We start from the raw sequence: 116512 nt of genomic DNA, 5'->3' as shown, positions 1-116512 counted from the left end.
GCCCCCGCCCCGCCCCGCGCGGCGGGCATTGTCCTTCGCAAAATGGCCGCCGGGTCGCCCTCAGAGCCCCGCACCGCGCCTCACTCCACACCCTTCCCGAACACACCTTCCCCTGGCCATCCCCGGCATCCTTGGCCCCCTCAAATCTTTAAATCTCCTCAAATCTCCTCAAAGCTGCCGGGCCGCCTGCCACAGCCCCATCAGTGCCTCGTCAGTGCCTCACATGGGGTTCTCCACACACACCTCCCCACGACCACCCCCAGCCCGACTGAACGGGCTGCCCAGGGAGGTGGTGCAGTCCCTGTCCCTGGAGGTATGTGGGGGAAGCGTGGACGTGGCACTCAGTGCTATGCTCTGGCTGACAAGGTGGTGTTGGGGCACAGGTTGGACTCCCTGAGTTCAGAGGCCTTTTGCAACCTCATTGATCCTGTGATGGTTCTGTGATGACCCTTGTCTGTGGGTCATCAAATCTCTCCCTCCTGCTTGTGTCCCTCGCTGTGTTATGGAGGACGCTGATGGTGTGGCAGCCCCCTGAGACTGTGGGCTGTCCCGGTGAAGGGGGTTGTTCTGGGAGAGATGCCATGTCTGTGAGGGAACCGAGCTCCTGCAGCACCCCAACAAATACACTACACAAATTATGCTACATAAATCAGAGGATATACCACCAATGATGTGATTTCTTAAAGTTCATTCCGATGGAAGGGAGGAGGCAATTCTCAGTAACTTCAGAGATCTCACAGGTTCACACAAAACAGTTCCTGTGTCTTTTTTCATCAGCATTACGCCTGCCACCATAATATGCCAAATGCTTCTCTATATAATGCAGATGGAAAAGAAACACCACAAAAATGATCCCTGTCAATCCCTCAGGGATAGATTTTCCAGGTGGACATCATTCCACATCAGTGCTGCTCTGTGTGGGAACATGCTGGGTTGTGACACCGAGGTGGCCGTGTGGTCACACACCCCCTGCTCCTGACAGGACAAAACTTTCTGTACCATTTCAGAGATGTTCCTTGTCCAGAGTAAACTGCTCACGTAGTGAAATGTCGACTGAAGAGAAACTTCACTTACTGGTAGAGCTGCAGATTTGCTTTTCCCTGTCAGTTCTGGTCCCTCTCCTCTGCCTTTGTCATGTTACTTCACATTCCAGCTCCTCCCTTCTGAGCACAGATTGCATTTTTACTGCAATTTTCTGGAAATTGCAGAAGAGTAACACCCACTGGGCAGAGGAAGTTGAAACCAAGCCTTTATCTGAGTCCATGGTTGAGAAAATGGCACAGCCACGGCCCTACCTGAGGCCCAGGCAGCCATGACCCTACCTGAGGCCCAGGCAGCCACCTGAGCTTCCACAAAACGTGGGCAATGAAGTCTTTTACCATCCGTTTCAGTCCAAAATTTAGCCTGAAATTTCATAGAACCTTTTAGTTTTAGTATTTTGCTCCTCCTGAAGGGTCTTTATGAGTCAGTTCTGAAAAAGTCCCAGGCACTGAAATGTTCAGTTTGACCCAAGAAGGCAACAGATGTTGTTTCAAATTGTGACTGCGACTCAAACAGATCCTCCCTTGAGCTCTGCTTTCCACACCTACCTGTGTCAATTTACTTGATTTATCATCAAAAGATCAATCAGTTGATCCTGCCTGTTTTCTCTGTGTTGAATTACTCATGGTATTATTTTTCTATTTGTTTAAGGTAATGGGAAGTGAGAAACACCCGTGGCTGGAGAAGACCATGTGCTTTTACCCAAATCCCCCTTCATGTGTGACGGTGCCTCAGGCTCCTGTGATCTCCCTTCTCCTTTCATTTGAGCTCTGAAAAACAATGGGCAACGTGGTTTGGGCCTTCTCAAGTCCATCACCACCATTAAGAAGCAGAACTACTAGTAAGAACAAGGAAACAAAGCACCTTAATCCCCGCCCTTCTACCTCATTCATGGCTTTTTAAAGCAAAACTCCAAACCCATGGGGTACTTCACAGAACAAAAGATGAGTGGCATTCCCAATGGACCTTAAGTTCTGTTTTTAGAGATGATGCCCTTCCTCACACTCACATATTACACACTCACAGAGAAGTGTGAGGAAGGGCATCATAGGGCATGATGATCCTGTTGTATTTTGTTCTTGTCACTTCTCCCCCCTCCCTCCGTGAAGATCCCTGTGCTGCAGGCCCAGAAGGAGGATTTTTGGGGAGGTGGGATGAAACTGGCCAAGGCCTGAGCGTGGCATGAAAGAACTGAAGGCAGGACTGGCATCAAGTGAGACACACGTTAAGGCAGCATCACAAATAGAACAAATGTGCTAAAAGAGACAGGAAAATACTCTAGAATTTATGAGAACATATGGGAGTTAGACGTGCTCAGAAAGGCTGAAAACGGCTTCAGCTGCACCAGCACTGGTCTCACCACCAATCACAAATCCCAAATCACAGAGCAGGTTTCTACAAACCTCATCTCTGTGTGGCTTTTCTTTTTACATAGCAACAGAGGAAACTGAGAAACTGGAGCTCACAATAATCACTGCTAAAACCTGCAAAGGAACTGGCCAGACGGCAGCACTGGGAGCGAGCGGCAGGGGGAGAAGCCACACTGGGAACTACAAAGGCCCTGCTCCTGCAGGGTCCGGGCTGCAGCAGAGGGGAGCAAAGCAAAGCTTTTTGTGCCTCTGAGCTCCTCCTCTTCAGTGCACCGAGCTGAAGGGAAGTGAATGGGGAAGCATCACAGTGAAAATTCCTGAGAAATTCCATCTCTGGGAGAAAAAAATTCCACGTGTTGTTTCTTAAAATATTTCCCTGTTTTATTTAATTATTGTACTGCAGTTTTATAAGGAAGAAATCTAGATCTGAGCTCTTTGGCTTAATTCTCCACCCTCCGATGAAGAGGGCTGGGAGCACAGGCATTCCATATACATGCCCTTCACTCTGGGATTTTAAAACATTACGGTTTTTGACACCAAGACAGCTACAGGCAGAAGGTGTGTGCTCCTGCACATCAGCAAGCACTAGCCTACAAAACCAACTCCAGCCCCTTTAGAACTGGGTGTTATTTTGCACTGAGTCCAAGGCAAGAACAGAAAGCAAACAGTAATTTGGAGGTGTAAATGAGTGTGTCGGGTTACTGGCTCAGACCCTGCAGGTCCGAGTGCTTTACTCAGGCTTTGCTCTTCATTAATTGTGGCTTAGCCCTGGGAATAGAAAATACCTTTAGCCTACAGCCCTGCCTGTGCTGTGCCTTCCCTGTTCATGATGCTAATCATTCCCTCTGTTCCTCAAATAGCTTCCAAACCTCCTATTTCACAAGTTAGTAACTCCTATCCTCGTCAGACCTTTTTTTTTTTTTTCTTTTTCTCCTGACTGTAAAACACACAATTTCTCTTTGCTTTCCTTGCTGGACCCACAGCCTATACGCCAAAGCCTTTTTGAGCAATGTGAAGTTCCACACTGACACAGACACTCCCAGTTTTGTTTAATTACATGGACTGGAGAGGCACAGAAGCCTCCTTGAGAGGCTTCCCTTCTAAATACATGCAGAGCTCCAGCCAGTGTTCAAGAGGACTGAAAAATGTCAAGATTTCATACTAAAACCCACCTTTCCCAAGATGATTTCCCCAGGAATCATCCATTTAAGAACAACAGATGCTGCGGATATGAAAAGCCACTGACACTTTTAGGGAGTGAGCAAAGTGGACTCTGTGTGCCAAGAGACAGCAGGAGAAGATCAAAGAGTTCCAGCTTTCAGTGTCTCTTTACACAGATGGATCTGGGAGCAGCAGAGGACACTGTCCCACTCCTAGACCCACCTCCTACATGGTGGCTCCCTACACAGTGTTACATGGATGTTCTGAAGATGTTCTGCCACTCACAAGAAACTGCTGCAGTTATAAAAGCAGCACCTTAGCCTTGAGGAACAGTGGCAGGAGGCCTCGTACTCCTGGGTTTTCAGACATGCGGTTTTGATTTGCTTCTAGAGCCTTTTAGTGATGCATGGAATGGTATTTTGGATCTAGGAATGCCCACTTACATCCTCAGAAAGTCTGCAGCACAGAGCAGCACCGTTGTGTAAGACAATAGGTGATTTTGACTTTGTACAGCAGAGATTCAAATACAGGCACATCCTCAAATAACAAAACACAGACCCTTACCCACAATAAACAATGAGGGATTTTAAACTGATGAGTCTTCAGTTTCCCAAGCAGCTTTCTGAGCATTTAAATTGTTCTACCTGCAAAAATTCATTCCTTCTGACCTGAACAGACACCACTTCCTTTTCTCAGCATGACTGGTGACATGACATGCTCCTCCCAGAGATAACTGCTGGCTTTATTTTTATTGGAAATGATGGATGCAGCAGCTGATAAGTAAAAAAGGGCAATTTAGCCATGGAGTGTTGCAGCATTTGTCATATGAGGACAGCAAATGATTTACATTATCTTGAAAAGTTAATTTTTAGCGAGGGTCTTGGGAAGGCATCAGCCTAAGAGGGACCTAAGACAGCCTAAGGTGGGTTCCAGCTGTGAGAGCAACAAGGCAGCACTGCTAATACTTGTCTTGAAAAGTGTATTGCTGAAGAACTTGGTTATTGGGCAGCACTGGCAAAAAGGGAGGAGTACACAGAAGTGGGAAGGAGAGCAGAAGGGGAGGAGAGGAGTGGGGTGCCATTAGTGTTTTATCGCACCAGGTTATTGAGTTGAATGCCATGGTAGGTGAGCTCCTGGCATTAACAGAAAGGTGATGAGCCTCCAGCAGCCTCAGAAGGCTCCTCTGCCCAGTATCCAGGGGATATCGATCTCCTCCTGGACCCTGAGGGAGTGAGTGAGTGAGGCACAGTGGGAGTTCTTCCTGCTGCGATCCTGCTTCATGACGAGTTCTTCCCAACCTGCAGGCAACTCACTGAAGTCAGAGCACATAATTTGATTCGTCAGCTTTATCAGTGCCCAAGAGCTCCAGAGAGCATCACCTTCAACATCCCAGAGGCTCCTCTACCCGCACGTGTTTGACATGCATAAGGAAGTAGGAGACACTGGTTGTTACACAGCAGTCAGTCAATGAATTGAGCATGAAAACAACACTGTGCACTTGAACAGAGACCAGACAGGGTGTGGAGTCTCCCTCACTGGAGATATTCCAGAATTGTCGGGACACAATCCTATGCCGTGTGCTCTGGGATGACCCTGCTGGAGCAGGGCTTTTGGACCTGATGACCCTTTGTGGTCCTTCCAGCTTGACCCATTCTGTGAATCTGTGAACGCTGACTGGCCAGCTACATCACTGCACTACACACCCAGGGCCAGCAATGCTCCCACCCAGCACTGAAACTGTCCTGACAAGAAAATGAGGCAGATTGTGATGGGGCAGCCTCCATTCATTTCATCCATCGCATCGCATCGCATCGCATCGCATCGCATCGCATCGCATCGCATCCCATCCCATCCCATCCCATCCCATCCCATCCCATCCCATCCCATCCCATCCCATGCCACCCATCCATATCAGCCCCCACTGCCTGCTCGCAGCAGCCCCTGCCCGGCTCGGCCCTTGGGGACGGCGGCTCGGGCAGGGGCGGAGCGGGGCCCGTCCCGCCCCGGCGGGGCCTCGGGAGCGGGCGGCGCTTCCGGGGCGAGCGGTGGCGCCTGCCCCGAACCGGCGGAGAGCCGCGGTCCCTCCCTGTGCGCTCCCGTCCGCGGGCGGCGGCTCCGCCGGGGCAGCAGCGGCCGGGCCGGGCGCGGGGCGCGGGGCTCTGGGCGCGCAGGCGGCGGCTCGGGCAGCCCGGAGGGGCCTCCGGAGCCCCGGCAGGCGGGAGCGGGAGCAGCGCGGCCGCCGCCATGGACGAGTTGGACACGGAGCCGCCGCTCGTGGTGCGGGACGGGCGGGCGGGACCGCGGGCGGTGCGGGGACATGAGCGGTGCGGGGCCGGGGCGCCGCTAATGGACACTGTCCTCTCACAGGTGGTGCCGGGCGCGGACCCATCGGCCCGGCAGCTTTGCTTCGCCTGGGGCCCCGCGGAGGTGCTGGTGTGCGAGACCCTCTTCGGCCGCGCAGGTGGGTCCCGCTTCCGGGGCCTGTCCCGGTCTCCGTGCCCGTCCCGGTTCCGGGGTGAGGGCAGGGGCGGGCACTGCTGCCCGGGTGCTGACGGGCTCTATTGCAGGTACCGGGGAAGGAGCGCCGAGCTCCTCCCGCGTCTTCGTGGTCCGCAGGGATCAGGACATTTACATCCAGACGCTGCGGAAACTCTTCAACGAGTCGCACGGGATCTTCATGGGGCTGCAGCGGAGCGAGGAGGAGCTGGCGGGGAAGTCGCGGAAGGCGCAGTGAGTGGATGGGGTGGGTGGGAGGCACCCGCTGCCCCTTCTCCAGCCGAGTCAACGCCAAGGGCTGATGAGGCAAGTGCCGCTGGCCAGACTGCTTTGACCAGCTCTGGAATCAGCAGTGGGGCAGATAGAGTGACCGTTTTGCGGGGATCTTACAAAGCAAGGCTCGGATCCTTCCAATAATCACGCTGGTATAGTGTGGCACAGTCTCACTGATTCCAGCTGGATCCACCCAGGTACTGGGAGTTGCTGCTGCAGAGAAACTTGTAAGGATTTAGGGAGCATAAGACTAACACTCTTAACAGCTCACTCCAACTAAAGTTTTTCTGTGTTTGGCAGATTGGTTCAAGTGAGTAAAAACTACCGGTCAGTGATAAGGGCCTGCATGGAGGACATGCACCAGGCAGCTGGTAAGTTTGTTTGTTTGTTCTGTTACTGCAGGAAAAGGAAACACCAGTTGCAATTATGAAAGTAGTATTTTAATGGTAACTTACTGCAACTACCATACAATAGCATGTGTAGGTTTCAGTAATTAACAAGACTCCATTTCCATGCTGGAGATTTCCAAGTTGGTTTGTAAATCTGGTCAGAGACTGTTTCTTCCTACTGTATTGTAACTGATTTTCTGGGGACTTGCAGCCTTTTCATATCTCATGTGGCAGATATATGGAAAGCTCTCAAAGCTCAGAAGGGACTGTCAAAGGTAAATATGTTGCTCTTTGACTTTCCTTGTTTTTCCCTCAGTTTCGACCCGGGACCCTGCCCTGCAAGGCCAGTACAGCACTCAGGTAATCTGCAGTCATGTCAGGGTGAGCGTGGATAACTGTCTGGTGAATTCACCAGGCCACCATTGTGGCATGAGGTGCTTCACATTTAACTCTGCCTTATATATGAGATGCAGTTCATGACCAAGAATAAATGGAAATAAATAGTTAATTCCTGTATTTCTAAAACAATAAAGATGCCTAACACTTCAATTCACTGCCGTGTCTTAAACATATTTGCTGTTGTAGATGTGATGTTTTCTTGTCATCTCAAAGCTGACAAGAAAAGTTTCAGACTTGCCTGTGTGGTGTTTCACCTTTCACTCAGATTCCAATCATCTGCCTCTGAGCCTCGTAGCAACCTCTGGGTGTTCATAGTGAGCTGTCAGATCCATGGGAGTGTTCTGGGAAGAGCAGAGTGCTCACACCAGTTTTGTCCTATCAGCTGCAGTGATGTTGCTTCACTGGCCTTTCTTCCTTTAAAGTTTGTATTGAGTCTTAAAAGTGCAGAAAGGCTGAAAATAAGACCAGTTAGATAGCTCACTGGTGAGAGATTATTGCTGCATTTCAGTACATAGTGTCAGTGTTTTCTGATAAAAGTGTGAAATTGTGGCCTGTGTCTTTTAATTTTTATCTCTGAAATGTCAGTATGATATTTCTCTGTAAAAACTGATTGCTGTGGACAGCAGATGCCTTTGTGTGGTTAAAAAACCCAACTGGAATAATGACTAGCTCTGAAACTTGGCCCTGCTTTCCTTCAGGTTTCCATTCTCTCTGCGATGGAGCTGATCTGGAACCTGTGTGAGATTCTGTTTGTTGAAGCAGCTGCAGGTGAGCTGTGAACAATCCTGGTGTAAAGACTGAAGGGTTTCTTCTTTGCATATTTATTTGTTTAAAATGTATATCATACTCACTGTGCCATAGTTTAATGTCTTAGAGATATGCAGAGTGTCAATAAGTCTTTTAATACCCTTTCTGCCTCAGTTAATTGCCTTCTTTATATTGAATTATGTCAAACTACTCAATTTGCCTTCTATTTTTCTCCCTTACTGATTTAAATTGTTTCTTTGTCAGAAAGGTTATGAAGAAGAGGGATATCAAAAGTTGTTGCCAATCTCTTTTACTTACAAGCTTAAACATGTCTTTGAGCATCAAATGTGTTGATGCCAGCTGACATTTACACAGCTGTGATACAACTCCTTTTACTTTAGGTTGCCATTTTTGAAGTCACTCTGTTTACGTTGGCATTTTAAAGTAGTAAATAATTTTTGAAGGAAATCAGATTATGCAAACCAGTGTGCTACTTACACAGTCCCAGGATTCAGGAGAGATTCACAAGTTATAGGTTACTTAATCTAAAGTAATCACCTAGTGCCAGATTTCTTCCTCATATTCAGTTAGTAATAATGAAATGATGCTAAAATAAACAGAAATATTCTGTTTGTCTCTTGGCATTGCAAGATTTATGATCTGAATCACTCACTTCTTATTTCTTCAAGTTTGGGTTTTCTACTGGACCGTGTTGCTACAGGAAAATCTGTCAGAGGCTGGGTGCTCCCAGGGCCTCTCTGCTTAAGGAACTCTGTAATTTGGGGGTGGCAGGTAGAAAATCCAGTCAGTAAATCTCATTGTGTGATGTCAGACTGTTGCAAAGTGTGTGAGAGCAGTTTGGGAACAAACACGTGGGAGCTGACAGAGGGAAATCTTGTCTGCACAGCTGGGCCCCTCCTGCTGCGCCTGCTGGACTGGGTGCGGCTCCACGTGTGTGACGTGGACAGCACGGTCCGGGAAGTTCTGAGCAGCGAGAGTCCATCCAAACACAAGCTCTTCTGGAACGTGGTGAGTATCACCACCTGGAAGGTTCTTAAACAAAGGGAATTCATGTCTGGGCTTTCTTTCCTCTTCCCTGCTGGATTCTACACCTCATTGCTGTCTGCCTGTGTAGGCTTTAGGGTGAAGCCATTCTCATTCCCATCATCATCCTTCGTGACCCATAGAGATCACACCTTACACTGTTATTTGAATTAGCAGTGCCTACAGTGTAAACATTTTAATTCAACTTCCCTTGCCTGAATCAGAGGTTGAAATTCCCCTCTGATTCCTTTCCTGGGTGTTCCATAGCCTTGCCCAGCGTGGAGCTCATGGACAGGGGGTTTTTGCAGGTGGATGTCTTTGTGCTCCAAGGCCGGATGGACGAAGCACGGCACCTGCTCTCCAAGGAAGCCAGTGCCAATCCCACATCCATGAACATGTACAAAATCTTGGATGACTTGATGAAGAAGATGCCTGTGCCCAGTGTATGTACAAAGTGTGTTTTTTCATGCAGTTTGTTGGGAAAATCCACTGTCTTGTGTCCCCCTGTGTAACAATTTGTTCCCCTTTAGAACATCTCAGTCTTACTCCTTTACAGTAACAATATTTGTGTTCTTGAATTGCCCAAAGACTCAACAATTCAGATACAAGCATGTTAGGTGACAAATCAACCTAGAAAGATGACAGGCAGCCTCATGTTTAGCTTTTTATCAGTGAGTTACTGTGAGTTTGGCCCCAGAACCTGGTGTGATTTGACTCGGTGTTTCCTTTATTCCCTGTCTTCCTTTATTCCCTCTGTTCAGCTTGGCAACACCCAGACACTGACAGAGCTGGAGCTGAAGTGGCAGCACTGGCACGAGGAGTGTCAGCGGTATCTACAGGATGGAACTTTTGCTTCCAATCCCCACATGGAATCCATCTGCAAGGTGTGTTTTTGCTGGGAACAAAAGAAACTTTGGACTAAAGTATTGAATCCATCATTGTGGATTTCAGGAACCCAGAGCAGCCATAAGTAACTTTAGTATGTCTCCTATCCTCTGTTTGCCCGCCTGGGCACATGGGTTTCTCTCCCTGTCCAAGGCCCTAAGGCTGATTTGGAAACTGGGCTGTGAGAAGGATCTTTATTATGTAATTTTGATTAAATCCTCACCTTTGCAGAACAGGAGTAATGCCTCTGGAGAGCTGGAGTGCAGATGTGTCCATTGCTTACTCTGCATCATTCCTGCTGTGTTTTTGTCCCATTAGATCCTGCTGGGAGATGAGGATGCCATTCTGGAGAAGAAGGAGCTCATGACCACATGGTATCACTTCCTGGTCACCCGGCTCCTGTATTCCCACCCAACGGTGAAGCCGCTGGAGCTGCGGTTCTATGCACAGGTAGGAAATACAATTATTCTTATATTCTCTACTGTTGCAAGCACACAAGGGTTACTGCACTGAAAGGAGAAATCTTACAGCAACTACATCCCTGTAAGATGTTATCTGGAGTTTGTAAAAGGACTGGGAGACTGATAAAGTTGACAAATAATTATTGAAGACCCACTTTTCAGTGTCTTAATGTTGCCAGTCTTGTTCCTGCAAATTGTTTTCTCGGTTCCCTTATGCTAAAATAAGGAAAATTCCATTTTGTTAATGTGTTCAGCCTCCATGACCTGTTATTTCACATAAAATAACTGCTACATCCAAACAAATGTCTTGCTTCTGCATTTTTCATGTCTTGTCATCTCATTCCACAGTCTAGTATGGACCTGTTCCTGGGTGGAGAGAGCAGCCCTGAGCCTCTAGACATGATTTTAATGGCAGCCTTTGAATTTGAGATGCATCAAGTGATCAAGGAATGCAGGTTGAGTTTTAAGGTTTTTGGTTCTCTAGTTCTACAGGATTGCTTCTGTGTATTTGGGGCAGGGGGGTATGGATACAGAGCCTTGGTCATCCTTGCAAGGAATTTAGCAAAAAAATGTGAAGCTGGCAGCAACTAAAAGTATTCCATTAGGTCTGGGACATTGCAGCCAGACCTTGCACTGTAACAGAGCTGTGTATTGGTAAGAAATGCCTGTGGAAAACCTGACATAGTCCTTGGCAGTGGTAGGCTTAGTTTTTTCTTTTGCTTCAAACACAGCATTGTCCTGAGCAACTGGTGGTTTGTGGCTCATCTGACTGACCTGTTGGATCACTGCAAACTCCTGCAGTCTCACAATCTCTAGTAAGTATTTATTTACTTTATTTGAATAAAGCTGATTGAGATAGCCCAGAGGAAAAAGAAACAAAAGAAAACATGCTGCAGAAATTGAAAGCACTTGTGAAGTAAAGTCAGCAGGTTTTTCCAGTGAGATGCAAATAATAATATCTGGATATTTGCTCTCTTTCCCCCCCAGTTTTGGTTCAAATATGCGGGAATTCCTCCTGCTGGAGTACGCCTCAGGACTCTTCTCCCATCACAGGTACCAATTTTTGCTTTATTGCTCATAGGACAGACTAACACTGAGGCACCCAAAACAAATAACTGCATGTTCATGAAGTAAAAGGGCAAAAATTAGAGCAGACACTGTTAGAATTTCAGCAGAGGTGTCCCTAAGGGATTGTACAAGATGGGCACATTTCCCTTCCTGAATGGAGACAAAAGCTGTTAGAGCCCTTCACACGTCATGACCTGGGCACAGCCACTCCTGCCACTGTGCAGAGTGCCTTGCACTGAAGCTCTTACGAGCTGCACGTATTCCAAAGTTGTGGCATTCCAAAGTTATGTTACAGGGAGCTGGCATGGGGTAGAAAGGAAAAGCCATTTCAGGACTGAATACAGAGTTAATCAGAGCTAACAGTTATTAATGCAGACTCAGATTCTCCTTGGGGCTTTACTGTTGTGCTCATTGAAGATTTCTAGGGTTGGAATGGTGGTGATTTCTCCCCTCTCTCAGCCTGTGGCAGCTGGGGGTGGATTACTTCGACCACTGCCCGGAGTACGGCCGAGTGTACCTGGAGCTGCACATCGAGCGCATCCCGCTCAGCACGGAGCAGAAGGCCCTCAAGGTGCTGAGGATCTGTGAGCAAAGGCAGATGCACGAACAAGGTGGTGCATTTTCAGTCTCACTGTTTTGCAGTGATCCAGCTGAACCTTCTGACACTAATTCTTCCCCTCCTTTCCCCCCAAGTGCGCAGCATCTGTAAGATCATGGCTATGAAGGCGCTGCGGAACAACCGCCTGGGCTCTGCCCTGTCCTGGAGCATCCGGGCCAAGGACGCGGCCTTTGCCACCCTCATCTCAGACCGGTGAGGCTGAGCCAGCAGCTCCCAGGCTGGGCGGGGACAGGGGAAAGGTGGCTGCTGTGCCAAGGGCTAGGAAAGCTCCCACTGCTGCAGGTGGGGCCAGGCACCTTCTTCTGGACCAGAAAACAACACCCTCGGGTGCTCTCCCCTGCAGTACCCCCAGCTGTGCCTTCTCTGTGGTGTTTTCCTTCCTGACATCTAGAGACAGAACAGCTTTATCTGAGAGTCCAACCCCCTTAGACCTTGCTTGGATAAACATTTCTTTTAACAACTTCTGTTTTCTGCCCCTCACTTGCTGTGACAGAGCTGTTTGATGGGCTGGACAGTGACCCAGGGGGCTGATTTGGGTGGAGGATAATCCCCACCTGTGCTTTATTCAGCAGATTATTTATAATCAAGTTCACTTCACAACCTCCAAACAAGTCAGTGGCAGTCACTTAAGCCACTGTTTCTACTAAAAATTTGCATCAAGGAGTGGTTTTATCGTGTCCCTGGCTTTGCATGAGACTCTCAAAATTCCTGACCTTTTCTGGGGTGGGAGGGTTGTTATCAAAGTGAGGAGAATGCTGGCACTTGGCTCAGGCCTCAACAAAAGCTCTGGCAACTCTTTATGCTTTTTAATCTGTAACAATCCATGTTGTGTGGGTTTTGCTAATTGGAAATAGGCAGAGACCAATCTCTGCATAGTTAGAGTATAATTTTGAAGTTACACTCTGGGTAGGTGGCCAGGCAACACTCTGTCTTCAGCAGTGGAAAAAGGAGAGGTAAGAGATTGCTGGTCTGAGGTTTTGGGGGGTTTTTGCGTTTATTTGAGGGAGTGGGAATCGTTACATTTCCTTCAACAGAAGGATGAAAAAAAACCATCACAGGAAGCAGCTCTGCAGAAAGCAGCATAATGGAGGCTGTAACAAAACAGATGAAAAGCTTTTAGCATTGTTTTTGTTCCTGTTGCTTATCAACTTTTTTACACAGCAGAAAAACAGAGCTTTTGTTATGATCTGGGAGTGTTACTTATGCATCCACCAGCCTCAGCTTCCTGCCTGCCTTCCTTCACTTACTCGTTTTAAAGAATAGATCTCAACTACCACAGAATGTGAAGAATCAATGAAGTGTCTGTTAAATGTACATTACACCACTTCCTTGGCCACTTCCAGGGAATGTTTGACAACTTCTGAAACCCTCGGGGAGGTCGATCAAGATGGAACTGAGCTGTACAGTCAAGTTTTCTGGGAAGGGATGAGGAGGTACAGACTGGATGTGGATGATGTCCTTCTCTCTAAGCTTTTCCTTAACTTTCTCCCCAGATTCCTTAAGGACTATTCTGAAAGGGGATGTTTCTCTGACCTGGACCTCATTGACAATCTGGGTCCGTCCATGCTGCTCAGTGACCGGCTCACATTCCTCGGTGAGAGCTGCCTACAGTGTCCATACTGGTCTGTTACGGAGAACTCCATGGAATTACTTGGATTTATGCTTTCTTCCATCTGGCTATCTCCTGGTTTAGTGATGAGGGGAAAGCAAATGGTGAATGTGGTTTGGGATGCAGCTGGTACCAGGGGTGGTATTTACCACTGCCCTCACACCAGGTACCTGCTCTACTCTGAGCAGGACAGGCTCAAATCCTGACACTTCCTGAACTTCCCCTTCCTTGCTCTTTTTCCAGACTGTATCACTGCGTCAACAGGCTCTGGAATACTAACCAATGCTGCCTTAGGGGGTTCATTGGAAGAGTAATCCACTGCTTTAAGTTATGTTGACCGTGTTATAATTTTACCAAGTTCTCCAAAGTCTCCAGTGTGTGGGTTCAGTGTGCCAGTCAGGCTCACTGGAACAAGAGCCCTCCCTGCCCTCTCACTGAGCACTTGTGCCAAGAGACACTGAGGGCCTCCAGCTCATTTCCTTCAGGTACCACAGCTTCCTTCTGCCTGGCACAAGGCAGGCTGTGGTAACCTGCCCCTCTGCCTGCAGCTGCTCTGAGGCCTTTGATTCATGGACCAAAACAGGAAATTGAGATAAAATATCCCTTTGTCTGATGCTGTGAGTTAGGAAGCTCCATTTCAGGGGCCAGAATCTGATAGGAATTTGGAATAGCTGTCAGCATTGGACTGACTCCTCTCTACCTGATGCCACCATTACAAGGGAGGGATGAGCATGAGTTTTATCTGTTTCCCCTTGGTCCAGCTTGCAAAACTGGAGCTGAATTTCCTTCATTAAAGCTTATCCTGAGTTAGGTCTAGAAGCTGAACATGACTTACCAAATTGGTAATCCCTCAACTCTGCATGCCCAGCATCATCTAGTGATGCTGTCAGCCTCAGAGAAGGCATTTCCCTTGCTGCTCTTTATAAACAATCCTAAAAGGCCTGAAAATATTTCTGCCTGTTTTTCTTTTGGGCATTTTAGAACATCAGGTGTACTTTTGCTGGACAACTTTCCCATGTCTCTGCCTTGAGCTCAAGCATTAGTCAAGGTGAATCTGAATGGGAATCATTAACTTCCCGTATTGTGGCAGTTTAGTGGATACAGAATGAACCCCACTTCCATCCTCAGCCACTTCTCTCATGCTGGATATTGATCTCACTAATGCTTAGCAAAAGCAGAACTTTCCCTATTAACAAAGATCCCAGTTTCCATTTAAACAACCAGGAAGACAGTGCAGCCTTTCAGACCTCCTGATACTCTGTGACCTCAAAGAAGACATTCTCTCTGCTCTCTAAGCCACTGGGGCATTGCTCCCCTGCAGCCACTCAGCATGAGGCAGCAGCAGCCACTGACCAGGTTGATGGGAACCCTGAAGCTCACCCAGAACAGCAGCAGGGTTTGGCTGCCCTTTCAGGAGGCTCTGCTGTCACTTTCCTTCATGCACCACATTCCCAATTCCCCAGACTGGGCTGCTTTGGGCTCATTTTGGTTGAGGGTGGTTCTGCTACGTGCTTTGTGGGAGCAGAGGGATCTCCCAGGCCCAGCAGCCCCTGATGCCTCGCTCCCTCCCCCCGTGGCAGGGAAGTACCGGGAGTTCCACCGGCTGTACGGGGAGAAGCGGTTCCCGGAGGCGGCGCGGCTGCTGCTGACGCTGATGACGGCTCACATCGCCCCCTGCTCCTTCTGGATGACACTGCTCACGGACGCGCTGCCGCTGCTGGAACAGAAGGAGGTGAGGTCCTGCTCACACCCCCCAGGGGGCCTCTTCTTTTTTCCTGAAAAGGGAGCTCAAAGTAGGAGTGATCCCCTTCCTGCTCCTGCCAGGACCTGTCCATGGCAGCTCCAAGTGTCCCAGCAGTGGGAACACTCAGGGACCCAGGAAGGGATAAATTGACTCTTACCTCGGTTCCCTGCTTTTACAACAGCAGTGGAACTCATCTGCACTGGTAATTTAAGCACACGCTGCATCCAGCTCCTTTGGGTACTTGGCTTGAAGACTGTTCAGTGCTTCCTTCTTCTAAGCAGAGTTTTTCTGTTAAGATCCATCAAGACAAGGACAATTCAGCAATTACAGACCCAGAGCAGCCACTCTGACCTCATAGCTGACCCTGCTGGGTGCAGGAGGTGGTAGCTCCTGCAGACCTCCCAAAGTCACATCCAGCCTGAATTATCCTTGGATCCTGTGATTTGAAGGGTCAGAATGGATCTGTGGGAGTGTAAAAGCATTCTCTTCAACTGCATTATCTTCTCAGCCTGTGTGATGTCCTTCAACTTGATGTTTTTCAGTAAATACTTTGATTTCCACAGGTCATATTTTCAGCAGAGCAGACTTATGAGTTGATGCGATGCCTGGAAGACCTGACAGCAGGGAATCCAGATCAGCAGAAATTCCAGGTAGCCCCAGTTCTGAGGACAACTGGATAATGAATCGAGGGGGGCCATGGGAAGGGTTAGGGAGGGAAGCTCTGCCTTTACATTCCTAGTGAGGGCTTAAGAGAGGAACAGCCCAAATCACAGAGACTGGCACAGGGGGTTCAGGGCAGCCAAATGAAGCATCAACAAGAGACTGAAGTATTCACAAACCCAGTGCAGGAGTGCTCCTACTCCTCATGTTCTGATGGTTTGCACTGGACCATGATGCTTTTCCAAGATAAATAATTGCACATTACATGGGCAATGAAGAGCTTAGCTGTTGCCATCCAGCAGCTCTGGCTCTTGAGCATTCCAGGCACAGAACAGGGAACTGTTTGCTGCACACGCAAAGCCCTGCAGCATCCAGGGAATGAAAAGGCTTGGCAATGCTGCCTTGGGTTGAGCTATTAAGTAGGAAATGTAGCTTTTGCTCTTCTCAGGAGGTCCTTTAACAGGTAATTAATTACCTCTTACTGACCTACATCTTTACTTTCGACACCCAGAGACAGACCCTGTCACCAGCTCATTGCTGTGTGCAGTCCCCTAACCCAGGCTGTGCTCCCTTCCAGGATGATGATGTTGAGACAACCAAAGTGGAAATGCTGAGACTTGCTCTCGCACGGAACCTTGCACGAGTCATTGTCAAAGAAGGCACTGTGGAAGGGTCTTGAAGACTGCAGGGTGTTCCTCTTCCTCTGGGGCTTACTGTACATAAACTTTTTTCTAAGATTAAATGTTTTGTTTTGCAGATTGCTTGGTCATTTGTTCTTGTCTTCCATAAACAACTTTATATAGATGTTTTTTTAACTTCTGTGAAGGAGCTGCATCAAAATGTTACAGCTGCTTGTTCCAGCTTGGCCTGGCAGCCCTCCCCTTGTGAAGTGACCCTCACTACAACTTTTCCTTGGATTTTATGTTTTCTTTGCCTCTAACACCCAGAACTGAAACAAAGGCCACCTCTTAAACCAGCGGGGTTTCAGAAACAGCAGCTTCTCCATTTTTGCTTAGGAAGGTCTTGAGTCGATAGTTTCAGTTTGAGGCTTTCCAGAAGCAGCCCCACATTGCAGAAGCTGTCACGAGAAAGGGACAGCACAGAGCCAGGTAGGGAAAATGATTTATTCAACATGCAGCAGCACAAATGCATTGGAGATGTATGTACAGGTAGGACTGCTGGGGATGAAGCAGGAACCTCACCCTACAGACAAGGAACATTCATAATTTAATTTCCAAAGCAGCAGGACCGGGGTGCGTGGCCGTGTCCGCTCTTTCTGTTCACAGAAAGCACCTGTGCTCTCCTGCCTTCCTCCAAGTCACAGTGAGATCCACGTGCAGGCAGGGCAAGCAGTGACCCTGCTCCTCAGGACATACCACCCAGGCACTGCCCCCATGCCTACCGTGTCTAAAGTGCTGGCAAGAACATGTCTGATGCAGAAAGAATTCTCTCCTCGTCCCTTATCTCCCAGTCCATCGATTTGAAATAGCTTTCTTTAGAATCTGAACAAACCATCCCTCTCACCTGCCTTCTACATCAGGAAGCTCACATGGCTGAGGTCTCCACAGGCTGCAGACCAGGACAAGCTTGGATTCCACCTTCAGGGGCTCCTGCAGCTGCCTGGTGCCTCTGATGAGGGCCTCAGGCTTGTGAATCCCCTGTGTTTTTCATCTCTAGGGATTTTTACTCTGCAGCACAGTAGAGAAAATTCAACTACAAGTTACTCCAAGCTGTGTTTGCAGCAATGGTTTTACAGCCACCATTCATGTCCCGTGGAGTTTTCCTAAAAGGCAGGAGCCTCTTCCTGTGTACTGCTTTTCTCTGTCCTGCTCCCACATTTGAGAAGAGCTGTTGCTTGACAGCCCTGCTGGAAATGCAGAGCTGAGTGTCCAAGGACTGTCCAAGCACCTCTCTGTGCTTGTGTCAATGGGTTAGAAACCCCCATTAATTTACAATGGTCTGTCTCAGAGCTCACTGAGGCACTGCTTGAGACTGGAAACTGAGAAGAAGGACAGGGCTGCTGGAACCAAGTTTTGCTGATTTGAACCTTACTTCTAGGAGAGTGTAGCTAAGGGATCAGCTCTTCTGTTAGCACAGAACACTGATGTCCAGCAAAACTGCTTTCCCCTTTGTGGGCACAATTGCACTTTGCCACTTAATACAGGGAACAAAGAAGATGGGGCATTAACCCAGGGGCTCCCCCAGGGGAACCTCTTCCTTCCTCTGCCTGCTTGTTCTAATATCCTACAGCTCTATTATTTACATCTTGTAGGTCACTGTACTCAGCCCAATAAAACACAGTATTTGACTATACTAATAATACTGCCTGCATGAGGGGACATGAGAGGCATCTCTCCTTACCCCTGGATTCAGTCACTGCCCCAGATTAGTGATTGTAAAGACAGTTCTGTGCTCCAGGTGCTGTCCTCCTCCAATACTGACCAATACCTTCCATCCCTCTTTTCCCCTCACTATGCATTTCCTCTTTTCCCCACACTATGGAATGCAATGAAGGCAAAAAAATAACCAGTGTAACCATTTGCAGACAAAACTCAGCCCTAGCTGCCCCAAATGGATACCCCCGGGCGGCAGCCAGCAGTGTAAAATAAATACAAGTAAAGGTACAGCAGTGTGGCACACACGGAGCGAGGGGCTGCTTACACGGGCCCTTGGGAATGAAGCAGGAGAGGGGGAAGGGAGCTAAGTGCTATTTCAGTGTAAAAAAGGAAGCATTCCCTCACGGAGCAGCATTATTGCTCAGCATGCTCACAGGCCCGTGTGGCACAAGGAGGTCACAGTCCCAGGGAGGGCTCTGCGCTGAGCTCGCGGCATCATCACCCCACAGCCTGTCGGGATCTCTGGACAGCAGTGCAGGAAAATCCAACTACATCCCCTTCTGCTGACAGGTCTCCCCTCAAAATACAATAACTTCAAGTTTAATAGAGTGGAAGATAGAACCAGATTCACCCAGAGGTCAAGGTAAAAGCAGCCAGCACTGCCTGTCACTGGCTGCCACTCAGTTCATGCTTGGCATAAGTGTTCCAGGGCCCCTTCAATATGGGGCACAACATTCTGGACTAAAGCTACAAGCAGAGTGGTCAGGACATGTAAACAAAGCTGAACATCACCAGTGGATAGCATGTGTGTCCCTCCCCACGGCACATCCGTTCCAGTCCTGTGGGATCCTGCCCTGGTCCTGTCAGAGTCTCTGGCAGTGTCCTAAGGTCATAGATTCCCCCACTGCTCTACCGGGGGAAACTGATCCACTTCGCCCACTTCTGTGCTGGGCTGATCTCCCAGGGTGAAGGTCAGTCTGTACCTCAGCCTCACCTTCTCCTGCAGGAAAAGACAAAACCCAAAAGCAACATGAGAACAGCCCCAGCTCAACAGCCCCAACAAAACACTTCACTGTTACAGCTCTACAGAGAGCACAAGACTTCTGTGGTACAGAGCAGGGGCAGGAGGGCTCAGGTTAAGTTCATTAAGTTCAGCTATTTACAAACCTGAGTTATTCACCTTACATTTTTTATACCAAAAAACCTTTACTGCTTAGCATGGAGCAGAAGGAGAAAAGCATAAATGACCTGTGAGCAGACACTGCACAGATGTGGCCAGCTGCTTAGCTGCTCTCCAGAGAGCCTAAAGACTGCTGCTGGAAAAGTTCAAAATTTTCAAAATTAAATTCCTCATTATGTGGAGGAAGGTAAAACAGTTCCTGCTCTGAAAAGTGCCTTGTAATACAGTAAGCAAGAGATGGAAGCAGCCCTTCAATGAGGGCACCTCCATGTACCTCACAAAGTTTTTAAACATCCACTAAACCCCTCTGACATCCATCCTTCTATCTCAGAGCCGTCAGCTGATACTTGAAGGACACTGTTGTAATTCTCAAGTAGAAACATCTAATTTGTCAAACAATTAGAAAGTCCTTCAGCTTTGGACTTTCAGAGCTGGCTGACTGAATGAGTGACTACAGCAAGGAAAAACAGCTTCTCAGCTGCTCCCAGCATCCTCAGCAGAAAGTAAAGTGTTAACCCTGTTGTGTCCCTGGTCACAGGTACTTCCTCAGAGAATGATGGAACAGACATGATCTGACATTTGTCTGTTGGTTCATCAAAAGTACTCCTACAGCACCAGTTAATTTAGCATTGATCTAATTATCAGCAAAGCCAGGCACGTTCAGTGGAGTCAGGGGAGTCAAACTCCTGATGCAGCTTTGCTATCCTTTAAAGCTGTGCCTGACATGATCCTTGCTCCTTTTGCTGTGAGAGGTGTAGTGCCCCTTCTCACACCTCTCCTTGCCAAACACTTCTGGGAAGAGCCTCCTCTAGCCCTGAACTGAAACACCAACATTCCATAGTAACCACTTCCAGAGGGCACATTAGAATCACAGATAATTAAGGTTGGAAAAGACCTCCAAGATCATCAAGTCCAAACTTTTAGGAACGAACAGCTGTAGCTGCTCAAATGTTTGGTCCTACCCCTCCAGAGAGTTCAGCTGGTATCAAATGTGTCTGAGGAAGGCAGGATAAATCCCACTGTCCCTCTCACCTTCGCAGGATTTGCCAGAAGCATGACCTGAGTGATGGCAGCTGGCGGCTGGATGGGATTGAACGGAGACAGCTCAGTGCCAGAGGGTGGCTGTAGCTTCACTTTCATGGACTGCAAGTGAAATAGAAAGCAGAACCTCAGGGATGATCTCCTGCCTTGGGGACAATGAAGGATGCATGCACAGGCTGGTGGGACAACAGCACACATCCAAATGGAAGAGAATCAACCCACAAGTGAGGATGAGGGAACAAGAGCCAGCCCAGCTTGCAAAACACAATAGGAACAGGCAGTTCTTGGCTTATCCTGTTCAGTGTTTTCTGCCTGTGACAAGAACCTTTGTGCTTTGGAAAGGGGCACAGCACAGCCTGTGGCAAGGTCCCCAGTCCCTGAGTCCAGGGCCAGGCCTCCCTGGATGCAGTCTCTGTCCCGTGTGTCCCTACCTTGGGCACGGCCGCCTGCAGCACGATGTTCCTCACGGGCAGCGGCGCCGTGTTCAGCATGGAGACCACCACGACCAGCACGTCCGAGCGCCCTGGCGGGCACTCCCTGGCAAAGTGCAGCAGGATCCGGAACCCGTTCTTGTCGTAGGCTGTCACTGGCAGGGCACTGCCTGCCACAGAGAGAGAAGGGAGAGGATCCAGGTTCGTGCTGCAGCAGGTGGGCTGAGGCAGCATCAGGTGTTCAGGATGTTCAGCTGGAGCTGCTCATCCCTTCTCTCTACTTCATGAGCTTTGCCAAGAAGCTTTGCCTTTAAAAAATGTTCAGAGCAAGGTGAAAAGCCTGAAATACTTACTGGGTTTAATGGATTCCAAGGGAACATGGACGTTGGCCAAAGAAATTTCAGGTGCTTTCATGGGACTGCCTTGCTGCTGGAATGACGCCGGCTGGAAGAGAGGACTTCCTGATCCAGCAGTGCAGCTGCTTGGGAAGGGAGCTGGAGGGGCTCCAGAGGCAGTGGCTGGCAGCCCTGCAGGTGCTGCTAATGGGGCAGGGGTGACAGTGGTTGGCAAAGTAACCCCAGGGAACACTGCAGGTGTCGCCATGCCTTGGGCGGCACTCCTGCAAGACAGACAGAAAAGCCATGGGGAATGGAGCTGGAAGTGAAGCAGGAATTTCTCCAATACCCAGAGATAACAGCACATCACGAGGACAAAGCAGCAGCCTGGAGCTAGGCTGGAGCCTGTGACTCTGCACAAGTCTCACATGAGGAGAACTACAAGGACAGGGGTGGTGGTAGGGGTGGGGTCACTTCTCTGAGTCAAGAAGGAAATGAGGCCTCTGTACCTCAACAGCTCATTCCCCTTCACACCACACCTTTGGATCAGGCAACAGTACAGCTGTGTGCTCTGCCTGACTTTTCCTCCCAGAGGTGGGAAACTTGTATTAGTTTTTAAACTGAAACCTCTGAGAAGAAAAATCCCAATCCCACATTTCTACCAAACCAGAGAGTTGAAAGTCACCCTCAGAACCTGGCACTGCAGCAAGCCTGGCTTTCTAACTGCAGAGCCAAAGCAAAGTCAGGACTTTTGGTTACCCTTTGGCTTCTTCAAGGAGTTGTCCCAATGCATCCATCTTATGTGGCATGTTGCTCCCCACAGATGAGCTTAAGTACCCAGGAGCAGCTGGAATAGTCTTAGGAGGCCCTGCAGGGGCAGCTGGGACAGCAGGAAATACAAATGGTGCTGAGTTTGGTGCTGGGATGCTGGGAACAGTCTGGGAGGCTGGGAAAGCAGAAGGCAGCGTGGCTGATGTCCCACACGTGGTCTGTGATGTGTGATGGAGAAGAGGGTTCCCTGCAGGGTTGCAAGCAACAGTCACCATCTTCGGATTAAAGAAATCCAGGTCCAACTGCTCATTCTGAAAGAGAGGACAGATAGATGCTCTAACTCACTGCTGCCCCTGATGCAGAAATGGCACTGCTCTATTACAGAAGGGCAGAGGTTTACCACAAAAACAGGTGCTGGGTGACAAGCAGCAAAGTCTGTGGCCTAAGTCAGGGCTACTTCTGATCTGTAATTTAAGCAAAGGAAGGACTAACATCATGGGGACAGATGGGACACTGAGAAAGCCAGGTTCAGGGATACCTACTCTGTTTAAACACATCTATTCCTATTTTAGGGCTAAGCCAGACTGCCCCTCTGCCTGTGTGTGTGATCACATGCTTCTCCAAGGTGACAGAGACCTCCCACAATGTCAATCCCTCCCTCCCCTTCTCTGAGACTTCTCCTTTGTACCTCAAACATGCTCCATTGGTTGTTTTCCGAGGTCTCCTTCCCTGCTGCAGGGGCTGGGTCATTCAGGCCTGGAGGGAGAAACAACAGGAGGAGAAAATGAACTCAGAGTCATTCCTTGGCTGCTGTTTCAGTACCATCAAAACTTGATTCAGCTCTGCCAGAGCCCAAGAACCTGATGAAACACTGAGATGGGCTGCAAGTCTATGATAAGGAAAAGAGACTGACAGCACCAGCAGCCAACAGTCATGCCCTGCACCCAGCTCTTCTAACCCATTCTGATTAGCACTGCCTTCTGCTGCTCACATCTGGGCTCCACAAACAGGCATCCTGCAGGCTCCCATGCACAGCCTCTCTGAGGCACCTTCTCTTTAGCACAACCACAAAATCAAGGCTTAATCTGTCCCAAACTGTAGCCTGTACACCCAGCAGGATCACCCAACAGGAGATCAGGCAGCAATTGTACTGAACAGTTGCTTTCTTGCAGCCAGCTCTGGGAAGAGATTTTAATACTGACTCACTGACGTCTAATATTCAGAATGATGCAAGGGAGTGTTCCCTGGAATCCAGGAACATGGAGAACACAGAAGCAGCCTCTGTTAGGATGGATTGAGCAGCCCTTTTGCAGGCCCCTCAGTGTCTTACCCAAGCACAGGAGCTCCTCATCCAGCAAGGACAGGGAGTTGGTTGTGCTGCCCTGCTGAGCAGGTGCTGTTTCCACCTGGCCGGAGGAGCTGCTGCGCAGCGGTGCCAATGTCTGGGGAGGAGGAGGGAGGATGGGGATTTCAGCTGGGCCAGGGGCTGTGCTGGGGGCTGGTGCCAGGCTGCTGGGTGGCATTGGAGGTGGCGGGGTGCTGGTGACGTCCAGTCCAGCAAGGTCAATGAGGGTGTTGAGATTACTGGTGGAGTTACTCCCTGCAGTGGACAGGAGAAGAGCACTACTAGGAAAGAAGGCAAAAGGCTCAGAGCAAACCCAGTGTGCAGAAGAAATTAGCAGAGAGATGCTTTAGATCCTCATCTCAGCATAGCTTGTGGCTCTTTGTAACAGAGCAAGGGTATTTGCTGTCCAGACTATGTAAATCAACAGAGATACTAAAGAATTTCCATGTGAAAACCTGCTGCAACCACTGCTCCTTCCCCAGCGCTTCACAATTCATGATCCCTTCAAAATTTTTTGAACTCAGATAAGGCTTTGGGAGATCCTACAGCATTATAATAAACAAAGGCTACCAGAGAGCTGGAGAGCTGAGGGAAATTCATACTATCACAATCTTCATATTTAGAACAGTCTTGTCCCAGTAAGATGCTGCCAGGCAGCAGCACAAATGTTTGAGTCCCAAATGGTAATTCTGTCACACTCATGTCCAGAGCTTTAAATGGTGAAGCTGAAGTGTGAAGTGGGCAACTGGCCTGAATTCACAAATGGAATTACTGGCAAAACCAGGAAAAGGACCTCTGGTCCAGCTCCTACTCTCCAGCTCCTGTGTTTTTAATAAAATTATCTTTTTCTTACACATCACCATTAAGAAACAGGACAAATGTGGGGAGGAAAATGTATGAGAACTTCCAGCCACAAAAACTGCTCAGATGCAGGTTTGCTACTGATGTCACAAAGGTTTCAGTAATATGGACTGAGCAATGAAGAACGCAAAGCTGCAGCACTGCTGCTCCTGTCCAGAATTGTTTATCCACTGCTCAGGAGCCTTCTTGTCCCCCTCTGATTCACAAACTGTTCACCACAAGAACCACCAAAAGCTACTTTAACAAAACAGAAAACATTGTTCAAAAGACTTAGAACTGCAGGATTCAAAAATTAAACAATTGGCTTCCCAGGAACTCACCTTCCACTACAGACATCCCAGGGAGATCCACTTCACCATTGATCACTTGCCCCTCTATTATTTTTTTATAGGAATTTATCACACGGGATAAATTGTCACTGGCCTGCAGAATATCCCCTACAAGAGAGACAAATATTACCTCCAAGGCTTCCGTCACTTTGTTCCCACTAATGCAGAGAGTGCTCAGTTGTCAGCTAAAAAATCAGCAAGAAACACCATGAATATCTGGCTATGAGCTCCATCACTCTGCCTGTGCCACACTTCTCTAAGCAATACCCTAACCTCTTCCAGCTCCACACACATTGCAGTAACAAGGAAAAAATGAGCCCAAGGTTGTTCCTCACAGCAACCCTCTTCCCCTCCCAAAGCAGCAGCTGTCCCCCATTATTGTTCCCATCCTCCTGAACCACCAACTTTACTATCCAGTCCTTGCCTAAACTGAAATGATAAGCACAAAGAGAGAAGGACTGTCCTTTACCAAAGCCACAGTGAGGAGGTGACTTTACAGCTGAACCTTTGCATGGTCAAGGAGCACAAAGCAATTAAAAAAGGACAGGTGTAGCTTAGTTTACCCAAACTGCTGTCATTATCCTCTGTCTCGCTGGCCAGCTTGAACAGCGTCCGTCGTTTGGTTTCACACCTTTCGTAGAGCTCCTGGAAGACAGGTTAGGACAAAGGATTTCACTTTGTGGCAGGAGCCACTGCCAGCAGCACCAGTCAGCACAGAACAACCCCCAGAACAGACCAGTCTTACTGTGCTGACCATGCCAGTGGGGCTGCACAGCCAGGATGGCCCTCCCTGCCCAGCTCACAGTGCTGAGCAGCGTTACATGAGCCTGGGGTCTAAACACAACCTGCATTTCCAACACATCTCTCAGTCCTCCCTCACATCAGCACTTAGGCCAAGTTCTAGTCTAAAAGAGATGTTCCTTCCTTGTGTAGTAGTCCCTAAAAGCCTGAGGAAGAGCAGAATATTGTTTCAGCAATTAGGCTTCAGTTGTGCTGCAACCACTACTGAGTCTGTAACCACACGGCAGAAAGGTGGCAATAACAAAATGGTTCACAGAAACAAACCAGTTTCTTAAGCTTCTTACCACTGTTTAAGGATCTCGCTGTTAAAAATAAGTGGGTTTAATTTTTTTAATTAGATAATGTGCAACTCTTAAAGGCTCTGGGCCTACCAAGTCATCCCTGGTGGCTGTTTTGATTTTTACTTTCCTGATGTTCTCCTAACCCTGTAACACAAGTTAAAACTCTTCCTCTGAAGGGGAGGGACTATTTCCTGCCCCAGTCAGCCTTTAGTTTATTCATCCACAGTGCTGCAAGGGACAGTTATAACCTGCAATCCGTGTGTCCCTATAGGATCCAGAATTACAAACTGCAGCTTCTTGGTTCTGCCATGTTGCACCTTTGGAGAACAATTGCACCTCACTTCAAGCATATGTGAAACTGAGCTACTCCCCACCCAGTCTTTTGGTGAAAGGCACTAAAACCATGGATATTTTCTTGCCTGCTGTTTGCAGCAACTGCTCCTGTTTCTCACCACTGCTCTCCATTTTACTGCAGTGTTTGTAATTCTCTGCAAAACTCAAGTCTGTAAGAAAGGACTGATCCAGGACTACCGGGAAGAAGGAGCAGCTCAGACCCACCTTCATGAGCTCCCTGTCGGCCTCTGACGAGTCCTCTTTGCTGTAATGAACCAGCATCTCATTCAGCAGCTTCACATTGTTGTTCACCTCCTCCAGCGTGTGCATGCGCTTTGTCACCTTCTGGATCCGAGCCTCATCCTTCAGGGTGGAAAGCACAGACAGAAAGGGTGAGTTTGTCTCTAGAAGTTCACAGTAACACAACCACAGATATTATCTGTAAACGTGTCAAGTGATGGCTATTTAAGGCTAAGCTAGGAAAAAAGCAAACAAAACCCTTCTTTGTTCATGTGAAGCTTTGCATATTTTATTTTCACCACCATTCTGAAATTACAGGCAACCCCATATTTTTAAAAAGTCTCATTAAATAGACTTCAGTGTATAATTACACGGCTAAAAAAGTTCCCAGATGTTCCTTTCTGACCTTTTCAGAAGATTTTTTTTTTTGTTCACTTGATGCCATTTAACAAAAGAGATGTGTTTGAAGCAAAAAATTCACTAGGAACAACATGCACACTCCGGTGGAAAATGTCCACCCATCTCTGATTGGAGATTCCAACTGAAGACATAGGAGTCTCCCCTGGGAACAAGAGGAGCTTGAATGGAAATATTTTAGTAACCTATACAACCACTACAGTCCACAAGGTAGCCTTTTATTTGCCAGAATCCCAGTGAGTCATTTCCTGGACTCCAGAGTTTGGAATGACTGTCATGGGTGGATGCAGCACAGCTCTACAAACAGGAAGGTGTTTCCATGAACTTGTTTGTGAGAAAGTCCAGTGACTCAGTCCTCAGCATCCAGGGGTGGTACCACGATGCTCCCACCAAACCTTGATATGAAATCCCATCTTGAGTGATGGGAATCTGGTAATTACAACAAGGGATATTCAATTCCTGCCCGATCCTCCACCAGAGACACCAACTGTAGACACTTCTGTAACACAAACATCTCCCAGGTACAAGCTAGAGACCAAATCCTAAGCTCTCCACCATTTGAAGTCAAATTGCTTAAAACCTGGAAAGCAGACTGCTGACCTGAACCAATCCTACAGGAATTTCTTACCTCTTTTACCATGGATTTTATAAGTTTGTTGGCCTCTTGTAAATCATCTGGGTTTTTGCTTTTCAGCAGCTTGGCTAGAAGCTGAAAGACAAGATGATAGTCAGGAGACAAATATAAGACCCTTGGGTAAAGGGAAAGGAATCTGTGTGAACAATTCAGGGGAAAAGGGATACAGCCCAGTATTGCAAAGCTTACACAGCTTCCATAGTTACAAGGACTCCAGCATGAGTCATTTAGAGTTTATTATCTATGTGAGTTCCTGCATTCCTGCTTTTACACAGGACATATTCTGTGAAATCTCAGAGACTTCTGACACCAGATAGTTATTCCCCCCATACATTATTTTTCCTCCTGTGTGTGAAACATTCTCTGCTTTCCAGTACTTCAGCAGGATGGCACTTTAACAGGAGTAACCCCATAATGGTAAAACAGACAAGGTCTTAACTGGAACTTTGGGTTAAGCGGGTGGACAAAGCAGTGAGTTCTGCAAAAGTACAGACCATCCCCCCAAAACTAAAAGCCACATTATTATACTTTGCTTCCTTATTCCAAATGTGCACTGAGCAATCACTTTTCATTAGTGATTTTGGCACAAGTCTTCACTGTACCTTGGATTTCTCCTCATCATCAAACACCGGGTTCTTGGGACGAGGTGGTGGAGAAGGAATGAGTGTTCTGTCTGCAGGAATCACAGGATCAAACATGACAATCCCTGAAAGCAGAACGGGAACCCCCGTGGTCAGCACACACCCTCACACCAGGCAGGGCACACAGGTACTCCCAGGCTGCTGTCAAAGCCAACACACATCTGCCCCTGACACTGCCACACTGTTCCAGTGAACAATACATCCAAATCCCTGAGCTGACTTTTACCTCGATGTTCTCCCAACCCCACAACATGAGCTAAAACTATCCCTCTGAAGGGGAGGAACCATTTTCTGCCCCATTTAGCCTTTAGTTTATCCATCCACAGTGCTGCAAGGGACAGTTATGACTTGCAATCTGTATGTCCTCATAGGACAGGATGGTTTCCAGAGCTTCCATGGAATCAATTTTTCTTATGAAGCTACTGGGTTGTTTTCACTGTGCCTACACAAGAAATGTGTGTCAGCTGAACTAAAGGTACAGCTGCAAAGCCATTCAGTTGAAAGAACACAAAAGGCTGCTTGGAAGCTCTTATTTCACTTTCAATAGACTTGTTCAAATAATTTAATAACTACTTCCACCAAATAAAAAATTCAACTTAAAAAAGGCCCTTCAAACCAAAACAAAAGTATTTGCAAGGTATCTCATTAATTTAGTTAACAGAGCCAGCCCAACCCTGCCCAAGGCATTTACACATAATGAAAAGCTTTTCAGAGAATTTCTCCCTTGTTCTATCTCCCCTCAGAGTTTGTGTTGACCCCATTTAATTAGAAGCTGTAGATTTTGTGATACTCTTGCTCAAAGCCAAGGCTGTAGAGAATGCATGAGTGAGCAGTTGACTCCCTACCTTGTCTCTTCAGCATGTAGTAGGCATCCTTGATTTTGGATTCCTCTGGCAATGCCACTGTCCAGCTATACAGCAATTCAATAACTTTGGACTTCACCTTCTCTGAGACTCGGTCTCCCAGGTACTAAGGGTGGAAAAAAGGATCCAAATTCTTCATGTTCTTAATTCCTTTTTAAAAATAAAGCTTTGTGGAAGCTCAGTGATATACATTACAAGGCGTATGATCCAAGTTCCAAGATGGCCTGAGGTACATCTCACTAGGAGGAAAAACTGCTCCTCTAATAGATTTGAAATAACAGTGAAGAGAAGCTTTGTGATTATCTTCAGCAAAAGAAAAAGCAGCTATTCTGCTAGCTCCAGGATTTTGCTATTTAAAAATTACAGCAATACAGAGAACCACCCCCTCCCCCGTCTTATGGGAGAGAATGTAGGAATGCATTGCTGCATCAATCACGCCATAGGGAAGATTTTCAGCACGTTAAACTCATCATGAATGTAGAGGGACTTAGCCAGGCACTCTTTACACAGCAAGTCAGCAGAATGAGGACTAGAACTCCATGGTGTGTTGTCAAACCTCTTGTTTTAACCTCTGCATCACACTTCTCTTCCACCACCACTGGAGTTCTGTTTTTTAAAACAACACAGCCCAAGTTTTAGAAGCCCTTGAGTTACCTGAAGAACTGGAACAGCCCAGAGACTGCATAGTGATGGCACATAAGTACGACTTCCTGAGAAATTCAGTAAGGCATAAAAAACCCCCAAACAACAACAGCTTAGCTAACAAATGCTCTTGAATATAGACTAATAAGTGCAATGAGCCAGACAGAACACTGCAAATATTTTGGATGCTGCCTTTAGCTTACAGAGATCAAAAAGTAGCTACAGCCATAAGGTTCAGGGACTAACCTTTGGAGACACAACTTTTATTAACTCGTTTAAAAAGCGAAACTTCCCAACTTCATTATGAAATCTTCTCCCACAATTCTTCATACAAGCTTCCAGCACCTGCATTCAAGGAACAGAAACAGGGGCTGAAACAGCAAAACCCTACAATAACAGTGTGTGTTCTGCTTAGAGGGGAGGTGAAGGGCCCCTGCCAGTGGGCCAAGTATTCCTGCTCCATGCAGACATCAATCTCCCATCTTTAGGGACGACACATCAAGACAGGCTGGTGTCCCACCCTCAGCCAGGTATATCTGGGTCTTGATATTTGGTCTTAACAATGAACACAAATCTTGCCTGAAGATAACAAAGGAAAGCAGCTCAAACTAAACCAGAGCTGTTTCTGGACACTTTAGTGATGGAACTGTGCTCCCTCCCACTTCCACTTCCTCCCGGGGATCAGGGAACTCAGCCCCCAGCTGACCCCATGGACACTCCCTGTGCTCCCTCTACTCCACACAGGTGATGCCATAGGATACATGCCTGGATTTAAGAGGAGGGGTAAGGACTACCTACTGTCAAGGCTTGGACTGCCTCCCATTCCTGTGGTGACTGGATTTTATGAGCCAGGAGTCTCACAGCTATCTGTGGCCTGGAACAGAGCAGAGCCCCGTTACAAACAGAGCAGGTAAACACCAGGAAGGATTTTCACACTTTCACAAATTCTGCTGTTTAAACAAAGTGTCTTCCACATAATCAAAGGGAAATGCCATTAAATACTTTTATTTTTCCATCACAAAGACTAACAAAAAATGTTTATGGTAACTTCGTAAGCCTGGCTGTTTGCATGCATGAAAGGAAGAGAGGGCTGGTAGTCTGAGCCAGTAATTCCAGATTCCTCCTTGGGACGGACCAAACAATTGCCAGTACAGGCCCTAGCCCAGGAAATCATTACTCTTGCATTTGTTTCCTTTTTTCAGAAGAAAACACTTCTTCCTTAGCTCTCACGAATGCTGTGAGCCAGGAGGTTTCCTCAGTTAAGTCCAATAAGGATTTTAAAGATGCGAAGCCCCACCAGCACTATCAGTGATAACCCAATTTTATAGACTGTCAAATGGAATAATTTTGGCCAGATGAGAACCCTGGAGCTGCAGAAGCTGAAATTAGAAGCAGATTCAGAATTCCCAGTTTCCCAGTGCTCAGTCTGGATTAGCCACGCTGCCTTTCACAGGAGAGGCAGCATCTTCTCTCTGTTGTAGCCAGCTCTGCCTTGTGATATCAGTATATATAAAAGAAAATGTAAATGTTTGATGATGGAATTTCACACTTTAAACGGTGAATGTTAATTTATTAAGTCTAGAGCAGTTTGGAACACCCACCCTTCAAGTTCCTTGTTGATCTGGTCACAGAATCCAATGATGTATTCCCAGTCTTCTTGCCTGTTAGATGGGTTGGTGGCTTTATCTTTGGCAAGGAAAAGAGAACATATTACCAATCAAGAGAAGAAACAGTATAAAAGGTCACACATTTCTTAGAGAAAAGCATCTGACATCCATTGCCAGCTCTAAAAAAGGAGAAAGAAATTCACACATGGTATGTCTGTTCAAGGAAAAGGGTGTGCCCAAGTTGAGACATCCAAACATCCAGTAAGAACCACCGCTTTCAAAAGAAAACAGGTGCCAAATCTCAAGTATTTAGAAACAGGCTATGCCCATATCCTCAATGAGAGCACAGGATAAAAGATTTCAGCTCACAGCTTCCTCTGCCTGAAATGCTGTCTCTTTCTATTTGGCTGTAACATTAAACTCTTTAAAGGTTAAACCCTCACACTTTCTACATATGAAATTATTTTTGTATTCCCTGGGAATTTTGCAGAAGCAAGAGCTGGAACATCAGCTGTTTAATATCACTCATTTAGCATTAGCACTTGCTTTTGGAGTGCCAGCTGATTTGATTGATGCCTTAGCATTCCTCCTGGGATTTATGACTGAAATTTATTATTACATGTTGAGTTCTTCTTGCAAGTAATAAACACTGCAGCCTGCACCTGATCAGGAACTCAAATCCTACATGCTGAAGCCAAGAGATCGATGCTTTACTGACAGGGCTATTTCAGGCTCCTGAAGGATCCTCCCTTAAGCAGCAGGACCTCACTGACTGTACTGATTGCAGAGTAGTGAGGCTATCAGCATCTCTTTGGTTATGAATGCATCTTCTCCATATATTTTACTTAACCCTGATGCAGCAATGAATTTACAGGAGATCTTAACTTAATTTTCCAGCCAAGACGACCAAACATTATGGGGTTTTTTTCTTGTAAGGGAAGAAACAATGCACTGTACTCGTCCCTAAATATCTATGTATATCTATGAGCTGGCATTTAAGAAACCTTCCTCAAATTTTTAACATAACAGAAAGAGGTTTAGGAAATAAAATACTGCTTAGTCAGATAGTACAGAGCAGGGATGAAGGGCAGGAAAAAGCCCCACACATATCCCTGTACTTTCATCTCAGAGGGAAGCATAACAAAACAAACACATGTTGCATTACCAAGTGTCATTTTTTATCATCATTAAAATGTATCCTTTTACCTTTCCAGAGACAGATAAAACCAGCTGCTTTAAAACTCCAAACCCTCCCTTTCCCAGTGCACCTCAGCCCTCCTACTGCGCCCATACTGCAAGGTTTGCTCAGGTTTTCCTCCTCACTGAATGATACTTGTAAAGCAAGTAAATTTTTCCATGGATTGCATGTAAAATATTCCACAGGTGAATCTCTGTGCCTGCTGCTGGTCTTCCTGTGACCCTGGATAAGCAAAGACAGTAGCCAGGGAGGAATAACTGCAGGATCACATCCTGTAGAACTAAGGAGGAATAACTGCAGGATCACATCCTAAGAACCAGCTACAGGCTGGTCTTAAACTCAAGAGATTCAAGGGAGGCTCAGTTTAAAAGACAACTTCTGCAGAGCCAAACAACTGTTCCAAACATGTGGCACCTAAACCTTATTACCACATTTCCAACTGCTGAACATCCTGGAAGCATCATGAAACCATGGACTTACAACAATCTAAAGCCTCTTCCTGCAAGTCAAACAGCACCGTGGTGGTTTGGTGCTCCAAAGCACCTCTTGTGCTCGGCAGCCCCAGAAGAAAAACACTCAGTTCCAGGCTGGAATTAAGGGAATTTACTTAATAAATGCAGGAGGAGCAGAAACAGATAAGGACACACAACCAAACGGACTCTGTTGGCTGCACAACCTGAAATTAGGAAAATGATGTGGTACAAACATGAAAATGTAACCAACATTTCCATGCTCCAAGTGTTAATTTTAAAGCTGTTCCAAGTATCTCCAAAATTTTTTCCAATGACACTGGATTATTTCATGCTCTCAGACTCATCTAAGTTTTTTTCTGCAAAAGCTCTCACACGAAGACAGTGAAGCCTCAGAAGGAGAGAGTGACTGCCAACGGGAAGTGCTGTTCCACATGAAGAAACTCCCTATTTCCAACATCCATAAAACTTCCATGTGAAGCCTTGGTTCATAAAAGTTAATGAGCTTGATCACAAGTCTTGCCCTGGCTCTGGAGATTGGTGTGTTTGCATGACACAACACAACAGGGTGTATGGATACCTGTTCCCAGTCTCAGCACAGCCACATGAACTCAGCATTCCAGCAGAGCAGAATCACCTCACTTCACCTTTCCAGGTCTGCCCCACAGGAAGCTGTGTCACGTCTATCAAGTTGTGACTTAAAATCCTCTATTTTTATGAAGAATGCTTAAAATGTGGGCAAGGAGCTCATCTGTGCTGCTTTATAAATAGGCTTCAACCCTTATGTGAAAGGATTCACTCCAGGATGAAGAGTTGGTGCTCTGGAATATCAAGTCCTTGGCTTTTCTGTTGAAACTGCCAACCAAGGCCCATTTGGTACCAGTTATTTGCTTCCAGAGACACTTGTCCACCTGGTCCCCTCCTGAAAATCCCATTTCACACTGGCAACCACATGAATCTAAATTAGCAATTGGCACTACCCCAGTCCTGCCAGCACTTTTGCCTCAGTTTTCAGGTTTTTTTTTAATGTGCTCAGGACAAACAAAGCTGCTTCACACCCACCCCAAGCATCAGAGCCACTCAGCCCTCAGGTGCTCTGCCAGACTGAAATGCTAATGAGGCAACATTCAGATTAATAATTAGATATGAAACAAAGGTGTTAGTTTTCTCTAGAGAGAAATGATGCTGGAACGCAGAGAACCACAGAGCAGCTGGAATGAAGAGAACCACAGACCATTAACTGGCTGGTAATGAATGCTCCTGTTTTCCTGGGTTCACTTGTCTACTGAAATGAGACAAAAGCCACCCCAACAAAGAGTTTCCCCAGGTCAGGCTTAGCCTATGAATTGGGAATCCCCAGCCCGGGCAAGTCCAGTCTAACAGTCAGACTCTGTTTGCATCCCTGGGCAGAAAAGAATGCTGAGACAGAAAACCCAAGGAAAAAAGAAATTAAGACAATTATAATATTTTATCCATTTGTACCTGTTCCACAGTGGAACACTGCCTTAGCCTGACATGAGTGGGATACAAGAAGCTTCCTTCTGGATGCAGCAGAAAAAGCAGCATTGGAGTCAAAGGCTCCAGCTGTGTTTGTACAACTGACATTATCTCCTAACCTTCTTCTGTTTCATCTCAGTGCAGAAGCAGAGCCTGCCAGCCAGGAGGGAACAGGAAGGATCACCTTCTCTCATCCCAGCTGCCTGGAATGAGGCAGGACATGCAGATGCCAGATCATCACTGGCTGAGGCGCACATCTTGCTGCAGCAGCTGGACACGAGGATGATGTTACTTCATGGGTCTGTGACTCCACCTGATGCCAGAGGCAGGGCAGCAGGAGGCTGCACACCACCGCAGGAAAACCCAACATTTTCAGTAATAAATTCTCCATCTTCCCATGGCTGGGAAGTTGGCTGTGCTGCTGAGCCATTCTCTTTAGGAAGGGCACAGCATGGCACACCGTCAAGGCTGGCATTAGCCACAGCTTTGTGATGATCACAGAAAAAAACCCTCGGGAAGGCAGGTGAAAGCCGGGAGCTGCACCAGCTCTGCCTGCCCGGCCTCCCGACTCCGCCGGTAACTCCCGGGCACGGAAGGCTCCGCGCTCCCTGCGATGGGAGGGGCGATACAGCCGCACCAGCAGCGATCACTGTAGCAGTGACCTGGCATAAAAGCATCCTCCTAAATCAGAGAGCAGCACTCAAGCCTTGAAAAACATGTGCCCCTCTGCAATCAGGCTCGCTGCAATTCTTCTCACAGTGAGTAAGGCCTTTGCAACTCTTCCCTTTAACCCCTTGGCCAAGGACAGATCACCTGTCCCTTAACTTCCTCAATTAAAGAAATATCCCCACAAAACAAGCAGTCAGGAAACATTCCAGGCTATACAACCCAAAATATCCTTCCTACTAGAGATATTTTCACACACAAACTGAACTGGGTGAATCAGCTCTCCTCAGAGGAAGATTGCAAGGAAGGGATGTGGGTGTTCCTTCTTGTGTCTCACTGGCTACAACAAAAGATATTGACAAATTGTGGGAGTTCAGAGGAGGAGCAAAAACGGTAAGGGGACAGAAGGGATTGAGCTAAAATGAGAAGAGCTGAAAACATCTTTCAGCCAGTAACTCTTATAACAGATCATGACAGCATGTACATGTTTGAATTTTATATAAAAATACCAAGAAAGAAGGAGAATTATCTAGTCTTTGTTGATGGAAGGATAGCTCCAAGGGTAACAGGTTTTGCACTCTGAGGTATTTGGGGTAATGACCATCTTCTGCTGTTTGCCCAGTGCCTGACTACTTGGAACTTCACTTCCTGCCATAATTAAACAAATAACTATTAAAACAAAAAGAAGAAAATCTAGGCAACAGGCTATGATGAGCAGGATGGCCTCCCAGGGACAGCAGCAGGAGCTCCTGTGTGTGGAATATACAAAAACCGGTTACAGTTATGACTGATTCATTCAGGAATCACATCCCTGTGTTCTGTATAGCCAGAGCTGAAATGCCATGGGCAGCACGGACAGACACACAGACAGAAGACACTCAGAAGGGGCTGGGCATCAACAGACAACGGAGGTTTGTCCCCTCTAACCTTTAAGGTACCTTATCCTGACAAAGGGTTTTGATATATTCCAGCTTGTACAGAATGGATGTCCACAACTACCGTGAAACTGCAGCCAGGCATAAAACAGGATTCGTCTGCTTGAAAATCACAGTTGTGTAACACATGAATACAATTCATCTGGGAAACCCCACAGTTCTGAGCCTCAGGAACGGCACTCAGGCTGTACACTCGGCTGGCCACAACCCAGGCAAGGGAAGAGACGGGAGGGACAAACACGAACCATGACCCCTTACGGACAAGAAAAAGCAGGTGCAGAGCACGGCGAGCTGCAGAGCCGCCCGCATCTCCCACCGGGAGCTGCTACCGGCCCCCACCCGCTGCCGCGCCCCGCACCGAGGTGACCGCCGGGAGGGGCGGCCCCGGCTCTTCCTCCGGGACGCCGCATCCCCGGCGTGCTGAGCCCCGGTGCCCGGTGTGCTGAAACTCCCCCGCGCCCGGGGGGGCTGTGCCAACCCATCCCTAAGGCGCTGACACCCCCCGGCCTCCCCGGGACGCCCGCCCGGCTGAGGGGGGCGGCGGAGTCGGGCGACCGAAGGCTGCAGGGAGGTGATGGGAAGGGGCTGAGGGGCCGGGGGGCGGCGGGGCCTGGGGTCGGACGGTGCCGGAGGGGGGCGGGCGGTGCCCCCGCGCCCGCGGTACTCACTCAGCCACGACTCCAGGCTCTCCCCCTCAGCCTCCGCCATGTTGCCGGAGCGACCCGGGGCCCCGCCCCGCCCGCGCGAGAGCCGCGCGAGGGGGGCGGGGCCAACTCCGGGCCCGCCCCCGGCCGGGGTGGCCCCGCCCCGCGCGGCCGCGCGCGCAGGGAAGATGGCGGCGCCCAGCGCGGCGGGGCTGGGTCGGCGGCTGCGGGCCTGGCTGCCCCGGTGAGCGGGGAGAGGGGGCGAGGGGCTTCCCGGGGGCTTCCCGGGGGCGCACGGGCGGCACTGGGGGCTGTGGCCCACCGGGGGAACACGGGCAGCACGGGGCGAGGTCGCGGGGCGGCTCACCGGGAGCGCACGAGGGGTGCGGGGACGGTGTGCGCCGCACCGGGAGCACACGGACAGGTCGCCCGCCTGTTTTTGCCGGGCTCATACAGGCACAGAATTATCAAGGCTGGAAGAGACCTTTAAGGTCATGCGGTCCGACTGTGCACCCAGCACTGCCACTGTAATCCCTGAACCGCATCGCCCAGCGCCAGGAATGGTGATTCCACCGCCTCCCTGGGCAGCCGCTTCCAATGCGAAAATGTGGAAAAAGGGATAGAACCCCGCCCTGAGCTGCTCGCCCCACTGCCACTGATGCCTCTCACATCTAACATGTCGTTCTGAGGCGTGTTCGCATCTGTCCACGTCTGTCCAGCTGCATCCCTGTCACGACACAGCGCGTGCCTTGGGTTACAGCCCCGCTTCTCCCGTTCCTTGCAGGATGGTGCCGGTGAGATGGAGCCGCTACAACCCCAGCTACCTGGAGCCAGAAGTGAAAAAGGAATCGTATCAGAAACCTTTAGAGGAGCTGACTGAGGAGGAAAGGGAACAAATGGAGCTTAAGGCTGTTCAACCAATCAAAGCTGCTCCTCCCTCTCTCTCCAGTTCCGTGTTCAGCGACCCCATGATTAGGTCAGAGAAAGCAGCAGCTACTCCTCTCTTCAGAAACGGCTGGGAGCTATGCTGCCCTCCACGACCTTCACCTGCTGGCTGCATATTGCTTTTTGTTACAGCATAATCCCTATATTCTGGGTTAATCTTTTCCCATCAACCAGTCCATTGTCCTACAGTGATTAGAGATAATTACAGCAGATCTGGCAGCACCCACACTTAACCATGGGAACAACACAAAGGAATGGGCATGGGGGGCTTATTTCTGTGTGTGATAAAATCAGAATTCATATCAGATCCCATTTGACTTTGTGTTTACAGTAAATTCACCAATATGATGATGAAGAGTGGAAATAAAGTGCTGGCCAGAAGCCTCATGTCTCAGGTAAGAACTCATGTTTCTTCTCACTGTTACATTAAAACAAGACAAAATGGAAGGCTGGGATGTCAAACTCACTGGAATTGGAAATTACCAGAACTTGAGTGGTCCATCTCTGTGGTCTTGATGTGTTTCCCTCTGCCACACGTTGCTCTCAGCATGATTCCTCTGATAAACCATGGTTTGTTTGATAAAATGTACATTGCCCCACCCTTGTTGGCTCACAGACCAGCAGGTAAGAGCTTCATGGAGAACCTTCTCTTTCCATCCTTCAGTATCCCTGTGTCCTTCTGTACTGCATAAATGCAGAGAATACCCTTAAAAAGCATCATTTTCTCTAAACATCATCTTTCCAGCTCTCTGTCATGCCTTACCCTCTGTATAACTTGCCCTTGAAGTCCCACAAATGTGTCACCTATATGACAGAGCTTTGAGCCTGCTCTGACCCACAGCAATTGGTATTAACTGGTGGTCCCATCTGGTCTCTTCCACCCTTGAAATCCCTTGAAATGGGAACACATTTTACCCAAATGTTTCCAATTGACTGCTGATTCCTTGTTACAGAAGAGCACATGGGCTCTGGGCTCTGGAGTCCAGGCTTTGCAGGGGAGGATGCTGAGTGCACAGACCCCTATTCCAGCCTCCACTTTGTCCCTGCCCTTCCCTGGCTTCTGGCCCGGGTTTGTGCTGCTTGTCCCTCTCACCCCAAATGCAGTGTCTGATAAAACAGTCTGAAGAGCTGGAAGAAGGTGAAGTAACACTTGAGTTAAAGAATTCCCAATGGGTCTTTGGCCTCTGGGGCTGGAGGACCAGCTGCTCAGGTGAAAACGGGGTGCCTGTAAAAGTGATGTAACGTCATGGAGTTGGAGAATCCATCTGCTCTGTATGTCTTCTTTCTTGCCTTTCTTCCAAGACTCTGGAGGCCATTAAGAGGAAGCAGCTGGAGAAGTACCACAAAGCTCCAGAAAATGAGAAGGAGACAATTGAATGCAACCCCTACGTTATCTTCCACCAGGCTCTCAAGAACTGCCAGCCCATCATTGGGCTCAGCAACATCACCAAAGGAGGCAAAACCTACCAGGTGAAAGTGGGGCTGGGAGCACATCTGGTTGGGAGAAATTAGGGAGGCAGATGAACTGGTTTCCACCCCATCAGCTCAAGATCTTCTCTCCTTGAAAGATCCCCTTCGCAATCTGGAATAAACCAGCACCTAGAAACTGTCCAGAATCAGGATCCCCACCTATGAGTATTGTGATTCCCCTGTCACAGAATCACTAAGGTTGGAAAAGACTTCTAAGATCAATCAAGTCCAGCCATTAATCAGCAGCAGTCTCTGGTTCTCTGACTAGATGTGAGGAGAAATACACAGCAAGTCTTTTCCAAGGAGACAGAGATCAGCAGCAAAAGAATTGGTAGTGCTTGGACTACCAGTCCTATCCACTGCACCATGTTGCTTGGGGAGAGGTCCCACAGCCCTGGGGCAGGTCAGCGTGGCAAAATGGGTCACCTAGATCCTGTGGGATATTTAAAACACAAGCAGAACCTGTCTCTGAGTACAGGCTCTGCAACCCTTGGGACCTGAAGGAGAGGTGAGATGTGGAGATATTTGGAATTAGATGATCTTTAAGGTCCCTTCCAACCCAAACCACTCTGATTCTGTGACTTCTCTGTATTCAGTGCAGGGATGGGGTGACCATCTCCCATCTCTGCTAACACACACCAGCCTGGATCCAGCTCCCAAACAGGCCAGCATTTCCATTTTGGTAGCAGTGGCCAGTTCCTAAGGACAGAGCAGGAAAACTGGCAGGGCTCAGCTGTCGGGAGCGGGTCTGGCTGCAGAGAGCAGCACAGTGAACATCTGCAGGTGCCAGCTGGTGCTGTGTGGCTGCTGGGGAGGAGCAGGTTGCTGATGACTGCCGTGGTTTAACCCTTGCCCAGGTGCCCATCCCACTGACGGACAATCGGAAGCGCTTCCTGGCCATGAAGTGGTTGATCACTGAGTGCAGGGAGAACAAGCACCGCCGGACAATGATGCCAGAAAAGCTCTCCCAGGAGCTGCTCCTGGCCTTCAACAACGAGGGGCCCGTCATCAAGAGGAAGCACGTCCTGCACAAGATGGCAGAGGCCAACCGGGCATATGCCCACTTCCGCTGGTGGTAGGGACCCTGCCTGGGACACGCTGCCACGGCCTGGAGAGCAGAGCCCCAGGGCTGCCAGCCTGGGAGAGGGAAAGGTGGAACATCCCTTGCAGGCAGCTTCTGACCTAACCCAGGGAAAGCTCACACGATCCCCATAAGGTTCTTTTTCTTTGTGCTTGTCTGGATGGGGGAAGGGGGGATCTGAGTTACCAGCCCCAGCAGGGATGCTCCAGTTATTTCATAATCACTTCCCTGTGAAGACAAGCCTTAGATGTTTTTCTTACAGCAATGCTAAACAAAATCACCTTTCACTCACCTGTTTCCTGGGGATCTGAAAGTCTCTCTGCTCCTCAAATCAGCAATGTTTTTGGCTACAGAGCTACGAGCAGAGCTGGATCCTGTTCCACACCATAACCAGCCTTAGAGGGATTAGTACAACAGGCAATTTTTGATTTTTGGTTCTGGTCATCAGCAACATTGTCTGCACAGATTTGATGGGAATGTTAATAAAACCAGTTTTATGGGAAAGGTTTCCCGATTGCAGACCTTTGTCTCTGTTGCTCCAGCCACCCTGGTTATGTAAAGCCCTGAGGCCCTACACTGGAGCAGAAACTGAGTTATCACAGCTTTAGGGCTTCAGGCAGGAGCAACCCTTCACTATTGCTCAGAGCTCAGCAGCTGCACAGGGAGAAAGCAGGGCACACATTAATGGAAAACTTTTATTAGAAAAAAATCCTTCAATAGACTGTTTCCTTTCTTCCTCTCCTATTCTTGTAAGAAACATACTGTAGCTGAAACTTGCAAAATTCTGAAAAAAAGGTGACAGTTATTGTATAAAACTTACAAATCCCATTCCTACATGTGCTCAGGGACCTCTCCTGTCACAGGCTGCCCCATGGCAGGTATTCCTGGCTGTAAGAGAGGCTGTGTGCATGCAGGTGCAGCCAGCATGCTGGAAGGAGTCTGGGAAAAATAGCACTTGGTTGAGTTGTTTGTGAGGCCATGATGTGTTCTGTGACCTGTCACAGAGAACCACGTACAACCTGAGCTGGGAGATTTCTCCGCTGCCTCCCACAGCTCTGCTGGCTTTGGGGTGAAGCAAAATGTTCTCAGCCTAAACTGTGCTTTCCTTAACACTCATAGAAAATGCTGGTGTGAGCTAGAAGCCTCCCAAGCCCTTGGCTGGCAGCAGCCCAGTATTAAGACAAAATCAGTGGGAGAACTTGGTGGGTTAAATCTGCACTTTCCACTGCTCTGAACCTCCAAAGTCAGACCAGCACCGGCTGCATCTGACTTTGTGTAGGTGTACAGGTGTACTAGGTGTACAGAGGCTCTAGCCAGTATAAATCCTATTTACAGGAAGTGCTAAAAAATTAATGTGAAAAATTCCAACTTGGTATGAAGCTTGCTGGTGAAGGTGCTGGGGACTCCCTTTCTCTGCCGCGGGAGTTAATCCGTCACTTCGCTGTAATAATATTTCTGGGCAGCGTCCGTCATCTTCCAGTCAGCAGCCCGGAACTCGATGATCTCCAGCAGCAGGAGCTGGGACAGGGAGCTGAGCCCCTCCTGCAGAAGGAAGCCATCTCGGAGGAGGGAGAAGAGCTCATCCATCCGCTGGGAATTCATCTTCTCCAGCTGCTCACCGATGCGGTGGAGCTGCAGGACCAAGCAGTCCACCTTCAGAAGGAAGAGCAGATGGCTGAACACAAAGCAATGGAGGCTCCTCTGCACCCCCTGGGCTGTGCTTTTTACAGGTCCTTGGCAGGACAACAGGCACATTGGCAGGACAACAGGCACATCAGCAGCTCTTCCCTGCACTCACCTCCTCCTCCTTCTGCAGGCTGTCGGGCTGTGCCAGCCGGAACAGGCAGTCATACACAGGGTTCACCAGAGCCATCATGGGCATGTTGTTCACCTGCAAGGAGAAGGAACATCATCAGCCTGGAGCCAGAGAAGAGTCTGCAGCTATTTTAAATAGTTATTCCCTTGCTGCACTCCAAAGGAGAATGGAGCAGGATTTAGCTGTGCTGTATTAGTGGGATTTACATCAGAGATCAGACATTTGAGTCTCCAGGAAGCAGAGGAGCTGAACAAATGATGTAAAAAACATCTATTTTTAAATGTAAGCAGGTAGTCGTGGGAAATATACCTGTTCCAACAGTATTTTTCCTGCCTGCAGCTCTACTTGCATCATTTTTACATCTACTCCAAGCAGGAATTCAAAGTTCACACACTGCACAAAGGCCTGAAGGCAAACTCCGTCAGCAAACTCCACGGCAACTAAACCAGTGCAATCTGGGACATCTGGGAGCAGGCAAATTGGGATTTCAAACACCAGGTACAAAATGAGGAAGCTGAGACTTTGTGACTGTTCCTGAAGACTTCCTCTGCTTCTCCAAGCCTGTAGGTAGCACGAGCCCTGACAGCATCCTTGTGCGGAGAACCAGCTCTGGCCCCCATGGCCCTGGGGCTCTGTACAACATGCACCCAACACTCCTGCCCTGGTATCCTGGGATGCCCAGGCCCTTCTGGCACTCCAGGCAGCAGCAGCTGGGTGCTCCTGCTCCAGCTCCTCACCCTCAGGTAGTCGAAGATGTTGCAGATGAAGGTGACGTAGCAGATCCAGGCCTGGAGTGAGCGGGTGCGCAGCTCCTCCCTGTCCTTGTACTCCTGCTGCAGCCGGTTCAGCAGGCTCCTCCGGAAGATGCTCTGGCCAACTTGTTTGCTCTCTGCCTATGAGCCCACAAAAGCAGGATGGAGGGATGAAACAGGGCTGCCAGAGGGGCAGGGGGATGCAGAACCACACAGATACCCTGCTGTGATTCCCGGAGAGGCAGAAAAGCTGCAACTCGCTGCCTGTGCCAGCCCACTGCTCCTCTGGATGCTGCCACTGTATGGGGCAAGTGGGAAGAGAGGAGAGGAGAGAAGAGGGAGAGGGAGAGGAGAGATGGCCAAGGGGTCAGAGCACGTGGCTGGGGCAAAGCCCTTCCTGGCCCAGCCCAGGGACAACCCACACAACACAGCCCAGGTGTTTCGCTGTCCAGACACGAGCTCTCACCTGGATGATGGTGTAACAGATGCGCCCAGCCTCCTTGCTGAACACACAGTCTTTGAGGGACTGGTCCACTATAATGTTGGCCACTTTCTCCAGGTCCACATTACTGGGGTCTGCAGAGAAGAGAAATACTGTCAGGACGCAGCCCTCTTCGGCCTCTGATTGCTCTGGGGTACCTGGAAAGCAACCAAGGTCTGTGCAGGGCCCAGTACAGTCACGTTAAATGGTGCAGAAACTGTGCGTGGCAGAGGAGCTCATAAAAACCTGCTGACCTTTGAGGGCTGTTTTCAGCAGCTTCTGAGTCTCGGAGTCGAAGGACTGTATTTTGTACTCTTCTTTGCCCGTTTCCCCCATGACTGGTTTCCTCCAAGGGCAAGAGTCAGGGCAATGGATGAGCTAGTGACAGTCCCTGGGGAGGGAGCACACAGAGCTTAGCTGGACAGAGGCAAAGCTTCACCCATTTGCCATTCCGCAAATCCCAGGTAGTGCTGGAGCACAGGCTGTTTCCTGACAGCTCCCCACCCCAAGGAAACTCCTCTTTTATAAGGGCACCACCTCCAGCCCTAGATCCAGGCAAATCCTCATTCCCACATCTTATAAAGCCCTGTTTCCTACCAGCTGATGATAGAACTTCATCTTCAGAGTCTTTATATTTTTCTGATATATGTTACAGGCAAAGCAGACCCAAAATATACCTATCTCACCTCAGAATATTTCCCTGTGGCTGTATCACAGGGAAGCACACACTGCTCCCTTGGGCCTTTGAAACACCAATTCAGCTGCTTTCTTACAAAAATCTGGCAAGAATCAAAGCCAGCACAAAAGCATCCAACACATGCTCACCAGAGCACCTCTCCTGCACCAGAGCCAGGCTCCCTCAGTTCCCAGCACAGCACAGCAAACTCAGCAGCCAAATCCCCAACAGCAACAGCTCCCATCTCATTCCTCTGCAGTCAAGCACTGCTCTGCAGCACCAACAGTGCTCCTAACTAGTCTCTAAATTGATTTTCTTCTGCTTCATGACACAATGAAGACAGCAAGAGGGTACGCACGGCACAGAGAGAAACGGCTTGCTCACACAGGATCTGCTGGATGGAAATGCAGGGCTGACCAGACCGACAGCACAAACACGAGAAGGCAATCGGCCAAATGAGTTTTGCCAGCTCGTCGAAATTCCTCGGCCATTACTCACCCCTTTCTGCAAACAGGTCCCTACCCAGATCAAAGCCCAAGAGCCTTTAGGGGCATGGGACAGGTACAGTGGGCAGACCCTTCACACACAGCACAACAGTTACTCACAGCAGAGAGCAGCCATGGGGGTGACCACCTGCCGACACTGCTCTCGCAGTCAAAGCTCTCACCTACCCTGGGACCGGCACACGGGTTTCTTTCCCAGGTGGATTCACAAGCAGCTGGGTGCCCTCCGTGCCATGCCTAGTTGGCAAACACGTTGCTAGCCGACCTCTCGTCTCTCTGCATCTGGACTCATGCCATGCTGCACTGCCAGTGGAGCAGCCCGACATCACCAGCAGCCCCGTGTCCCACCGGCAGCATCTCCACGCAGAAGGAACCTGGCGAGAGCTCAGTGCCTCACGCAGCACAGCGGGAAGCGCCCGAGCCCGTCTGGCAGCGTCTGTACCGCCGCTGCCCAGCCCGTCTCCCGAAGCTTCCGTCCCCACGGCTCCCTGGGATGGCCACGGCTGCTTTGAACTGCTGTGCCAAATAACCCTGCCTAGAGCAAACCACAGCGTGTGAACACCGAGCCAGCCAGGTCTCGTCAGCACTAGAGACCCTGCTGCCAGCACCTCCTCGTCTGAAGGGCTGGTAGCAGTGGATGACATGGGGCACCTGTAGGCACCGACTGCTCCTCTGCCACTGGCCCCTGCTAAACGAGCCGCCCCGGGGACTGACACAATTGGGGTAGGCACCCTCAATGTGCCGGTGATCCATCAGCTCAAGTGCCAGGGCACCTATGACCCGCGGGGTCACACCTGGCCGTATGGGCTGGACAAGTCCTGACCACTACAAGGAGAGGGAGCAGTGCAGAGTCTCCTCTGCCACCCCATAGTATCTGCCCCAGGGGCTCTGCCAGCCCCCGGGACTCCCATCCCATCCCCGCCGAGCCGCACGTGGAACTTCCCAGCGCCGAGACGCCTCTTGCCCGGGGCAGCTGGACCACCGGAGCCCCCAGGAACCGCCGCCGCTGCCTCCCGTCGCTCCAGCCCCGCGGCTGGCACAAGCCCAAAGGCCACCGGACGGAGGGACAGGCGGATCCCGGGGAAAGCAGCCCCCGCGCTGCCCCGGGCCGGGCAGGGGGAGCCGGACGCAGCCCCACCGACCTGCCGGCCGCCCCCGCTGTGTCCTCCGGCCGCCGGGGCATCGCCGGCACCTCCCGAGCCCCGCGCCCTCCCGGCACGGCCCAGGTTTCCTCTTAGGTCATTTCCTCGCCCGAGCCGGGGGAGGGACGGGCCGGGACGGGCGGGGGAGTGGCGGCAGCTGCGGCAGCGCCACCGCCTGCGAGCGCCGGGGCACGGCGGGCTGAGCCCCGGGTACGGGCGGCTGCTCCTCGGGAAACTCCCGGGCTGCCCCGGGCACGGGCGGCTGCCCCTCCAGACACCCTCCCGCGCACGGCCGGCTGCCCCCCGTTCCCCTGGGCACCCCCAGGCACGGGCGGCTGCTCCCGGGTGCCTCCCCAGACACCCCCAGGGCACGGCCGCTGCTTTTCCGACTCTCCCCCCCACCACCCCGGCAGGTCGCGGGCAGCACTCACCCCTCTGTCCCGGTCCCCCGCGGGGCTGTCCCGGCGCTCTACGGGTGATAACGGCGTGAATTCCGCCCTTCTCTCCGGGCCAGGGCAGGCTGCAGCCGAGTGGTATTAAAAAATGAGTAGAAAAAAGTCAGGAAAGGGGAGATGCACTAAACCAACGCACTGCAGCAAGAGCTGAGTATGGTATAACACACTTCACGTTTTTCCTCTCAAATCTCAACCATTTCACGAGGGAAGACCCCGCAGGGGGTGAAGCCTTCACAGCAGAGCAGCCAGGCTGCTGAAACCAGAGAATGGCTGAGGGAACACAGAACGATTTGGGAACATTCTTGCTAGCACTGCATGGCCTGGCTGAATACAAAGCCTGAACTCACCCACCGAGGGTGTGAGGCTCAGAACTGGCCACCACAGTTCCAAAAGCCCCTCCAGGACACAGCAGTGGGACTGGGCTGCACAAATCCCCCTTGGCCGATCCCTTTTGGTGCAGTTCTCAACAGCGATACCCAACACAGAGGGTACCGTTCTGCCTACTGCTGAGGAGCATCCACAAGCAGGCGGTGGGAAGGGAAATCCAAAGGGCTCCTGTTGCCCCACGCTCTGGGCCCTGATTATCCTTCCCTTCAGGAAGGCCACGTTGTTCCTGCGGGGTCCAGCATAGGCACAAAGAGGATAGGAATAAACCAACTCTAGCCAGACATGTACATAACAAAATATTTAATGTACCTTGTCTCAAAGGTAGGCACACACTGTGCGTGTTGTGCTCGGACGCTTTCAGGAAACAGCAGCTGCAAAATATCCACTCAGGCAACACAGCAAAATGCCACAGTTACAGTTTCTACATCACAAGAGAAACTTAAATCCAAATTAAATACGATCCATTCCAGTCCCGACTGTAAAACATTAATTTCTTGTCAAAAATGTTGCTGTGCAGCTCTGGATGAGCATCCTGAGAGTGGGACTGTCCTAGGAAGTCGGTGAGGCAGCCAGCACTGCAGGAAGCAGCACGTTCCTCGCAGATCTTGTGCGTCCGAGGCCGGCTCAGTGCTGTGGTGGAGCTGCAAACAACCACGGCACAACTCCTCGCCTGTGCTCTGCCTGCTAAGGAGCTTTTGGACGTTCTGATGGTAAAAGGCACTAGAAGAAAACAAACGCAACTGCTGAGCAGCTTGTGAGGTGAACTGCAGGCAAATCCCTGGTGATAGGATTAGCTTGGAAAGAAATCCCAATGGCCAAAACTGGCCAAGTCTCACAGCGAGGCACTTGCTGCGTTGAGTCACTTCACACTAAACGGGAGGGTGCAGCTTCCAAGAGCAAATCTGTGCCAGCACATGGGAGAACAAGGTGACCACAGATCTCTCACATCTCCTGCTCCTCTAATTGTAAGAAATTTAGCTCCTAACAGCGTGCATTTTGGCAGAGCAGCATGACAAATAAGACCTGTCCTCCTAGTGCTTCATTCAGCCTCAATCCCGCAGAGAAAACAACATTCCTCTTAAGAGTGCTTTCCCCAGCAAAGTGCACATGAGAAATCTGTGAGGGACAGGTGCAGCTGATCAGAGGTGAGTGATGAAGTGACTGTTGGATGCAGCTCCTAATATTGTTGAGGTTTTCATGTCTTTCTCCCTCTCACTGGAAGCCCAGATGCCTTTATGGACCTGCAATATTTGTGACTCGCAGCCCAAAGTCCTCCGACCAGAGAGTGTCTCTTCCACAGCCTGGGCCAGACAGACACAACTTGAACTCCGGCTGTGCCATCTGTTGGGTGGAGGCAAGCTCAGTTAATGCAGAGTGGAGGAAAAAACTACCCCAGAGAGGAAAAGCTGCTCCATACTCTCCAGCGCTACCCTCTCTGTGGAGCAGCCAAGCTGCCCATGCCGGCATCACCCCAAACTCCACAGAAGCCTCGAGGAACGTCATCTTAGCAGAGCACAGATCTTCCTGTTCTTTCCCACTGCTGAGTTCCCAACCAGTTTCTCCCTATTTAGTGCAGTTTAACAGCAGGTCTTTGACATAAAGTGGAAAACAAGTCTTGCAATGTTTAGACAGGACGGACGAGTCCCCATTTCCTAAGGAAGCCTAGGTCAGCACTGAACATTTTCTGCTGTGGCCTGTCCCTGCTAACCATGACGACATTCCTCTCACCAGCAACAAAAGACAATAACAAACCCAACCTGTTTGTGTCTGTTTTGAAAGGAGACATTTCTCTCCCTCAGAAGGATGTCATGAGGCTGAGTTCATTACTCCTTATGATGTCTTTCCAACAGCAACAGGTGAACAATAAACAAAGGCTAAACATTGTTAAGAAGATTTTGAGGAATCTCAGCCTAAATAACACAGGAAAATGCCAATAGGATTGAGGTGCTTGGAGAAACTCACTCCACATTTTCTGCATTGTCTCCTCTAAACAAAACAGCCATTTTTAGAGTACATGCAGCTCTCTCTGCCTCTTTAAGACTCACATATTGTCCTCCTGCCTGACACCAACACTGCCCAATGAACTTAATTTTACGCAGCTCAGTCACCTGCAGTGAAACGGCCACTTTGTACTCCAAGATCTCAAACCCACAGCAGACACAAAGTTATTTGGCCTGGATTTGCAAGGAATTTCTCCAGATACCTCAGCCACCAGTGAAACAGCTGTTCTCTAAAAACAGCCTCTCACAATAGCTCAGGATAAGTGAGCAATGCTGATATGCTCAAAATCGCCAGGAGAAGTTGCGTCAACGGAATGGAATTGGTCACACTGGAATTTGGCCAGACCATTTGGGATTAACACCCTGAATACTGCAAAAGAGCTGGGAAAAGCTCTGTGTTAAGAGAAGAACCATCAAACCATCCTCCAAATAACTGCAGTGCTCTGCCTTATCCACCCCTCGCAGATGACTAACGTGCTTTTGTGGGCAGGGTTCAGAACTCTGCCTTCTACACAGTCCAACCACACCCTGCTAGGCTTGAAAAAACACAGAATAAAAGAGGAGGAAGAAAGTAATTTTCCTCTTTTCCACTGTTACATAAATCAGAGTTGTTGGTAGGTTGTTTTGTTGGGTTTTTTAACCTCTCATAGAACCTTTGAAACTCCAGAAAAAAAACACTTTTCCATCTCTAATTCAATCACCCATGTGAAACACCACACTCAGCCAACCAATTCCCATTTGATGTTCATTCCTTTCACTTCAGCAAATCTTGTCAAAACATTTTCATCTGCTAGCACCAGTATGGGACTGAGGTTCTGAAATACAGAAATACTTGCTAGACACAAACGTGCTCAAACGTGCTATATTAAATAAATAATAATAAAAATACTACTAGTTTCCACAGGACTTTCCCTTCATTATTTAGAGTAATTACTTCTTAACTCTATACAGCATTAGTTTACTCACTGCTTTGAAGCAAAGAACCCTGAAGTAAGAATTGGGTTTGTGCATTGAATCCCATCAGAGTGGGGCTCTTAATATGCAGGTTTGCTTGTAAAAAGTCTGAGTGAGGCACTGCAAACCTCTAAGATATGTATGGCCACACACCCAGGAAGTGAAATGGGAATTCAGGATACAATCAAGCTGACTGGAGTTAAAGGAAGAACAAGTCTGGTCCACAGCATGATCAGAGAAGATGCTGTGTTTAAGATGACAGAGAATGCACAGCCAGCAAGTGGTGACCAAGAAGCAGCAGCTGGCAGCAAAGGAAAGGAAAACTGAGGGTCTGTGTACTAACGTGGCTTTACCCGACTTCACAGCAGCAGGACAGAGTGACCTGTGCAACACTGAGACAAGAATCTGGTGCAAACAGCAGGCACAGAGCAAGGGAATAAAGCTGTGCAGATGCAGTGCTAGGAAGTGGTGTTTGGCTGGTTAAGCAGCACTAGGCTGGGCCAGGATCCCTGCTCTGGGATCCAGGGCGAGCTCAGGGATTCACCAGCTTTATGGGTGCCTTTCCAGAGCACAGGCCTTGCTAGGGAGTGGTCTGTTGGTTCCCTCTCTCCCCACTGAATGTGCACTGATATGAGAGGAAACAGAAGAAAAGTGCTCTGTTGAACAGCTTCCAGCCAAGCAGCTCAGTGTCTCCAGCAGAACTGCAGTCGCCTTCTCCTTCTGCTTGGTCCCAGGAGGTGATTCCCCACAGGCTGGGGGAGCTCTGACATTTCCAACACGCTCGTGACAGAGCAGGGCCATCAGTCTCCCCTCCTGAGGAGAACAGCAGGCAGCCACACACAACCCTTTCAGCCTTCCTTCCTCCTTGTGCTCTCGGGGCTCTTCAGGGCACACAGGAGGCTGCAGAACAGCTCATACCAAAAGAAGATGAGTCCAGTGGAGAAGGCAGCTTTCAGTAAGCTGGGAGAGAGGCCCTTGAAGAACCCACCTGGGCCCTCCTCTTGCATGATCTGCCTCATGCAGTCCAGGAGACCCCCGTACGTCCGTACCTGGGAGAGAAATGGCAACAAGGTTAAACAAGAAAACTTCAGGACAAATGGAAAAAACCACAAAGACCTCCAAACTATACCACAGAAACATTATCTTGACATGCAGCCTGGAGATGCCTTTCTGGATAATATTAAAACTAACTGAAAGTTTCAGAGACAGTTTAGAGAGAGCAGGATAGAGGAAATGTAGACATTTAGGGTCAGCAATGGTTTATGTACATCACTCATTGAATGGCTGTAAAACCTCTGCATGCAACAACAGCATGACTTTAAATTTATGGCACAGGTTTGTGAAGTCATTATTTCAGATTGTGCGGCTGCTGTTTTCTATCCCCTTCACTCTCTAAGAAGGGACAATTTTTGAGTTTTCTGACAGAAAGAAAACACAGTTACAGCACTTAGAAGTTTCCAAATTAGCTGTCTGCATGTCGTTGTGTTACACTGTGCAGTTTTAACATCTTGTGACACATCAATGCTAAGAACAAATTCTGTATCTCACTGCAAGAGGAAAAGCATCCAATGCAATGGGCTGAGACATCCAAATCCTGTTCCAGAATTTCTTACGGTACAGACTGATTTCCTTCTCAGATCCAAGGAATTTTAAGGAAAAGAGAAAATTTCCACGTTTCATGGAAAAAAAGAGAAAGTTCCTTGAAAGATCTGTATTTGTCTTCAAGTGTATTTCAAGGTGGTAACAATGGTGCTAGAGAACACCAGAGTATTTAATTAGCTTTGAATTTCAGGCCATTTTCATACATAAGACACATGCTGAACACTTGGTGCCTATTCCTTGCGCCAAAATATTAATTGCAGAAGAGGAGCCTGACAGCCAAGTGACCCCAGCACAGAGCCAGTGTCACCCTCTGCTAGTAATTTGGTTCTGGATCAGAAATACCAAGCTGCAACTAGAAAAGTAAAGTAAATCAAAACCCCCTTTGCCTGCCTGACTCACCCCCAGCTCCAAGACACAGTTGATGGAGAGGGATGACAAGCCAGAGCACAGGTATGTTGGACAGTGTCATAAAATAAACCCAGTATGTTCATGCATAAATTCACATTATTAACAAGACCAATGCTCAGTGGCAGCTCCCAACCCCAACATGAACTCAACAGGTACCACTGGTGGATTGTCACTGCATTCCAGTGCACTGGACTAGCTCCATTCTCAGGAAAATCCACCACTTCCAACATTTCTCACCTGCCCAAAGGCTGCCCGAGCGTCCTCAAAGCCACCCACTTGCAGTCGCTTTTTGACCACATCCAAAGGGTACGTGAGGGTTTTGCTGACGACTCCAGCACAGCTGCCACAAACAAGGTTTTTAACATTGCCTGAGAAGCAAAAAAGGAAAAGCAGAGCAATGAGGGAAAAGAGAGGATTAGCAGGGAATTCCGATTAAAGATCATACAAGGTAAGTTAAAAATCACTTTTCACAAGAAGTAAGGTCAAAAAAGTCCTTTGAAGTTACATCACCTCTTCTGCATAGTTTGGGCCAAAGAATCTCAAGCTCTATTTTTTCAGGCTTGCAGTGTCTGTTGGAATCAGAGGACCAGCTCCTCTTGGTCCATTACACTGACTAATGGTTTTGCTCTGCTCAAAAAACCCCAATCTCCAGTCACCAGACAACTTGCTGACAGTGGATGGAAAAGTTTTCATGCCCCGCCCCAGTAAAAGCCTGATCACTGGAAATCTTGCACCCCTGACTGCTCAGGCTGATTTATTCTGGATTGGAATGTCACAAGCTGACACTGCCTGATGATTTCAGAGGCTTGTGGGAAAGGAGTTCTGTATTAGACTCTTTCCTGATAAACACGAGCTCCCAGCACAAAACCACCATCAGCCTCTGCCACCTAAAATTAAATATGCAGACACAATATTGAAAAGTCTAGTTCCTCTGCTGAAGAGATTCCATTGAGGAACAAAGCCACGCTGCTGCTGCATCCCTCTCTCTCAAAGAGGCACAGGTATCTAGAACTGCCAAGATGACAGGTTGCATCAGGATGAGGTTCTCTTGCAATGGAGCTAGAAACCAACATAAAAACATCAAATCAAGAGCCTAGCAGCTTTAAAGAAGACTAAATAAATCCTCTTCTCTAATAGCTGTGCTGGAATTTGCAGGCAGATTTACTAAGGAAATCCAAGAATCCTGTCCCCACAGCACTAATGAAACAGAGAAGGGTTATGCCAGCACTGTCTTCCCACAGTATCAGTAACATGACACTGCTCAAGAAAGAGCACCTGGCCTGTGACACTTCACTCTCCCATCCACCCACTTCCATCACGGTTATTCCACAATGGAAGCTGTTTGTGAACTCCACTGGACTTAATGTGGCATTTCGGTGCAGAGCTAAGAAGGAGAGGTGGGAAATTGAGATACTTTTCAGATGTTGCACCAAAAAACGTGAAAGGACTAACAGAGCTTACATCAGTCACACAAACCAGCAATCATCCTCTTTCTCTCCTGACTGCAGCCATCACTGTCCCAAGTTCCTACCTCCATTCTTTCCTTCAGCTGGAATCACACATTTGGAAAACTGCTGCAGGATGTTGTAGAAGAAGAACTGGAGACCAGCATATGGGAAGATAGCAACGAGTGTGGGGGTCAAACCTCTGTAGAAAGTCCGAGGCCCTTCTGTCTGGTACATGGTCACCACTGCATGGCGAAGGTTGCGGTAGATCTGGACAACAAGGAAGAGGCTGAGTGACTCTCCAGTGAACTTAAAACCAGCAAAACAAAGGTCAGGTCATTTCCCAGCAATGGGTATAGGAATTTCCCACTGCCCAAAATACAACTGACTGTCCTCAGCACAAAGTGATGAGCAAGGTGATCTTCCACACCCTCAGTGTTCTGTGCTAAGCCCTTGTGACTTACAAGAAATAAGGCACAGAGCTGAGTCCTGAGACCAGCTACATCACAGACAGGATTATTTTTCTTTTAACAGTACTTAACTCCTGCAACACAGTTCATATACAGGCAAAGTACAGAAATGGCTCTGGTAAAAATCGATCTCATTATTACAGACCTATTTAGCACAGAGACCAATTTTTGTGTAAATAAGAACATGAAGCACAGGTGAAAGGTGACTGGTTTCAAGTATCATCCCCATCATTATCTAAACATGACTCTCTGCATGTGGAAAGTTTCAAAAATGCAATGTTCAACACCCTGGGGAGTGGGTTCTATAAAAGGTCAACAGCGAAAGCAAAACTGAGTTATCCTGTTAAGGATAGTTTCTCCTTTCTGGATCACCTGTCAGGATCAGAAGCAGCAAAACACAATTAGGAAAGCTGTGTCAACAGCACAGAGGATAACTGGGCAACAGTGCAAACACTGCCCGTAACAGCACCTGCTCCTTCATTTTAACCCACATGCTGCATGTACTTTCAAACCTCCTGCATCTTCAGACCCGTGAAATATTGCCACTGCTATGGATGACAATTCCAACACGAATGCTAAGCCTCACCTTTGGCTCACCCTGGGCAGCAAAGCGGGTGCGCAGCATGTCCACAGGCTGGACTGCGACCGTGGCTGTGCAGGCAGCCAGGCCCCCGCACACCAGGTGCACCAAGGAGTCGCGGGCGTTGAAGGAAGTGACGTTGTGCACCAGCTCTGTCAGGCTCTCAAACACCATGAACTTGCAGAAACAAACGCACACTGGTCAGGAAGCCGATCCTTACGACTCACAGAGGTCTCCCACTCCTCTTTCATTTCACCAAGAGCTCCACCCCCCCACTTGTTACCACCTTCTCTGTCCTTCAAAAGTCCTCCCCAACCTGCAACGTGTAAAAATCACTAAGCAGCCCGGGGAATGCTTGGGATACTCTAGTGTCTAACACTTCTGATAATTCTTGCATTTAGAATCGTGAAAAACTCATTTTAATGTTCTATGTATCCAGAAGAGTGTTCACCATGTCACAAATATGCAGTCCTTTACCCTTTCAGCCACTGCTCCTAAAACTGTTGTTAATGTTTACAAATTAAGCATAACAATGCTGTGTAAAACACCCTCATCAGCTTCACTAATTTTTTCCTAACAAGCCCTGACCAGAAGCAAAATACTGCCCAGGCCTGGGGCATGAACAGCTAAGCCAAGTGTCAGGAGCAGAGAAGGTTTATCTACGATACCAGATACAGACAGAGTTCAGTTTGCTCTCGCCATGCTCCAGTCTGTTCAGCAATCTCAGGAATATTAACTTAGGAATTATACACCAGTTTTAGACAGCTACACATCCTTCCCACTCCTGAACACAGCCGGTCTGAGGGAGCAGAGCAGCGTCCTGTGTACATACACTTTGCCCAGGTGATGCCTGGTCGCCTCACCTGGACGGCTCCAAAGCCAACAGAAAGGAACTGAGCGGGAACATGGCCCTTCCAGAAGGCTGTCAAGCCCTCCTCCCGCAAGATGCGCTGCACAGCTTGCAGGATGCCATGGTACTTGGCTGCGGGGTTTCTGGAGGAGAGCTGCTCGATCTGGAGCTGGAGGAAACGGAAGAAAATATTTTCAATGTCACCCTTCAATATTGGTTCAAGCGTCCAGTTCAGGAATTCACAACCCTGTCAGCCAGCCAATGCTAAGGGATGACATTCTACCCTCCCACAGAATCACAGTCAAGATCTGACTGGGATGTTATTTATGAAGGGCTCTAAAAGAATAAAAACATCCATGAACACAAAGAAACAGGAGGGATGATGGTGAAATTCAGTCAGATAGTGGAAGTCATTCACAAAAACAGAGAAAGAAAGCGAACTATGAGAAACACAATATTCCATTCCCACACAAGTTAAGTTATATAAATAGAAGTGGTGGACACAAGATAGCCCTAATTCCTTGCATAACCTGTTCACAACGTAGGTGAAGGCTGACGAGCGGATTTAGTGTTCTCTGGCTGCACAAGTGACCTGTTCACCCAGGACATGATCAGCTCTGCTCCCTGACAGGCTCATTCATCCTTGCCCCAGGGCACGCCGCGAGTGAAGTACCTGAAAGCGGATCTTGAGGACATCCAAGGGGCTGACAAGGACCCGAGTGACCAAGCCAGACGCTGATCCTGCTGCAGCCGCTTCCGCCGTAGACACGCACTTGGCTTCGGGGTCGTAACCCACCATGCCTGCCGGCTGTCCTCAGCCTGGGCAGGGGCGCAGGGGCAGTGATTCCCCCCACACCGAGCCGACAGCCTCTCCCCCCTCACAGAGCCCCCATCCCACAGACCCCTCACGCCAAGGCCCACAGCCCCCTCCTCACTGCAAACCCCCTCCTCACTCCATGGGGCACACAGACGCCCCTCTCCACCACTCCCTCTGCCCCGCAGCTGCCGGCCCCGCCCGTGGCAGCCACCGGCGGGGAGTCCAAGCCGGGCCCGGCGGGACCGGGGGTGTCCAGCCCTGGGCCGCCCCGCGCCGCGCCGCCTCACCCGCTGCCGCCAGCTCGGCACTGCGCCTGCGTGCCGCGGGGGCAGCTGGGAGATGTAGTCCCGGGAACAGCGCCCGCGCCGGCCCCGCCCGGAGTCCGCAACACGCGCGGGATGGGGCGTTCACAGAACCACGGGATCTACGGCGCTGGAAAAGACCCGAGACCATGGAGTCCAGCCTGTGATCCAACACCACCTTGCCAGCCAGACCATGGCACTGAGTGCCACATCCAGTCTTTCCTTAGACACCTCCAGGGACGGTGACACCGCCCCGGGCCGCCCGTTTCAATGTCTAATCACCCTTTCCATGAAGAAATTCCTCCTGATCTCCAACCTAAAGTTCCCCTGGTGCATCTTAACATTATGTCCTCCTGTCACTTGTTACCTGGGAGAAGAGCCCGACTCCCATCTGGCTGCACCCTCTTGTCAGGGAGTTGTAGAGAGCAAGGTCACCTTGATCTTCCCTTCTCCAGGTTAAACAACCCCAGCTCCCTCAGCCACTCATCACACTTGTGATCCAGACCCTTCCCCAGCTCTGTTGCCCTTCTCTGGTCCTGCGAGAGGGGAAGGTCAGCACATGGCACACACAGCCCTCAGCACTGCTCCCACCAACCACCACAGACCAACAAACCTCTTGTCCCTATGGCACAGGGGAAGCAAGAGTCTAAGCAACCCAAGGTACAGTAATTCACCACTTCGAGCAACATGTTGTGCTACAGCATTCCAAAAAAAGCTGAGCACTTCAAGCCACACCGTGAATTTTCCAGTGACTTCTGGCACAAAAAAAGAGAAAGAACTAATCATAGGAATATCCAGGCATTTCCACCATGACATCATCAGTATTTAAGCATAATAACTAAGAGCAACTGTTAAAAAACCACTCAAAACTCCCATGTGGGCCTTTTCCTATTGTATGTTAAAATTGACTGTAGCATTCACGCCCACAGGCACTTTCTGACCACTTATAAAGGCTGGGGAAAAGCTGCAGAGAGCTGCCCACACACCTTGTTAGCACAACAGAGCCATTCTTCCTTCGGTAACAGAAGTGAAAACAATCTGCAGGGCCCTGATAGAGCAGAGCCAAAGCCACAACAGCCTGAGCCTGGCTGCTGTGCTTACATCAGCCCAACATCCACCTCCCCCTTTTAGCAAAAGGCTCCAGAAGTGTCTGAACTACAAGCTCAGTCATAACTCGGTCAGTTAACTGAAAATAACAGACAGATGCTCAAGTGAAGAATTCAATGTATATTTATTATTCACAGTTAATTACTATCTACCAAATGCTGCTGCAGAGTTAAAGGATTAAGTACATAGGCCTTTTTTTTTTATTTAAACACGGAATTTTTTTTTTAATATATATACACACACAAGACATATGTCTGCAAGGCTGCATGATATACACCAATTCCAAAATAAGGAAACAATCAAATGGTCCAGGTGTAGAATGCCATAGATTCCTTTTCCAATCACTTTACAAAGTGGGAAGAAAGTGAGTGACAGCTAGCAAGGAGAGGGGGAGAAAGTAATACTCTACAGGGTAGCTCTCTCTTTCATTTGCTGGAAAATTAAAGTGTAAGGCAGAGTCCATCTCATGAGTAAAACTTTTGTAACACTTAGTACAAAAAAAGGCACCCTCCAACAAAAGATTGCCCGTGCTGAGGCAGGGCGGGAGGAGATCTCCGCTGCAGGTTGGGAGGCGTTGGGGGGATGAAGGGATCCAGCCAAACGGCCACCGAGGGAAAAAAATGCAACTGAAGATTGGCACAGAGAGCGCTGCGGGCTGATTGCTTTCCTTCTGTCCAATTTAATGTCACACTGCTCTGGCGAGGAGCAAAGGGCCACCAGAAACGCCCCGGGGGTGCAGGGTGGGGAGAACAGTCACACACAGCCTGCTGTGAACGGGAGCGGGCGGGGAGCTACTTCAACAGGAACACTGACCTGAGGAAGGAGGAGAGACTGAAGAACGGGGATGCCAACTCCACTTCTCAAGAGCAACGACTGCAAATACTGCCTATCCAGGCCGAGGAGACAGGCTGATCACATGCATCACGTAGAAACATTCACTAAGAGCGTAAAGTTTTTTTCAAGCACTATTTCTTGAGGTTTCTCTGCATTATGAAGTTTTCCACCAAAGGAATGTACATTTTGTAGGACATCTCAGGCCTATTATTTCTCAAATTCCCCCCTTAACCCTCCCTCCCCAAAATATTCTTCCTCATTTTCCCTGACCATAACTTTCCCCTTTCTGTTACTTCTTCTGAGGCTCCTGGTTGCAGCTCTCCACCTCTGAGCAGCCTAAGTTGCCACTTGAATGCCTTGATTTTATCTTCCTTGGAATAAGGAAAGTTGAACAATAAGACAAATCTGAAGATTAAAGCTCCATCTCTGTTTGTAGATTTTTCTCAAGTGTCCATTGATAAAACCACCCTCCTTTGCCCCCTTCCCCCAAAGTATTTATTTACACATAGGCAGAAAAAAAAAACCCTCTGAAAAGCTCTGGACTGTCCTTTTAACTTAAAAAATAATAAAAAAGAAAATAAGGGAAAGGCACTATGGAAAAAATTACAGAATGTGCTCAACCGTACACCTTTAAGAAAAAACAAAAAAGCTGTCAGCACAGCATTAATAGACTTCAGTTGTATGTTGGAGTTTCTCAAAGCAGCTCTGTGACTCAAAAGAAAAAAACAGAACAAAAAGCCACACAACTCTTCTCCCTTCCTCTGTTTGGAAGCTGCTGAGCTTCAGAAGAAAGTGCCAAAGGAGAAGAGACAATAAAAATTAGATTAACACCTCATCTTTCCCAGGCGAGAAATGCTGAATGTTGAAGGCAAAAGCAGAGACTGATGATTTTTGTTTTTTTTTAAAGGCAGGACTGTAGATTTGGTTCTTCTCTCATGTCCCTTCATGTCAAATGAAGACCGTTTGCAGAGAGAGAAAATACCAGCAGAGTTTCTCCCTTTTCCTTTAACTGCATGGCTAGGACTTTATATGGCATTAAAACTTCATGCACTGATGGACAGAGGAGGAGGGGGAAACAAGAAGAGTTGTGGTGGTGAGACCTTAAGTGACCTTAAAACACTCATTTGCAACAAGAGTGAATAAAGGGGGATAACCCAGGAGCAGCTGAGGAAATTTGTTATTTTCATTTTTTTTCTCTCTCTCTCCTTTTTTTATTTCCTTTTTTTTTTTTCTTTAAGATAAGTTTTGGTGTGTAAGTTGAACTCTTCCCCCCCGCCCCTGAAGTTCCGTACTGAGGGAAGGAGGATCACCTCATGGTGAAAGGTGACTCTGGTTTTACCGCCGTGTGATTTTTAGGTCACTGGCTGCAGTTAGGCTCTGTATGTGTATTTACTGTTTCTCTGGTTTCCTTAAATAATCTCTAATATTTATCTCTAGATGTTCCGGTTCACTGGGGTCACGTAGTTGCGTGGGAACATGCCCGTCTGTCCACGGCACGCTCCCTTCCACCAGTTGGGGTCAGAATTGTCAAGGACTTGGATAAAGTCTCCACGATGGAAGCCCAGCTCTCCTTCCTCTTGGGGATCAAAATCAAACAGAGCCTGAACGTATGTTGGTTGCTGAAAGGGGAAAGAGAAACATACACACAGTGAGAATCACCCACGGCACTCCAGGCACCTGCTCCCGCAGGCAGGAGCTGCTCTTACACCACAGTTTAACAATAAACATTTGGGCTGTTCCCTTTCCCTACAAGCCAGCTGCCAACAGCTGCAACAAGGTGCTAAAACAGCAAAGCACAGGCTATAGAACACCTCAGAAAAAAGTCAAGCTTCTGTGAAAGAGATGAAATAGAGCAGATAATTCTGATGTTTTTCTAATATTTTTCATTCTGTGGCCTACTGTAAATCTGTGTTCTACTGCAATACAACAGTCTTGCTGCTTACTTGTCCTGTTTTCACCAACTGACAGCACAAATATTACCGATCTACACAAAGTTCCCCCTAAAAACTGGATGCTGATATTTTACACATTTTTCTTAACTCTTCTGTCACAGAACATTTTGCCTGGTCAGCAAGTCTTCCACTCTAAAGGAAAAGCTAACAGTTCATTTAAAATACATTTGCAGTCTTAAAACTGTGAGGCCAGGAAGGTCTCTTCATGGTTGTCCTTTTCAGCCAGCTGTTTTCTCACTCTGTTTATCCCCAACCTGGCAGTGCAGAGCCAGGTGCTGAGTTCAGACAAACTGTGACAAAGTTGCCTGTGGCACCTGCAGCAGCACCAATTCCACACCCCTTGTCTTCAGGCTAGAAACAGAATGCTGTATGAGGAAGCAAAAGGATTTATCCAGAACTGACAAAACATGCAGTTACATGAAATATAACAGTCTGATTGACCTGGGAAATGGAACAAAATAAAGAGTTGGATATACAAAAGCTACTCTGCTGGCACTTCACAACAGTTTTTGGAGTCTCTTCACACTGGCTAGATCCAAACCAGAGATACTCCATATGCTGTAACCACCTCTTCAGGAAAGGCCAGTACCAAAGCCTCACTGAGGGCTGCACTTCTGGCTATGATCAGGTATAAATCAGAACAGCATCACAGAATTGTTTAGGTTGAAAAGACCTCTAAAATCACCAAGTCCAACCATTAACTCAGCACTTTCCTATCCTTTCTGACTGTGCCCTATAACAGGAGTAAATCCATTTTTAATTCACAGCAATCAGATTACCTTCCTGCAACAGAATCCACGAACATTACAACAAGCCAAATGTTCAAGCAGCAACAATAGTTTTGCCTCAACTCAAGGGAGACCAGGAGTGCGGACAGGCTTTGCACAAGGATGCAGCTTATTTACCAGTATAATTTTGACTGCAGGATCTAAAGATACACTTACAAAGGTAAAAAAATGTCAGTCAGCTTCTTTCCATCCCTATCCATTCACTCTGAAATGCAATCCCACTTCAGGCTGTGGCTGCAACAGCCTGAACAGGGCACTCTGCAGGGACACTTCTCTTACCTGTGGCACCTGCTCAATGTCCCGGAGAAATATTTGCTGGTTCCTGGAGACAGATGTGGATCTGTGATAATCTACCAGCTCGTTCAAAGAATTGAACTTCACCACCCAAAGGAAATACTTGCCAGCCCCATCTCTAAGCACCTTGAAGTGCTGCACATCATTTCCAAACCTGTGTGGAAAGAATGAAGAACACAGAAGAGCACATTGTTAGCCACGGAGAACTCCTTTTGGGGTCATCAGCACAGAGTTTAGAACAAAAAGGTCCTTCAGGGCGCAGTGAAAACTGTCAATGACATTGATACCATAAATGTAATCCCACAGCTGGCATCACATGTACTTCTCAATGTATGTTACATATGCTGTCACCTGTGCTGCTGAAGATGGTGCAGAGAATCCCAAGGACAAATGCCATGGCCTTTGCAAGGTCACAGTAACACAGCTGCACCATGGTGCCTTCCACTTTACATCCCCAAACACAGGTTGCCACTCAAGCACAAGCACTTTGTTTTAGCTCTTGACACCCAACAGTTTCCTAACTGACTCGAGCCACTTTCAGTCTGTGCTACTCTTGCCATGATTCTCTGCTTCTCACAGTCCCAGTCCCTCCCTCCCACAGCACCACTGGGTACGTGCAACAATGCAATGCATAAGCACCACTCCCATTATAGGCAAATTCCTGGGAAAACACTGCCATGGGGAGCGTAGGATTGGCTCTTCTGGCAACCAGCATGGACTTGTGCAAAGGGCTCTCTTATGAAACAAAAGAACCTCTCTGGTCCTTAAAAAAAGAAACCCCAAAATAAAATTTAACAAAAAAAAACCCCTCAAGCCCCAAAATGTTCAAAGATGCTGCTGCACACATAAACCAGCAACTTCAATTCTGTGTTAACCATTTTTTCCAACAAACAGTGGCATTCAGTTGAAACTACATTTCCAACGGTTTTACTCTGAATAAAGAGGAACTCTGGAGAGGTCCACTGGGATTTTCCAGATGAATGGCACATTGGTATTTTTACTTCAGCCTAAAACACTGAAAACAGAAGACAACTGTTCCCCCTTGGCATACACGGCTCCTATACATCAGTGGGGAAAGCAGACACTGCTTTGAAACGACTCCTGGGTGCTGCCTCTGCTCTGCCTTCCTCAACCCGGGAGCTTCTCACTATTTCAAATCCTACAGACCACTGTTTAGGGAAAGGACTTTCCTAAATTATACACACAGTAAAAACCATCCAGCTGAGACATTACCACCAGATGGCAACACCAGGCTGAACAGGCAGGCCCAGCTATGCCACTGTAACTTCTGTTCCTTGAAGGAATGCACTTTCTGCAATTGAAGCTTCCATTCATTTCTAATATTCCAGCCCAGATGACTCTATCCAAGACAGAAATATAAACATCTCTAAAATCAGTGGCTTTAATCCAGTTTGCTGGCATGACTCAATGCTGCTATACAGAAGGACAAAAATTTGGTTACAGACCAAAGATGACCAGAAAAAAAGAAACGAATCCTGTTGAGACGGATCACTAACAGCCACAGAAAACAGAGCCAGCTGGAATTGCACATGAATAATAAAAAACGTTGTAAAGATTCTAAAGATAATCTTGTTTATTTATGGAAGGAAAGGGGAAGATTACAGAAAATAATTTTTAAAGAAAATGCCAAAGCCAGCTGCTGAGGACAGATTCCCTCCCACCCTGATCGTACATTAAATTACTTCACATACCTTTTCAAGTTTCTAATACCTCTATTTGACTGACTTCAGAGAATCACAGAACTGCTTGTATTGGGAATCACCTCATTCCAACCCTCCTCCCATGGGCAGGGACACCTTCCACTAGACCAGGCTGCTCCAAGCCCTGTCCAACCTAGCATTTAACATTTCCAGGGATGGGACAGCCACAGCTTCTTTGGGCAACTTGTGCCATGGCCTCACTACCCTCACAGAGAAGGATTTCTTCCTAACCCATGTGGAATGCACTTGTGAGGGTTCCAATGGACCTCTGGTTTCAGCTCCATGTCCCAGTGCTGGTCAATGGGAATATGACCAAAGCATGTGCCAAGCAGAGAAAAACATACTTGTACTACATAATGTACTACAGAGAGGGAAGATAAAGTAATAACTTGCACTGCAGAGGAGGAAGGAAGGAGGATGGGAGGTTGTCCACACTGGGTGCTTTGTGGCTGTAAGAGGGAGGAATGGGATCTACAAAGAAGCCACCAGACAGTATCTGGGCCTGTGTGAGCCACGTGCCACCAGGTCAGTCCTGTGGGCTCACTGCAAACCAGAGCAAACAGATTTGTTCTGTAGAGAGGGAATAAACGTCACTAGAAGAATAGGAATGCCGTAAGGCATCTGTGATGCCCTTTACTCCCCAGCCCAAAGGAGCAGCAGATGCCTGATTAGCACACAATTGCTCCTGGGCATGACTTACTTGACTGAGAGGGAGAAGTCCCCGGGAGCACTCTCACTCTCCCTGATGAGGAAGGCACCATCATGTCTCTGTTTGCCCAACATCTCTTCAGCCTTCGCTCGGGGAATCTTTCCAAAAAACCACCTGTGAAGGGAGGAAAAGAAAACAATAGGAGAAGTTAAGAATTTTAATCCCTTCATGAAAGAGCCAGAAATATCATGGCTCTGGAAACAAGATCCTGTCTATGCACTGCCCCATCCCGCACAAGTCAAAAGTGCATTTTGTATCCAAATCAATTTCTAGTCTCTTTCAGATCAGGTTGGTAAGACACATCTACTTCAGTATAAAGAATCAGTATCTTCATCCAGCAGCTGTTAGCTCCAGCAGCCCAGAGTCCAATCTCTGAGTCCTATGGTCCAAGACAGGTATCATCTGTCAGAAAGCTGAGGCAGGTGCCAGGACTGCAGTTACACACAGACCAAATTCCTTCAAGGTCTCTCTGCTCCACTGCAGAGGAGTGCTGAGCTAGGCATGGATTCCGTTCCAGAAAAGATGCTGATGCCACTTGTTTCAGGAGCCTCTTTTCTTGCTTTCTCCCACAGGCAGGACAATCCAGCAGCTTTCACAGAAGGAGTCACATGAAGTAGCTGCCTCATGGAAACCACATGCAAAATTCTCACCAGCCACTGGCTGACCATGACACCGAGGCTGAACCTACCCCAGGCCACCAGATCATCAGCACTGACCAACAGCCTGGTCACAGGATCCTTGCCCCCATTTACATTTGCATTTCCAGACTAATCCAAGATTAAAGGCAAAGAAGGGATGAGTGGTAGGTCACAAGGCATGAGAAAAGCAGAAGCATCTTCACAACTAAAAAGCAGAGCTTTCAGCTCTGAGGAACAGATCACACAGGACAGCAGCACTTATCACACCCACACCCACGCAGATGACTGACCTCTGTTAAAGGAAAGCATTTCATAACAAGAGCTCCACTCACACAGCCCATTGTCTGCAGTGAAGGTTTTGCTGCAGCAACAAGGCAGGAGTTGCAGAATCCTTCCTGAAACAGTCATTCTTCAGAGAAGTTGGAGCTCTCCTGACGTCACAAAGTCACCAGACCTAAGGGGAAACTACCTCTAGAGCTGAAGAAGGACTCATTGCTTGATCGCCAAACATGCTTTACTTGCTTGAAACGCTCATTGTGTACTTTTTATCACCTGGAATGAAAAGGGAAAGCTTCCTCCCTCAACCATCCTATCAGTGATCAAGAACTTCATGGCATTTTGTACATTCTGGGTGGCTTAGCACCTGTGCTGCTTCTTAGTACCTGAGTTGAGGTGGTGGCAGACCACCATGGGAGACCCACCTGCCCCTCACTGCCCTTAAAAATCAACCAAGAGAAATCATGAAGTGAAACTACTTCAGAATTCAAAGGTAGTATTTAATTTCCTGGGCTTCTGGCACTATTGTCAGATAGACAAAGAAGCCTTGAATTTTCTCTCTGCCAAATGCTGCTTTAAAGCAAGCTTTATATTATGATTTTAGATATCTCGCCATATTTGTTTACGAAGTGTCTTAATCCTGTTTAGTTCTCAAATAATTCTCAATTACTCTCATGTGACAAAGTCTCATCTTAAACAAAAAACAGCCTCACCTTCCTCTGTAAAGTAAGAAGAAAAGCCTGAAAGAACTTAACAGAATCCTTCCTGAAGCCTCAACAGTATACCTGTCTTCCCCCCAAATTTTACTGAATCACTACAAAGTAGAAGTGTACTATTCTTTTAAAAGAAATAACACTTCCAAAGTGACATTGCCAAACTACTTAAGTTTTCTGCCAGCTGCTTCTAAGGCACTTGAAATAGAAAGACTAAAAATCTTTCACAATTCTTGAGCTTTCTTGCAGTTTTATGGCTTCACTACCACATTAGCCAGAGTAGAAGAACCTGAATTAGAAAACTAAAATAAAACCCCAGAGATTAAACAAATGAAGTTATTTTGCAGGACTACTGTCTACTTAAGAACACAGCTGTAAAGCAGCAGAAGTGTTGTGCACGTATCTTTGTTTGAAAAAATTAACAAACATCACAGTACATCAAAATAATTAGTGGAGAATTAGGCAAAGTGACCACGACATTCCCACAACTTTTCTTCTGAAGGGCTAAGCCTGATAAGGCTTGACTCCAACAAGCTCTGTAATGCAGGTGAAACTCATCCTGTCAGCACTGCAGAACCAAATGCAGGCATTCCTGCTGATGCTGCACAGCCAGAGGGAGCTGCACTGATTGTACAGCACAGGTTCTCATCGCTTCCAGCCTCCCCTCAGTCGGCACTTTGGCAATTCCTTCGGCTTCACTTCGCACAATCATTTCACTTGGCCGAGTTCCTCCATAGAAATTACAATACTGCAAAGTGAGACTTCAGCAATATCCCCCAGGACAAGCTGATAACAAACACAAAGACCTGAGATAGCCTGGATCAGATCCATGATGTGTTTCATAAACAGCAAAGTCTTCCCCTGCCCCCTTCAAGAGCAAGGTGTGCTGTGCCTTCACAGGAACCTCCCTGCCCAGAACTTCCTGTAGCTCTTCTCTGTCCTGCCTAGTTCTGCTCACTCTTTGCTTTGTTAATTGAGGTGGCAATTCAGATTAACCCTTCAGATTAATCCCCAGGTGAGTCTGGTCACTGAGAGGTGCCACACTTTCCTTTCAGTTTCATTTGCTGGTAGTTACAAAGTGATCTGTAAGATTTGCAAAATACAAGTAAGGAGGAACACTGCATTTAATACTAGCCGTGTAGTTGGATAATTTAAGTCTTGGATCCTAGGACAGGATTTAAAGCCATTTTCAGTGGCTTTCTTTCCAAAACTTCTTGAAAATTATTTGATACTAGTCTGAGAAAAGAACATTCTCAGCTCATTCTCTGCTCAGCTGCCTACAGTTTGCTTTTTGTATGACCTGTATGACTAGAGAGCTCTGCACTACAGCTAAGCCAACATTATGCTATAAAAACTTTTGCATAATTTCCCAGGGTTGTTAATGCAGTAGTTAAGACTCCCAGCATTGCTGACACATGGCACTGCCTCCATCCAGATGCCATCAGCAGTTTAAACATCTTCAGATAAGATCAAATTAACTATGCTTTAAAAACCACGATCAAATTCGCCCACTTGCAGGCTCAAATATTGTTCATTCCCTTTTGATATAAAAAAAAGTGAAAAACTGACAGCTCTATTCCTCTAAAACAAAACACAATGGAGGATCACAGAATAAACTGATTATCATAGGAAACATCACTGCAGGATAACTCAAATGCCTGGAAAATTGTCATGAGAAGGTACAAGTATCAAATCAATGTGAGAGAAATTGCAATGTGACCCCCAGTGGACTGGCAAAATCAGGCCAAACCAGACATGTTACTACAGAAAACAAGGCCTTAAACAACTTCAGAATTTTCTTGTGGGTCCTTGCTTCACTTCCCACTTGGCTGCACTAGAAGTATGACACCTCTTCTCCCTTCTTGGGGCCCAGTCCCTCAGAAGCTTCCTTCTGCTATTTCAAAAGAGCCCTTAAAAAAATAATTCTTGATTGCATTTAACTGCAATATCTTCATTATATAATGACAGTCAACACTTACATAAATCATCAGTTTTTGTGAGCAAATGAAATGCTACAGCTCCTTGTAAAAACCCTGATTACAGGTTTTGCTGCTCCCTCCTAAACCTTCCTTTGAATCTGTTACCCAGAGCTTGCTGTTCTTGTTCAGATATTGCAGGATCTCAAAGTTTGGCAGAACCAAAGTTTAGCAGAAGACAGCAGAAACACATGAACTGACAAAGAAAATACCCAGTCATGAAATGCTACAGTTTTCAGATGCTGGGTTTATTACACCTAGGGGGAAAGGTTCAAAGCAGTTTCTGGAGCAGCAGATCAAGGCAACAATACTTGTGTAACAGCACTTTGAGGTCAGCCTGTTTTGTGAGGAAGGTGTTGGACCAGATGACTCTTACAGGTCCTGTCCAACCTTAACAATTCTGTGATTCTGTACTCAGGATGTGACAGACATACTACAAGTTCAGCTCCAAATACCCTTCACCTTTTGCTGAGCTGTGAATGCCATGATTTTTACTCTTAGCTGCTCAGTAAGTAAAATTGAGAATTGTCACAAGAACACAGACACTTTTCCTGGGGCAGCGGTAGTGACAACTCTCTCCTAAAGGGTTTTCTGCTGGTTTATGGCTGCTAACCCTAAGGTTGCTCCATCTGACCCTAAAAAACACCAGAGCAAGCACCAGAAAAGCCTCCCAAAACACCCTGCCATGCAGCTACTGTGAAAGGAGTTAAAGCAAACACTACAGCCAGAGACACACAACTTACCAGCCGTCCTTATCTGTCCTTACATTTGAGTAGATCTGGTAAAATTTTAGCAGAAAACCATCCTTCTGCTTGTGAGGATGCCCAGAGTAAGATCAAGGGAGCCTATCCCAAAAGCTCTACTTACGGATGGGGTTTCATTTCTATGTAGTTCTTGGGAATGAAGCCGTCTTTTCCATTGAGTTCTGCCTTGTACCAATTCTGATCGCATTCTTCATTCAAAACCTGAAGGAAGGAAGCACACAAAAATTAAGCTTGAGATACATTCAAGATACAAGCAAAACTGATGGAGGTAATTCTTCCCATTTGTGTTGAGCAGTTTTAATAAACACATTCAAACAGCAAATGTAGATGAACAAAGTTCCTTCTTTTTATTTTTTAAGGGGATACTTTTCTTGCTGTAATTTTAAACATGAATGAAAGATCAGGAGTCACAAGAGAGGAGCCACATGAAAAAGTAGTTTTAAAAAGCACAAATTGATACTTCAAAGCCTAATTACAAAAAAAAAACCTTCGATGCTTTATTTTTCATTGAATTTCTGCCAACTGGTACAGTGCAATAGGCAAGGCTGGTACACTGAAAGCAGTCCCTCCAATATCGTATTATGTTCTGTAACTAAAACCATGCTAGTGTTTGAAACTACCTCTCCTCAAGATGATTTTATTTTGTGTTGGAAGTAAACACCCCAGAGAACCTGCCCCCTTTCCTTTAAGATTAAACACCACAACTACACTTTTCCTGGAGCTCTTTCATTTCTTCTCAGGAGGATACAACAAAAAGCTAGATCTGAGTCAAAAAAATAAAAACTTAAAGCCTCAAGTCACAAAAGTATCACATGACTAGCACTGCCTGAATGCAGGAAGATGAGGAAATGCAAAGAGAAAGAAACATGAATGCAGATCCAGAGATCACATACTACACACACAGAGTTATGGTGAAGATATCCACCAAACCTTCAAACTAAAACTCTTTAGCTATGCCATTATGTTTCTTTATTTCAAGGGTAGTGAGAGGAAATTTAAAAAAAAACCCAGAAAGTAAAAGCAGACAAGAATTTGCAAGTGCATGTCTCATTCTTACAGCTGATGGGAATGCTTCAGAAAATTAAACTGTAAAGATCAGTGCTTGCTGCCTTTCAAAAATATGTGACACACCAACACCCTAAATCTGTCTCACTGCTGACTGTATGACAGAGAAAAACCACAAAACCTACTGAAAAGAAACGTGGTAAAGGAAAGAGAGCGTAAAATGTGAACCTCCTCAGTCAATTACAGCGGGCAATAGTTACTTGGATGTTCCTTAACTCCCAAGGGAAGAGGCTGATGGGGTGTACATTCCCCGGGTGCCAGCACTTCCACTGGGGAACTAGCACAGCTGCAGGGCCACATCTACAGAACTTTAGGTGAGCAAAGATATCCATCTTTATGGCCCATTTCAGGATATTTTCAGCTGAAGAGGCTTTAACACTTAGAAGATCCCAAGTACTTTCATATGGATGAAAACATTCAAGCTGTCTTTTGTGAAGTTACTACTTTGGGTTTCCATGCATTTATTTACAAGCACTGTTCCAGCATGCACAGCAGAGTTCAGTCATTTAGATGGGATAATCTGAGCACAGGTCAGGAGCAGTTCAAGCGTGGCTCTGTTAGAGGCTCTGAGGTAAGAGCTCACACAGGGAGAGCTGCCCTGGATCAGCTGATGTCTGCTGGACTGCCTTTGAGCTTCGAGACAGCGATCTGGGCAGGGACTGATTCCTCCTCAGCATGAAATATAGGGAGAGACACCAGCAGGAGCTCTGGGATACTGAACAGCAATGACAGAGATCAAAAACAGGCTTGTAAAAAAGTGAACTGCACAGAGACCAGGGAGGGCACAAGCTGAAACCCAGATATATAACTCAGTCATATAAAGATTTCAGCACACAGGTTCCAAGAATCAGTAATTTGGGGCTGTTCTGCAACTCAAGCTGCCTTTGCTAGAGTCCTGCACAATATAACACAACTCAAACACAACACATTTTAATACCATTTCTAATAAACCAAATCTTACACAATGGTGTGCATACCTTTATCAGAGGTACCCCCCCATGAGCTTTGGTAAGCTCATGTGCTACAGACTTGTTTCATCACCATCAGCGAGCAGTTAAGGGATCTGGCAGTCTGTTCTTTTTCCAGAAAGTATGGGTAAATTGTAGTTTCATCTGAAGGACACTGCCACAGTTTTGTGGGTTTGGCAGTAGGTATTAAAAAATTATCAGAAATTCCAATGCTCAAATGTAAATTATTTTAATGAGTTTTATCTTGCTCTGAAGATATGTTAATAGATTTGGAGGAGTCAAATCACATTGGGCTCGGGGTACTCATTAATGCCTGGCCTGAAGCCAAATGCCAGCGAGGGAGCAGTACTGAAGGATGCATTAAGTTTTGTGACCAGAGTGAAAAATAGCTGATTAAAGGCAGGGTAAGGTAACTGCCTACATACCTGCACGTCCAACCTGTTCAGGGGACTTCTGCTGTAGTGATGAGCCCTTCACACCTCCCCTCTCAGCGGCTTTGTTTGCTCCCAGGACCTTTTCCTGCCTCACACCCAGGCTGACGTTATCTTCGGAGCCCGTTGTCCTTTCTAGGATCATTTTAACGAGCTGTCACAGCTCTATTCACACCCTGGCAGGCAGCCAAGGATCCATGCTCTGTGTTATGGACCAGAGAGCTCATACACACACACTCACCCAGTAAACACCCCTGGGTTCCCCTTTCTGGCTCTTCCAGAGAGAACAGAACACACTGTTTTCTTTCCAAAGCTCCATGTTCCTCTATTATTTCAGCAGGAGTCATCTCCACAACATAGATCTACAAAATCATTTTTTCTGACAGTGTCAGACACCCCTGGTGCTGCTCCCAATGCTTAGCACCAAGCAAATTGACTTGTACTGAAGTGCCTTAAATTCAGGACAACTTTGCAATCACATGCACAGGGCTGGAATTCTGGTAACTCCTATGAAGTTATGAAGCTATTATAATGAAAACTGCAGAATAGTCCTGTAAAATTTCAGCTTTCAAAAAAAAATACGTCACTAACATCCTTTAGTGAAATCTAACTAAAAAGTAAGTCAGGAACACACATAGGAATTTTGTGCATTGGTGTATCTGCCTTTGATGTTTACATCTGACACTGCTCTCTTATTTTAAATCATAAATCCACTGAAATGAAAGAACTAACTTTAAGTAATTAAACCATTTTACTGCAAAACGTTTCATGAAAAGCATCCAGTAAATCCATCTATTCTATATCTCCACGTGATTTCCAGATAATAAATCATATTAAAATTTATCATCTGGATATTAAAACACAGTGCTATGCCTCTAAGAAAAAGAATGATTCTTAACTGAACCACAGTAAGATTTCCCTGGACTTACCAAAGTTACAAAATTTAATCTAACTACAGCACGCATCACTGGATTTTGCTTTGAATAATTCTCCAAGTACAAAATGAAAACACAAATAAATTAAGTAACAAAATGAAACTTTAAAGATTCACTGCTCCAAACTGAACAGCCTTCAAGGTCTGCAAAAAATCTGAAACACTTTTTTAGCTCAACTGTTCAAAACTGCTGCTCTTTGGATAGGTCAAAACCTAAAGCGTTCCTCTGCATCCAATCCCATGGCTGCCATAGATCTAATCAGGTCTGTGCCAGAGTGACTCTTCCATTCACATTGGGGCACCTTTGCCTGAGAGGAGGAACAAGGAAGTATATTTTTATCCCCTCCATTTGAAGCCATGCTGCCATGTGATATCCTCAGCCCACAGTCAGCCCTGGTTTACAGTAAGAGTGGCTCAACTGCACCCAGCAGTTTCTCAGTTTGATGAAAGCTCTTATCAACAAAACCCCATCTGTTCCCATGGAAATGGAGAAGAGGAACCTCGGAAGAGTTGCACAGCAAGGCAGCTCCCAAGTTTTAGCTAGAACAGTTCACACACAGCAACCATCCCCAGCCATGTTCAATTCCATACCTAGCGAGTATTTCCAAGCACACCCTTGGGAACTGTACACCAGTCTCAAACCTCTCAAAACCAAATCGCCCTCAGGAACACACGGGCACCAAACTGGAACATAACAAGCAGATCTGGCTCAGCTCTCAAGCTGACACCCATTTGCAAAGATGAAACTAAACATAATGCCTCAAATGTTACGTGCTGTGAATTTTGCCAAATTAATCAACATGCTTCAGTTTTGGAGAGACAAACCCCAAAAAACATATTCAGAGAGGGCTCTGAGTTTGGACTGAAGCTCCTCTTTTCCCTGAACTCCAAGGTTTTGGGATTCTTGCTGTGCTAACTGAAACAGAAAGTATAACACAACTGCTGCAATAGCACCTGTTACTGCCAATGTGGTTTTTCTCCTCCACAAAGTCACATTGACAATGCCACAAGGAAAACAATGCAGTTGATTAAAAACATTCCCATAGTCTGAAGAATCCAAGGAAAGCATCCACGACACCCAAACTAGGGCAGGAATTAAAATTTACTAAGTGAGCAAATGTTTCAAAGGCAGCAATTCTGCAACTGAATTTCTAAGGCTGGAAATTACTTGTCCCAGGATGGAATGGCCTTTGGGAGAAGGGGGCTCACCCACAGCAGAGGTGCTTTAACACAGCTTTACATTTCAGAGAAAAATGGCTCCTTTTCTGCTCTGAGGGTTACAAACTAGCTATAAACCAGCAAGTAGAAACTGCTTCAAGGGAAACTATGTCTGGATTCAACAAAGCAAGTTCACCACAGCCCAACATAAAGCATTTTTGTTCTCTGCAAATTTACTGTAAATGGCACCACAGGATATTCAAATTCATCTCTTCAGGGTTTTGCAAAGACAACCCAAGATACAGCCTGGTCACCTGTACCTCCTTGTCTTATCCTCCTCCCTCTGGCTGCATGTCACCAAGGTGGCTGTGAGGCAGGAATGGCATCTTAAGGAAACCTGGGGAAATGTGCACATCAAAATGCCGTTGTGACTCAGATCAGGCCAAATCAAATTTTCTTGTCTTTTCTTGATTTACTCATCACACACAGTACAGTTAACTTTAACTGCAAACTTTCAATGCAAAAAGGTACATTGGACAATTCGGGTGACTCAAGAACACGTAACTGCTAAAATATTTTAGCCTTTTCCTTAAATTCAATTTATCATGATAACACATAGGAATTGCAAAATATCCACATTTTTCAGAACAAAGCCTGAAGTACCACGTTTGGACATGCTTTAAGAAGACTGCGCATACTTGTTCTCTAGGTAGATATAAAAAGCTGTGGAAATGCTTAACAACCACTGAGCAAATATTACCAAAAACAGCCAGAGAAAAGACTGTTTCTTAAATTGCACTCAACTACCAAGTATTATAATATAATACCTAAATAATGGATGTAGATTGCACTGTAATGCAGTAATGTGTTATGGATACAGGTTTTCCTTCTCACGCACCCCAATTCCCATTATCACTATAGAAACACTTCTTCCACCCACAGCTTTTTAAAGGCACAAGAGGAGCACAAAATATAAACTTAAAAGAAAGTAATTTTAGGAAGTCTCCCCACCACAACAAAGTCCAGGGTTCTTTTTTCCCCATTCCTCAGTGGTGCTTTTGTCAAAAGCCTTATCTGAAGTGACACTGCTGCTTCAACACACACGGACTTTGCACACCCACAGCATTTACCACAACAGCCAAGCAGCTGGAAGCAGGAGTCCAGAAGAGGACATTTTGAAGCTTTTCAAAGCAGAAGGCTGATGTCTGGGTTACCAACTGCTGTCTTTAGTTTCTTTGAGAAGAAATTATGTCCAAGTTATTTCCATTCATCTTGAAGGAACCTGGAAATTCCTCCAAAGTAAAATACATGACAAAGCTGAGAGACAACAAACTAACAATAAAGTCACAGGACAAGGCCACTCTAGGACCTAAACTTCTCTTTCCAAACCCTAAATAATATTGTCCTCCATATCTGCTGCACAAAACTACTCACCACGGGAGGTTTGTGCAATATAAACATTTATACATAAATTCAAGATTACCCTAAACTTCTGAAAGGGTTGATGGGGAGAAGTAGCTGGGTAAGATTACAGGAAATGATGTTATTTTTAACTGCATGAGATAAAGACAAGTAGTCACTACAATTCCATGTAGTATTTCACTAGGAAAATCTCAAATCCATAGGAGCATTGGCTAAAGTGGTCAAGAAATCCACAGTTGACTGGCTGGCAGCACAGTAAAATCTGTTGTAACAAAGAAAAGTCCAAAGAGAGGACTGGAGCAAGGAATTAGCATTCAAACTTTTACAAAACCACCTTTTATGTTTTTTTGTAGGTAACACAAGAATACTTGAAACAACTTTATGTTAGCTGAGGCACAATCAAGTCTGGCCACCAGGGCAGAACTCAGTACAGACTAACTCACCCCGCCTCTCAGGCCTTGCCAGTCTGGTACTACCATGTCCCCTCTTCAGTTGTGAACAGTTATTTATTTAAGATAACAGGAAAAAGAGAAGTAAAAAATGAACAATCTAGACAACAATTCTCTTTCCCTATGGCTCACCTTTTCTGGTTCCTGTGGCACAAAGATGGGAGGAAAAACCCCAGTATTTTAAAGTATACTGCAGTGAGCTCCAAAATGTCTAATGGAGATGCTGGATGGAGCCAATAAAGTTCAAGAAACTTTGCCACAGGTCTTGCATTTCTTCTGTGTAGGAAGTTTCCACTAGCACAAACACATGGAGGTAAAATGATAGCAAATGTGCCAGTTCTGCTTCTATTCTTGTGGTGGATAGAGAGATCTCAGCCCCAGTGACTACAGAATTCCCTTCAAATTAGTCCTCCCACCATTATCATCTGTGTAAAGGTTAAGCTGTAGATACTACAAATAGCCTATTTTCAAAAAGGTTGATGGAAAATCTCCCGAACAGAAAGCATGGCAGCCTGCAGCAAAAAATCAGTATTCGTGATTTTACAACTCAAACAAAAATAGCTTTACAGAACTTGAAGTAGCTACAGCTCACATTCTAATTAGGCTTCCCACATCTCAAAGACCCCCAAGTGTTTCCAAAACAGCAGGGACTCTCAGAAGCGAGATTCATTTTATGTTCAGCAACTTTAATGGTACTTAAATGAACACTAATTCTGACAAACTTCATAATGTAAGGACTACTTCAGCATTTGATGCTGCAAGGAATGCACAGTCTCATTCCAGTGCCTGATCAAAATGGAGTGCAAAGCAGTAAAAAGCTTGTTAACACAGCCTGAGCCCCACAGCTTGGCTTGAACATGTGGAGAGCAGAATGCTCAGGGATTCACAAGAGCAGTTTCTTAAAAAGAGGAAGGGGAGTGTTGTTTTTCCCCAACAGACCAAGGGTTAGTTTACAGTGACTAAAAACCAGGATCAGCCGCCTTTTATAACGAGCTGTAGTGCTCAGGATGTTATCACGGAAACAGAAGACAAAACATCCTTCCTTAATCTCAAACCCAATCCAGACCAAATTTGGAAGCCCTGAAGAGCACAGCATTTGGTCGGCTTTCTGTTGTGCAGTGTGAATTACTTCACTCAGGTACTACTAGGGATGGGCATTTGCTTGCAAATGATCTATTCACGGAGTTTTAATTTAGCACTGCTTAATTTAGGATTAAACAGGGTCCCAGAAAAAAACACCATTGGTGAAGCACGAACTGAAGAACAGGTCACGTGCGGAAGCCTAGAGAGCTCCATGCCACCCTCCCTCTTTTTTAATGAGGAAAGAAAACAGCCTTGAATTCTGAGTACAAACCTGCTCTATCTGGGAAAGGTTCAAAATTCAAAACCAGACCCCAAAATAACCCAAATGCATATATGCACAAGTCTACATAAAGAACAGAGCACACATTGCCTTAAGCACCAAATAAACCCTCAATTCTGAGAAGAAAAATTTTGAAAGAAGTCTTTTTACCTACTGGTCAGAGTAAGGTCTCCCGGTTTCTATTCCTGTAATCTGCTGCTAACACTACTGCTATTGATGCCATGATGATTTTTTGCCTTTTTTTTAATATCCCTTTTATATACCTTTTTATACCTTTTGTATTCTTAATGTTTTTTAGCCTACATTCTTAGACTTGTTTGTCAAGCCAGGAGACTAAACATCTCAGGAGCCTTGTAGTTAGGGATCAGAAATCTCCAGACATCAAGGTCCTCTCCAGAACACATTCTGTAAACTACGATAGAACATCCAGGAGAAGGTTCCTTGGGGAGGGGGGCTCACTCGAGCCTCTCATTGGGGAATCTTTGATAGATCTGCTAATTAGTAAAACCTATAATGATATACCCGATCTATCAGGGGTGTGCACTGCGGTGTGCATTTTGGCACATTCCACCTGGGTGTGGTGCACCTAAGGATCCTTAAAATAAATACAGAGATAAAATCCCTTTTTCCCTTCTAACCATGTTTGATTCTTGATTTTAAGACCAGGAAAAGGCATCACTATAAATTCCAGGCCATCTTACAAGGGCTGTTTTGAGCTGCAACTTCAAGTTTAGCAACATGGACACCAAGCATAAAACATCTGTTATCATGTGCTCTAGACTATTTATCCAAGTACAACCAAACTACAACCTTTCAGGCATTTAATGAAATCGTGAGGCTTTTGTAAGAGCTCTTGGCACAAGCTCTGAGGGATGATGGTTGAAAGTCACTAACAGAAAATAATAAAAAAGAGCTATCAAACATTCCAATGAGAGTGTTTCAGAACTGCTTTTGAGCTCAACAGAGAAACAGCAGAAATATCAGCAGTGGGCTTGTGGCAGTTTGCAAGCATATCAAAATTATACATTTCTCACTTTCTGCACTTCTCTCATTGTGCTGGCTCTGTTGTAAGCCCGGACTTGATAGTGTGTCTCAAACAAAAACTAAAAAGGTAATGAAGAACAAGCAATCGTAGCATGTGCTTATCCTTTTAGAGCTTTACAATACAAATGAAGCTGGTCACCACAGTAAAATTGGAAATACCCCAGGGAAATACACATGCCTGACAGCCCATAGGTCAGACATTCACTGCTTATAAAATCCATTTGTAACCTGCTTTGCATAACAATTTTACTTGAATACCCAGCAGTTCCTACTTCTATATTTGCGTGTGTCCTACTTTGTCCTCCTATCTCTCACTAAAATGCACCGCTGGAGAATGAATTTCTCACCATCTCAGGAGGAAGCACATACACCTGTCCCAGAGACAGGGACAATTCCTCCGATTGTACAGCAGAGGCAGGACCAGAAGGCAGAGCTCTTGGCTGACTGTCCCACATGGTGCCTTTGAACACACCACAGTCAGGGACCAAAACATTCACTAGAGGACAAGGGACGGTTTGTATGAAGCACAGGATGGTGCACCAGTAACAACCAGCCCTTGATCATCTCATGCTTGCTACCCCAAACCTCTACAGACAAAAAATTCCAAAAAATTCCTCTGTCAAGAATGAAAGGTAAAAAATGCTGACATTAGGACAGCTGTCCTTTCTGTTCCAAACGAAGGGTGTGTACCATTACCTCTGCTACACTTTGCTGCCCAAGAAACCACCAAACCCAACACTCCATGTCAGTACTTTCACTCTTAATTACTGCTTTTCCTAGCACACAAACTCAACAATTGACCTATTACTTTTGATCAGACAGGAACAGTTATTTGTGGAGTGACATCCAGCAACTGCTTCACTAGGATATTCTCCATCACAAGCATTCTAATGCTTATACACAACAGAGGTGCTGTGATGTACAGAAGTAACAGCAGGTTGAAGTCCAACAGGATGTATTATGGGAGACAAACTAATTAGGAATACTCAGCATCCTGCAAAAGTATCACACCACATAAGGCACCTCGACTCCAGTACTGGAAAAGCTCAGTGGGAGGAACAATGATAATTAGTGGGACAACCTGGACTTAATCTTTGATCAGAAATTTAGGTTATGTCACCAGAGGACAGTTTTGCAGCAGCCTTGTGGACATCAAACTACAGTGCTCCCCAGCCACAGCCTTACATGCACTGAGTGGAAGAATTACTTTGCATGATGGGCAGGAATTACAGCTCTGTCTGTACAGCTCAATATGAGGTGACATCAGTTTGATTTCAACCAATTTTCCACTGTAATGTTTGGGGTATTTTCAGAGGAACTGATACCAAGTGAGTTACCCCCTGTCCTGCACTGGTGCAGCTGATTATTTCTGCCTACGACTCTGACAGTTCATTGATCCTTGTTGAACATCTTCCTGTTTTCACATTTCTTCAAACCACCATGACAAGAGGTGTCACCTAAATGAGGTCACTCTGCTTGTAAAACAGACTGACAATGGCAGTGGACACAGTTCAAGAAGCATTTGGACCCTGCCCTCAGGCACATGCTTCGACTCTTGGAGTTGTCCCCTGAAGGGTCAGGAGCTGGACTTGATGATCCTTGTGGGTTCCTTCCAACTCAGGACATTTTATGATTCTATGACAGGATTGATAACCCAGGATGCACTGGTAAGTCTGAGTGACTAACAACATGATGTACTTTGAAAACCTGGAAAAAATTAAAAGAAAAAATGTACATGCCTTGCACTGACAACCAGAAATTTGGTGAGGAGCAAGCCACATACCAACGCTGCCTGCTACAAAGCAAAACTGAAGGAAAAAAATGTGAAGGTTGTCCAAAACCCAATTACGTTTCTGTGGGAAATACAATTAGAAACATTATCTGCTGCATTTTAAAACACACTAAGAAAAGATACAACCCCATAAAGGCCTTAAAAAAAAACAACTCAGAAGAGTTCAAAGAACCAACTTTCAGTTTTTGTGTCGAAAGGAAGCAAATTTACTTGAGCTGCAGCTGCTCTGTTTTTTCCAGTGAAAAAGGTATTGCAAACACATGAGCAAAGGGTTCAACATATTTCCAAAGATGAAAACAGGCACATTTCTGCTATTAATGACAGTAATATAAGAGGAGGGTCAAAAAAGGCGCTTTTTTTCCTCTAAATGCACGGTTTTGTTTAAAATGTTTTATTACAGTATTCAGTACACATTCATTTTACACTGCAGACAAGTTAACACAGCAATAAAAACCCTAACTTTGCTTCATCTGGTTTTGAAATGCAAAAGCTTTAGGATTCTACTAGCATAGATTCTTATTTAATATTGATTGCTTAATATATTATTAATATTATAGCGTTGTAAATTTTACAGAATGTGAAACAGCCTTACTCAGCTCTTTGTAAGAAAGATTCCAGGAACGATATTTGACAACTAATTATCTACAGGACAAAGTTTCCTAGGTTAATTACACCCTGATAGGACATACTGAAAAATGTATTTGAAAAAAAACTATGCGACACTGCAGTTATTCTGATATTACTGAACTTCTGTACATCTCTTACTGATGGTCCTCAGAATCCACAGCTAAGTCATGCCTTGAAAGGCACGAAAACTTAGTGTACTAAACACAGAGCTATAAGCCAAAATCTAGTTGATTTAAGCCTTTATTCAGGAATAAGGATATTTGCAGGCATCTCTCAACACAGTCAGCGATCAAATTGTTAATACTGATACTGCACATATCTTGACCTTGGAATTAACCACCTTACTTGGGAATGCACACTTCTGAGCAGGAATTCCTACCCAGCTACAAACTCAGAGGCCACACTCTCAGTTTGGGGTGGCTCCAAGTTTGGCAGCAGCTCTGTGAGCCGGTTTATGCAGAGGCTGCACCCTCCCACCTGTGCTCCCCAAAGTGGGAACAGGCACCTGTTTAGTTCCTCTTTGGAGGACTGAACATTGGAGAATTGATGTGCAGAAGAGTTTAGGGAGGTACTGCATTTCTCACCTGCCTGGTTGGCTCCACAGAAAGTGCAGGGCACAGCTCTGGGTGTGAAGCAACAGAGGAGACGGGAAGGAAAGGAACAGGGCAGGACTGCTGGAATGGGCACTGCCATGAAGGAAACACCCTTGTTCCAGTTTCAAAGGACACAAATTCTCCCCAATTCTTGCAGCAACCCACCCCAAAATGTACACATACAAGAACAGTTCCACTTGCTCTAAGATTTAAACACAGCAGATCAGGGGAAGAGAGGGACAAGAGCTCAAGAAGGAGAAAGTGGGTAGTCCTGCTCTGGGGCAACAAAAATTCAGAACTCGCTGACTGCAAGTGGGAGGAAGGGAAATGGGGAAGCTGGAGTGAGTAACTTAGCTGACACCTAGATGTATTTGTGTTTTCTGATGACAGGCTTATTTGGACAAGTGTTAGGACTATTTTTTTCAAACTGTATACAAGCTGGGACTTTTAATGGATAAAGATGGAGAGTCAGGTCAGCCGTACCTTCATGTCAGCCAGCCAGGTTAAGCTAATCCTGGCAAGACACATCTCAAGATAGACAGGAAAAACTCAAACTTCATGCATGAAACGGCTCTCAAGTTCAGGGACACACAAGAAATGCTGGTGGGCTCATCCATCAAGTCTCTTTGTGCTCTGTACTGTCAACAATGACAGCTGCTGGTCCTTCTGACAAGTTTAATTCTTTATAGGTTACATCACCCACGTGCAGAGCAAAAGTCATCCCTTCCATCCTACTACACGTTGCAAAACTGCACGCAGGAGAAAGCAGGGCTTTATGGTGTTTGAAATTACATGTTAATACCAGTGCACAAACCTCAAACTTTCTGGACATCGAATGTCAAGAGAGTGCTGACTGCAACAACCTCTCTGCAGCAACTGAGCAATCAGAATTTGACAATCAGTATTTACTAATTTCTTTCACACCTAAGACCCACATGGACTTTTCTGCCAGTCCCCGGGGCATACTCTGCAATTTGCATTTGAAAGTACAGAAGAGGGAACAGCGCATGTTCCACTACCCTGAGACAGCTGCCCCAAATGTCACCACCACCCAGGTCAGGCCCCAGCTGCAAAGGCATCACTGGCCAATGAAGCTCAAGTTGCCACTTCCTCTTAGCACCAAAAAGGTTTTACTGCCTCAGTGATCTAAGAATAGTATTACCACCATCTATTTCAACTGTATTTTCCCCCATTTCAAAATACATCCTGATCTCCCCATCCGTGCATTTCAATCCCCATCCTGCTGAGGAGAGTGAAATTAATGGTGTTGAAATCTAATTCTGAGATGAAAAATGAAAATTACTTTTAAAAGGACCACACAGGATTTTCTGAGCAATTGCTGCAAAGCAACAATGCCAAGAGATCCTGGGATGGGTCTGAGAACCCCTCCACAAACTACTGTCAGCCTGTGCAAAAAAGCCTACTGAAATACATACCTATAAAATACGTATGATTCAATATAATATATTTCAATATAATAAAGATATAATTAAATATATAAAAATATTTTTTCCTATTGTTGCTAGGATGGGCAACAGCAGTTGCACCTGCACCTTTGAAAAAGCATAATTTAGCTTTGGCCATAAAATTTCCCAGGCTTATTGATGGAGAACAAAATGATATAAATGCTTGTGGGATGGAAAGACAAAGATTTTTATTAAGCAGACTTCACACACAAAATGGAAAAGAATAACTAGTGATAGTTAGACCAGAAAATAGTATTTAAAGTAATCTAGAAAGCCTCATTACTTTTCTACTGTGTTATGAAAAATCATCATCCAATCTCCACGCTATATGAGGCGTTCAGATGCAAGGCTTACTGCAGCTGCCTTACACCACAGACACCACAAATTAAAGACTTGCCTCATCAATCTAGGGCTTCAACAACTCTGTTTGCTAGAATTTTGTGCAGGAGTCTTACAGATCTTGTTTACAGAGCCAACCTCTGCCTCAAAGGGACTGCAATCTATGCTCTACTTTGCCAAGAACCAAGTTCAGGGAGAAAAGAAGAAAAGCTTTGTGTTTGCCACAGGAAGGGTTCACTGTGCTCATTTGAATGATCCTCCCCTTACAACAGAGGAGATATGATTCATATCAAGTGTCAAAGTCAACGAATTCTCAACATCTTTATTTTTCCTTCCACCCCTGACAGCTCCTCACTGAAGTTATTACTGGAGGAGTGTCACAGCAACAGCTCTTACCTCACCATCTATTCCCCCTTCCTCCTCCACTACCCCAAATGGAACAGACTTGCTATCACTGAGCCAGCTCATGCAATTCTTTATTCTTTGCAATTTCCTACCTCTCATTTGAAAAACAAATACTTCACTGTTATCTAAAAATATATTAAAACATTGCCAGCAACTCAGCACTTAAAGCAAAACAACCATCACCACCCAGTGTGAATGCACAATAGAAGTAGCATTTTTGGTAAGGCAAATTTTTAAGGAGTTTTGAGAACTGCAAGAAAAATAACTCAAGTTACAAAAATAAAGGGCTGCTTTGCCATCATGAGACTTGGCCAAATGCACAGCCCCAGGGCAGGAATGGAGACTGCCATCCACCTCAGTTTGCAGTGGCTCATCCAACTCAGATGGGAGTGCACCGAGCACAACTACTTTGTATCAAATCAAAGACAACCTTAGCTTAAAAAAGAAAAATATATATATATGTAAACTCCCACACAAGTCCAAAAAACCAAGCCAAAACAAAAAAAAGCCACCAAACACAAAAAACCCCAAAACACAAAACCATAACCAAACCTCACCAAACCCTTGTCCAGTTCACAGTGCAACTCTACAAATGTCTGTGCTACCACAATATGAGTGACACTCAACACAGTGTCCTGTCTGTAAAGCTCAGATATGACCCCAAGATATTGATTCCACAAGAGGAGTTTGTGACAGAGCTAGGTTCAGCTTCTCCCTGTATTTTCTTCCCTCCAGCCATTCATTCTCACCCCTTATTCTCCACCCCCATGCTATGCCGGCCCAAGTGTTTGAGGAGTTAGTCAAGACAGGACAAGGTGAAGGAAAAAAAATTAAACGTCATTTTCAAGGGCTCCGTTTTTTCCAACTTGCTCAGTCCCAGTGGAGCTCGGTCACTTGGGTGAATTCTATATCCACAGAGCACAGGAATTACAACTAGAGGAGAAGCTCAAGTGGTCTCTGTGTGATTAGAGTCAGACACTCCAGGCAGGGGGAGTTCCAGGGAGCACCTTCAGTGATGTTCCAGCATTGCAGATTCTCTCAAAACCAGCTGCAACAATATACACCACTGTACAGAAAGGCACCCTTTAGATGACCTATAAAAATAACAGACACAGGAGGAGAAGGAACTTGCTTCTTCCTATCCCAGCTTCAAAGCACTAACACATATTTTCCCCTTTTTCCATTTCTACATTCTGAAATGTAGCTTCAGAATGGGAACTGGCAAATATGCTCCATGTTCAAAGCTGACCAGCAGAATAGTCAGAGCAATATCCAAATGCTTTTAAAAGAATTCCCTACACTATCTAATCTAGAACTCCATCAGTGTAGTACAATAAAATCTCAATTATCTCATGAATCTGTTCAAACAGGAGTTACAATAAAATACCAATCTCTTAAAGACAGAGAATCGCATTTGCTTTTTAACTCCCACCATCAGCAGCTGTCCTTTTGCTTTCTTTTCATTTCCAGGCCTGAAGAAGCAGTACCACTTGTTTCACAGCTGATGTCCAAAACTGTGTAGAGAGGACAGGGCTTCCTCCCCAGGTTTCAGACAAAGAGCTCTTGTAATCTTCAAAGTCCACCTGACAATGTTTGTTCAGTAAAACATGTTAGCCCAGTGCAGAAGTGTCTTCTCTGTTGCAGACTACAGAGTTAACCCTTTACAGTTAACTTTTCAGTTAAAAGTGAAACGATTTGCCAGTAACAAGAGTGAAGCTGTAGATAAGGAAAAACCAGGGAATTTTGTGCTCCAGTTGAGTTGTCCCTTCTGCATTTAAACTGCCCAGCTACATACTTTCCAGCATCTTGCATTAACTTCTGTGTTCTTGTAAGAGGATGAGGAGACATTCCATGAAGTTTTATATTTTTGTATGTCAAACACTGAGACAAAGCTCTGGAAAATCCTATTCTGTTTCAGAAAAGCTGGTAAATAAAATAATTCTGACCTATTGGGAACTAAGAATTTCCCAAAATTTTGAACTGCAATAACCAGTATTAATTTGTTGCCATGTGTGAATTGCATCCTTTGTTACTGAAAAGAGTTGATTTACCCATCATTTTAGACTGTCTGTTAAGACAAAAAACTCCAAACAAATATCCCCAACAAACCCAACCAAAAAAAAACCCCAACCAACAAAGTGTACGACTCCAAGTAGCAAAGTCTTTGAGTGCTTTACTATCTCAGGATAAAATAAGCATTTAATCTGAAGTTTGCAGAACACATCTCAACCACCTTTCTTTTTTCACTACATTTTTTGTAGCTGTTGAAGAAAGGGTTAAAGCCAGGACATTTTCAAATCTAGAGATTAAGCGTAATGAGATCAGAATAATAAGATTACCATAATCTGCCTCACACACATAGCTAGGATCAGCCCTAATCTCTTCATTTTCAGACAGATGGAAAAAGCATGAAATCAGAGATAACAGGAGGCCAATTTCCTGGAATCGGCAGCTTTGCAAGGTTCACCATAGCTGTAAGTCAATATTTTGCTAGATTTGTACCTATTTAACCAATTCTAATATAACATATTGGACGGGACAATCAGGCATCTCTAAATCCATACTACATAAACAGTAAGTGATACAACAGTGTAATTTTAATATATTGCAGAATATTAAAGACTAATTTACTGAGACTGCAGCCAGTACCATTCCCAGATGCTTTAACTGGGAATGCAACGAGCAAAGAGCTAACCATTGAAAAACAAAGATCTTACAACTGCGCATGACCAGGGGCTGCTCATTGATTTTTCTTATAGGGTGGATAAACACAAACTAGCAATTTGCATCTGTGGTCAGTCTGACAGAATGCAGGCACAGGAAAGGACCGTTTTAACCTCGCTTTAAGACAGAGTATTAAAGAGATGCAGCATGGAACCATCCCTTAACTCTTCTTTCTGCAGGATATAGGCAGGGGGGGAGAGGGGAGCTATGAAGTAGCCTCAAATACACAAGAGTGGTTATGGTGGCTACTGTCCTATCTTGGTGGAAGCTGGCTAAGAACCAACAATAGGGAAACATTAAGAAAAAAAAAAAAAGAAAAAAAGAAAAGCATGCTGGATTTTAGCACTAAATAGGATGAGGATGATGCCTTAAATTAAGTAACACTGTTAAGGGAAACCGAGGTGAGCAAGAAACCATCCAAGGAATTAAAAACAGACTGGTGGCTGTAAGATGAATGGAAAATTGCTGTTCAAGCAGCTAAAAGATCCTAACTTTTTCCCAGAAAAAAACCAGCCCTATGCTGCAGGACAGTAAAAGCCTCAGTCTCTCTAAATCAGATCCTGCAACACGGCACCTTTGAGTTTCGATGTGATGGTTTAGCAGCACTTTAAGACAGTTATGCAAAGACCTGAGAAAGGAAAAAAAAAGTGCCACAAGATCCAATCTCTTACTGAGCAGGTTCACCTGTCAGCTCAGACTAATTACTCCATAACTCTCAGAGCACAGTTCCCATTCAACTGCTCTTGGCCAGTGATTTTACAACATGTCTTAGTTCAGCCCACAAAAAGCCTGCTCACACAGTCTCACAGCCCTCGTGATTTTGTATTGCATTATATAGACACAGCCACAATTAGGAATTTGGTTGGTCTCCACACAAAGCTCTTTATTGCCTCAGCCCTGTCTGTACATATGCAGAACTTGCTGCCCCACCTCTTATCTGCTCATTTAAAATGTTAAATTTAACTCTCCTTTGTGGGGAAGACATGCAGATCCAAAAGCACTTATCACCCATTTCATTTTGGGATGGCTCCCTGGAGAAAGCCAGAAGAGGAGACCCAATCCCATCAGTTCTGCAGGGCTGCACCAACAATCCCATCCTCGCAAAAAGAACAGCAGTACCAATAGTGTAATTTTATCCTCCTGGCAGAGATGAATTTTTGCTATCAGAATCTTAATCCAACTGCATGTAAACAAATCCTTGCTTAAAAAAAGACACTTTCATGACTAGATTAGAAATTCAGTTATAAAGCAGCATTGACTAAAATAAAAAGAAATTAATGAAGCTGATTTTTCCCTGTACAAATCAAACCAATTTCGGTGGATAGAGCCAACAACATTTTGGCTCAGTGTGACAGAAGAGCTCAGTTTTCTACAATATAAAAACCACTCTTTAAGGCATTTAAACCACTAATTTACGACTGAGGAACTGCAATGATATTTATCAGACATTTGTCACCTGCAGAGTGACTGTTTTAATCAGTGCATTTTTGATTAAGTTTATTTAATGTTTTTACAGACATGTCTAGGAACATCTTGAACTGAAGAGGAAAGGAACAGGTACATGGTCTGGCTGATCTTCAGAGTGAGAATATTTAAGAGAAAAGGGAACTCTCCTCGTTTTCCTGTAACTGCGAAGCTGTTCCCACTTCCTTGCTGCTAGTGGGACAACCACACACAAGAGGAAGACACTTGCAGATGGTTTCTGATCCGAATGTTGAACATCATCTGATTCATTTCTGTCCCATTTGCATAATGCAAAGCACCCCAAGAGCCTGCAAACCTCTCTGAGTGTAAGTGAACAGATCAGACCACACCGGGGGCAGTTTGCACCACTGCCTCTGGAGCACTAAACTCACAAACATTTCACAGGATGTCTCCAATCTCACCAAAGAGAACAAAACGAGGAGAAAAGAGATGAAGCTTTACTGTACAACATTACATGAGCACCAGCGATTTCCCTGCTCATGTAACACTGAATGGGGGAGAAAGAAAGAATAATAAAGAGGCCACTTAATGCAAAAAGATTTTTAGGGGACTTGCTTTTAAAGGCCTGAGACAGAACACTGCTCTTTCCTTGCCCCCATGTTTCAATGGATGGGTGCAGGTCATCAGTCACACTTGAAAAGACACCAAACAAAAAAGCCCAAACTGGTTAGTTTAAAAACAACAACAAAAACCCAACCAGGATTATGCTAGTGTTGCACTAATAACCCAAAGTTCAAAGACAGTTCAAACAGTCCATTCTTACAGGCTGTTCACGCCAGCTCTGGAGTTTGTTAAGAGATGCAACTCTGATCATTTCCACCTGGCCAGGATCTATTAAGAGAAAAAGATTTCAAATAACAAATATACTGAAAGATCTTTGTTCACCAAAGCCATGAGGGACACTGACTTCAAACTTCTAGGCCTGCAAGAAGCAAACCTTAAAGTAAAAAAAAAAAACAGTCACCAAGGCAAACACATTAAATACAATACATATTAGAAAACCATATAGGAAAAATGAATTTCAGTGGATTTTGCAGTTAAATAAGCTTTCTGAAAAGATATTTAATCACAACTTTGCTTCACAGGGTGTTCTGAGCAATTATTCTAACAGTTTTAAAAGTCAACAAAACCAAATTGCACCAACTGGTTATGCTCAGTGATCTTTCTAAAATCTATAGTTTCCCAAACAACTTGTTTCAGTTATAAATCCTTAATTTCTTTTCCAGGTTTCCTTAGGTCTTTGATCATGAGGCATAGAACTTGTATGTCAATATTCTTAACATTGTATCTTAAGTAATTTTATTAGGAAGACTTGGACAATCCACTTATCCACCATCAATCCCATCTTTTACACAAGTGCCAATATTCCAGCCTCTCCAGCACAAAGCCTCCTCAGTGCTTTCCCAGTGACTTGTGCCTTTAGCATATGCAAACCTCAATAGGGAAAACACACCGAATTCTCTAAAAACAAAGTAGGGCTGGTGTACCAACATCTCATGTTGATCTTCAATCCATGATAACTTTCAGAAGGAATGTATGATTGTTTTCAGGCTGCTACAGGATAATGAACTATTATATTCCAGAAATCTTTTAATGACATTTAAGTTTAGCCTATTTTTGCGTAACAACAGGCCTGAGTCAAAAAGTGATGATTCATTCCAACACGAATCCATTTTTCTTTCTTTTCCAAACTCATCATTAAATGAGGGTTCAATGAGTGGAGAACCAATAGGATACAGAATGAAACACCCACAATTCTGTAGTCATAACTTTGGAATAGTAAATTCTGGAGTCACAGTGGCCTCAATTTAACCATAAAAAGCTCAACAATTTCTGGCCAAACAGGAAAGCTTAGCCTTTTCTCAAAGAGAAAAGAAAAACACCCTCCCACTGGAGCCTGTAAAAATCCACACTCCTCAGGAGACTGAAAAAAGAACCTGCTTTGATAACTGCCGATGGAGAGAGGAGCAGGAGAAAAGGCCATCTGAACCACAGACATGGAATCAGATGGCAAAGGAGAAGGATATTCCTTTAAAACAACAAAAACTATCAGAGCTAAATGGCCTTTGTCTAAGCCCAAAAAGAAGTGCCAGAAGTAATTATGAATGGCAAAAAGTGGAAAGACACCAATAATCTCCTCTTTTGGAAAGGAGGAGGAAAGATGACACTGTACAGCAAGGACCACACGTGTGCCAGAGCTGCTGATGGTCTGTGACATCCACTCATGCCAAAACACTTCCTACTCTGACATCAACTGGGAAAGTACAAGGCTCAAAAACTCCAAAGCAAATTTAACTTTCATTCTACCTCAGAAAAAGTCCAAAATCACAGCTGCGGGGGCTTACTGAAAGTAAACTGCTGAATTACACACTGGAAGGGAGGGGAGAGGGGAAAATGAGAAGAATAAAGAAAAAAAACAGGGGGCAACATCTGCACATCAAAGTGATGCTTAAAAAAATCCCCTTGTGTACTGAAGTTCCTCTTTCACTTCAGAACTAGTAAAATAGTATTTGTTCATGTCCAATTCTCTCTGTAAAAGGAAAATAAAGCATTTAAATACAATTTAATGACACAAAGTTAGAACAGAACTTTGTATCACTAACAGACTGAGGCTACACTAGTCTCTTGCAGCTCACTATCACATGGATTGGGCTAAGAAACAGTTGTCCAGAGTTACTCAGGGTCAGGAAGAAAACCAGTATCCTAATACAGGAATACTTTTATTTAATTTAGAAGGAGACAGTACTTACAATATCTCAGAGGAACAGAAAATATCAAACTGATAAATGCTGCCTTTTTTTTTTAAATATAACATACTATTAGAAACACCAGCTATAACTACAATAAAAGTCTATTGCTGCTCTCTTGGCTTGTGGGCAAAAAGAAAAAAAAAAATCAAAGAGTCTCCTTACATGAATAATGCAGAAATGCAGATACTAAATGCCAAAAGCAGTAACATGCTCCAGAATCTTAAAGTCAAGACAGCTGAGGCACAAAATTCTTTATAGAAAAGATCAGAGATAACTAAAACCATCTCCTAATTAGTGTCTCAAATTAGAAGAATTGTTCCAGGTCAAGAACAAATTAAAACAAGAATAGAACTCGTTATGGCTCCGTTGCAATAACCTGGAAGGGATATCACAATGCAGGTCACTGACACCCGAGGGTGTATTATTTGACCACAGACTAATTTTAAGCTTCCAGGTACATTACAGCAGCACAGTATCTCCATTGTAAGTCTCAAAAAAAGCTAAGGCATTAAAACTCTCCTTTGCTGGGAGATTCCAATCAGGAGATCAATGCCTTGACCGCAGAAAACTCCCCCCAGGGCCCTGACAAAGGGTCAGTTTTTCCTACACAACAAAATGGGATTTTCAGACCATGCATTAGTGTGGATGCATCCAGAAACATTCCCGGAAGTGGAGCTCTGGGAAGACCTCAGTGTGTGGAAGCCAACTCAGGACCAGGCCTTATCTAAAGATTTTAAAATACATATGATGAGATGACAGATGCTGGATGGTCCCAGCTGCTTTGCAGCAATATTGCCAGTCCACAGCCATAAAACCTCCCTGGAAGTACACGGAATATCCAATTAAGGTGACTCAGGCAGCTGTTTGGAGGCTGGGCTCTTCTGGCAAAGCTATAAAAGCCAAAAGCAATCTTCACCTCAGACCTCCACTTAATCAGTGGCAGGAGAGAACAAAAATATAACTCCATACAGAGGACACATGAATCACTCATTGAGATAAACTGGAATAGTCACAAGGCTTTTCTAGGGTTTGTTTGAGCTGCTTCATTTAAAAACCCAACAACTCACACTTTTGGCTACTCGTCCCCACAAATGTGCTCATTAACAACACAAGAACTCCACCCTTGGTGGTTAAAAAGGAAACCAAAGGGTCACTGTCTGCAGCAGAGGGAGGCTGTGCCACAGGATCCCAGGACTGGCTGCAGCTTCAGGAGTGATCCAAGAAAGTAACAGAGGGGTGAAGTGGCAAAGTTCATCAAGAGAGTGATTAAATGTACTCAAACCTCAAAATTCATCAGTTAAACTGATAACTTTTAATACTGAAAGGCCAAGGGCTAAATGTCAGATTAAATACAATATGCAAAATAACACGTGTGAGGAAAAACAAAACCAAAAACCCCAAAGAACTGTAACTGTATGAAGCTAAGGGGTTTTAACTATTACTCCTCAGCAATTTTAACACAATCAAGGGGAGAGCAGTCTGAAATTAGAAACATTACCTGTTCTCTTAAGAACGAAACAAAACAAGCATTTTGACACTAAATTTGTGTCAGCCCTTCCATACTCTCAGTACTTATATTTAGCACTTTTTGAGATGGGTTAAAATGAACTAAAAGACTTGCAAAAAGAACCAAGATAAAACAAAGTGTGGAATGGGTTTTGGACTGTATCAGACTCTCCCAATTTCCTTCTCAGAACAAAAAAGCAACAAAGACAAGAAGGCATTTGCAAATCAGTTCTTCCCATGAGAGGTACAAGGGAGATGTTTTCCTATTGTCTCTTGCAAGGGGAGGAGGAGAGAAGAGGAAAAGAGAAAAATCAGTAAAACTCCTAGGTAGCATGTTTCAAATGAAGAAAGTGACTTTATTCCACACAGTACATGTTTACATTATGAGGATTTCATGCTGTAATGTACAGATGGGTTCAAAATGGGTTTAGAAAGATGCACAGAAAGCGTAGCCATCAATACCCAGGCACAGCCTCCAGCGGAGCGAGTCACTCCAGCCTGACTGAAGGAAGCCAACCTTACACAAGGAGATGATGATGTCCAGGGCTAAACATCTGACCAATACAGTAAGCACTGGAAGGGTCCATCTAGCCCAGTCCAGAATGGCAAATATTCAGAGTACGCAGAAGAACAGAGGAACAATTGACGTGTAAAGAGTTTTCAGTTACTTTTATTTGTGAAAGCTGCATAATTCACTTCAGATGGGAACTGCTCCCAGAACATTGTGAAGAGTAGAATTTACTTCCACAGAAGTTTAAAGCATAATCCATTATAAAGGTACAACAAACTGAGTATTATTTGTGGCAACCAACAGTGAGTGAAACTTTCCTAATACAGGTAGCTGGCAGCACAGTACAAAGGCCATGTGAAAGGTCAGCTCAGGTCTGTCTGTGGGGGCTAAAAAACCTTGGCAAACCCAAGCACACCCCAGGAGTGTTACTTGATCCCTGCTATGAGGACATGAGAGTTAGTTTTCACCCATTTGAATGATGGCCTCTCCCTCCCATTTAGTAAATGGGAGTTTTGGGAACCATGAGTGAGGGAAAACAAGTGCTTTCAGAAGATTTTGATTAGGTACGGCCAGACTTCTCAGTCTTGACTGCAATCCTGACCAAGAACAGCTAAATCCAGTTAGCATCAAAGCAAACTTAGAAGATTGCATAACATTATTTCCTTTGTGAGGACTTTAAACTAGGGAGCCCCAAAGGGTTCAGAAAAATGCCTTTGGGGGGTAGTTCAGCCACTTCCACAGAATTTCAACCTGCAGCACACATGAATCACCCATGGATCATTTTCAATAGCTGACCAGCCTGTAGAGCAGCTCTGTTATCAACATATTGCCCTATGTTTAGTAACTTTAGCCTTTTTAGAAAGTTAAAAATAATATTTTCTTCTCAACAAACAAGCTTTAAGGGGAATTTATTACTCATCATGCAAATAGCATCAACAGTGCCTCTAATCTTACTGTGACATCATGCAGGTGTTTGTAATCCAAACAGAGACAGGTGGACTGAAACAGAAACTTTTCAAAGGAAAGAAAGCTCAACAGAGTTTATAGAAATGTTGAAAGCCTTTTTACTTAGGCCCTTCCTTTTTATGTTACCTAAAAAGAGCAAAGGTAACAGCTTGCAAGATTTCCAAACACAACAAGCTGTAATGGGAAGGGTGAAAGTCAAGAAATGTGGATCAACTACAATCACTCTGGTCATCTTTATTTTTTGTGACTCTGCAGAGAAAGTTGTTAGTTTCAATCGGAATTTTTCTAGGTAGGAAAGTTGAACCGGATGAACTTAGGGGTCTTTTCCAACTTAGGCAACTCAATGATTTTAGGGAGAATCACAAGAGTCTTCAGTTGCCCATCCTAGCAGAGAGCAAGTGACATCTTAACCTTACATGCAATTTTCAGGGAAAAAAAATGAGGAATGTATGTCTTCTTAGTAAAGAGTAAGGAAGCGTCAAGATAGCTTGATGCCGGAAGAAAGTTTAAACACCCTGGCACAGACAGTCAAAAGACAAATCCACACAGTTTTTGACAAATTATAGTTTCAGGAGAGGTATGGCAGAGGCATTAGTGCAAATGTATTTTAAGAAACAGGGACAGAAGTGAAGGCAAGGAAGAAGCAGAAGCAACTTCTGCTTCCTCCACTCCAGTGGTCAGCAGGGAGCTGAACTGCCAGCCCATGCTTGAGCACTTCCAGGGTTAAGGATACATCTTGTGTAAGTAGTCTTTGAGAAGATTTAAAACATCATAGAAACAAAATTTAGCTGTGAAATATGTGCACAACAGGTTCCCCTGATACAGCCTGGACAAGGCAAATCTGTCAAGCTGATGCTCATGTCACCAAAATTCAAGCATTGTTTGAAGGCAAGGTTGGGAAATAGAACATAGAAAATGCCAAATTTCACCTTTAAAAGTGTTCACTGTCCTTGGCTGCCACTTTCTCCTCATTTTCCTCCTTGCATTTGGTTCTTTCCTTCTTCTGCAACTGTACGATGCACTTTGAACCCTTGTTTGCCTTCCCCCTCCCAAGAATTTCCCTGATTAGTTGTGCCCCAAAAAGTAATAAAGATTAGAGCAAAGACCTGAACTGCACAGGAGCTCAAGAAAATACCTCTCAAACAAAAGTGGCAGATTTTCCAGAGGTACTCACAAAAGGCACACTTCTGCAGCTTAAAATCCTGTTTATCCTAGAACAAATCCGCTTAGACCAGGAACCTAAGCATAGCTCTTTCCAAGCAGACCACCATCTATTGTTAACAGCAGTAAGTAAAAACCAGACCAAATGGTTAAAATATCATTTTCATATTTATGCTAAAGAAGTGCAAGTAACAAAAGAAGACTCAAAATTTGACTGTACATAAGGACTTACAATGGCAAAACCTACTCAAGCTCAGCAAGAGTTGCAAGAATTTAAGATTTTGTGCCAATTTCTCACAGACCAGAGGGCTGACTAGCTCATACTACAAGTCTTCAGCACTAGCAGAGCTGCTATGCTTAGTGGAACCTGCTGGCTCATACATAACTCATGAAGAATTCCCCCCTTTCCTCCCAAGGGAAACAATTTTGCATAAGAGCAGCACTTCCACCCCCCCCCCCCATCCCCTGTAAACCTGTAGAGTTTTAGTACAAGTTAGAGCAAGAAGTAGGTTGGCTCCACAGAGAAACCATGAATTCCAGAGACAAATTATTTAAATAAGAGGTTTTAGAGACTAACAGTATAATTACAGTTCAGCTGAAGAGGGAAAAAAAAAAAGCTTTCTGCTCTCTCTGCATGAGGTCCAGCTGCAGTGGAGCCAACAGGCAGCTCCCAACACGGCGTGCAGGCTGACACGAACTCATGCAAAGCAGTAAATCCAGCAGGTACAAACAGAATAATTCTACTCTGTTAAGTATTCTCTTCTTATATTTTATTTATAAAGGGCAGTAACATTTGAACATCACCATTCTAAATTAATTACTCTACAGAGGCTGACAATCTACTTCGTAGACAGAAATAGCTGTTCATAGCTTTTGCCTTATTCCAGTCACTCTTCTGACCTGCCACCACAGGATCAAAACCCAACTGATTTCATGAATCCCCAAGACCAGGACTATTTGTTTTTCACAACCTCCAACAGTTGGAGACAAAAGAATCCAAGATCAGGTACAGAAATTCAAGTGAACAATCACTCCTGAAGGGGATAAAAAGCCTCTTAAGCTCTTCAAGACACTTAAGACATTTTTTAAATGGGTTTCTAGTCAGTATCTATAGAAAAACACCATACTTTTCTTAAAGAGAGAAATACAGGCTGAGGAAAATTATGAACACAACCATTTAAAATGCAAATTTCAGATGCATCTAGTAACTAATCAGGAAGTATTGTAGAGTAGCATCTGGGATTCAGGAACATAATAAGTACCCTAAAAATAATTTTCATGAGCAGTTTTGGAGACTGTCAGTTCACTTTTTGCTCCATTAGAGCTCAGCTGTATAACCCCGTGTGTTTAGCACATGTCATCATGAAAAAACACATTCTTAAGTTTGTTAAACCAATTCTCACTTGAGTTGTCAGATGGTGGCACCAATCATGCATACAAGCCATGGGAACAAGTTCAGGCTCCACCACAGACATTCTGCTTCACATCTTCTGTTCCATTTGAACACCTACTCCTAGGAGGTGTTACAAGATGTCTTCAAAGCTGAAGGCATGTGCCACTCACACAGTGCTTTAAATACTCAGCAACAGGGCAGAAGCCTCAAAGTGACAAACAAGGACAAGCCCAAGGCTTGACAGATTGAAATGGACAATGCTGCTGGTCTGTCTAAAAAGATCTGGCTATTTGAGGGAAAGAAACAACTTTATCCAGCATTTCCCAATGTAGAAAATGAAAACAAACCCAAACCACCCCCAAAATCATAGGAAGTATTCTCCTATCCTATTTTCCCTCCCAAGGCCCAAAGCATCCAAAAACCACATTTATTTCCAAGTGTATATTAATTATTCCAGTCACTGGTGCTTGCCCAGCCTGGGAGATAACTTAACTGACACTGCAGGGCCAGCAAAGGAAATGAAGGAGCTGTGGGATAAAGCTGCAGATAAGAACTCGTGTATCAAACTGCTGCAGTATCAGTCCCCTGATCTGCCTCGAAATGCAGAACACACAGAAGTCACCTACTCATTTGCATTTTGAATCTAACACAATTTTCAGAGAAAACTGGAAATGATAGAGATCAAAGGCAGCTTTCCCAGAAAAATGCTAAATGAAGCAAGTAAAAAATAAAACACTTGGACCTAGTGCCTCTGTTCACTAGTGCCCCAGTGAAACAGATAACTGCACAAATGCTCCATTTCTAAGCCTGTAAGACTGGGCACCAGAGAAAGAACAAACACATTCCCTTGATCACTTTCCTATTTAAATATTCCATTCTCAAGTCACAGCTTCATCTCCCTGGCTAGGGCCCATCCCACTAGCACTGAAAAAAGTGAGGGCAGGGGGAAGAAGGGAAGATAGCTTACCCTCTGCTACACCTTGTTAATTAAGAGTAGCTGCTCAGACATTAACTAACGCAGCAAAGTATTCATCCAGAGTCCTGTGTGAGTTTTGTAATTCACAGTGAATCCCACAGTGGGGTTATCATTACTCCAGCCACCTCGAGGTCAGCTTGGCTGTAGCTAGAGAAGATCCAGTCCCTTCTCTTGGCCACACAGCACAGACAAACCCACAGACCTGACAGACACCTCAGGTCTCACTGCTGCAACAACCCTCTGCTGTCACACCTGGAAAGGACATTATGCAATTCAACACCACAGATCAGAAGAAAGGTGATGCCACAGAGACACACAAGAAAAACTCAAACAAAACTCATCTCCACTAGGTCCCGTCTGCTGTCAAATCCTTTGCTGATGTCCACTATGTAAATGGCTTTAAATGTGCTTTTTTTGGGGAGGTGTGTGTGTGTGTGTGCAGGTGTGTTTACTGGATTTTTCAAGTTGTTTGTTGTTATGGTTCTAAAACTAGCTTTGATTCTTCAAACCTTTTAAAATGCATATAAATAGAATTATTAAAAATTCAGCAAAGGTTTTAATTCAGGGATAAACAGCAAGTATGGAAATCTGCCATCTTCAGTAAAATGACTTATAATACAACAGTTCAGTCTCACAGCAATTCTGAAAATGTCCAAACATTATCTTTAGTAGTTCTTCTAGTTTAGATTTCTACTGTAAAATTAATCAAGTTTGGTACATTACAGTCCCTTTTTGCTCAATTTGAGATTATAAGATTTATTTGCTCCAGTGTTGTTAGGGCACTAATGCCTAATTTTCTTTCATTTTCAAAAAACAGAATTAGTTTAGCCCAGCACTTTTTTCCCCTGAGGTTTAGGCTTTAGTTATTGATTTGGTATGTAGCCTCTGGCAATTTTAAAGCACAAGGGATTTTATCAAGGGGTCATATAGTTCATTGCTTATGTTAGGCTGAGCTCTACACAGAAAAACTGGATTCCTTATCTTCCCTTGCTTAGTTGGATCCTTATTAATTATAGAGACAAATCAAAAAAGTCTGAATATCACTACAAACAGGATCCCTCCTCCAGCAATTAGCAGGGCTCTGCACACAAACATGGAAATCTATGAACACACTCCTAATCCTTTATACATGCCACTAAAAATCATAATCCCTCTTTTCTTCCCTCAAGCTGTGATCAAGCTTTTACCGTTTTAATTTAAAACAATAAATTAAATCAAAGTTAGTTCATTAACACCCAGGATGTCCAAGAATAACAGGTTTTATCGATCTGAATTTCTCAGACAATTCCTTATCACAGTAATTAACACAAGAGAAACATCACCGAACCAGAGGGGAGGCAGCATTTTTCTGTTGCCAGTAAATAAAAACAAAAGCACATCACGTAGGTTGCAGTTTGACGAGCAGGTTGAACAAAGCAGATAAATAACTTATCAAGCCAAAATGCGATTTGCTGCTATGCCTGTGCTAACACTTGCCCGTCACGCCCCGCATATCACAAGCTGGACCTCACAGAGAGGCTGTAACAGCTCCTCCATTAAACTGGCAAAGGCAGCTGAGCTTCAAATCAGCATCATCTCCCTGGTTATCACAGAATGCAACACATGCTAAGGCAGTGTCACAAAATCAGCCGAGCTGACCACTAGCTTTAATCAGTGTTTGTTCAACATTCAGAACTCCTGCAGCCTTCAGGTAGCTCACAGAGGTCACCTTTCTCAGCTTTCAGGGACAAGTTTAAATAATCATCACAAAAAGCTTCTAAATAAAAACAAAGATGCCATATTTAAGGAGGAATGTGTTTACTCCTTGCTTGCAAAGACCACTTTACACCTTCATACTAGAATACTCCATATTTATGTCTCCTGCACAGAAATACTTTCAGCAACACAATCTTGGTCTAAGCAGGTCCAAGCTCTTCTACAAATACAGAACACACTTTGTGAAGGTTAGGTATTTCCTTCCCACACACTTCACCCTGATGCCCACAGAAGTTGGCTAATGGAACATAACACACCTTCAGATTACTTTCATACATAAGATGAACAATAATTGAGAAGTTTGCACTACAACCAGGCCTTGAGCACTTTGGTAGATCACAAGAATGCCCCTTATAGAAGCATCTCTTTGTGACACAGATCTCCAACTGCCAGGCTGCCAAATCAACTACATTTCAGATAATTGTACTTGATTTTATGTCTCTGTAATGTTCTGACAGTTTTGCCATCTTAGACTGCAATATTGATCACATATTGATGGCAATTATCATCTTAATTCAAGGCCACCAGCCAGAGAACATGACCTAAGCACACCTCTACAAATCAACCATCACACACAGCCGAGCTGCCACTCACAGCTAAGCCACAGAATAATGGAGCTTGGAAGGGCTCTGGAAGACACCCAATCCACCCTCCTGCTCAAAGCAAGTCTAATTAGACCAGAGCACTCAGGGACTTGTCTGGGTATCTCCAAGGATGGGGATTCCACAACTTTTCTAGGCAACCTGTTCTAATATTTGACCTATTTCACTATAAAGCACATAGTGCTTGCTATTTGGCTGAATCATTAATTCAGAAAATTCTCACATATTAAAATCATCAAGACCACAGTGAGTCCATCCCCTTACAACAGATGGGAAATGATGGAGGAGTGTGTAAGGAAAGGAAAGGAAGGATGAATGAGAAGACAGTTTCACCCAAACCAGGAAAAATATTGGCACGTCTCTTCAGCAAGCCGTGAATTCCTGTTCTCTAGCACAGACATCACAACATAACCAATGCAGGTGAGGTCACAGACAAGGGAGGGGAAAGAGCAGAAGGGAGACAGTGGTCCCCTTATTTATCATATTCCTGCCTCTATTTGAAACTGTTCCACTTGCATCCTGACACAGAAAAATGGTTTTCATGCAGGAACTGAAAATGCCACCTCAGCATCAACTGTTTGCAAACACTCAATCCTCTTAAGGGCTGACAAAGAAAATAAGTGTGGTGACAAACACTCATGTGGACAGAACCTGTGGCGACTGTCAAGCGTGTGATCAGAATGTGAAAAATAATCTTGATTTTGCTGAACAAAACTGTGAAGTGATCAAAATCCTATCAAGGAAATCCTTCTTTTAGCACATAAGGAAGCTGGTTTGTGCATCACACAAAAGCGAACACCTCAAAATTCAAGATGATGGCCTTCTACTTAAAACATCACCTGAACAATTTGAGTCATAAAAACAATCTTTAAGTGCCCCTGAATTAATTATGCTGACATCTACCGGGAACAGGAACTTATTCACTTCTTCAGAATAACACTTTCCAGCTATGCCCCAACCCTATGACAGAAGGAGAAAGAGGAAATGGAGCAGCGGTTTATAGTTTAAAAACAAAATAATTCTAACATTTGAGATATTAGTTAACATGTTTTTGCTTCTTCATTAACCACACAGAAACAGTTCTCAGAGCACTGTGGCATTAACTTTACACTTCTGATTAGATTTAGGAATAGAGAAAAGCAATTGCAATGCAATGACAGAAAATGGTGATTTTTCTTCTCTTTTCTCCTCCTGGTTCCTGCCAAACCGTCAGCAAGTATTAGCACACTTTAGATCTGGGTATTTTCCACTTAGCATGAAGGCAAATAGTTTTGGGGGACATAAAACTTGAATAACAAACACAGAGACTGAATTTAACTCCTCCCAACTTCAATATATACAGCAAATGAAAGGGGTGAAGACTGTAAAGGCATCAGGACAACTGTCAACTGTTCCAAGTGAAAAAACAGTAAATCAAGATTTCAAGTAGGAATCCCTCAGCTTCCTTATTTTCCTTTTTTATGTAACAGGACAGGCAATCTTCACCCCTCCCAGCAGGACCCCAGTCATCAACAAGCTCCTGTGAAGCAACAGGAAAAGCACGGAGCTCGAGAGCTGCAGCACTGTCAGAAGACACAGAAGGAAGCAGCAATCTTGCCTTTCTTAGGAAAAGGCTCAGCAAGTAGTATTTAGAGTACCTGAAGTTTAGAGAAAGCTGCCAGTGAGCATCTCCTGAGTGGCAGTACCACACATTGCTACAGAGCCACTGGACAGAAGGGTAAGGGACCCACTGTACTACCAGGGTTACAGAAATCATAGAAGCAGCTTTTACCACCTAGTGCCCACAAAAAAAAAAAAAAAAAAAAAAAAAAAGGCCAAGCACTTTTCCTCTTCACTCAGCTGTTTTACAATTGCAAGCCAAAGGTCAACTATCTTCACTCACTTTTGGAAACCAGCCACAAGATTACTAACAACCAGCTTAATGGCTCCAGTTCAAGTGCTATTCAATCAGGTCCTGAATCTGTGGGTAGGCAGCAGTAATGGCACATGACATCATAGGCAAGTTATCTGCTGAGGTCAGAGTAGCCAGACTGGGCATCTCTGCCTTCTCTCCCCACAGGGAGAAACATGGACTTCCAAGGACTGGGAATTCAACTGTTAGAGATTTTGTTCTTGCCTTGTGTGACACATTTTGTGCTACAAATCAATCCTCTGCCATCCTCAAATGGCCATCAGGCAGATGTGGTTCTCTGGAGTGCATTAACACAGGTGTCTCACAGCCAAAAGGCTTCACCACACATGAAGTGACACATGGCCCTCAGCCAGGGACACTAAAGAGCGCAGGCTGCAGGTGCATTCAACGTGTCACAAGTTTATTCCTCTTTCCAACTCCTTTGAGGACAGGAGGACTGACCTGGTTAATGAGAGACATCACATGGGGCACATGACTGGGATACCCTGAGATTTCACAGTCATGAGCACAGCTTTAACAAACAGACCTGGCATTTATGGTGGAAATTAATTTCCACAACCTCAAACACATTCGAAGTGAAACAGATTTTTCAAAGCAACAAAGTGCCACAGAAGTTTGTCAGTTTGGGTAAATTAGAACAGTTCTAACTCGTTTGGATTTATTTGCTGAAATGAACCAGCTTTACACAGTGAATCTCACCATGCTGCACAGAACTCAGCTCAAATATGTGCTGAAGGATTCCTGAAACTCCTGATGCTTCCACTGACTTTAGTGATAATCTTGAGCAATTTACCATTTCTATGGCTTGGTTTATACATCAGTGAAGTAAACATGTGAAATTTGTGAGCATTTTCATATGAATATGAGCTGAAAAGAAAGGAAATACAGATTGAAGAACTGTTCATAAATGCTTTGAGGAAGTGTTCAGCCTAGGTTTTGGGTAAAGTAAGAAAATCCCTCTTTGTATTCTAGGAAAAATATAATTATTAATGTAGTGTAACAGCATACATACCACCATGTTTCTATTTGTGTGACAACATTTTTATCTATGGGATGACATCAAGTAGGTAGGACTCAACATCTTACTGTCAGACACTGTGCACAGATGTAAGACTTTTAACACAGACTAAACTTTAAAAACACTTAAAAAAGTTATTTTTCCTTTACTTCTTAGAGAAGAACATATTTCTAAACAAATGCAAATTTTACTGTATTTTTAAATGTACTTAAGCAAACTTCTACCCCACACTAAATGAAAATAGCTGAGAATACACTTTACAATAAACTATATTTCATTATACTTAATTTTTCCTTCCTGTTCAGCATTTTCTACAAGCTGACTTCAGCTATGCTCTACTTCAACAACACTATAAAAGTTGAGGCAGCTAGTAGTAGCCCAAAATAGAAGAATACAGCTCAGGTTAAAAAAAAATAAATGCAAGGTTATCACAAAAGGTTTCCAAAATTCTGACAGTCTCAAACATTTAAAAATAGCCCAAGGAAATATCCTGGTAATTTACACACACAGTGGCACTGAGATGTACAGGTCTAACAGGAGTGTTTAGGCCAGTTATGAGCCAGGGATGTGTAGAACATACACAGATGCAATCATTTTATAAATTAAGATCTCAAAGCATCATATGCTTTTGCAACCTTTATCTGTTTATGGCATCACACTTTTAACAAAGCCACAGTTGAAATATCAGCTATAAAAGACACATATTAGGTTTACATGTAAAGGTTATATTTTTAAGCTCCTTTTAAAATAGTAGTTAAAATCAAGCCCTTCCCTGGCAAAAATGTTGAGCAGATGAGTAATCCCACTGAGGTCTGCAGGACTTGATTTGTCAGCATACACACAGTTACAGCCTTATATCTGCAGAAAAGGCATCTCTCAAAAGTGCTTCTACTCCAAGGATTTTAGAAAAAAAGCAGCTTAAAAATACCTTAACACCAAAAATATCACACTAGGAAGGTAAAGACCACCTTTGTGGGGAAATACTCTGAATGAATTCCATTAAATAATTTTGCAATATGGCTCTTATTACTTGGAACAACAAAGCTCTGAGCTACACTTCACCAACGCCAAATCACTAAGGATTTTTGTATTTTACTCCCCCTCCCCCCCCCCCCCCCCCAAAAAAATCTGGGCTTGTTCTGTGTGTCCAGTTTTATTACAGTTGTAGAAATTCAGCTGTTTTTTTAAATTCCTGTAATATAGCCAAGACGAAGCCTAAAAAGCCTTTGATATACTGAAAGAACTATAGACCAAAATTCCTCTAATGCACTCCAGCATTCACTTACATCTGCACAGATCCATTATATATTCAGCCACAAGCTTATCACTTGAGTTCATCAGGACTGAAGATAAAACTCGCTTCAATATTTGACAGCCTGATGCTAAAAGATTATCTACTGAGAAATAATCCAATCACTGTTCTTTGATATTAGAATCTTTGGCAGGAGGCAAAGAAAAGGAATACCAAATTGATCTTGATTACTTTATGGGGCTTCCTCTCATAATCTCTACACTGAATTCCCCTTTATCTTGTACTTCTGCTTATTTGCTGCCGTGTTTATGACTAAGTTTTCAAATATTCCAGTCTCAGAAGAGAGAATTGAGAGACTTTGGGATGGATGCTTAATACTGAAACAAAACAGCCTCTCCTGCTCTCAGAGAGGTGTGACTGGGGTTTAGGAGATCTTAAGGCTCCCTATTAAATGGAGATGACGTTCTCTGGGGACTCAAAAGAGGGTCAGGTCAGACGGACAGGAAGAGACTCACGGAGAAACTGAACAGCCCAGCGCTGAAGAGGGAACTCCCGAGCCCGACCCCTCTACTTACCTTAAGGATATCCCCCCGTTTGAAGCTCAGCTCGTCATCCGCGGTGGCTTTGAAGTCGTACTTGGCGATGGCTTCCATGCTGGGGCTGCCGCGCCCGGCGGTGCGGGCGGTGGGCAGGAAGCGCTCCCCGAAGCCTCCGCTCCTCCCGCAGCGGCTCCCGGCTCCGTGCGAGACGCCGGCCCCGTCTCTCACATACAGGGAGGCCGGGGGACGATCCGCCCTAGGGGAGGGGGAGGAGAGGGAGGAGGAGGAAGAGACGGGCCATTAGGGGAAGTGGCACGGATCGATGGCCGGGGCCGCGCCCAGCGCCGCTCCCTCCGCCCGGCGCGGCGCGGCCGCCGCTTCCTCCCGCCGCCGCTCGCCCGGGCCCGGCTCGCCCGAGTGACGCGTCCCGCGGCCAATGACCGCCCCCGCGCTCCCGGGGGCGGGAGCGGGAGCGGCACCGCGCTGCCACCGCCACCGGCCCGCCGGGAGCCACCGCCGGCCCTCGCCCCGGGGCTCGCAGCGTCCCGCTGCCCGCGGCGGAGCCCTGCCGGGCGGGCCCTCCCTGCTCCCGCCTCTCCCGGGAATCTCTCCCGCTCCTCGCACCGGTAATTACAGCGATGTAGCGGGGGGAGGACGTGGCCAGCCGGCCCCCCGAGGGCCCGGGGAGAGAGCCCCGGGCTCGGCACCACGGGACCGGCACAGCCCGCCATAGGGGACACGCTCCGCTCCCCACCGGCTGCCCTGGGAAAGACCCGTCTGGAGATGCCCGCACCGATGGTTTGGGTTCTGCCATTCAGGCAGCTCAATGTCAATTTAAATACAAGCTAGACAAAGCAGAGAGTGCTGCTGAGTTTTTGGAATTGAAATGCCTATCAAAAAGTGTCCTCAAATAATATGAGACAGAAACAAAAGTTTGGGCTGACTCTAAGTAAAAGCAACCATCCTGAAATTCCAGTGCTTTGAGCAGCAGAACACGTTAAAAAATCTTTGTAATTCAGTGCGACAGTCAGCAAGTTTGTGCCTCTTATGGGCTCAGAAAAGACATTAAATCAAACCTGGCAAGTCATATAATACACACTGAAACCACTGAAAAGGCTTAAATCTTGCTCTCAGGCTTGAATAGGAATGATTTACTGTAACTCCAGCTACACTTGATAGCAGAGCAGCTAAATAATCAGAAAAACCACCAAAACACAAATAAGACAATCTGTAAGTTAAAACCCACCATGAATACCCCCTTGAAGAGCTAACAGAGAGCTGGCACTTGTCAATGACAATTCAAGACAGAAGAGATCTGACAAACACTGGTGAACCCACGCACCTGCTAATTCAGGCTCTGTAGTTGTGGCCCAGAAAGCCCTGCTGCATGCAAAGGCAGCAGATGGCAACAGCAATTTCTCATTTCAGAGAGAAACCTGCCTTACATAAATGCAGTTCAGCAATTAACATGCTTGTATTCCATGAGCCCCATGTTTGCCCAACCTTCAGCTCCCTGTAGAGAATAATGAAGCTTGAGGCAAACACCAGAACCGAGATTCTATCACATGAATCTGGCAGAATGAGAAGAGCTACTTACAGGATTTACCTTGATCAAAAAAAAAGGCCAGCTTAGCAGGGTCCCCACATGGACAGAGCTTGGGGATTTCTCTGGTCCTCCTACACAGCGCTACTGAAACGTCAGCAAGGCTGAAAACAGTCACCTGCCACAAAGATCTCAACAGAACAATCTCCCTGTACTGCCATGACTGATGGAGATAAATGTACTGGATCCAAGCTTCGACCAACACACATAATTAAATCCATAAAGTGGATCATCGTAACTACATTTTGGTCATTCTGAAAGACTTTAGTCTCAAGGCTGACGAAAAAGCTTCCTTCTGATGTGAGTCTTCCACATCATACCAGCACACTCATCCAAACAACAACAATAGCTTCCCTTCACCAGAAGTATTTTCTCTTTGCTGCTTCTATTGTGTTGTGTTCACTATCTCCTCACCTTTCCAACCTGGCCTCTTGGGGTTTGTCAACTGATGGTACTGATAATTTTCTGCTATTATAGCACCATTAAAGGGTAACATGACTGACAGTGTACGAAGCAATGAAAAATGCAAACTGCTCAACGCTTGTTGTCTACCTGTCCCGTATCTTTCATGGTAAACATCATCTATTTCCCGTCCTTCTTACTGGCAGCAGTCTTTGGGTATTTCTAACACCACACCACATGTGAAGATGTGATTATATGGGCACACAACAGCTTGAAAACCTGAAGTTCCAAACCTAAGAATATAACACCAAGTTGCACAACTTAAATACACTAAAGGCTTGAGACACATTTAAAGAAAGAAACTACTTCAACTGGTGAATGTTCCTTTTTTGGGGGCACAAAAGTATTGCTACCCAGTACTGCATTACCAGCTATGAATTTATTTTTTTAACTGAAGATGTTAATACACAACTTTCTTAGAGAAACCGATGCAGCATTTCCAAGAACTATACTGGTATTTCCCTGAGCTTAGTAACAGCACAATGTCGGGAAATTTTCCAGCAGAATTCAAGATGAAAGAGATTCATCACGCAATACTCTTTAAACATGCATTAGTATTACTACCACCATCAGATATATTGTCAACATACAAAGGAGTGATGTTTCCAGGTAACAGTGTTAACAGCAGCTGCACTGTAGAACAAAACTTTAACCTTCCTGACTTTAGGCAAAACTGTAGTTGAAGTTCAGGCACTAAAGTTACATCTGAAACAGAGAAAAGCTTTGAAAATACTAAACCAAGATACTCACGCAACAAATGTTAGGAAAGGTGAAGTCAAGGCGTAATTCCCTTCCAGTGTCTTAAGGAAGCATTTGCTATTCACAGTCTTATTTAATAAGTTCTTACAGACATTCAGCCATGTAGTTATTAAAATATTAACAAATCAACTGCGTGCAGGGGGGGGGGAAAAAGCATAGCTGTATCTGCTTCAGGCAGAGAGCAGTGCAACAGGACACGTTACTGTAGCGAACCCAGTCCACAGACTGCAAATGGAGTAAGAGAGGTATAAACGAATAACAGTCAATATATGAATACAATGATTACATGTTACAAAACTTATCTTGCTAGAGAAATGACTAAGGTTTCTCAAAATATCAATGTCTCTCACCTTACTGTGACTTGGGGTAAGACTTCCTTTGCTCTTAAAAGTACTGGGAGGGGGGAGAGGAAGAAAAGGCAGCAGATGCAGCCAACAGTAAATGCTCATTAGCAGGAGTGCTGCAGTTCAGGAGGGAATAAAAGTAATTATAAATACAAACCTCCCTGTTGTGGCCAACAGGAAACAATTCTCATGTTCACTTCAACAGATATTTCAAAAAGCACACAGGCAAAGGTGGGCTTTTTACATTACTCTTAGAAACAGCACCGTTTTTAAACAATAGAGAGCTTTCTCATTGTTCTCTTTTCACTGTTTTACTATTCTTCTGGAAAGTGATACAGGCAGGAATACAACAACAGACAGTTTAGAAAAGCCAAAGAGAGGCAAGATAGAAGATAGATTCATTGGGAGATTTTGGAAAGAATCGGATCCTAAACTTCATCAGCTGTTTTAGGACAAAACATTACTGAGGGTGGTGGAAAGAAAAATGTGTGCATACATCATCTGGAAGACATGCAGAAATGGAGTGTCAGGCTCTAGACAAAAGAACAGAAAGTAAAAATTATAGGGGCAGAACACTAATTCAAATTAGCCATATAAGGAAGTATAACATAATAAAGGAACAAAGTAAAATTGAAATTAAATTATCAACATATAAACCCCAGAACATTCAGGATCACAAATGATCCCCATGATCTACCAGCTTAAAATGATTCAACTTCCTTCAGCGCCAGACTCAAGATATCACTTACAAAACTAAGCTACAGCACAAAGCACAGATAATACTTATCAGATCAAAACATTTTATCAGGTAGCAGAAAACTTCACCTCTGCCAGAATTTATTTACTGGCAGTTCTTTTTTTTTTTCTTAAACCGTCTAAAACTGCTTTAAATGTTACAAGCTTGGCCGGTATTATGAAATACTCAAAACACTGCATGACAATCAACGTAACAGATGATAGCAACTGAAAGGTCTTTTTTGGCACAAATTCTCAATATCCAAAGTTTGCACAGAAACGGTTTACAAACAACACCGTGTTTGAAAATTGATTAACCATCTGTGGTCCTTCAGATTTTGTCCCTTGGCCCCAGGTATTTAATAATTTTTGAAACAAAGAATTAACTTCCCTAAGCACTGTATCTGTGAATTGCTCTTGCAGTTATTAACTGTGCTACAGAATAGTTTGCACTGTAGGTTATAAAAGAGGTGTCTGAGTCAGATGTTGTGGGAGTTAACAAGGCTGCATCCTTGTCTTCTACAGATTATTTGAAACTACGTTGGCAAGTCAAACCTTATCCCACAAAACCAGCACTGGATCTCAAGCAGGAAGTTCAGAAGAGAAGGAAAAGGACAAGAGAAAACCGTCCTTCTCCATCACTGAAACTCACGTTTGAAGCACGACCCCAAAGGTGTTTGGAGACAGTGCGGTAGGGATGTTATCCTGCCTACAGGGTACTCGCAGCCTTTTAACCTCTGGAAGCGACCTGAAGTTATGGAACTCTTTTTGAGGAACACAAAAGATAAACCCCAAGAACCACTACTAGCCAGCACTCCCTAGCCATGGAGCAGAGGGGAAAGCGACCCCCGCCCGGTGCTCCCCAGCACGGAGGGCTGTACGTGAGCCGGCAATCTCGCCGAGCAGATGACGCCTCTACAGCCAGAGCTTATTTCAACCACCCCCCCCCCCCACCACCGCCAGAGCCCGCATCCCCTCCACCCCCCCGCGCCCCGGGCAGGCCTGGGCCCGGTGGGATACGGGGCCAGCACCGAGGCGAGTCCTGCGGAACACACCGGGAAGAGCGGAGCACCACGGGGCCCAGGCCGCGGCACCGGGGACTCAGCGTGTAAGGCCCCCCCCGTCCCCGCCCCGGCACGGCCCGCGGTGGGCGGGGGCTGACGGTGGTCGGGGCCCTCCACACGCCCGGACTCACCGCGCAGCGCTGGGCGCTCCCGCCGCCTGCCCGGCCCCGCGCGGCCCGGCCCGGCCGCCGCTCCAGCGCCGCCTCAGCCGCCGCTCCGGCCCCGGCCCGGCCCCCCGCCCGCCGCGCCGCCGGTGCCGCCGCAACTCTCGCGAGAGCCGCCCTGTCAGCGCCCTCCGCGGGAGCGGCGCCTGCGCGCTCCCCTCCCCGTCCGGAGCGCGGGCACGCCCCGCGCATGCGCAGTGCCCGATCGACCTGCCCTGCCCCAGCCCCGGGCAGCCGCCCCGGGAGCCCACCGGGAACCGCGGGGCTCGTGTAGGAGCGAGCGGGGAGCGGGAGGGCAGAGGCAGCATCCGAGCAGCGCAGCAGCACGGGCCGGGCGGCATACCTGAAAGGAGGGTGTAGCCAGGCGGGGGTTGGGCTCTTCCAGGCAACTAGGGATAGGACAAGAGGACAAATGAAGCTGCGCCAGGGGAGGTTCTGGCTGTACATCAGGAAGAATTTTTCCGCTGAAATGGTCATTAACCATTGCAACGGGCTGCCCAGGAGGTGGTGGAGGCACCGTCCCTGCAGGTGTTTAAGGAAAGACTGAATGTGGCACGCAGTGCCATGGTCTGGTTGACATCATGGTGTTGGATCACAGGTTGGCCTCGGTGGTCTCAGAGGTCTTTTCCAACCAAATTGATTCTGTGATTCTGCATTCGAGGCTCTATTAACACCCCAAGGAGGAGGCCCTGATTACCGGTTTCTGGAGGAGAAACCACACCAGCTTTTTGCAAAATACTTGCCTAATTTGTCAGTGTCTCCACTTGTCTGTAAGGCAGGGCCATTTACCACACCATGGAGCCATCAAGGAGGAATTGATTTAGAAGCTCTCTAACTACCAGAGATACACCCCAGCTTGTCCCAGCAGTGTTTGAGCAGACACCAAGGGGTGCAGAGCTGCTCACCAGGCTCAGAGCAAAGAACACCTGGTGAGCCATTACTTGACAACTGGCATCCCTCCTGAGCAGTGATTAAGGCACCTGTGGTGTGGGAACAAACAGTTTGATCATACATGGCAATTACAGCATCCACAGAGGCCAAAATTCAGATTGCACAGGCAACTAATGTCGGGTTTGCATGGATGACCCTCCTGACATTCTTTTAGCTTGAAAATACTCTTAATTATATGGTAAAGCAGTTGCTCAGGTAAACATCGGGCTTCAATCCTTCGATAAAGGAAATAAAAAAGCTTTCCTCTGGCTTTAGGGAGGAAAGGTGGTTTCTGAACAAGAAGCTTTCTAGGACTTAATTCCTACCCCCTGAAGGGATGAGCTACTACAGGGTTTTTCCCTCCCCACTCCCTGTCTGCAAAAAGATGCCAAGACTGGAAGTGGGCAGTCGAAGCACAGCACAACCACAGCATGCAGACATCAGCTGCAGAGCTCACAGCTGGGCTCATGTAAATTTAGGATTATTGTGGAGACCAAAGTCTACAATTTAGGCACAGGTAACTGATATTTTGTTTTATGACAGAGATGCACATTTTCAGCCTCCAATTAAGCCCTTTCTTTAATAATAAACCATGACACTGGTTGCTCTCCCCAGCTGGACTCTGCAAGGGGGTTCTGGTTACATCCATACCAAGACTGGAGTACCATCAGAATATTTACCACAGTCTCAGACAATCTGGCTTACAAATCATGTTCTGCAAACATTGCCTGCTAACATTCTCATTATAAATGCTTAAGCAGCTTGATAAAGATTGAATGAAATTTGTGCTTTAAGCCCTTGGCAAGATCATTTTCTCATCCTAACAGCATTGTCTTTAAGGGGTTCTAACTTACTCCCAGATTTGGGTACTGGGGGAAGGTGTGAGTTCTCCCCATATTTCATTAAAAAAGTTGGACAGGGTGGAGAAAAGGAGCTTCAGGAGTTGAGATGTTACAAATGTTTCAGACATTCCTTCTGCGGATGCAGAAGTGATTCATTTAGAGTGACACAAAGATTGATGAAATTGGAGCTAGATTCCAAGATCCCTCAAGTCCCCAGTACTTGTTCCTAGAACAGTCCTACAGAATCTCTGGTTTCATGTATGCCCTCAAGATGGGGATTCAGAAGTTCTTAGTAAGTTTCTGTAAGTTAAATAACATCTCAAAGAAGTTATATGAGCTACTTTTAGCTGGAGTTGAAAAGTCAGCTATGGCCAACAGCTGCCAGTTGAATGACAGCTTCTTTATGGGGCTGCAGCTGCCTGACTGTAAAAGGGCAGTCCTAGAAAATCAAACAAGCAACAAATTTCAGAAATAGCAGAGATTAGAGCATTACAGAGAGATACTCCTGACTGAGGAGTTGCTGAGATGTACTTGCTTGCAAACCAATCCATGTAGAATGTTCCCCAACTTGCAAACAAGTTAATACTTTATAGAAACACACAATTTATTGTGCAATACTATGCAGCTTTGCTACAGCAAAAGCCAAAATCCTGACATAGCTATGAGCAAGGGTGAAAAGGCAACAGAGACATTGTTTTGCTAATGGTTCCATTTCAATTTTTTTTTTTTTTTTTTTTTTTTAGTCTAGGAATAGCTTGAATTTTCTATGACAGTTCATGGTGATAAAATATAATCCAAGATTAGCTCTGAGTATTTTAAGACAGTAAGAAAAATTCTTGTGTCTGACATTTCTTTTTGATACCTTTTTAAACTTCTCAGAGCAGTCTGGGGAAATAAATGTATGAGTTTTGCTATCAATAGATCAGAGGAATATTTATTAAAATGGGTCAAGCAGCCGCTCAAGGTTTAAAATTGCTGCTTGGAATACTCATTTTCATGCCATGTTCCTAAGTCTGTTCTCCTCAGACATGAGGATCTGTCATCATCATGAACTATAATACACTACTGACAATTTAAGGAACTTTGTGTTTGTTGCAATGTTTTTTTTAAAGGCATCTGGCACAATAATTGTAATGAAATACATTTATAATATGCACCTTTCTTCCTCTGACGCATTTCCTGCTTTCAAAGAATTGTAGTGGTTTTTTTTTTTTTAAAGCAAACCCCTGACTGGCTCAGCACATCTGAAGATGCTCAAAATGTCAGGCTGTGATTCTGCATTGTACTGCTGCAGTTTGTATAGGGTAACACTATATGTATTGTGTATAAGTTGTATCTAAGCAGCCTGATGTATGAAGCAGGACACAAAGCTTGCTCCCATGGAAAAATCAGACATTCTGCCACAGGGAATGTGGAATAGATGTAGACAGACCCCGATCAATTTTCTTCCAAGCTGAAAATTTACTGCCACAAGACTGTTCTGACAGCTGTGGAGGGACTGCCTGGAAATGCACCTCTGTCTGAGATGCGCAGGGATACAGCGGGTGCGGCACAGGGGGAATGACAGGAATGTAGGCACAACACGGAGGGAATGGGGAATGCTGGGAATGGGGCTGTTGAGATTTATTGCATTAATATTACCTTCGTGCCTTTTTCTTCTCACATCAGTCCATGTTGGCCTCAATGGGATAATCAAACCAGGGACATTAGCCATAAAATCCAAAACTATTCCATTTACTACATATTTGGGTCTGTCTTTGGAACAAAGTTGCTTCAAACATGCCTGATGCACCTGAAAAGCAACAAATATGACCTGCTCTAGGAAGATGCTGAATACCTTGAGAAAACCTAACATTGAGGTTCTAGTCTAAAGTCAGGCCACAGACTGGAACAAAACTGCAGGTACCACGTACAGACAGAACTGGCAACAAATTCACTTCCTTCGTCAGCACATATTAAAATGGACACCAAGGAGGGATTCTACAAGTCTTAACTGCTATTACTAGAATTTCTCTAAAACCTTAATTCAAGCTTTAGGTTTCTGGTCTATAGGATTTCCCCACATGCCCATATTTGGAACATTGTGTGACCCGACTAATTAGGGAATCAGACAGCAAAGCTAAGGCAAAAACCCTGTCCAAATGTGTTTTCTGTGCCTATTCTTTAGAGAGCAGGATAATGAATGAATTGTGTAACTACTTTGCTGTATATTGGTGAGTTGGTCTCATTTTGATTTGCAGCTTTCGGGTTAGTGCTAAAGGCAACAATATCAAAGGGATAGAAAAGATGTATGATAACAGATAATAGATGTGTACACATATAAACATGTAAATATCCATATTCTGCAAAGAGGGAAACAGAGGCATAGAGGGCTTGCCCAGAGCCATACAATAAACTAATGCCAGCGTTCAGCAGCATTAGGAACAGAATTGGTAGTTTTTAACTTCTGAGCCAGCTGAATCCTTCCTAATGCTCTGCTCTGACTTCTCACACACAGCCTGAACTGTTGTCACAACTGTCTGTCTCTCTAAATCTGCCCAAGTGCAATCAATAAGTGTTGGTGCTTGTGACCCAGACAGAACAGCTGATCTGCCAGAACAGCTTCACAATTTTATTCATTACAGATCCCAAGAGCACTTGTGAAGCAGCTTAATCACCATGTGAGACAAACAGGGGCTGTTCCGACTTTTATAGACTAGGAGACAAGAAAACTTAACTTAGCCTCAAAACTAGAAGAAAAAAGGTCCAAACCAAAACTACCCATGAGTCTTCCACTCAAGCTGAATGTAATAAAAGCAGATTCTTTTCCATACTGCCTGTGTTTCTATGGTCACAAAGAAGAAATGACAAGATTAACAAAACTGACTACGTAGGAAAGGCTGTTCTACCTGGGACCTGCAATAGCTGTCACTGACATTAAGAAATTAAACAATAAAATCAGTTGGCCAGGGTCACCCAGAGCTGCTTAAGCTCTGAAAGAGATCTGTAAAAGGGAACCAGATCCAACTATAGTGTGCCATCTCCCTTTCTTTAGTACAAAAGGACTTCTGCTTTCTTCCTACTCCCAATCCAGTCATTTGTCATTTTCAGGACAGCCTGGAATTGTCAGTTCAATTACCTCTCAGTTTGGAGAAAAACAAAGCAGATGCTGCTTATTACAAAAAGGCAGAATCTCTCTCTTTTATTTTTTATAATTAGACATTGAATTACATGCAAGTCCTTTATTTATTAAGCAATACAGAGGAGCTGGGAAGTAATGTAATTCAGCTAAAATGAAATACCTTCCCTTCAGCTTTGGTAAAGGTGGTGGTCAACTCAACTACTCCTTTTGATTTTTAAGACTCAGGCAGCTTTTGTATCAATCTGCCCCTTTCAATTCCTTTTTCCATTACACACATTATAAATATAGTCATTTCTTAGCATCTGTCATGAAATATGCAAAGTGGTGGGGGAATCAGACAAACAGCAACTGCCTGTTCTAAACAATACAAAATTTTCTCACTGATTTAGTTATATTTAAATTATTTTGCACTACTGTTCAGAAACTCTACTTGTCAAATACTGATTAAAATGCAACTTCAACACTTTGTCAGAGAGCTTAACTAAAAAAAAAAGGCAAAGAAAGGTTTGGGGGGTTTTTGCATACAATACCTGCTTTAAAGTGGTCCTACTGAAATTCTCATGTCTGCTCTACCCGCAGCAGCCACCCTGGTGAGGACCGACTGAAAGGCACATGCAGGGAGGTCAAATAGTTCCCGTGGATCTGCCGGGCTCCACAAGCTGTTCCAGGCGGAAGCTCACGGCAAACTGAGCCCTGACTCTGCCCATATGTTGTGGCCCCAGGAGGAGCCAGCAAATCCCTGCGCTGAGACATGGAGAGCATGAAATGAAGCTTTTTCAGACTACCCACACGGGTTTGCATTGTTTCATTTCTGTAAGCTCACTTTCCAAAATGATACAGGAGGCCTTTACACAATTCCAAGAAATACAAGGATGTGGAGAAAAAAGGCACTCAAGGAATAGTTTTGATAGCTATTTAGAAGCAAGTATGGGACGTGATCTTAATTTGCAGGCAAAATTGACTGATTTGTGTTTTTTTCCATACCAAAATATTACATTACTATAAACACCCAGAGCTAACATTAGCTAGCTTTACCATTCACTGACAATTCTGTAATATTAAAAAATAGAGAGGATGATGATTTGAGCACTGTCCTGTGGAACAGGTCTTTACAGCAAAGTTCTCCGGTCCAAAAATCACACCAGCTTAGTGCCTCTTGAGTGCTTCACAGCATTTGCCTCAAGTTTCCCTTTGTCATCCACTCCTAAAATACATGAGAAAAGTGCTCTTTGGATACCTGTCCTGTTTCTGAATCTGTAGCAACACTGGCCAGTTCAAGAGTGTTTCTGCTCCTCCAACCACCTCTGTAACAATGCATTTTGATGTTTCTCATTTATTCTCAACACTCTGCAAGCACGAGGTCCCTGAGGTGAGCAGTTAGATCAGGTTTACCAAGGAGGAAATAAAGGCACCAACAGGTTAAAGTTCCAGCCTGCCTCCCCTGTAAGTGCACATTTCACTGACAGAAATTCTATACACAGTATACTTGTGAGTGAAAACAGGGTTTATTAGGGGCTTGTTTAAGATCCGCAGGGAATTCATGTCAGAGGCAAAATAACCCAGAATCTAGACCTCTGTTCAAGACGTATCTTTACTCTGACCTTTTATTTAAAACCTTCAACTAATTAAGTAGATTTTATTAGGGTAGAACAGTCTAAAGAGGAACTAATGAGATGCCTGTGCAGCACTAAGCACAACTCATGATTTTGTGTTACTGCAATTGAAGTAGGACATTTATCTCCTTTTCCTTCCTTGTACTGTCTCTAAATTACACCATCAATTCCCCAGAGCTGCCGTTTTCTTTCCTTCTAAGTCACCAAAACCACTTTCAGCATCAGGTGTTGTGGGGGTTTTTATTATCTGATTCTGAGTGACAAGCTCAGGAAATCCAGGAATTCGGTGGCCTTGATTATCCACATTAAAATTGTATTTAAAAGAGCTGAAATCACACCTGTAGAATCCTGCACTGTGTGTATCCAGACACTGTCAAAGTAAACTGTCTCGAAGGAGTATGGAGAACACTCCTAAAATGCTACATTCTTATCTGCATCTGCAGGGAAAACAGTGCAGAGCTGAAGCTCTTTGTACAAAATTGCAAACAACTGCACCAGGCTTTGGTATTTGTAGTTTAGCAAGCTAGTCACCATGAGTTTTGTAACAAAATAACCGCACGTGGGAACTGCCACATCACAACTCGGGATAACCCAAGCTCTGCAATAAATTACAGGAATAGGAAAGGAATTAAAATTGACGGACACACATCTTTTCAATTTATCCAGTCCACTACGAATGCAGAAGCCAACCCCCAAATGTCTGCAGGCAAAGGACAGCAGTGGGGCATCTGTGTCACACCTTTAACTTCCTTTCCAGATTCGGCAGAGGCTTAGATTTCACGTTAAGATTACCGGCTGGGTAGGTTTGTGTGATCGTCCCTGCCACGGTTTCCTGTGCACCTGGCACCCTGCGTGACTTCAACTCATGGCTCCCTAGACTGCCAGTCTGCTGGTTCTCTACGGAAAAGTGGCTTTTCAGAGGCAGATCTGCAGGTGTCACCCTCCTCTTGCAGGTGTCACCCTCCTCCTGCAGCGGCACAGCCCCGGGAAAGGGACTCCCCTAAGGTCTCCCTCATCCCCTTCCCTGGGGCACCCACCACGGCGTGCCATTGACGAAGGCATGGAGCCTCGGGCCACGGACCGCCTTCGGGCTCTCTCCATGCCCTCCTGCGTTCCCTTCACCCCGGAGTCACTTCACTGCCCCTCACCACCATCCCCACGACCTCCCCCCAGCAGCCTTAGGGCGACCCTTGCCCGGGGTCTCCGCTCCCTCCGCCGCCCCTCAGCGCCGCCGCCCTTTCCCCTCAGCCTCCCCTCACGGCTCGCCCCGACCTGCCGCCAGGGCGGGCGCCCGGCTTCGCGCGCCACCGCGGCCCAGCCAATCAGCGCGCGGCGTGCGGGCGGCCGCGCGGGCTCGCACCAACCAGACAGCGGCTTCTTGCGGCGGCCCCGAAGCGCCCCCGCGGGCCCCCGGCGCCGGGGCGTCCCGCCTGCCAGTGACCGTGATGGCGGCCACGGCGGCCGAGCGGCCCCGCCGGCAGCTCCCGGCGCGGCGGGTGAGTACGGGCCGGGCGGCGGGGCAGGGCCGGGCTGTGGCCCGCCGGGGAGCGCGGCCGGGGGTCCCCACCTCGGCTGAGGAGGCCCGAGGCAGAGCCCGCGGCGGCCCCGCGGCCCCACTGCTCGCAGTTCGCCGGAGCGTTACCCAGCGGCTTAGGAGGGAGAGGAAATTAGGAAAGGACACACAAAAGGCGGTCCAAACACGTGTTGGCGGCTCAGCGCACTGGCGGGGTTTCTCCCACAGCGGCGGGACAGGCTCCGGCTCGCGGCGCCACGGAGCATCCCCCGGGGCACCGGGCTCGGAGCCAGGCCAGGGGGTGCCCATCAGCCGAGGGTGCGCTTCGGGTAGCCGCAGTATCGTACTCCGCGTAAAGGTTTAGTGTCTGGTCCCACATTCTGGCCTTTAGGAGTTTTTCCAGACCCTTTCCAGCCGGGATAGCAGCAGCCCTCGCCCAGCCGGTTCTTTCATATCGCTTCGCTCCTGTGCCTACGTCATCGCAGTGTTCTGATCAGCAGAAGTTCATGGCACACTTCGTTTTGCCCCAGACGTCCACCTGTTCTACTTTCAAAAGCTGTGATCCATGCAGTTCCTTCTGTTTGTCCGTTTGGGAGCTTTCCCCTATCAGGGTAACGCAGGCCGTTATTGATAAGGAAAATCCTAAGAAATCCCTTTAAAAAATCCCATTACATAAAGCACAAGAAGTTTGTCTTAGATGATACTATCTATCCAGAAGATAGGAAGAGAAAACCCATGGACAGGAGTGGAGAGTGTTTTAGTTACACATTTAACACTCACTGAGTTTTCATACGAACTCTTGTGCCTCGGAAGAATTTCCTTAAGTTAGCCTTATCAGTCTTAGAAGTTACTAAGGTAGTAGCAGAGAGCATAAGCACCCATCCATCTTCCTGAGGCAGCTGCCAAGTCGTAGATATGTTCATGTTTTCTCAGAAAAGGAACCTACTAAGGCCTGCTTCTCTAAAATCCTATAATTTCCCCCAGCAATTGTAGAATAAACTTCCTAGCTGAACAGACAGCTCACACACAATGGGACACAATGGAATAGTAGTACACGAGCTCCATGAAACACTTGAGGTTACTTAGAAATGCAGGTTTCTATATAAACAGTTACTTAACAGCTGCTGTACTGCATTAATCTACAGGGCTTGCTCAGATACAGTAAAATTTGAATACCCTAGCAAGCAAACTAAATTTATTTCCCAAGAAGCCTGCCTAATATAGGCATACATAGAAGTAGCTACATCATGCTGGTTTTATGCAAGATATGTTTTGTTCTTTTGAGAAGTGGTTTATATTTCCTATCTTTTACTCAAGCTTATTGAAAAAAATTTACATAATATTCTTTTTAACCATGACCTTTTAAACAAACACCTTGCCAACA

At 45.7% G+C, this 116512-nt stretch overlaps 6 protein-coding genes across 7 annotated transcripts; 2 read left to right on the top strand and 4 right to left on the bottom strand.

The window, feature by feature from the left end:
* The first annotated feature begins 5722 nt into the window (after positions 1-5722).
* NUP85 (nucleoporin 85) lies at positions 5723-16716 on the top strand. The gene is made up of 19 exons (XM_082294058.1): positions 5723-5849; positions 5940-6033; positions 6140-6302; positions 6642-6712; positions 7047-7090; positions 7828-7897; positions 8784-8905; positions 9229-9363; positions 9682-9804; positions 10124-10255; positions 10615-10721; positions 10998-11081; positions 11254-11319; positions 11794-11945; positions 12028-12145; positions 13447-13547; positions 15143-15294; positions 15870-15956; positions 16544-16716. Exons 1-19 carry the CDS (start codon positions 5817-5819, stop codon positions 16643-16645), a joined length of 1956 nt encoding a protein of 651 aa, XP_082150184.1. The 5' UTR covers positions 5723-5816; the 3' UTR covers positions 16646-16716.
* Positions 16717-17138: 422 nt separating this feature from the next.
* GGA3 (golgi associated, gamma adaptin ear containing, ARF binding protein 3) lies at positions 17139-36563 on the bottom strand. Its single transcript, XM_082293981.1, has 17 exons — positions 36489-36563; positions 31049-31133; positions 30246-30321; positions 29694-29792; positions 28788-28911; positions 27904-28007; positions 27296-27376; positions 26236-26373; positions 25159-25240; positions 24587-24703; positions 23391-23660; positions 22749-22816; positions 22049-22371; positions 21308-21573; positions 20955-21124; positions 20515-20625; positions 17139-19302 (listed from the first exon to the last, which is right to left on the bottom strand). Exons 1-17 carry the CDS (start codon positions 36526-36528, stop codon positions 19192-19194), a joined length of 2265 nt encoding a protein of 754 aa, XP_082150107.1. The 5' UTR covers positions 36529-36563; the 3' UTR covers positions 17139-19191.
* A 63-nt stretch (positions 36564-36626) lies between these two features.
* On the top strand, positions 36627-40479 carry MRPS7 (mitochondrial ribosomal protein S7). Its single transcript, XM_082294311.1, has 5 exons — positions 36627-36708; positions 37249-37440; positions 37741-37804; positions 38712-38879; positions 39737-40479. Exons 1-5 carry the CDS (start codon positions 36653-36655, stop codon positions 39956-39958), a joined length of 702 nt encoding a protein of 233 aa, XP_082150437.1. The 5' UTR covers positions 36627-36652; the 3' UTR covers positions 39959-40479.
* Positions 40480-40641: 162 nt separating this feature from the next.
* MIF4GD (MIF4G domain containing) lies at positions 40642-45420 on the bottom strand. Of its 2 annotated transcripts, none has more exons than XM_082294309.1 (6): positions 45331-45420; positions 43264-43400; positions 42995-43167; positions 42514-42669; positions 41759-41851; positions 40642-41613 (listed from the first exon to the last, which is right to left on the bottom strand). In XM_082294309.1, the coding sequence occupies exons 2-6, from the start codon at positions 43343-43345 to the stop codon at positions 41386-41388; spliced, it is 732 nt and encodes a 243-aa protein (XP_082150435.1). In that variant the 5' UTR covers positions 43346-43400; positions 45331-45420; the 3' UTR covers positions 40642-41385. The 2 variants fall into 2 exon arrangements, with proteins under 2 accessions (XP_082150435.1, XP_082150436.1); XM_082294310.1 differs by having other exon boundaries at positions 42995-43104.
* A 995-nt stretch (positions 45421-46415) lies between these two features.
* SLC25A19 (solute carrier family 25 member 19) lies at positions 46416-55327 on the bottom strand. The gene is made up of 6 exons (XM_082293846.1): positions 55155-55327; positions 54495-54650; positions 53638-53808; positions 52668-52851; positions 51374-51504; positions 46416-50175 (listed from the first exon to the last, which is right to left on the bottom strand). The coding sequence occupies exons 1-6, from the start codon at positions 55278-55280 to the stop codon at positions 49975-49977; spliced, it is 969 nt and encodes a 322-aa protein (XP_082149972.1). The 5' UTR covers positions 55281-55327; the 3' UTR covers positions 46416-49974.
* A 1487-nt stretch (positions 55328-56814) lies between these two features.
* On the bottom strand, positions 56815-107182 carry GRB2 (growth factor receptor bound protein 2). Its single transcript, XM_082293955.1, has 6 exons — positions 107077-107182; positions 102015-102234; positions 67476-67573; positions 62997-63119; positions 60561-60729; positions 56815-59160 (listed from the first exon to the last, which is right to left on the bottom strand). The coding sequence occupies exons 2-6, from the start codon at positions 102090-102092 to the stop codon at positions 58975-58977; spliced, it is 654 nt and encodes a 217-aa protein (XP_082150081.1). The 5' UTR covers positions 102093-102234; positions 107077-107182; the 3' UTR covers positions 56815-58974.
* Between the last annotated feature and the right edge of the window lie 9330 nt (positions 107183-116512).

This window comes from Coloeus monedula (assembly GCF_965178545.1).
Source record: "Coloeus monedula genome assembly, chromosome: 19".
Classification (NCBI taxonomy): Eukaryota; Metazoa; Chordata; class Aves; order Passeriformes; family Corvidae; genus Coloeus; species Coloeus monedula.
The sequence above is the reverse complement of the archived record's forward strand: the minus strand, read 5'-3'. Positions and strand labels throughout refer to the sequence as shown.

Coding starts and splice junctions, on each gene's coding strand:
- NUP85 (XM_082294058.1), top strand. CDS start 5,817: ATGGACGAGTTGGACACGGAGCCGCCGCTCGTG. Junction 11,082..11,253: donor CTGCAGTCTCACAATCTCTA/GTAAGTATTTAT, acceptor TTTCCCCCCCAG/TTTTGGTTCAAATATGCGGG. Junction 11,320..11,793: donor GGACTCTTCTCCCATCACAG/GTACCAATTTTT, acceptor CCCCTCTCTCAG/CCTGTGGCAGCTGGGGGTGG.
- GGA3 (XM_082293981.1), bottom strand. CDS start 36,528: ATGGCGGAGGCTGAGGGGGAGAGCCTGGAGTCGTGGCTGA. Junction 28,912..29,693: donor TAAAAGTTGTGTCTCCAAAG/GTTAGTCCCTGA, acceptor TTCCACCCTTAG/TACCTGGGAGACCGAGTCTC. Junction 24,704..25,158: donor GGATAATGACAGCAGTTTGG/GTAAACTAAGCT, acceptor TCTCTCTTGTAG/GGGATATTCTGCAGGCCAGT.
- MRPS7 (XM_082294311.1), top strand. CDS start 36,653: ATGGCGGCGCCCAGCGCGGCGGGGCTGGGTCGGCGGCTGCGGGCCTGG. Junction 36,709..37,248: donor CTGCGGGCCTGGCTGCCCCG/GTGAGCGGGGAG, acceptor CGTTCCTTGCAG/GATGGTGCCGGTGAGATGGA. Junction 38,880..39,736: donor AAGGAGGCAAAACCTACCAG/GTGAAAGTGGGG, acceptor ACCCTTGCCCAG/GTGCCCATCCCACTGACGGA.
- MIF4GD (XM_082294309.1), bottom strand. CDS start 43,345: ATGGGGGAAACGGGCAAAGAAGAGTACAAAATACAGTCCTTCGACTCC. Junction 43,168..43,263: donor GCTGAAAACAGCCCTCAAAG/GTCAGCAGGTTT, acceptor GTTGCTTTCCAG/GTACCCCAGAGCAATCAGAG. Junction 42,670..42,994: donor TCTGTTACACCATCATCCAG/GTGAGAGCTCGT, acceptor GTGGGCTCATAG/GCAGAGAGCAAACAAGTTGG.
- SLC25A19 (XM_082293846.1), bottom strand. CDS start 55,280: ATGGTGGGTTACGACCCCGAAGCCAAGTGCGTGTCTACGGCGGAAGCG. Junction 54,651..55,154: donor TCCTCAAGATCCGCTTTCAG/GTACTTCACTCG, acceptor CGTTTCCTCCAG/CTCCAGATCGAGCAGCTCTC. Junction 50,176..51,373: donor CTCGGGCAGCCTTTGGGCAG/GTGAGAAATGTT, acceptor TTTCTCTCCCAG/GTACGGACGTACGGGGGTCT.
- GRB2 (XM_082293955.1), bottom strand. CDS start 102,092: ATGGAAGCCATCGCCAAGTACGACTTCAAAGCCACCGCGGATGACGAG. Junction 63,120..67,475: donor ATAGAAATGAAACCCCATCC/GTAAGTAGAGCT, acceptor CTCCCTTCACAG/GTGGTTTTTTGGAAAGATTC. Junction 60,730..62,996: donor GACTTCTCCCTCTCAGTCAA/GTAAGTCATGCC, acceptor CTTTCCACACAG/GTTTGGAAATGATGTGCAGC.